This window comes from Fundulus heteroclitus, chromosome 1 (assembly GCF_011125445.2).
Source record: "Fundulus heteroclitus isolate FHET01 chromosome 1, MU-UCD_Fhet_4.1, whole genome shotgun sequence".
NCBI classification, from domain to species: domain Eukaryota; kingdom Metazoa; phylum Chordata; class Actinopteri; order Cyprinodontiformes; family Fundulidae; genus Fundulus; species Fundulus heteroclitus.
In genome coordinates this window covers 36,391,028-36,535,206 of record NC_046361.1, presented here as the reverse complement: position 1 = coordinate 36,535,206, position 144,179 = coordinate 36,391,028, and the positions used below count along the sequence as shown (strand labels likewise).

The following is a 144,179-nucleotide window of genomic DNA, read 5'->3' as shown; positions in this document are numbered from 1 at the left end:
ATATGAAAACTCTGAAAAAGTCTTTATTCTGTTGCTTAAGATGAACCAAACAGCTGTAACATCTGCAGCTACTTGTAGCATCTTAGCTTAGCTTAGCATAAAGATGGCCACCCCCTTGTGAGGACTACATGCCGTAAACTCCTTCATTTTTTTTTTTTTCTGTGACTGTGGACTTGTTAACTTTCACTTCCCTCCACACACAGTTTGGGTCTTAAACTCTAACAGCTGAGCAGTAAATGACTTTTTCCCCATCAGTCAAACCAAAGTCAACAACATCATCCGCCCCACTCAGTGTGAGTGCTGCCACCCTCTGCAAATTCTCCACTCCTCTCCGTCCTCCACCTTGTCCTCACCCACCCGCTTGCTTTCTCTCCTATTTTAGTTTAGACTCTCGACTCCTGTCCTTCTCTGTCTGCGCATAAATGGATGAGAGAAAACAGGAAAGCACATCATAACTTTATTTCTATTTGAGTTTCTATCATCGTGTTGCCATAGTTACAGCTGCTATATAGATTGGTGTCCATATGAGCCTGGTTACTGTTTAACCTCCCCACCCACATTTGCCCAGATTAGGAAAATCAATAAGATAACAGCAGCAACACCGGCCTTACCTTGCTCTAACAACACCCTTCTCACACTGCGGCACGTTTGGGCTAAACTCCCACGTTTTACGGCTCATAGTAAGCGACGACAAAACGGGATTTAGAATTTTAACGCTCCAGAGGAAATAAATGACGACATGGTCAATGTAAACACTCAAGTCACTTCAAGCATGGAACCTCCATTTGGTGAGTACCCACTTTCTATTTACCTGCTTTGTTTGATGGAGGGAGAAATAAAGGGGGGGAAAAAGGCCCCCAAAAAAGTGCCGACTGGAGTTTTTCTATTCTTGTGGTGTTGTTTGATGGTTTCTGTTGCAGCCATTTTTTCTTTTTTCCTTCGGAAGCGCTGCCGGATCACAGCAAATTCCCGGTTATAGATATGTCGCCATTTGGGCTTGGCTTTTTCACACGGTTGTAATCCAGGAGGTGTGTCAGACGTATGGAGGCTGTTAAAAATGTAGGCAGCGGGGGAGAGCCTGACGGTCATGAACTGTATAGAGGTGATGAAGTGTGCGCGCTGAATCTGAGGAGGCTAAGAGGAAGATATAAATAAAGTGGTGTGTTTGAGAAGCTGCGTCGAGAAAATGTGAAAACATGTCTTCAAAAGGGAAGAATAAAACTTGGAGAAAGAGAAAAAACATCACAGAGAGGATGACTCTTAACAGAGGCAGGGAGCGTTTGAACTTCTTTAGATCCTCATCAATCACATCCTTTGCCCGTTACCTCTCTGTTTGTCTTTTAAGAACATTGTTGCAGTGAAAGCAAGCCTTGTGTGTACCACTGCCACGGCTTCCCGTTGGTGGGAGAGCGCAAGCTGTCCACCTGTGGTCGTTCATTCAGTAATTTGCATGTCATAGTGGGATGTGGAAATGCAAATCAATGCATTTTCATAAAACCTTGGACAAAATAAAAGGTTCAGAGACGGATGATTTATTTCTGAACCTAGTTGTGTTGTTCTTGTTTTCAGTTAGATCCCCATCACATTAGAATGAGACGACCCTGAGGTCTTTACAGGATCTTTAAGAGCATTAACAATTGTTGCAATGGAAAATTAGCTAAGCCTCATTTTTATGGGTAGTCCTCACCGTACTGTGCTCTTAGCACGCCTGTTTTTTCCCCCTTTGCTGTCTTCTTGGTCATACTATTACACACTGCTGCCACGGTTGTAAAAATTCACATCTCACATCCTTACAATTTACAGTATTTACTGGGCAAATGTTAAAGGTTTCTGCAACTCAATACGCTTCAGCCTTTATGAAAAGAAAGAAACCGCATCATTATTTTCATCTTGGCATCTCAAGAGGATGCGGATGGAGGTGGTCGGGGGTACAAAGGTCTGCATAACAAGAGGAAGCCATATTACAATCTGGCATAAGGCTGCAAGCCTATATAAATCAGGCACACGAAATGCAAAAATCTCTGTGTTGTTTTTTCAATCAGTCTGTGACTATTGTAAAATTAGACATTATAAAGCACTGCTCACTACTTTAAATAAATAAATCGCTGTCTGGGCTTCTTTCTAAAAGCATCCCTAGTATATTTTGTTTTTGAACTGCAGCCGAAGGAACATTTAACTTCTCTTATTGTCCCTGCATCAAGCCTTTATGTGCAGTTTGGAGGAGTGCGCGGCAGTCTCTTTCATATTGATCTGCTTGAGCAAAGGGGCAGTGGTGGGACATACAACGTACATATCTGTCGCAGCGCAGAGAAAGGACCGCTATTGAAGGCCTTCCTTCTAAATTTTATATCACGGTATTCAAGCTCACCCCGCCTCTCGCCCAGTGAACGCTGGAGATAGGCACCAGCACCCCCCGCGACCCCATGAGGGAGAAGCGGTTTGGAAAATGGATGGATGGATGGATGGTATTCAAGCTCTGTGTACGGATAACCGACCACTGCTGCTACCAGGCTCCTCAAACCTTCACACGGGTCCCAGATATGCTGCTTCTATCAAAATGATCCACCGCGCTCTCAATAGAGATGCTTTATGTGCTCAAACCAGTTGGCTAGAGTTACATTGTGAAAGCAAGAAGCTATCGGTCAACCAAAGAGAGAAATTGAACCAAATAGAGGAAAAATAGTCTCATACTTGTGATTTATCTACATAACTGTGATTTGAAACTGTTAAACTCTCGCTCAGCCTCTGTGTAACCTAAGCAGCTGGTCATACTCTCTCTCTCAGCTTTCTATTCACTGAACTGAACTCATCTCCTGTATGCAGGGCAACATTGACTGCTGCTCTTACTTACAGGGCCCCAAATGAGCAGCTGTTGTCACTGCATGACCGTTGATCTACTTTCAAAAACACGGTGTCGAAATGAAATAAACCAAATAAACGTCTGAATATTTGCATAATTTTTCACCCAACTGAACCAAGTCCCCAGAATATTCTGTTGTTAGGTTTTTTTTAGGGTTTCTCAGGTTCCTCTAGGTTCAAATCTTTTATTTTCCCTTTGGATAAATATTGTTTTCATTCATTCAAATCAGTCAAAACTAATAAATCAAGAAACCAGTTTTTAATAATTAGTTTGAAAGACCCAGTTGATTTCTTACAATGAGCAACTGTTGCTTCAGTTCGACTTGTTTTCATCCATTTAACTAGTTTGACACAAGCAGCAAGGAGTTTGTTCACGCGGCAAGATTCATTTTGTTTCACTGAAGTGTTCAGCTTGTGAAGAGTTCATTCAAACCAACACCCCTGTTCAAAAATGAAAGAAAAACATTTACCAAGGAAAAACAGTTTGGCCGACCAAATTAAAATGAATCAGACCCAACCCTTGAAAAATATTTGAATCAACCTTAATGGATCATGATAACCCAACAAGCTGCGGCACTATAACCGTTTCAAAAGCTATATAATAAGGACAGAAACATACAAAACTTATCAATTTACCAGTTTTTATTTGGGGTCCAAGAATACATTTAGAAATAATGAGATGAAGAGAACAATAAATCACATTTCTTGTATTCACGGAGAGAGAAATGTTTTGACAAACTTTAACAAACTCTACAGCCCAGGTGTGATGTCTCTAAATGCTGCTTATTAGGCAAAAACTTGTCTAAGGTGATTCTAAGGACAAAAACAGCACAGAAATTATTTGTGTCCTTCCAAAGAGAAAAAAGGTTTCAGAGATCTCAAATTGTGTTTTCTTTTAATTGAGTCCTCAAATTAATAAAACGTGAGCACGTTTTATTAACGTGCTCACGACTATAGCCTTTTTGTGCACACAATTTATCCGAGCACACGTTTTAATTATTCGTGGTGCGTTTTGGTAGATCGAGATCTCAAATATACTATAACGTGCTCATGTTTACATGTGTCAAGACAATATTGAGTGCACGTTTTACATATTGTGGCCACGTTTAAGTAGATTGTGCACACAATGTTCTATAACCATGTTCACTAAATTGTGCTCTCGTTTTAATAAATTGTGCCCTCATTTTTGTAAATCGTGCGCTCGTTTGAGTAAGTAGTGCACTCGTTTAATAAATTGTGCCCTTGTTTTACTATGCTTAAAATGAGAGCTCAATTTAGTAAAATGGGCTCACACACTATAGTAAAACGAGAGCACAATATAGTAAATTGTGCACACGATTTAGTAAAACGAGCGTACGATTTAGTAAAACGAGTGCACAATTTAGTTAAACAAGAGCACAATTTAGTAAAACGAGCGCACATTCTCTCAACATGCAAAACATTTTGCGATGACCCATCTAGGGCTCTGTAATTTTGTGCCTTCATTTCTTGTAATTTTGATGATCAAGGCTCACAGAAAATAAAAATCCATTTTCCAATGTCTTAGAAAATTATTATTATCTTATTACATAAGATCAATAAAAAGGATTTTTTTTAAAGAGAAATGTCAGGCTTCTGAAATATATGTCTATTTCTATGCAGTCAGTCGGGGCTCCCTCTGCGTGAATTAGTGCATCAGTGCAGAGTAGCCTGGAGCTGATTGGCCCGTGGTACTGGTGAGGAACCCCAGGTTGATTTAACAGCTGCCTTTAGCTCATCTGCATTGCAGGGTCTGTCATCTTCCTCTTGACAACATTCTCTAAGGGGTTCAGGTCAGGCAGGTTTGCTGGCCAATAAAGCACAGCAACACAACAGTCATTGAACCAGTTTTTGGTACCTTCGGTGGTGGGAGCAGATCTCAAGCCCTGCTGGAAAATGAAATCGGTATGTTCATATTCAGAAGGAAGCATCACCAGCACCAGCAGATGACATGACAACCCTGATCATCACTGACTGTGGAAACTTCACACTGGACTTCAAGCATGGATTCTGTGCCCCTTTACTCTTCCTCCAGACTCGGGGACCTCGATTTCAAAATGAAATGCAAACTTTACCTTTATCTAAAAAAAAAAAGATTTTGGAGCACTAAGCAACAGTCCAGTTCCTTTGTACACTGCAAAAATGGAGCTATAGGTAACTAAAAGTTTTTAGAAATTAGTGTATTCGTCCTTGATTTGAGCAAATAAGCAAATAGATTTGAGTAAATAAGATGACGTGTCAATGGAATGAGTATTTCTGACCCCTAAAAAAGGATAATTAGATATATTCACTTGAAATAAGATGATGGAGATGAGTTGTTCTTATTTTAAGTGCAAAACCATTTTTCCATTGGCAGATCATCTTCTTTACCTGCTCAAATCAAGGACAAATGAACTAATTTCAAGGAAATTTCACTTACTTTTAGTTCCCTTTTTGCATATTTGTTTGCGTGTAGCGGCTCTTGATGCAGTGACTCCAGCCTCAGCACACTCCTTGTGAAATTCTTGAATGGATTTTGCTTGACAGTCTTCTCAAGGCTGCGGTTCTCCCCGTTGCTGGTGCACCTCTTCCTACCACACATTTTCCTTTCGCTCAACTTTCCGTGAAAGTGTTGGACAGAGAACTCTGTGAACAACCAGCTTCTTTAGCAATTACCCTTCAAAGCTGAGCTTCCCTGTTTAGGGTATCAATGACTGTCCACATCTTCTGACCCAGACTGGGAGACATTTTTGCGCTAATTAGTTGATTAGGGTGTGGCAACAAAAGTTTCCTACATTTAACTTTATCATAGAATTCAAATATTCTGCGACAGAATTTGAAGTTTTCTCTATCTGTCCCCTGATTAACTCACCTACATTCAATGTCATTCTCCACACACACCTCAGTAGGCAAGTTCACTGGTTTTCATTGCTCTTTGCTAGTTCCTTTGATTAAACAGCATGTGCTGCATGAGCTGCTCCTACTGAGATTTTCCTCTATGTTCTCCTCACTGTTTAAAGAAATAACTATGTTTTTGTTACAGTCACTGTCTGTGGCTGAGTCCTTTACTGACCCCAAACATGATAATATAACAGAATGTTGGATTATTTGATTGATATTAATTATTATTATGTAAGAGAAGACGTCTATAAAAAGTTAAATTTATTTCTTTGGGATGAAAAAGTAGTTATATTTCAAAGGCCTCCAGGAAATACTGTATGGCAAGACCTCTACTATGGTAAAAAACTGAAAGTGGAGCGTTTAGGCAAACGCCATCAACCCTGAGACTGTAGTTTATTTTGACCGATAAACAGACAATAATTCTCCAAGAACCAGAATCTCAGTTCAGTAATTCACTACTACAAATCATTCCCATTTAATGCACTTGGTCTCACAGAGTACAATTTATTAAACACCATTGCACTGAAATTATTTTATTAAAATAAACAAAGGAAGAGACAATAGGCATCTTTACATGTGAATTTTTCCTTTATTCAGACTGAAACATGTTTGGATTAAAAAAGAAAAAGTAACGAGAAGACATTGTTTACATTGGCACAAAATCAGTGAATCATGACGTGTTTGATGCATCAGGTTTTACTCATAATAGAAGCACTCTGACATGCAGAGCTGTCAAATTTCCCTAAAAACCATAGAAGCAGTTATGGTTCCATCTGTACTAAAAGAAAACTAAACAAATGCGGAAGTGGGTTCATTTGGTCTTCTGAGCACCTAGAATGGACCTGCACCAGGTTCTAAGAACTGTTTTTGACCATCAAGGTGTTGATGATGATTTAAGAATTGTTTTACTGTTTCTAATAAAAAGGTCGAATCACCGAAAGATCCGTTTTGCAATGCGGATATAGCGATAGCAACTCAGAGCGAAAATAAATCACCCGTCTTATTTAGAATATAATTTCTTTCTGATTGACATGTTCACATGATAAATCTTTATTCTAGTCAGCCCTTCATTTCAGTTACTTATGTCCATGTAAACATATTGACTAATTAGAAAGGTAGGAACAACTGCAGCACCCTCTGAAAGGATTTTCTCACAGGTTTACTGCATACTCATCAAATCCTTCAAAACAGGACATTTACACTCACCGGCCGCTTTATTAGGTACACATGTCCAACTGCTCGTTAACGCAAATTTCTAGTGAGCCAATCTCATGGCACCAACTCAACGCATTTAGGCATGTAGACGTGGTTGAGACGATCTGTTGCAGTTCAAACTGAGCATCAGAATGGAGAAAAAAGGTGATTTAAAGGACTTTGAATGTGGCATGGTTGTTGGTCCCAGACGGGCTGGTCTGAGTGTTTCAGAAACTGCTGATCTACTGGGATTTTCACGCACAACCATCTCTAGGGGTATACAGAGGATGGTACGACAAAGAAAGAATATCCAGTGAGCGGCAGTTCTGTGGGTGTAAATGCCTCTTTGATGCCAGAGGTCAGAGGAGAATCGCCAGACGAGCCAGTTCGAGCTGATAGACAGACAACAGTAACTCAAATAACCACTTGTTACAACCAAGGTAGAAGAGCATCTCTGAACGCACAACATGTCAAACCTTGAGGCGGATGGGCCACAGCAGCAGAAGACCACACCAGGTGCCACTCCTGTCAGCTAAGAACAGGAAACTGAGGCTACAGGCATACCAAAATTTGACAATAGAAGATTGGAAAAACGTTTCCTGGCCTGATGAGTCTCGATTTCTGCTGTGACATTTGGATGGTAGGGTCAGAATTTGGCATCAACAACATGAAAGCATGGATCCATCCTGCCTTGTATCAACGGTTCAGGCTGGTGGTGGTGGTGTAATGGTGTGGGGGATATTTTATCTTGGCACACTCTGCGCCCCTTAGTACCAATTCTATGCCACAGCATACCTGAGTATTGTTGCTGACCAGCAAGGTGTACCTAATAAAGTGTCACAAATACATTCTTTAACACCTATGAGCTTTAAGCTCCTTTTGGTTCCTTTGTCCCAACAAGTTGAAACACTGTTTAGTTAAATTTTATTTCACTTATGTAAAAAACATTTTAAAAGGTCTCGTTTTTGGGAATAATCTTTCCCTTCTCATTGGCCATCTAAAAACAGAGAGAAATTTGAAATTTACATTTCTTTTGAAAATATATTTACCAAGTGGCAGATCACTTTTGTTTTTGCTTTTTTGTCACTTATTTATTTATACAATCAAACAAGTTTTTATATCATAGAAAGATAATTTGAGAATTAAAAATAGCTTTTTCATTATCATTCCCTGTATTAATCTAAAAAAATCTATCCAAACTAACGTGACCCGGGTGAAAAAGAAATGCGACCCTATACCTAATAGCTATTGAGGTATTTATGGTTGGAACAGCTTGTTTAAGGTCCTCACATAGCATTTCAGTTAGTTTTGAGTCTTGGTTATTCCGGAACCTTCATTTAGTTTATTTTCCTTTTTATAAATTTGGTTTTTGAACCTTTCAGAGAAGGATGTGCCGGTGTGCTGTGGATAATTGTTGCGCTGCATTGCCCTGTGCTGCCGCTCATGAATGATGGCTGGGGAGATTCCCCTTCCTGATTTTCTGCGAGAGAGCAGAACTCATAGGTCCATCAATTACGACAAATTGTCAGATGCTAAAGCGGAAAAGAAGGCTCAGATCGTCACAGTACCACCTCCATGTATGACATGTTTTTTTCCCCCCTTTTTTCTGAAATTGTGTTTTTACACCAGACCTAATGGGACACACACCTCTGAAAAAGCCCTACTGAAGTTGTGCCAATTCATAGAATATTTTACTAAAATCCTTGGGGATCATCATGATGGATTTTGGCAAAACCGGCCTTGGCATCCTTTTTGAGCAGAACTTGAACAAATTGATGGATGCCATTTTTGACCAGACTTTTTTTATTTTCTAATCATGAACACTGAATATGCGGTGCTTTAGATGTTCCTCCTTCTGGAGGAGTTGTTGATGTGCTCATGCAAAGGTTCCTGCAGAGCTTCATCATTGTTCCATGTTTTTGCTATTTGTAGGTAATAGGGCTGGACGATAAAAAAAAAAAAACCTTATCGATAAAATAGAAATCATATTGATCGATATCGATAATTATCAACAAATTAAAAACATATTTTAAGTGCAGCCCTGGCCGTTTTATGTTGTTGCTTAGTGACCAATTTGTAGATACAGAACACACAAACACTGAATTCAAATTTCAACCCTTTATTCAACCAAATTTTTAGCAAAACTGCAAGTTTTTAAAAAAGGAAAAAGGATGCATGCTCTCTGAACTCTCTGAAGGGAGTGGAGCTTGGTTCCTGGGTCTGTGTTGTGATTGGTTGTGAGGATGTGATGACTGGTAATATTAACCTGCATGCCTAGAAAGCAAAAGGAAGGAAAACTGTCATTCTATTGAACTTTTTATTGACCCTTTTTTCTATCATTGATATACGTCTATCAATCGATATATATTGTTATTGAATTATCGTCTAGCCCTAGTAGGTAATGGCTCTCACTGTGGTTCACTGGAGGCCCAGAGCCTTAGAACTGGCTTAGTGATCCTATGCAGACTGATAGATGTCAATGTTTTTCATCTCCTCTTGAATTTCCTTATATCGGTGTATAATGTGTTGCTTTTTCAGATCTTTTAGCCTACTTCATGTTGTCGGACGGTTTCTGAGTCACTCCTGATGTGGCTGATTAAATTAATTTCAGCTTTCCAGAAATGTGGTTAATTCATGATCTTTCTTTTCACACAGTGCTTGTTCTGGGTTAGCCTTTTCATTCTGTCAATTAACATTTATCACCTGAAAACTGCAGCCTTGGATTTTGTATTTACTCCAATTTTTTATTTATATAAAAATGTGTTCAATATCAAACAATCCAGGTGCTTTTTTTACCGTTAAGTTTATCAAAACATTTTTTACCATTCATTCCTCCACAGTCACTATCTGGGACACCTTTATCTTTACATAGTAACTCAGAACTTATAGAATAAACACAGTTTGGTGTCAAGCACATGGCATTAATAGCTCAACGGCCGCAGCAAGGACAAACTCCCAGCAAGGAGAGTAAACAGCACAACAGCCGTCAGATAGGCCCTCAGCACATTTCTGTTTGCCCACAAAACTGAAACATGGCCTCTTGGTATTCATCGTCAAACTAGCATCACAAATAGAACAAAATTTAGGTTTGGCAGTTGCAAAGCTAAGGGGATAAAAAAAAATCATCTGGGGTGTTCTGTTTATAGCAAGTAGCAGGTGTGGAAAAGGAGCCTGAATAAGTAAAACTGTAAAGTTCAGTATCATTGTGTTTTAGTTTGAACAGCTATTAGATGTACACAAATTAAACAATCAAAAAGTCTGTTTATATTGAATAAAGCCAAACAGATGTTGAAAGTGAAAGCCCTCCACAGACTTTACCGTTCCCTAGTTTTACTTTGTTTGAATTATTGTGAAGCAAAATGGGGCGATAGTTACACAGCTTCAACACTTTTGTAATAATACTGCAAAATTGCAAAATCTATTATTTTGATCACACTATTTATAAAATCGAAATGCATTTTTTTTCCAAATTTACTGATCTAGTGGAACTACAAACAGCTATTATCATGTTTAAAGCCTAGAATTAATTATCACCGGTAAACATTAAAAATTCCTTTTCCTGGAGATTTAAGCAATGTCCAAATATAACAAAATTTAAACCATTATCAGAGAAGATGGACATCACAGCTTATGAATTTGAGAAATTATTAATCAGCCCTCACTGCTGTTAGCATTTTGATTGTTGTTGTAATTGACATTATTGATGTTATTATTGTTCATACAATAAGTGCTATATACTGATTAGACAATTATTAAATGAACAGGAATAATTTGTAAATGTTGTACTTAATATGCAGAGTGTTTTGATGAATTGTGAAAATAATAACACTAAACTCTCAATAAAACTCTAATCTAATTTAGTAATTTTCTGATTCTGTAATTATTTTCTGCTGACTGTGGTTCTACTTCTGATCTTCTTAAAGCCCTAGTCGGTTGTGGCGGATGACTGTTCACAGTGAACCTGGGTCTGGTTCTGCTGGAGGTTTCTTCCTGTTAAAGGGGAGTTTTCCTTTCTACTGTCGCTACATGCATGCTTAGCATAAGAGGTTGCTGCAAAGTCAACCACACAATGTAAGCAATGTGAGGGTCTACTTTGGCTACATGCTCATCCAGGAGGAGTCCATAGCTGTGTTTCCATCAACATTTTTATGTGCAAGTGTCAGATTAGAAAAGATTGATGGAAATTACAAAATTCGAAATAACTTCCTCACTTTCACATAAAGTCTTTATGCTCACTCGAGGCGGTTTCTGGCATTTATGAAAAAGTGTTAATAACATGACATGGAAACACAGTTGCCACCAAGATTTAACTAAACAAATTGGTACGAGCCTCCCATTGGATAATTATGTTTTAGCAACAAGTTATTTAAGCCCAACTGGTGCAATGAGCTGCTTCTCATTTCTGAAACAGCCATGTGGAACGATACGTCCTGTGGTCGTGGAGAAGATGTCTGTCTGTTTCAGAAGGATCACATTATTGGCACGCATCAAGCAGAGCAAACATCTAAGGAGGTGGCAGAAACGACCAGAATTGGGTTAAGAAGTGTCCAAGGATAGTGGGGAACCATCGTCTATGAGGAAAAAATGTGGCCAGAAAAAAAAACCCTGAATGATTGTGATCAGCGATCAAGAAAAACAACAGCAGAACTCCTGGTTGTGTTTAATAGTGAAAATAAAAGCATTTCCACGCTCAATGTGAAGGAACTCAAGAAATTAGGACTGAACAGATGTGTAGCCTGAAGAAAACCACTAATCAGTGAAGCTAACCAGATAAAAAAGCTTCAGTTTGCTGGGGAGCATAAAGATTGGACTCTGGAGCAATGGAAGAAGGTCATCTGGTCTGATGAGTCCAGATTTACCTGTTCCAGAGTGATGGAGCTTCAGGGTGAGAAGAGAGGCAGGTGAAGTGATTTACCCATCATGCCTAGCGCCTGCAGTACCAGCCTGTGGGGGCGGTGCTATGATCTGGGGTTGCTGCAGCTGGTCAGGTCTGGTTCAGCAACAGTTATGAGCTCAGAGAACATCAGCTGACTACCTGAATGTACTGAATGACCAGGTTGTTCCATCCATGGATGTTTCCTTCCCTGACGCTACGGGAATATTCCAAGATGGCAATGCCAGGATTAATCGGGCTGGAATGGTGAAAGCGAGGTTCAGGGAGCAGGAGACGTCATTTTCACACATGGATCAGCACCACAGAGTCCAGACCTTAACCCACTGAGGATCTGTGGGATGTGCTGGAGAAGCTCTGTGTAGCAGACAGACGCTACCATCATTAGTGCAGGATTCTGGTGAAAAATTAATGCAACACTGGGTGGAGATAAATCACGTGACGTTGCAGAAGCTTATTGAAACACAGCGAGTGCGTGCTGTAATCAATGCTAAAGGCGGTGTGACCTTTTTTTGGCCCGTGTAAGTTCTGATGCAGCGAACATTTACCTCACATGACTGATCAGCTGTTTCCGCTGTCGGCATATTCCCACAACACACATATGATCGCTTTTCTTTCTCTACGTCTCCAGACTGCATGTAACATCAGCAATACTAGTTGACATGACAGAACAATCACAACTTTTCCGGAAAACTCCAAGCTAGTTTACTTCCTGTTTATTACAGCCGTGTGTAACGTCAACTTCTGACCATATTACCGGTGGATGGAAACATCCCTGACTCACATTCTGCTTTTGCTACTTTTCTTTTTTTGCAACATTTTAAAAATTCACGCCAAATTTGCATGACAATTGGACGGAACCATGGTTAATGTTGCAAGTCAGTAACTCAATGCAATTTGCTGTGTTTCCTTGGATGCAAAAGCTTTTGGGCCAATCTGAATAATAAACAGAAACTGCATTATTTTACAGCCAGAATCAATTGGGGTGGATAAACTGGACTTGGAATCTGACTGTATGATTCAAATTAATATACTTTGTAAAGCGCCTAGAGACGTGTTTGGTGCTCTGTAAATAAACTGAATTTCATTGAATCAGCGTAGGTATTTCTGATTTTAAACAAGAGCTGGTTAAAAACAACCTAAACTGCAGTTCTTTTGAGTTTGTAGAAAGTTGAAAATAGATGATAACTGCTGCACAATTTGCCAGTGGGAACCCAAAAGCTGCCGCAGGAGAGGGGCGGAGGATTGTTCAGCTTTAATACAGTATAACTGAATGTTACCACAGTAAGAAGTCTTTATTACTTAAAAAGGTTGTTCCTTACTCCACCGAAAGATCATTGACTGACAAACTGCTTCCAACGTGAGAACGAGTAAAGCTGTGGAAAAAAAGGTTAAAAAATAAAACAACTGGATTTTGATTCTGAAACTGAAGACGTTTCGCTTCCCATCCGCGAAGCTTTCTCAATTCAAAATGTCTGGAGTAATGTTGGTTACCAACTTTAAACAGTGGAGGAGGGCTCAGGTTTCAACTTTCATAAACTTCATAACACATCGACAGGTTTGATTCCTGCCAAGTTTCACCCTAATTCACACCTCCACACACGTGACCACAACATTCCTCCGGTGAGCCAGGCTAACGAGGAGCCTAACGACTCTCCATTGTTGGGGCGACCAGTTCCAGGTGAATCTACAGGTGAATCTAAGCTCTAACGAGGCCTCGTTAGCAGGTCTATAAATTTAGAACTCCTCACAACTTCAGACATTTTGAATTGAGAAAGCTTCCTGGATGGGAAGCGAAACGTCTTCAGCTTCAGAACAGAAGTCCAGCTGTTTTATTTTTTCAGCCTTTTTTTTTGGATTGATCATGACCTGGATGACTGAGAATCTACGCCGTGTAAAGCTGTGATTTATCCAAACACTGCAAGAAATAAAATCTAATAAATCAAAACTTCAAAAGTATAGGTTTCATTGGGAAAGAACATCCGCATGTTTCAGGTTGTCATAGTAGGTTAGGAGCATAGCAGCAATTTGTCCCCATTGACCTATTATGTGAAAGCTTACTAGCATGCATTATTGTTGGTATGGCACAGCATAGAGAAGGAGCATGGTTTAACTGGTTGGCGTAAACTTCACACCTGTCCCATTAATTTACTGATTTGTCTGTTGCTTTAACGAGACTCAGCATGCTAAATCAGAATGAGGCTGTGGATGTCATATACTTACATACGGCACAGGACAGACAGCATGCACATATTAATACCTGACAGGTATTTAGAGTGCATAAATCTAACATGCATGTTTTTGGTTTGTGGGAGAAAGGCTAGAGTACCCGGAGAGAGTTCAACTATTAATCTGGAGACCAGCCAAGCATCATCTGAATTGTTAGAAACAGGGCAGCATTTGTTCTCTGTAAGTTAAAATGTGATGCAAACAAACAACTGAATGGCCAGAATCAGGATTATCACCGTGCGCTGTTGAAAAAACAAACGTCTTGTATGACAATGTTAAATAAAAACATCATCTAAACATTACATTTACCAAATCTGCACCAAATATTAGTTTCTAACAGCCTATTTTGAGGCATTTTTACATTGTTAACATAAAACTGTTAATCTGGGTGCTCAAGACTCCTATCAAATCTCATTGTGACAGGCATTAGGGGATAATCCCCGTGCGCCCTTGCAGTCAGCCTGGGGGCCCCAGGAAGCAGCACAGTCCAGCAGCGGCGGCACTGTTTCTCCTGCCTGCCTCAGCCTGGCTGGGCCTGAGAGAGCCGCTGAGGCTCATGGGCCTTCGCTCAGAGCGCCGGCTCGCTGTCAGGGCTCGGCCTTCACAGGGATGTTCTGTCAGGATGGCACGTCGCATTTTAGCGACCCAGGTAAGGGAAGAGAGACCCGACAGATGTCCGGTTATGTGATTTTTCTCGGTGTTGGTGGACTGAGGACAGTAAATTGTGCTGGGTGTAAAGCGGCTGAAGGTGGTTGCATTAGTTTCTGGATTACCACCATTGAAATCCTGCAGAAAAATAAGGATTGCTTTGAGAGAAAGGATAATTTTTAGAAGTGCTGCTGAGCTCAGGTGGGTACGAAATATCGGGGTCAGGACCCTACTGTGGATTATAAAACACCAAGAGGATGTTGGAGAGGTCTTAATACAAATTCCAGAAATTAAACTTCATCAAAAAAAAGAATATTACAGATGACATATTTTTGGCATGACTGTTAAATGTGATGTTAATCAGAAACTGACAGGGTTGCTGTTGTTTAGCCAGTGTTTGTTGTCAGTTCTTGGCTTATTATCGTTGAGTTCACAAGCCTCAGCCTCTCTTATTCTCCAGATAAAGACTGGAGATCACTTTTAACAAGTGTTGAGTTTAAATTCTGGTTTATGAATGATTTGTATGCAGAGCGACTAGGGAGTTTTCTTGGTTTTAAAAAGTTTGGGGTAATGCACTGAGCATGATTTAACGTGGAGTGACACTGTGCGTCCACACGGTGGCAGCAGCGAACACTGATTTGCAAGTACAGTTCAGGTTTGGTCGAAGGAAACATACATTTTTAACATTTACTGACAATTTAGTTATCAGAGATTCGAGATAAATAATTCCTTTTGTTGTTGTTTTGTTGGTACAAAAAGTAAATAAAAAGTTTAGTATTAAGTCTGTAATTGTTTCTATCGCCACTTATCTGCCACAAAGTACTCCTCCCAGACATGTACAGGATGTACATTAGCCCACATTGTGGTTGAACTGAAAACAAAATTGTCTTAAAATTTCTCCCCAGTTATTTAAAAGATTAATTTTAAGCTGCAGCTAATGCCTGATGGCTGTTGCTGCTATCAAGGGCAGAAAAAACAGTTACTAGGCAGGTTAGTTTGGAGAGACTGATGCTTGTATTGTTGTTTTTCTCCTCACTCATGTAACCTTCTGATGTTAAAATGCTGTAAAACGCGTTTTTACAGCAGTGTATAAATATATTACATTCACAAGAATAACAAGAAGAGATGAGAGTTCAACTTTTTAGCCATTGTTTTGGGTTCGGTCTCTTAGTTTTAAATTTCAGTTCGGATTTGACCGACCTTGACGTTTTATACATTTTAAGGTTTTGATGCTTCTCTAAATAAGATAGCACTGATACAAAAAAGAGGCAGTTTTTTTTTTCAAATAGGTTCTTCCAGGTTGGATCCACCTGTTGAAGTTCAGTTTAAGTATTTGCTTTTTCATTTAAAAACAGTGAAACCATCCTTTAGTGCAGCACTGAATAAAATATCTTGAGTCTATCAGCTTCAACATCATTCCTCAGCATATACTTGTTGGATATACATGGAAATGACCAAAAGAAAAACAGGTTCTGGGCGCCACTTAAAGATTTTTTATAATGTTTTTTTAAAATATGTATAAAGTGAATTTGCTGCACCTGGGTGTCCTGGACATTTTGCTTTTTAATTTTTATTTATTTATTTTTTTCATTCTGCTGGAGCAACTTTCAGTTGATGACTATCTCACTAAACTCTTTAAATGTTTTGCTATAAATAGAAATGCAGAAGTTCTACATGCAACATTGTACTTTTCTACAGCTGTATTGCTACAGGATGCCTGTAGAGGGCAGCATGGGACATAAACATGGAGTAGAAAATAAGTTGAATGAAACCATCCAATCATGTCTATGAATCTATATTAATGTATAAAAGCCCTGACATTAATACTTCATTCAACTGCTGCATGTCAAGTTAATGATGATTTCCATCTGTTTAAGAACCCCTTTAATAAAGAAGAAAATATGTTTCTTCACTCTGATGATCAGGTTGGAGCGGCAGTGTCCAAACATTTCCGCTATCGGGCCACAATTGTTTAATTGAAAGCGTGCGTGGGCCAAAGAATGAATAAAAAGAAATAACATAACCAAACATATGGTTATGCCCAACAAAATAGGATCATTTTAAGATAAGGTATTATACTGTATTCAGCCTATTTTATTAAATGAATTCCAATCTTTAATGGACTAAAGTCTGCATTTGAGTAAAAGTCAGCCTATTTACTATGAAATTAAAGCGAATGTAGAAAGTGTGCTTATTAAAATACAAATGTTTTGTGTTGTATGGAACATTAAACAATTAAACATTCAATTGTAAAATTTAACTTGTCTATTATAGATTTGCTCTGATTAAAAATCTAATTGTTTTCCGTCTGCAAAAAGCCACCAGCGCTGGTCGGACAAATTCTTCTTGAAATTGAGTTGGAGGGCCGTACAAAATCAGAACAGGGGCCACAAATGTCCCCCAGGCCACACTTTGGCCACCCCTCGGTCAGAGGTTTAGATGTTGCACTAAAAGTTTCTGGGGTCCCAGATGACAGAATGACATGTGTTGTTTTTCAGGCTGAGGAGATTAAGACGTGTTGATTGGCTGAAGGACCCATAGAGATAAAGAGGTACTCAGCGCGGAGCTGCTGACAGAGGAGATTAGGACGGCAGTCAAAATGAATTCTCAGCAAAACAGAGTTAATGATTATCGAGCTTTATCAGACACTGTGATTGATTTACGTCAAGCACGGCTCTTCGTGTTTATTGATGCAATTGTTTACTTATTTGGTGCACAGAGGCTACCTTGGTTTATTTTTTCCTCCCTCTCTGTCACTGGATATGAAACAAGACAAAACAGGTTGGAATGAGTTTTACTCTGAGCAAAGATGTGTTTCAAGGTTGAACCGGCCTGAAATCACTCTTTAAGTTATTAAGCTTTAAAACTAAGGCTTTTTATTAGGGACTGTTCAGAAAAAAAACCCACTGGAATAAAGAGCAAATATACAAATGGCAGATTTGTACTTGATATGTGTAATTTGCATGAAAATAAAAACAACCAAATCATATATTTCCAATTGAACTTTATTTTCTAAGGCATAAGCACCATGTTGTACTGTGAAAAACGTTGCAACTGAACGGGCACGACTATTTTTTTTCCACCAAATAGTAATTATTGAGGGGAAAAAAATAACAAAAACAAGATGGGATTTTGAATGATCAAATTTTCTTCAGTATGTTTATTTAAATTCTATTTTTTAAATATAAGTTATATTAGCCGAAGGACAAAAATACAACTGATTCAGAATATTCCACTCAATTTTAATGCAAAATCTGTAAAAACATGATATTTGGTTGAAAGGCCTCTGAAGCAAAATAGTGTGTGTTGCTCTATAGAATACAAGCTGCAGCATCTACTGACTAAATTGGCAAAATAAATGAAAGGAAATTAAATTTTTCAACTGAAAACTGTCTCCATTAGCTTAAACCACAGCACAGCTGACAATCCTCCACTGGCACAAAATAAATGCTATCCACCGCTGAGCCACAGGGGCTTGCATAAGCTGGCTTATTTGCAGATAGTCATCTGTTGACAAGGTCTTTGCCATGACGCTCCACTCACCTATCTCCTCCATCTCCTGCAACAACCTCTTTCTGCCGGCCTCAAATCTGCTGCAGGCAGCACATCGTCTCCCTCTGTTTTACTCTTATCAACATCAACACGGTCCTGGATGTGCCGTACATTTCCACTGAGTCGCAGATCTCTCAGAAACAATCCCCCGAAAACGAGGCAGAGCACGCTCCTCGTGTCCTCATCTCCTCCAGGCCGCAGCGGTCGTCTTTATTCCCCCTCCAGCCGCTGCCTTTTCAGTGTTCATTTCTACCGTTTTGCTTCCCCCCCCCCCTCTGCCACTCGCCTTTGAGATCGGACTTGGGGAAATGAAATGTAGTCATTGAGGAGAAGGTACAAATAGGCAGTGGTTACAAATGGAGTTTGGTCAGTGGTCGGAGATTCCTATTCAGAAGATAGACAGGACTTTGCTCACAAACTGGAGTTTGAAGTTTCAAAGGGGAGAATCATACAAGTGTTACATCAGGTCTCAGCGATCCTTTGACTTTTAGCCCCGGGGCAGGAGTTTGGGTGACTGATTATACGACAGCTGCGTCTGGCCCTTCATATTTCTACAAGGCGACCTGCTGCACTGTGGGAGTATTTCAACGATTCAATATCAGCTGAAACTAAAAAAATATAAAATAAAAATCCCTAAGGCACGTTTTATTCTGCCGCCTCCTGGCATAAACACTGAGCCGCTGTTTTATAGCGATAAACAATAATATAAAATACAAAAGCAAACGATGCAAGGGAAACAGTTTTCATTCCATCGTGTAAAAAGCTTTTACAACATGATCAAAGTCGCCTGCATTAAGCTGAGTTCTCGCTTGAAACATAAACAAATAGTTATGATGAACAACATGGATGGTTTTGTCATGTTATAAAAAAAATAAAAAATACCAAAATAAAGTAATGTGTAATTGTGAAGTGGTAGGACAATGGCGCTCGTACTCATCGTCTTCTGCTTATCTGGGTCCGGGTCACAGGGCAGCAGACTCAGCGTGTTCTGGGGCCCCCTCCTGGTGGCCGTGCAGGGGGCCACCTCACCTGACTCCCCTCGATGTGGAGGAGCAGTGACTCTACTCCGAGCCTCTCCCGCATGGTTGAGCTCCTCACCCCATCTCTCAGGGAGAGCCGAGCCACCATGCGGAGGAAACCCTCTTCTTGTATCCAGGATCTCGTTCTTTTAGTCATGACCAAAATTTCCTGAACACAGGTGAGGGTCGGAAAGCATGCCGTAAATCGAGAGCACAACGGATGGGTGCAGCGTACACATTACTGCGGCTGCTCCACCGATCCGGGCCCATTGTGCACGTACGTGTGAACAAGAGCTCGTGATACTTAAGCTTCTCCACTTGATGCAGGAATGCACCCCTGTCCTGCATGTTTTTGGGTGTCTCCCTGCTGCCACTCATCTGACTTAAATGAAAGGATGATCAAGAGGCTTCTGCAGCGCTTGATGGCATGCAGAGGAGGTAAAGCAATCACTAGAATCAGGTGAGCTGGAACAGAGAGAAATCTGAAACATGCAGGACATGGGTTCCCAGGTTTGGGAACCACTGATGTACAGGACTCTAAAAAAAATGACCAGATAAGACTAAAATGTAACTTTTTGGCCTCAATGCAAACCCTTATTTGTGAAGGATTACTAACATCATAAACACACTTTTCCTATGATTAGAAAAAACATGGTGGTGGCAGCATTATGCTTTGGGGATGCTTTTCTTCAGCAACAGTAAGGAAGCTGGTTAGAGATTTTTGAAAGATGGATGGGACTAAATAGTAGGAGTGTAACAATACACTGATCCACATCGATATATTGATTAAATCAGGCATGTCAAAAGTGTGGCCCGGGGGTAACTTGTGGCCACTTTTTAGGTGGCCCCCTAAATGCATTTCAAGTAAAATGTGGTCCACCAGCACAGGTAGCTGATGCAGATAGAATATTTTAGTTTTTAATTAGGGCAAAATTATTACAGAAAAGTGAAAATCCTAGAATTTAAAAATGTTAACTACAACAAGAAGTATTCATCTGTTAATAAACACACTTTTGACATTATTTGAATTTCACAGTAACATCTATTCATAGACATTTAATTACTCAAATGCAGACTTTGGTGCATTAAAATCTGCTTTGAATTTAATTATTAAAGTTGGCTAAATACAGGAAGAGTTTTCAAAGAACAACTGAGCCAAATGCTGTTCTTATATTGCTAGACGCAAAAGAGTTTATTATTGTTAAAGAATCTCATAAAATCATTCAAAAAAATTTGCAAACTTGACGACCATCTTTTAATACGACAAATGAGCAAAACCCTTTTGTAGAACCTTTTGGATCTACAATTATTTATACATTCATTCCTACAAAAAAAATCTACTGTATTTATTTAACATGATCATATTTTGTAAAGCAGCAAAAACAATTTGCATGATTTTTTTGTTTTAAAACATTTTTGTTAATTTTTTGTCCCTTGAGTTCCTTTGACTTGACAATTTTGGTCTATGTACCGAAAAGTTTGGACACCCCTGCTTTTTTGAAATTATTATTATTGATATTTTTAAATTAAAAGAATGCTATTTGTGATCCAAATGCCTGATACCCATAAGAGGTTAGAAATAAAATGGTCAAATCCTATTTGTGAGTTGATATCAACGTAAACAATAGTGTTAGTTGGGCAGATTATATCATCATATTGATCCCATCAATCAGAAATTATGACAGACTTTGTGATATTAGCAAATATTGTATTGTCACCCAAACACACATCGATATGACACTGGATTGTGCTAAAGCCGGTGATTTACACCCTTACTAAATACAAGTGGAAAAAACCTGTTTGAAATAATATTTAATATTATAATATAATATTAATATTTTCCAGCAAGTTCCAGAAATACAATGGAAGTGTCCAGAGTGGAGGTGTCAAACTCCAGTCCGCGAGTGCCTGCGACTGTTATATGTATCCCTGGCCAACCACCTAAGTCAACTAAACAGGTCATTAGAAGGATTCTGGACAAATGGCCTGCATACTGAGGACCTAATTACCCATTTGATTCAGGTGTGCTGGACTAGGGACGCGTCTAAAAGTTGCAGGACATCAGACCTTGAGGACAGGAGTTTGATTCCTCTGGTCTAGAACAGTTGAGTGTTTTTGTTGAGAAAATAGTTCCGAGAAATAGACCGAGATTGAGTTACTTTAAAAAAGAAACATGTAAATGTTTGGTAGAGACACGTTCCAAAAAGACTTACTGCAGTAACTGCAGCAAACTAATAAAGATATAGTCTATTAGAAACCAACAGAGGTAGACTGAAGACATAGGTGTGCCACACTTTTCAGAAAACCATGTCTCCTCTTCCTTCAATTATACTTCTGTCTGTCTATCCAAAAAAAAAAAGTTCAGAGTCTTAATTCTTTTGCAAGACAATGTTTGTCTCTGTGGATTTCCACATTTATAATCAACTAGAAGATAAAGTTTGTTAACCTGAAATTAAGCCAACCAATTACATTTTGTGTAGCCATAAATTATATAAATAATTGATAGTCTGTTGTAAAGCTGAGCATTTCTTGGTATAAGTAATAAAGTAAGAGTTTTGTTTTGGTTCCTGTTTGATTTTATAAAAAAAAAAAACCTAGTGGACGCTGAAGGATTATTAAGAACTTGTGGAGGATTTGTACCTTCAAAGCAAAAAAAGAGGAATGGTTATTGAGATTAATAGAGCCAGTTTAAGTCACCTACATGGTCTTTTACAGCTTACAGTTTAATTTTTTGTCATCCTTATAAATCAACTGGAGAAAGGTCCTATGAGCTAATGCTAGTTGTAGCAAGCTAGCAAGTAGAGACTGTGATCCTTGCCTTCTTTCTTGGTGGGTCATTATTCGACTTTCACAATATTAAGACTTATTTTAAAAGGACAAAAAAATGTAAGAAAATAAAATAGGAGCTCATTAAAGCTCAATAAATAAAAAGCTAGCAACTTTGAATATGACATATGCTGCCATTTAAAAAAAAAAAAAAAACAAAGATCCTGGCCAGTGCCTTTTATTGATAAAATCATTGAGCTAATTTCAGGTGGACATACTTAAAATGATTTACCTGGTAAATGTTACTGAGCAACATGTCTAACACCAAACTTCACTAAGAGGATAATGGCACGTACCATTTCTACCCAGAAGTCTTCAGTAGTTGGAACACCACCTAAATCTTGAACTGACATCGACCTCCAAATCCAAAATGGTTGGTGCTAAAAGTGGCAATAATAGATAATAAATGAATTATACGCACATTTCCTATCTCATGATTTAAGAGGCAGACTGTACAGCATGGTTTGTGAAAATGTTAGTGTTTGCATGGATAAATGCAGAGAAATCAGCGCGCGTTGTACTTTTTATTAGCATTCATATCGTAGCGCTCCAACTTTGAAAAATTAACTGGAACGACTCCTAAAGTTAGAAAGGTCCAGGTTGGTCTCAATCTCCAAGATCAAAATCAAAATGGCTGCAGAACACACAAAAAAAGGACATTTTAAAGAATAAACTATTTTTTTCCTTCTGCTGGTTTGCATCTCACCTGACTCAATCACACACTGCTCTGCTTTTTCTAACAGAAATATCAAAATGCTGAACACTGTTTTCCTCTTCTTTGGCTGACATTGGTTAAACTGGTCACTCAGCAAAGAAGTAGAAGTCAGATCACATTCTTAATTGTTTAAGGTGCAAGTTTCACGAAAAACCAGTGAATTTTTTTTAATTGTGCTTAACAAGCAATGAGGGTGCCATTAATTGCAATCTGTAAGCAGATTATTTATTGAGGTTTATCCATCCATTCATCCATTTTCCAACACGCTTATCCCTATTGGGGACGTGAAGGAACTCCTATTTTTATTTTATTATTTTCTACTTTTACAATTGAGCTGTTTCATCAGACCTATGAGAACATTTTGTCAGTTTCATAAATCTTGTGTGGCAGCATGTGTACTGAGAACTTTCACTGCTTTCCTTGTGCTGCAGCCATCTTGGATTTTGAGGTCACGGTTAGTGGGATAATGGAGAACCTTTTACTTTTCCAGTGTAAATTCGTCAGTTGTTGCAGATGATTGTTTCTGTCCTTTACCTCAACTATCTTCCATGTAAACTAGAGCATTTTATTAGAAGATCCCACAGGGTTTCTTTCTTATCGCTGTTAAGATCAAAGTGATGCATCCCCAGATCCTAGTTCTTCCAAAGTAAATAAAAAATGGTTTTGATGCTAATTATATAAGTTATCCAGAGAAAACAAGAATGTAAGAAATAAAAACATCAAAGATCCTTTATTGAAAATCTTCCTGCCTTTTCATGACATAAATACTCTTTTTGACATCTCCTTTGCTTTTTATGATAATGCTTTGGAAGCAGTGGTCTGGCATTAAAGGAAAGATTGATTGCGTTTAGGGGATGTCTGGGAAATATGTGTGCAAAAACAAAGTGCTTGTAAGTCTATTAGACTGCAAGAAGTTCTGCAAATGTTTCAAACACTGTATGCATTCTCCAGGTTTTACATGCTTAGTCCAGCCGCTGTGCTGCTGGAATGCAGAGACATGTTGCCACAAAACCTCCAATGCTACGTTCAGATAACACACGGAAGATTTTTTTTTTTTGTTGTTGTTGTATTATCAGACCTATGAGAACAGTTTGTCAGTTTCTGATTAAGAAAGCTGTAACCTTAAAGATTATACTTTATAGTTCACTATATGACTGTTCCTTGAGGACTTTGCCGAACTTTAGGATGGGAGCAGCGATAAAAGCACTTTAATGACTCTGGAGATAAGATTTGCCCTGAGTGACTCAGACATGGCAGCACAGTGATTCTCCCATCTCCTGCAAACCCCCCCACCACCGCCCCACCTCCTGCTCACGCGCTGGCTGCTTTGAAATAATCAGCACACTACTTGAGCAAATATGACAAGTGCAGAAGAGCAACACGGATCGAACGCAGAGCGGTGTTGTAACGGGCGACCTCTGTACACGCAAGCCAAACAACACGCTCCAATCGAGCTGCGACCGATGCACAGTGACCAGGCTGCTAATCATTTTTTTTTTTTTAGATCCTGGGTGTTTCCATTACTGAATGACTTCATGCCCTGCTTTGTCTGTAAATCTCTTTAATCTAAATCTCTGATGGAGCCGTGAAAGAAAAAGGGAGTTTCTATCCCATTCAGCGCCAGATCACATCCATTCTCATCTTGAGTGGATTACTCTAAGGGTGGCGTTGGTCAATATTTAATCAAATCATGTCAGAATCTCCAGTAAGCCTGAAGGAATGTTACTGTATTTGCTTTCAGGCAGAATTTTATGAGTGCCCCAGTGTAATGTAGGTGCGTGTTAAAAAAGTCATCCTATATGGAGTTTACAGCCTCGCAGGTCTGGCTGAACTTGGGATCGTTGACCTGTTGGTGTGTACCGGCACTTTCTCTTCAAACATAAGACTACTGTTTGCTCTGAGACATGCAAGAGGTGGCCACTTTGGAAAACAACCAGATTTATAGTACTGGGTGGAAAAAGTCCCGTGTTAAAACTGTCCTTTATGTTTTCCAGGAAAAAATCCACAGTGTGGCATCATTATTACTTTCTGATTTAATAAAATCACCTTTTTCCTTCACTTTTTCCACCCCTGGTTCAATTACCAGGTAATTTATGCCCTCTTATGTGCAGTAGAGATGGAAAAATGTACACAACCCTGTTAAAATGCCTAATAATTTCACAAATGTTTCCACTTTTAATGTGACATGCAAAATATTTTGATAAAAAACAAATAAATCTATCAGGGAAAAATCTAAAATTAAAAGAAAATGTTATTAATTTGGTTGAATTAGTGCACGGGCCTCTCTTTATCCATTTTGTCTTGGTATTATTTACCAACTCCATTTTGTAAATCAGAGGATGTCTCTTTATGTGGCCCACAGACTTTCTGCCAGTCGGTTGTTGAGGTCAATCTTTTGTTAGACGGATGCTTGGATCCAAAGTGATGCTTCAATACTCTTCAGCTTTCAACAGACTCTGCAGGTTTTTGTTGACGACTGGCGAGTATTTTTGGAACTATGATTAGGTTTCCTCTGATTAAGAGCACAACACGTTTTTGGGAAGTGACCAGGCCTGGATCTTTTCTTAGGCAGAAAAGGTTTCTGTCTTCAGCCCAGGCACTCAGGGAATACAAAAATGTTTTGTAATTGTTTTTACCTTTTACCTGACTGATACTTTGTATATCGGGAAGCGTTCAGGCCATTTAAATCTAGTGTGACTGATAAATGTGAAATCAAGACGACTGGATGCTGAAGAATATTGAAAACGGGTTTTAGGATTTGAACACTTGTGCCGCAAGATTTCTGCAACATTTTAAGGACATATATTTCTCACTGGTTTTTTTTTTTTCAGTTGAACTGTACCTAAAATATGTGATTTTAAGTGTAGAAAACTTTGGAAATAATTATTTTAAGGTTATATCCTAATATCATCACAAAACCCTGTGATTTTAACACGGGTGTATACAGGTTTGGGAGCTATGCAGTAGAGGTTTTGGATATAATTTGGCCCCAGAAATCTGGTCAGTAGGTCCTGCAGCATTCCCCGATACAAAACCTTCAACCATTTGGTTTAATAAACTGAATTTGACCGTACTGTTTTCCCCTGGATCAAAATTAAATGTATGTAAATTGACTTTTAATCTCTCTGAATGAATGCACTGAATTGACTATATATATTTTTTGAACGTAAAATGGATCTCTTTGGTTTTTAAAGTGTCTTGAGAAGGAATTTGTTGTCAACTGCCTCTATACGAATGTATTCATTCATTTCTTTTACTGCAATCTATTTTTAGTCTATATTCCGTTCTGCTAGAATGGATTTTGACTTTTTGTGACTCACACCTCTAAATTTACCTTTAAATAATTACCTTTTGCTATTTGAACAGTAAAGGACAAAATCTAACGTTTGGATTGTTTCTCCATTAGCTTGATATGGACACATTCATTTTGAGAAATGCGACCTAAACGTATCTATTAGGACCAGAATGTGTTCTTTCAAAATCTAAATAAAACTGAATTGTAAATTTGTGAATTTGCTGTAAACAGTCAATGCTGCATGTCTCCCACAGAATCAGCTGTGTTTGCAGCAAGTAATTCAGGGCACTGGGATCAAGCTCAGGAGCGCCTTGTGCTTTCACAAACAATGAATGCTTTTACAAAAAGGCGTCACTTTGCTTCAGCGAGAATTCTTACCCAGTTAATTATTGCAGAATTAACACAGATTTGCCAGATGTGAGTGACGCACAGGAAGTCTGGATGCAGTCTCCTGTGATGGAAGACGTGTTCAGATCCTGTTCTTCAGAAGGTTTTCAATGCGCCTCTGCTTTTGGGCTATTTTTGTTACTTTTATTCTGTGCAAAAACAATTACAACAAATTCCTTAAACTATGAAAAATAAAAAAAAAAATCTGCTTTTGATTGCTGGTTTGAAGCAAATGGGCGTGAGTTTACACACTGACAAAGGAAGAGAGACATGAGAGACAATTGTTGGTAACGCCGTCAATTAGGTAAAAGTTATTAGAACATTTTTAAACAATATAAATTATATAATTAGAAAGATATTTCTAACGGAGAAAACATTTAGGACAGATCCGGTCTTCCCACATGTGGATGTCCCAGCAGGTTCAAGAAATGTGAAAAACTCAAGAGCTTTATCTCAGACTCCACAGCAGGGGTGTACAAACTTTCTGTGACATGGCCCAAAATCATCAAGTCAAATGATTTTTTTTTTTTTTTTTGCTAAAATCAAAAACTATATACTGGGCTTTTTTAATCTGTAACAGTAAACTAATAATGTAATATTTTAATCAAAGAAATAAAGTGTTCAGATTTATTTACTTATTTGCAGGAGACGGATGTGGAAGTCATATAGAGCCAGAACTTTAAAAGGGTTTTGAATGTTTGACATATTATAAGAAAGGCCTCCAGTTTACAAATTCATTTGGGGACTATTGAAAAAAAAATCCCCAGCAATAAATACATGATTTTAGTCACTATTTTTAAAATGCCTGCCGTCTAAATACAGCAAGTGTTTAATAAACTAAACACAGTTTAACAAAGCAACAATAGGTTTAAAAAAAAGCAGATTTAGGTGCATCAAAGTCTGCAATCGTGAAAACGTTTTTGGATAAATGGGGTCCTATTTAGTATAACACTGAAGAGAATGCAAAATAAGGATAAATAAATAAGGATAAAAACTTTGTATTGTGTCTAAAAGTTTCAGAATCAAAAAGATTTGAAGGAGTGGATGAAAAATATCTGCCCTATTTCAATATACAAAGTCTTAATTTGCACCAGTCAACGGCGCTGGAGGGCCAAATTTGGATCATTCTTGAGTTGCCGTCAGGGGCGGCACAAAATCTATCCAGGGGCCGCACCTTTAACACCCCCAGGTATACAAGCTTTAGTAAGCACGATCAATTTTAAAATTAAGGATGGAGCAACCAGAAAAGACTGAAATATCAGGTATATTTGGAAGAGATGAAAGGAGAAAGCTTCTTTTCACATAAAACAAAATCTGCCAAAATTATCATCAAGATGGCTTCTGGGATAATGTTTTGTCAGATTGGACCAGAGTGGAGATGTGTAGCCACAATATACAGCTCCGTGTTTGAAACAAAAGGCGTAATGATTTAGGACATTTTTGGCAGCGACAGGGACTGGTACCTTGCAGACATACAGTAGATGTCAACATAAACTCAACTGTATACCAAGATATTCAGTCGATAGATGTGAGACCATCCATCCTCACAGCTAAAGCTTTGCCAGAACTTAACCATGCAAGTAATAAAGTAAATTTTCTTTAAAGAAGAAAGGCCCACATTTTCCCCACGACCAATGCGAGAGAGTGATAAACTTACATGGGAGATTCAATTCAGTAAAATTTTATTTATATAGTGCCAATTCATGAAACATGTCACCTCAAGACTCTTTCCAAAGTCAAATTCAATCATTACAGATTGGTCTAAAAGTTTCCTCTCTAAGGAAACCCAGCAGGTTGCATCAAGTCTCTCCAAGCAGCATTCACTCCTCCTGAAAGAGCGTAGAGCCACAGTGGACAGTCGTCTGCATTGTTGATGGCTTTGCAGCAATCCCTCATACTGAGCATGCATGAAGCGACAGTGGAGAGGAAAACTCCCCTTTAACAGGGAGGAGAACCTCCAGCAGAACCAGAACCAGGCTCAGTGTGAACGCTCATCTGCCTCCACCCACTGGGGCTTAGAGAAGACAGAGCAGAGACACAGAAAGCACTGAAGCTCACATTGACCCAGGAGTACTTTCTATGTTAGATGGTAATAGAGGATGATCTGCCTCCCCTGGATGATGACACAGCTAACAGAGCAACAGACCAGGTGTACCTTCTATTAAGACAAAAATGATAGAGAACAAAATGTTAAAAACTGAAATGACGACAAGAAATGCAAATTGGAGAATATTAGAACTCAGAGTGAGAGAAATAGATCCTGATGTCCTCCAGCAGCCTAAGCCTATAGCAGCATAACTATAGAGATAGCTCAGGGTAACATGAGCTACTCTGACTAGAAGCTTTGTCAAAAAGGAAAGTTTTAACTTCTTGCTGCTAAATGTCGTTCTAAAGGATGTTGAATCAATAGGAGTCTGCTTGGTTTTCCCACAGCTTCTCCATAATGGCTTCATTTTAGTTACATAAATAACCCCTCCATTGTCTGAAGCTGTTTGTCCTTGTGGGGTCAAACCCAGAATCTTCTTGCTTCAAGGCTACAACTTTTGGAACCATGTCCTCGAAACAGAAGAGCCCAAGTTGATGTGTTGGGCCAAAATGGGCAGTGTGATGTCCGGAGAAAGGCAACCAAAGAACATAAACTTAAAAACCTGATACCCGTTTTCAAGCTCGCTGGTGGTTTGGCCTCGCTGTGGTGAACATTCTGAGGTTCTGGGCACCGTAACTCGGCTTTTAAATTGCAGAAACCAATGTCAAATTACTTTTTTGAGCAATTACTCAAATTGCTTTATTTGTTTTTTTACATGCATCTTTAACACGTTGTCTTCATATCTGTTCAAGTGACGATTACAGCATGTTTGCATCACCGGAGGTTAAGTTTACATAAAATCTTATAAATTGGTAACGAACAGATTATTTATTTATGACACCCTAACATGTAAGACCTTAGACCTGAGACCTAAAGGGAAACATGATTTCTGTTCGCCATGAAATCAGACAACTTCCTGCATCTTACGGTTGTGCGTGAGATGCGAGCATGAAGCGGGGTACGAGCTTTAAAATGAAAGCGCTGGAGCAACCGTTGGCCTGATGTAACTCTCAGGAAGGCTCTGTTTATCCCAGTTCTGACAGAAAACGATGCAGAGGTGGCTGATATTGAAGTCGTGCTATCTCTGCTAAAAAAAAAAAAAAAAACAACCCTGTGATTCACCTCTGAAGAGACTAGTTAACCATCAACCATGGGACACTCCACCTCTCCAGTGGTTAGTGGGACAGGAGGACGCAGGAGGAGGAGGCGAGCTCTGCTTTCAGTCGTTGCTCTGCGTTCTGACACCACCGGGTCCTCATCACGCAAAGTCAGGCCCAAGACCTGTTCTGTTACTAGGCGGGGCTAGGCCCAGAGACACCGAGGAAGGGGGCATTATTAGAGGTGTGTGGGGGTGTGAGAAAAGAAAGAAAGGAGGAGGAGGAGGAGGGGGGCATCAGCTTCTTGGACAAGTCTTCCTGCCCCACTGTCAGGTAGCTGAGAATTTGTTTGCCCAAACCACTGGTAGACATGGACATGGCAGACTACAGCGAGGCTCTGGACCCAGCCTACACCACGCTGGAGTTCGAAAACATGCAAGTCCTCCCCTTGGGTGCAGGTGAGTCTCATATATGCAGCTCTGGCATTGAACTTTGAAACTTTTACTGATTTAAAACGGGTGATAATACGGGGTCATTTGTCCATCTGCCCCCTTTGCTCGCAGAGGGATGACCCTGTTGCAGCGGAGCTCTTTTATCACCCCGGGGTCTAATAGTAAAACATTAAGAGCTTTGGTTTTATGAGATTGCCGTATTCCCAAAGCTCACGGGGTCAGGATCCGCAAGAGGCGCTGACCTGTTTCAGCTTGCACCGTGACGTGGCGTCGCCCTCGTTACGTTGGATTGATATCCACTCTGAGATGAAGCAGTAGCCGGAGTATCGTGATCGCCCTTCTCTTGTTACAAACCGTCTGTTCCCACAGTGTTTGAATTGAAGGAAAAAGGGATGAAGTTCTCCAATACCTTCTTAAAGTGACACCAGCCTGTTTGCATAGGCACTCTCCCATGACAACATGGCCGGGATCCTGATTCTAAAATTCCCAAAGAGAGTTAAAGACAAGAAAGGGAAACCTACAGGGCAAATTTTTCATCACTTTATAAAAAAAAAATAAAAAAAAAAAATGTACGAGTTCCCCTCTGCGGGACAGTCTTAATGTTTTTATCCGTCCCAAAGACTTCAGCAGAATGTGACTCGACATGACCCCTGATTGATTGATTTCGCCTCATGACTGTGACTTTAGCTGAGGAGAAAACTGTCTCCAGTGATTATCTTTTCAGAGGTAATCAAAGCAACATCAATTATCTTCTGTTGACTCTACCTGAATCACTCAGGAAGGTAAAAGACTCCCAGGCGCTCTGGATGGTGGCTTTTGATTAGAAACAGTGGAGCTGTCGGGATTTCGTCTGGCCGTTCACACCTTTTAAGCTCATTGCCGAAAACCGGTGATCAAACATATTTTCCACAGGCTTGCTGTCTTTTTCCCCCCTCTCTTTCCTCCAGTTTCAGGTCACCTCGTCACCAAAACTAATGACATAAAAGCTAACCAACCTGATGAGATGTTTTCTCTCCCTCCCTTCTGTCTCTCCTTCCTTCGTGTTAGACTCCTCACCGGCTGAAAGCGCCAACATGAACGCCACAGGCCACCTGGCAGCAGGCAGCTTGTGCGCCATATGCGGTGACCGAGCCACGGGGAAGCACTACGGGGCCTCGAGCTGCGACGGCTGCAAGGGCTTCTTCAGGCGCAGCGTGCGCAAGAACCACATGTACTCTTGCAGGTGAGGACAAAAAGTGGGAACCCTAAACCCCAAATGTGAGGAGCTTTACTGTTGCTTCAAAGGTGTGGCGTATAAAGCCGTCATTATCAGTGTTTCGATGTCAGAATCACAAACTTGGGTTACTGCTGCCGTTTCTTCTCCAAAGAGCCCAGACACACGTCTTCTATCTGTTGTTTCAGGTTTAATAGACAGTGCATTGTGGACAAAGACAAGAGAAACCAATGCAGATACTGCAGACTGAAGAAATGCTTCAGAGCTGGCATGAAGAAGGAAGGTATGATCCTAACCCTCTAAACATCCCAACATCTCTTGTTGGGATGAAACAGAAACAAACCAAAAGCCTAAATTTCCATCCCCATCAGCAAATCAGTGCTACGGAGCAAGCTGTCTCCACAGCATTGATCCGACTCGTCTCTAGGTGTTGCAATACCCAAGAGAGTACGGCTTTGTTAATGTTCACTCCGCAGAGCAGTGAAGTCTCTGGCAGGCTTATGCTGAGCAAACATTTCCAAGCAATAATGGCCATATACTGATAAACATAATAACCTCTGAAGACTCATTTTTCTTCGCAGTGTCTCCGGATTCGGCCTTAGAAAAAGTCGATACCTGTAGGGTTTTCCTCCGGCTTTATCTCAACCTGAGCGCATAAAAGCTGCTTCAAACAGACTCTCTTTGAAACAAAACAGATTCATCAGAGCCAAACCAGTTCCAGGTCTTTGTTTAACTTGTTATTCGTTGCAGGACAACAATGCATTTTTCTTTCATTATCAGTCAGGATTTCAGAAATGCCCTCATCAGGGCGTGAAATAATATTCTGATGACTGTAGACCAGAGAATTTACAGTCCTGGTTTTAGTGGATGTTACTCCTAGCTTGGATGCTATGGACAACGTCCTTTTAATTAAATAGTAAATGCAGTGAATTGATCAAGCGATTTTCTAGTCATACTGACAACTCAAGGCACTTGTATGTCGTGCCACATTCACCCAGTCACGGCCACAAATGCACACACATTCATCCACCGATACACAGACCACCACACTGTGGCAGGAGGAATCTGGATTCGAACCAACGACTTTAAAATTTCAATAAAACAGCTTGACATGCTGAGTCACAGTAACCTTTATGACATGGGGAAACTCTGTTGCACCTTTCTAACAGAAACTTCAGTGTTCATGTCAACCAGATCATGTAATTCTGCTAGCCTTTCATTCGGAGTCACACAGGGCTCTGATTTAGGACACATCCGGTTTCGGCTGCACATACGTCCACTTGGTCACATTATTAACGTCTTTCACCACCAATATACAGATGACAGCCAGCTGTATTCGTTCGTTAGGAACTCCATGTTACACAAATTATCAAAACTACTGCATTGTTTGCCACATGGGACCTTCAACCCCTTTAGATCCATCTGTCCAGTCAGATGTAAGGAAACATAGGCGTCCTGTTTGATCGATTCATCAATCAGCAACGGTTTCTTTCATGTGTTTGGTGTAAAAACGTGAATTAGAAACAATCGTCCGCACTTAGATTTCTTCTTGCTAAGATCAATCTTAACAAAAAGCTCCTTGTTCATTTCCAGAGAGTCCAAAGCTCTGCGGTGAGACACCTAACTAGAACCAATAGAAGGAGGCACATGGCTCCTGTATTAATGATGCTAGCTCATCTCTAGTTACTGTCATTTATAGGAGAGTTCATAAGGCTACAACAACCACTGACCTACAACAAAGGCCCATCTCATGTTTGCCAAACACATCTTTTAGACTTTTAGGAAAATACGTCGCTAGAAGCAATGGTGGTGGTAGTGTGATGAATTTTAAGTTCATGAATTCTGCTCTCTGTCAGAAAATCCTGAAGGAGGAATTTTCCAGGCATCAGTTTGTGGTCATAAACTCAAGAGCAATTGGATCAAACAATTATCTAAATCACAAGTTCCCAATGTGAATGGCTGAAAATAACAACAAAATATAAGGTTTTTGGAGTGACATAGTCAAAGCATGGACTTCAATTCAATTTTATTTTATTGCCAATTAACAGCATGTCATCTCAAGGCTCTTTACAAAGTCAAATTCAATCAGATCCTCCAGGTTGGTGAGAAAGTTTCCTCTCTAAGGAAATCCAGCAGGTTGCATCAAGTCTCTCCAAGCAGCATTCACTCCTCCTGAAAGAGCGTAGAGCCACAGTGGACAGTCGTCTGCATTTCCAGATGAGACGCTGTTAAATGACCTAAAATCCCTCAGTTTCGCTGAATCAATACAATTCTCCCCAGTAGAGAGGACCAAAACCTACATTAAGATTAATTTCATTAAACACTACTAGGCAGTTGCTGTTACCAAGGCTGGAGCAACCAAAGATGAAGTTTAGAGGACAATAACTATTTTGCTGAGACCAGGCTGGTTTGGATAGCATTCACTCAAACAAAAGGGTGTCTATTTCTTCACGCTGCTGTAACTTACCTTCACTTTTGCAGCTGCCTGCTTACAGCCATGTGGATCTGTGTTTTTTTTTTCTTAAAGCTGTACAGAACGAGAGAGACAGAATCAGCACCAGGAGGTCCAGCTATGAAGACAGCAGCTTGCCATCCATCAACGCACTCATTCAGGCAGATGTTCTATCAAGACAGGTAACCCCTAGCATGAACCCAACACCTGACCGCCGCTGAACATTGAGTGACATCGCTGTCGGACGCGTTCACACCCGCGTCTCTCTGCGCAGATCACGTCGCCCGCGCCCATACTGAACGGCGACATTAGGACCAAAAAGATCGCCACCATCACAGACGTCTGTGAGTCCATGAAACAGCAGCTGCTGGTGCTGGTGGAGTGGGCCAAGTACATCCCAGCATTCTGCGACCTGCCCCTGGACGACCAGGTGAGGCCCGTACGCAGACGGAGTGTACATAGTGGTAGAGCCAGTCTGGTCACTCATCAACCAGTTAACTCACGGCTATGACACGGGCTGCAGGAGAGACGTTTCTATTGGCTTGCAATCCGTCCTTCCTCCATAAAAATCCCGATTGGTGGGAAAAAAAGGAGTGTAAGACAAACCGATCTCTAAGAAAACAAGGCTCCTCTCAACAAAACTCTTCAACTTTTCAACCAGAATGGTTAATGTGTTTTAATCCCCGGTTAGAATATGATGAGCTTGGTTTTTAAAGTTATAGCCCTCCTCCAAAACGTGCGCAATCATTAACAGTGTGACCACCGGGCCTTAGTAATTGATTTGCTGATGCTGGTGGAGTGTTTTTTTCTGTTTTTGCTGCACTCACGTGAGAAACCTTCAGGAAAATACACAATCCTAAAACATCCAACAACAAAAAAAACTAAATAAAAAAGCAACAACTTATAATCGATCTGTACCTGGAATAGTTGATTTGACTGAACTTTGTTCCAGGTGGCGCTGCTGCGAGCTCATGCAGGAGAGCATCTCTTGCTTGGTGCAGCCAAGAGGTCCATGCTTTACAAAGACATCCTCTTATTAGGTAAAACTGGCACAAAGCGTAGTTTTTTTTTTTCAGCCCCATCTTCAGCAAGTTCTGGAATTTAATGCAAATGTGCTCATTTTGCAGGTAATGATCACATTATCCCCAGAAACTGTCCGGAGTTGGAGGTGGGCCGGGTAGCAGTAAGGATCCTGGATGAGCTGGTGCTTCCTTTTCAAGAGCTCCAGATAGATGACAATGAATATGCCTGCTTGAAGGCTATTGTTTTCTTTGACCCAGGTATTTTGGGATTTTCAAAGTCTTCACGCCTCAAATTAAAATAAGCATGCATGTACCAAGTGTCTAACCGCATAGAGATACAGCTTGGAGCCAAAATGCGTGTCTTTCTTTGTCCTCAGATGCAAAAGGCCTAAGTGACCCGGGTAAGATCAAGCGAATGCGATACCAGGTCCAGGTCAGCCTGGAGGACTACATCAACGACAGGCAGTACGACTCTCGGGGCCGCTTCGGGGAGCTCCTCCTGCTGCTGCCGACGCTACAGAGCATCACCTGGCAGATGATTGAGCAGATCCAGTTTGTCAAACTCTTTGGCATGGCAAAGATTGACAACCTGCTGCAGGAAATGCTCCTAGGAGGTGAGCTCTTTAGAGATCGTTTGACTTAAGAAAAAATGCAATTATCTCTAACTTTTGAACCAAAGGTTTTTACTGTTAGCTGGAAGTTGTTCTTTTTATTCCATGAATTTGTTGTTAACACTGTTATTTTTTTCCTAAAGGTTCAGCTAATGAAGCCCCACATGCACCACACTCTCTGCACCCTCACCTGGTTCAAGAGCACCTCAGTAGCAACGTTATAGTGACCAGCAACATGGCAACGCCGATTCACAATGGTCAAATCTGTGAGTTGAAGGAAATAATATTACAATTTCCGTAACTTTCACTGTGCCTTCTTGAAGGACGTGCTTTTCTGGACCTCTTTCACATTTTAGCACTTTACCGCCACAAGCTTTAATGGATTGTTTTGCAATTTTAAGTGACACACTTCCCAATGCATGATAATGAAGTGGAAGGAAGAGGATGTAAGGTACTTTACTTTCGTTTAATAAAAATCCGAAAAGTTTGGGGTACATTTGCATTTAACCTCCTTTTCTTTGATGGCAACAAATGAAATCCAGTTGCCCCTAGTTATTCTACCTCGCCAGAGCCATCTCTGAACTTAACATCCACATAGGAATCCACATACAATGGTGACACCATCATGGTTTAGGGATGCTTATCTTTAGCAGGACAAGGGAAGCCGGTCAGAATTAATGAGAAAAGTGGCAAAAAATATCAACGGTTAGATTTGTAAAGGTGGTGGAGACATACTTTGAAGAGCTTGGAGCTGTTGTTTGCAGCAAAAGGTGACACTACATAAAAACACTTTTTACAAAACCATGTATCCTTTTCATCCCACTTCACAATCATGCAAAACTTACTGCACACAAAATCCCAATCAAATACATTGAAGTGTGCAGTTGCAATGAAGCTCAAGGTGCATGAATACTCTTTCAATGCCCTGAAACAAGCATTTGGCGCTTTTTATGGGAATTTGTTTGACTATGCAAGTTTTGCAGTGGTAACATTAAAATTTAGACACACAATCCATTTTTCCTCACTCAGCTTCATGTGAGCTGATGTCGTGAGTAAACAGGCTTGGCAAAAAAAAAAAAATCCTTTAAATTCTCCGCAGCAACTAATCTGGCTCATTTTGTCCAAGCAACCTCCTGTTATTCTCTCTTAGCATGTTTAATGCCCTGAGAAATTTCACCCGTTCCCTGTGTGAAAACTGACCGCATTTCCCAACCGTTCACACATACCGCGTGTCTGCCTCTGACCTTTTTCTTTTGCATTCTACTTTTCAGCCACTCCTGAAACCCCGATCCCGTCTCCACCCACCGCCTCTGGATCAGAACACTACAAAATGCCTCAGGGCGTCATAGCCACGGTGCCCAAGCAGCCGACCTCCATCCCTCAGCCAACCATCACCAAGCAAGAGGCCATTTAACAAAAGCTTCAATCCCAATTCTTTATGCTTTTTATATTGTGAAAACTTTATACAAAGTCAGGATTGACGCTGGCGACTTCAAAGTAGCTAAATATGTATAATGTAATTACAAGCTCTTTACAGATAGCCTTCAGGGACATATTTGTACATAAAATGCAGCTGCGGTTGAGCTCCAAGGCTCGGCATGAGTCCGATTAAAACACATGCGATGTAATTTGCCAGACACTTACAGTGCTGTAAATAAACCGTCATTATCAGGTAACATGCGCATGTGCAGCGAGGCTCATGTTAGACGCAGCGACGTGATCATGTGAGTATTTTATGAATGTTACAACAAGCCTTACGATTTCATACATTTAATGTAGCACGGTTCTATGTTTATTGGTGATAAATATGAGCTTAGAAGCTAAAGGAAAGCCCTTGAAAGAGTTCAGCTTTTTAGGTTTGTTTGAAAATATTTTTTTTTTTATTTATGCAATGCGCCGTGCATATTCATATGAGAGAAATCTAAAGAGAGAATTTTGTAAATTTACACCCAAAACGACCAAGCGTTTGGCACACACAGTTTCCCAATGATGTGATGTGTTAGTTTTACAAAAAACAAAAAAAATAAAAATATATATATTCTATTTTTTGTTTAGTTCTTGTCATGGTTTGACTGATAAAATGTGCCTTGGAACCTGTACTGCCTTACAAACCAGGAAAGGTTTACCTTACAATGTGAAAATGACTGAATAAATCTTATCGTCTATTTTTACATCGCATTCTCCGCTGATTATTTTTATTTGCTGAGGTCATAAAATCATATTGGGGGGGGGGGTGATTTGTCCAACGTGGCAGTCTTGCTAAGTCACTGATAAACTGATAAAGTGTCGTAAAATCATTACAGATAGCATTCAAAGCAACTTCAAATATAAATGTGCGCATTACCACTGGAAATAATAAAGTAGCTGACCTGCTGGAGACATGTTCTGATTTTATATCTTTAAGTCTCAAGACACTGTAAAGCTATAAAAACTAGAGTAAACATTTTCTTTATCATTTATTTTGCTGTAGACAGCATGCAATCACGTTATTTTCAAATGTTTGTCCTAAAAGCTAACACACTGTAGTACAATTCAAGAGTTTTATCAGGACACACTGAAAATGATCGAATCTGTTGCTCCTAGATTTTATTTCAAACCAACCTCAAATGTAACTTCATTAATTGGTCTTGATCAGAAGGGAATACCTACACGCTGATAAAGAGAGACAGGACGGCATCAGCAGTGACGTCAGCAAAGAAAACGTGGCTGCTCATTGATATGGGGAAGGTTTATACGGTTTTATAGTCCATGGTTGCAAAGTGAGAAAGATTATTTACCAGGAAAAACTTTTAGAACATTAAATATCACAGTTCATGACTCGATAATCAGAAAAGTCTGAACAAGAACAAACTGACTGCCATTAGAAAGTGTCCACTGTTCAAAAACAGCATGGCAGCACGATTTGGGTTTGCAAAGGTGCATCTGCCCAAACCACAAGACTTTGGACAAAAGTGATCAAAGTAGAGATGTTTAACCGTAATGCACAGCATGACAAAGATCAAACAGAAGGAGCTCTCCAAGCAAAGTGATTAAATTCATATAATTATTTTTCTATATGTGCACAATTAAATCATTCCTTGTTGACTTGCTGCAATGCTGTAGTTAATAATGTAAAGTGCTCACAAACTAAACCAGTGACAGTGCCTGATTTATGCTATGCTAAAATGAGACCAGAATCATCTACAAATTTGTTATATATTAAAACAAAATTAAGAGAGGGCAATAAACTCAGTTCAATCTGAAAAAAAAGGTAACCCCAGAGCATGATGCTGCCACCTGCATGTTGAACTCTGTGTATGCTGTTGTTTTGGTTGTGTTCAGTGTTGGGTGGTGCTAAACGTGTTAATTGGAACTGTTCCTTCAAAATATTCTCCCACAAGGTTTTGGGAGATTTTAGCCAGCATGGGATGCTTTCTTTTCAGGAAAATATGTTCATTCATCCATATGGAGAATAAGGAAGACTGCTGTGACATGAGCAAGTAAGAGAGTAAAGCTTTAGTTGTAGCAGGCTTCTTACATAAAATAGGTTTACCTGGCAGCCAGTGATGGTGCATTAGAACTGAGGTGAAGTTAGTATGGATTGAGGTCTACATTAAGTTTGCTGCTGTATGCTGGAACATTTGTAGGACATTTGCTGGACCATCAGGCAGGGAAGGCAAATGCTAAGAAATCAATGGCCTCCAGGAGGCGCCACACAATCTGGGGGAAAGTTCACCTTCAATATAATCATGTCGAAACTAGTTATGACTATTAAGTCATAAAGTTGAAATGCTAACATAGAGTCAAATGCAAAGCAATGGCCAATTAACATTACTACAGCGTAGTAGTCATAAATGACTTTGCTGAGTGAAACTAAAGACTGGTTCATGCTTGACCTACATACATTACATGTGGGAATAAGATGTGCAGACACAACATCTGCAGCATTTATGCTCTGTGCAGCCTTTCCTCCGTGGTAGCAATGACGGTTTGACATTACTGGGCAAGAACCCCCCCCCCCGAGCCCACCATCCCCTCAACACCCCGAACACCCGCGACATGTGCAAGACAACAAAAAAACACTACTGTTTATGAAAGTTTACTAAACAAGCAGCTTATCGTACATTTCAAAGCAAATATTAACTTATAGCTATACCTTCAAATACAAGCTAGGCCTGAAATTAATCAACCTAATCAGTCTGTTAGCTAGAAGATGTCAAAAAGCCTTAATTTGGACTGCATTCCTTTCAGGATTTATATGATTCAATGCAAACACCTATTAGCAATCTGGTCCTGCACCTGTACCTGGCACTCCCTCCTCCTCCTCCTCCTCCTCCTCCTCCTCCTCCTCCTCCTCCTCCTCCTCCTCCTCCTCCTCCTCCTCCTATGACTGGCATTATTCTGTGCCTCTTTGAATACAGACTCTCTCCTGTAAGGTCTTTCTTTTCCTGGTCAGCCAGTATGGATTGACATTCAGTTTAATTAATAAAGCAAAGTAATTATTTAAACACATATAGTGTAACCTTTAATGTTCGGTGTGCCCTGAACACATCCTACTCATAATATCTGCTAAGTCTTTATGGGATGGTACTGTGTAGGGAGTGTTTGCTACCCTGTGGACCTGCTGCTCCATCCATTACTGGCCTGGCTGACCGGTTGGGAATCCTCCCGCGCATTAGTGTAACTGACTTAAACCACTGCTCAAAGTTGGTACTTCTGGAAAAGTGGCATTAATTCTGTTAGCTCCTTCATTTGTACTGTAGAGTGGATCCCCTGCAGCCCTGTTGCCAGGTCCATTTGAGAAACCCAGAGGTGAACCTCCCTAGGGCCTTTCCTCGTCTTATTCAATTCAGTTTTATCTATATGGCAGCAATTCATGAAACATGTCATCTCAAGGCTCTTTACAAAGTCAAATTCAGTCAAATCCTCCAGATTGGTCTAAAAGTTTCCTCTCTAAGGAAACCCAGCAGGTTTCATCAAGTCTCAACAAGCAGCATTCACTTCTCCTGAAAGAGCGTAGAGCCACAGTGGACAGTCGTCTGCATTGTTGATGGCTTTGCAGCAATCCCTCATACTGAGCATGCGTGAAGCGACAGTGGAGAGGAAAACTCCCCTTTAACAGGGAGGAGAACCTCCAGCAGAACCAGAACCAGGCTCAGTGTGAACGCTCATCTGCCTCGACCCACTGGGGCTTAGAGAAGACACAGAAAGCACAGAAGCTCACATTGACCCAGGAGTACTTTCTATGTTAGATGGTAATAGTGGATGATCTGCCTCCCCTGATGATGTCACAGCTAACAGAACAACAGACCAGGTGAACCTTCTATGAAGAAAAAAAAATGACAGAGAACAAAAAGTTAAAAGTCGAAATAACAACAAACAATGCAAATTGGAGAACAGTAGGAGAACTCAGCAGAGTGAGAGAAATAGACCCGATGTCCTCCAGCAGCCTAAGCCTATAGCAGTATAACTATAGAGATAGCTCAGGGTAACATGAGCCTACAGCCAGTCAGCCTCTGTGCAGTGCAGGGCTGCAGCCTCTTCTCACAGCAAGCAGGACGCCTGCAGCTGCAAGGGTCGCCAATTTCCTCACACAGTTATATGATAGATAATGTAAAACCGCTTTTGGGGCGCAAATTATTTTTCATAAATTTTTTTTACTGCTTGCGCCGCACCCTATGTGTCATTGAAAAGTGCTGCCCCGGGCGGCCGGTGCCAAAATCCACTACTGCTCTAGAGGGCAGCGTTGTGCTCCTACACCAAGCCTACCATACCCCACTACACGTAAACAAGAAAACGCGGTTGTTTCCATCATTTTAAAGCCCCTTCCCTTCTTCAAGGAGTGACAGCAATTTCTGTCCAGGAATTTTTAACAATTTGTTGATCACGGTAATCTTTATGGGCTGAGTCATCCATCCGAATACCCTTAAAGAGCAAGGACCCTTCAATCAGTGGAAGTGTGTCAGCGGTCGCTATGATAAGTGCTGTCCAAATAGTCCATTCATTAAGGAAGGAAGTAGGAAAAGAAGCCTGTATGCTTCCAGCCACAGCTAACTTTGGCTAAGAAACCCACAACGTCCCTTACCGGCACTAAGAAGCCTTAAGGTATCCCACAATACTTTGCCAGACATGACGTATCAGCACAGCCCCCTCACAGAAATCAGCGAAAATGTCCGCAGAGAAGAGATCGTGTACTTTGTAGTTCATTCTTGGGAGGCTGTAGGCCCGGATTTTACAAGAATCATCCAAGTGTGTTTCTGCCACATAATAACGTTGGAGTCAAAGCCCCACTAAGTAACATTTTTACCCTAATATATCCTCTTCTAAATCCCTGTGATGGTAATCTAAGTGTTAATGGTTGAGGGGTCTGCAATCTCCCCCTGGTGTCTCTATCCGGAAAACCTAATTTGTAACTTTCTGTGCGCCGACCCCGAGGTGGTCTTGCAGTTGTGTTCTTGTCTTGCGATAAGACGAAAATCTTTACGGCAGCCCAATGTAAGGCCATTGGCATCAATAACAGTGTTACCAAGTCTGCTTATTATAAGCTACGTCTGGCTTGTTATAGTTTATTTTTGAGTCTCTTGTAAATTTCGTGAGCCGCAAGTTGTGGTTTATTGAGCTTGTTTTTGACCATGAAGTTGCTTATTTGGGCCACAAAATAAGCAACTATGAACAAAAGCTATAAATAGACCCAAGCTCCTTTCCTATTCACAATAGAGTTCTTACTGTTGACCCCATGAAAGGTTACGGATCAGGAGCTAGGAGCTATTATTAAGGGTATTTGGATGGAGCCAGTGTTTACGAACCTCTGCCAGAAGAACATCTTGCTCATCCGCCATATTTCCGCACGTGTCTGTCCATGTAGTTAGGAATTTTCCTAGGTGCTTGGAGCAGATACTCCACACCTGCGAGGAGGATGCGCCAAGAATAAACCAGGCTTAAATAGTGGCATAGATCATCACGCTGATGGACGCAGTTATGAAAAGCACCACAAAATGTTTGTAAAATGTGTTTTTGTACATAGTTTTGTATATAATTGTATAAAGGCATGTTTTTGTTTGTAGTTATTTTATTTCTGTTTTGTATATAGTGTAATTGCAGCTAAAGTATAGTGTCATTTTATGCAAATTGTGTAGTTATTCAAATTTGATTAATGTGAATAATTTGGGAGGGGCCATATGAAATCTCCTCCAGGGCTCCACATTGGGTTGGGCCGGCTCTGGGTTTGTTGGATCATTGCTTAGACAGGAGAAAGAGAGCTGCAGTTGTCTACACGAGACAAAACAAATGTAAAAAATATTGTTTCCAGGTGACTAAATTAATGGAGGGTATTTTGTTTGATGTGAAAAGTTTTCTTGAGAAATAGTCACTAAAAATACTGAGACCGCCTATTCTGACGTTCCAGAGACGTCATGTCGGATGCAATGTGATGTCATTTTAAACCACAGGAGTTTATTTTTAGAAAATTGCTTTTAGTATCAGCTAATATGATGAAAACCATCTTGATTAAATTAAATGTGCTTAACGGGTTGTGCTATAATAAGATGGATATATCTACAAAACATTGACTTTTAAAACTAGAAAACCTGTTCCAAACGACACCTGGTATGACAGGCAGCTCTACTTGGAAAGAGTGATGCATATAAAATTTGCATGCAGCAAAGAATTCAAAGAGGAAGCTATTTAGGTTGTTTTCCTTCACTCCATAATCCAGCTGAGCCTCTGAGGAGAAGGTCTGAGCGGACTTCTTTCTGGAAGACAAAATGAATAGCAGCAGCTGTATTCCACCGGAAAAGAACTTATTTGAGAATACAGTACTGCCTATTCTTTACATCTTGTTTTTTCCTGTCGGAGTGGTGCTGAATGTGTGGGGAATGAAGTCTTTGCTTCGTAAATGGAAGAAACTTCGGGGCATCGATATCCTGGTCATTAACCTCGGAGTAGCAGACATGTTGTATCTGCTCACTCTCCCCTTTCTGATGGATTACTATCTCAAAGAAAATATCTGGAACTTTGGAGAAGCCTTCTGCAAGATAACAAGATTTTGCTTCAAAGTGAATTTATACTGCAGCATCGGATTCCTCACGTGTATAAGCGTCTACAGGTACCTGGCCATCGTTTATCCATTTGAAGCACTGAGGACATTAACAGTGACTAACTCTGCAGTAATCTCAGCCATGGTATGGATTCTGGTGAGTGCTCAGAGTGTTCCAGACATGTTCTTCCCCAAACATCCAGAGAACAAGACTAACCAATGTTATGATACAACTGATTGGGATGAGGTTAAAGATTACCTCCCCTACAGCCTCAGCGTGACATTCATTGGATTCTGCATCCCTTCTGGCATCATCGTTGGCTGCTACGGACATGTGACTCTTGTTGTCTGCCGCTCAAACACTATAACAAAGGATGTGAAACAGCGAATCCTAAAGCTGTTGGTTTTTTTGATTATTTATTTCTCGTTTTGTTTCGCTCCCTATCATGTCTTCAGGAACCTCAACCTTTATTCCAGAGTCCTGATCTTAGAGGATAAATGCCCCCCATGGAATTCTGGAGTCTTCATTGCACATCAGGCAAGTCGTGGTCTTGTGAGCCTGAACAGCGTTCTCAACCCGCTGGTTTACTTTCATGTAAATGAGGATATGGGTGAACAATTCAGGCAGCTGCTGCTCAGATTTCGACGGATGTCCAGTCATTTGTTTCAGTCAAAATCCAGCTCTGTACCACAGACTAAAGGTACGTTCCCACCGAACACGAGCAACGGAGTGAACAATGGAGCGACTGATTCACACGTTACCCCTATGTAAAGGCGTTCAGGGGCGAGTCAATGGTCCTCGATGCAAACGTCGGATTTCGAGCGACGCAAACGGTGCGAATTGAGCCAATAGAGCAAAGCAAAATTTTGTTCCAGTTCAACAATCTGGACTTTTCTGTCAATTCGCGTCGCGTTACGCCTCCTCTTCATCCATTTATTTAAACCTGAAAATCGTTTTTAATGTGTTACATATTTAGACAGAACAATTAGGCTATATTTCTATTGAGCACTGATAGATTTAGTGACCAAAGACGCCCGTAGTTCGTGTCCCGGAGGGTCATCCGTCCCCATGACGTGGGGCAGCAGTTCCCCGTGCTGGAAGTGATCTCCAGTTTGTGGTACTTGCCGAACCGGGTGCGTCTCCGGAGGATCTGTTGCACCCAGGGATGCTGACACTGTTGTTCAGCCTTAGACATTACATACAGCACGGTGAGATCCATGTCCGCCATGGTGGGTCGAACAGATAAGAGGAACCGACAAGTGGAGAGACGCTCCTCTATTGGCTTCATGGGAGAAGAAGTGGAGGTTGTGAAGGAGTATAAATGCCTCAACGTTCACCTGGAAGCTCAGGTCCGTCAGGGTTTGAAGCAATATTTATGAGAGAGAGAAGTGAAATATCAGGACACCAACCGCAGGCGATCGGCAAAAGAATATGTATTGTTAAGCAAGTAGACAGTCCTATGACAGAATTTTTTTTTTGTTTTTTTTTTTTTAACTTAACCATTTATTGAGTCACATTTTCCATTTTGTAAACGTTTGTACTGTTCTGTATGCTTTGTATTACTACAACAGGCTTAATGTTTGGTTCAATCTGAGTGGCAGACAAGAAATGCCTTTATTTTAAGCCTGTTCTTGTTGCCAAGAATTAAATAAGGAACCAAGTGAAACCAGTTTCCCTTTCACTGCTGTACAGGAACAGCAGATAAGGATGATAAAATGTGAGAATGGTGAAACCCAGTTAAATGTGCAGACTCCTGTTAACCTCGGTTGTTTTGTTCTCATCCACAAGGTAGAACTAAAATTATAAACCCAATGCCTTGAAAAAGTGTTTGTCCTTGGGCATATTTCAATGATTTTTCTTTTTTGTCACATTGAAATGTTTATCCTCAAACACATTGTAATATAGGACAAATATATCTTGAGTGAACAGAAAATGTAGTTTTGCACCCTTAGTCAGGGTGTGTCGTGTGATTACGGGGTTTCCTCCAGACAGCATGCTGTTATTTCTGTCGACACCCCAACCCCCACTATCAACTCTTTGTAAACCTCCCTTTTTATCCTCCAATATCAAAACAAGTTTTTGTTTTCACTTCTGGCAATCATTTTCTTAAACATCAAGCTTTGTTGGCAGCGTTTCCATCATATTCATTCATTCTTTTGTTGCTTTGGATCTATGTATTTGTATGCTTTGTACTCTTTCCCCTTGTGCAGTTATGTTGCCAGATGACATGAATGTAAGCAATAAATAATAAAATAAGTGAAACCTGTTTTATTTTAATTTTTCTACTAGAATAACAATGGGATACAGTGGAATAAGAATATTGTAATGTAATAATAGTACAACTGTGTACAATTTATCAACTCTAACACAATAATTAATGCTGAGATGTAGGCTTAAATCCCATGTGTGTCAGAATACTTTTTTTATAAAGTTGGGTTTTGTTAACAGTTCATAATAATAATAATAATAATAATAATAATAATAATAATAATAATAATAATAATAATAATAATAATAATAATAAAAATAATAATAATAATAATAATAATAATAATAATAATAACTTCAATTTATATAGCGCCTTTCAGGATACCCAAGGTCGCTTTACAAGAGTGTTTTGAGGTGTTTTTGGAACTGTGTCAGGGAAGTGGCGGAACGGATAAGAGGGGGCAGGGTGTTCCAAACAGTAGGGGCAATTGCACAGAAAGCCCTGTCACCAAAGGTCTTGAGTCTGGTGCGGGGAATGGAGAGTAAGTCCTTGCTGGTGGAGCGCAGGGACCGTGACTGGGTGAACGGGTGGAGGAGGTCAGTGATGTACTTGGGTGCCAGTGAGTGAAGTGATTTTGTAGCTGATGCATTGTTTGATTGGCAGCCAGTGGACTTTCTTGAGGATGGGGGTGATGTGCTGCCAGGGCTTGGTGTGGGTTAACACCCTGGCAGCTGAGTTCTGGACATACTGCAATCTGTCTAGGGCTTTGTTGGGCAACCCAGACAGAACACCATTGCAGTAGTCCAGACGGGAGGTGACAAATGCATGAATGAGAGTTACGGTGACTGAGTCGGTAAGTGATGGCCGGAGTCTTGAAGTGTTACGGAGGTGAAAGAAGGCAGATTTGGTGATGCTCTGGATGTGGAAACTGAATGAGAGTGTGGAGTCCAAAATGATGCCCAAGTTTCGCACTTTGGGCGATGGAGAGGCGGGACAGCCGTCGATAACCAGGGTGAGGTCTCCAAACTTCCTGAGCAGTGGTGCTGGGGCCACCACCATGAGCTCTGTCTTGTTGGTGTTGAGTTTCAGAAGGTTGTTGGTCATCCAGGTTTTGATATCATGCAGACAGTTGTTGAGTTGTATTTGTGGGAATTGTGAGGAAGGCTTGGTGCTGACATACAGTTGGGTGTCGTCTGCGTAGCAGTGGAAACTGAGTCCATGGTTGCGGATGATCTGACCGAGGGGGAGCAAGTAGATAATAAAGAGGAGGGGACCAAGAACAGATCCCTGAGGAACGCCATGGTTAACTGTTGCAGTAGATGAGTAGGAGCCTTGCAGAGTGATGTATTGTTTACGGTTGGAGAGGTAAGACTGAAACCAAGAGAGAGTAGTGTCGGTAAGGCCGATGAGGTCAGAGAGTTTATACCCAGTAAATATCTTACTTGTCATACATACAGTTCAGCTCAGATGATCTCAAAGACCAAAGTGTTCATAATGATATTTTTGTGCTTCATATGATTTAAATTCTTTTTCATTATTTTTTGAGGATCACTAAATATAGAGTAGAAAACCTGCATGTAAGTGGCGACGTGGCACAGAGGTTAGGGAGTTTATCTTGCAATTGGAGGGTTGCCGGTTCGATCCCCCTGCACTGACTGTCTCTGTCGTTGTGTCCTTGGGCAAGACACTTCACCCGCATTGCCTGCTGACGGTCGTCAGAGGGCCTGGTGGCGCTGGTGTCTGGCAGCCTTGCCTCTGTCTGTCTGCCCCAGGGCAGCTGTAGCTACTAACATAGCTCACCACCATCAGGGTGTGAATGACTGAACTGTAGTGTAAAGCGCTTTGGAGGTCATTAAGACTAGGTAAAGCGCTATACAAGTTAACTTTTATTTACATAGTGCCAATTTACACCACGTCATCTTAAGTCAATTCAGTTAAATCATACAGACTGATCATTCATACACTTTTCTATCTAAGGAAAATCTGCAGATTGCATTGACTCGAGTCACTGACTTGCAGCATTCACTCCTTTAAGAACCTGTTGCAACATTGTACAGTCGCCTGCATTGTGTCATTGACTTTTCAGCAATTCCTCATATTGAGCATGCATGTAGTGATAGTGGAGAGGAAAACTACCCTTTAAGAGCAAAAGGAATAGTTCTGCAACTTTTCTCAGGTAAATGTTGCTAGACTGGACAACAGCTCTGATTTATTTATCAGATTGTCAAAGATCGTTTTGACATTCGTCCAAAAAAAGGGACTGATATCAGACTTTTGGCACAGTTTTAGCAGACCCCACAGACTATTTTGCACACTGAAGCTTTTCAGGAAGCATGTTTGGCCAGTCCAATCAACTGACTTAATTTATATACTTAACAAAAGTGTGAAAATGCTATGTCTGTTGTTTATGCCTGTATATGTTAAGCGTCTACATTCTGACCCAGTGTCTGAGTAAAAATAAATTTCATTGCAGTAACACGTGGTGACAATAACGATTCTTGAGTCTTGAACATGACTCCTATGTTTTTAGCATAGAGTTTAATAATGATACAAACGCAGATAAGAGATAGGACGGTACTGTTGGGAATTATTTTTTTAGTTTGAGTTTGGTGGAGAAAATTGAGAGCCATTACTCTTTGCCAATCATTGGTTTACCGTAGATCACAGCCAGCACTTGCTGGAAATTTCTGCTGCTCCTTTTGTGTTCTCTTGAAAGCCTCCCTGACCGGTTAGTGTCTCACCTTTTCATCAGTTTTGCAGAAATGTCTTATTTTAGAAATGCCATTGTTGTTCAATATTTTCTCAGGTTATGGTGGACTGCCTTCATCGCCCCAATACTTTGCGTATGGATTACAACCTTCTGTCGACTGATGCCTTTGTATGAGATTATTTGAATGAAATGACAGGAAAATCCAACAAGAAGAGCTTAACTTTATTTAAGCTATATAGATTCTCAATTATTGGTTGAAAGCATAAATTCATGGAGACTGAAAGCTGGAACTACATCCAATTGGTTTGGTATTAGTGTGAGGATGTGTACATTTCTGCAACCAGGTTATTGTGGCTTTTCATTGTTTGCATTTTTTTCCTTTTTTTTTTTTATTCTCTGATATATGTCACAGTATAAATGGAACAAGTTTTAAAATTATTTATTTGGGCCTCATTTTCTTTATGCAGCAAAACCTTATCATTTTAATGTGAACACTTTTGAAAGCAACTGCATCTCGGATGATGTTTACCACCAAGACCGGGTATTGGCTGGAATGATGGCAATGATAAAAGCTAAACTACAGGTGGAAGCATGATGGGGTGAACTGGTTCAACTGGGCCGATCATCAGTCTGCCCGCTTTCCAGTTATTGTTCACAGTTGTCAGCCAGGCTATATAGTTGAAAAATTTTATATTCCCGTTGCTCTTCACAAACTGTTTTGATGCCTTTCTGTCACCAGATTACCACGGAACCTCTGCAGTGTTCTTACAGATGGCTCGGGGCTTTCACTGCAGCCAAATGATATACAAATGAACCCAAAGAGATAACATGCTAATAAGTATGTTATCACATTTGCAAGTGATACTGAGTTATGTGAACTAACAATGTCTAAAAATTCCATTCTGTTATTACCATTCATAACAAAATGAATAGGAAAAACTAAAAGTTTTCTTTGGTTTTACAGAAGGTGAACTGCATGTGACATGAGTTTGATCAGAAGCAGTCTGTGCAGTATGTTTTAGTGTTGTTGTGCTATTACACACTGTTTTAAGTTATTTGATGTTTAATAAATAACTCTCGGTCTGTTAGGTATTGTCCGGTGAATATCAGCCCAAACAGCTGACATTAGGACAACAGTTGAAAGGAATGATTCAAGCGCTGCCGTTCTTTTAACAGCAAACTCTGCACACAAAGAATAAAGGAGTGACAACTTCTCCTCAACTTCAAGAATTTAACAGAAATAAAATGAACATCCAGAAAACATCACTATAGAATGCTGTTTATCTGAAATAACACTATATTTCAATCAACAAATCCTCTCTACTAGGCTAGAGAAACTTAACTAAACCACTAAGCAAAATTAAAATGAAAAGAAGCTAAGGAACTATGTACACACAAAGCATACAAAATGACAAATGAAATAGTTGAACACCATCATCAGAATGATTCTGTGAATCTTGGTTCACTGAAGATCCAAGTTAGAGAACCAACATTCAACTTAAAAAAAAATTAAATGAGGTTGAATTAGCTTAACTAATTTAGAATAACATTTGGTATGTATTTCAACTCATTCACAATGCAAATCCTGAGTTAATTTTAGAAAATAATATTCTAAAGAATGATTTGCTCAGTGAAAATCAATGCCATTAGGACACTTGATTTTGTTAATGCAATTATTTCTCCAGGAAATAAATAGTCTCAAATCTCAAGTCTCCGCTTAGTGTGGTATTGGGGCCGGCCCACCAACGTTTGTTTAAATGGACATCTAAAATCGCAGTGCGCATACCCAACACGCTCTCAGTAGACAGCTGTGGGGCACAAATCCTGTGGCCCCAAGCTCGGATCGTGCAATCAAAATGATGGAAATGCACACGTTATGTATACATTCTGCAGGATAGTGTGCGACCATCTAGGCAAAACAAATTTATTTGCATAGCACATTTCAGTTCTAGGGCAATGCAAAGTGCTTTGGAAAAATCATAACAGAACACAAGTAAAAAAAAAACTGATGGAATAAAATTTAGAAAAATTTAAACAAAATAAAACAGGAAAATAGACTTAGACTTAGACTTTCTTTATTGTCATTTTGTATACACAGAGTGCATACAGAACGAAATTTCGTTTTCACACTAGAAACTGCTTTAGAAACTAAAAGCAAATATTAATCTAGTGTTGGTTGTCCTTGCTAGCTCATAGAAGGATTGATGTGAATCTTTTCTGTTTAACAAATTAACAATATGAATGAGCCTTTATTTATAATTTGATGTATACAAATTAACCCAGAGACGCCACTGGGTAAAAGTGTTACTCTGGGTTTCTACTAGGCAAAGCAGTGTTATATAATGTTATCAAACCAGTGAGTGGAAATATCCAACTAGTACAGCAAAATAACTGAGCTGAAAACATCAATTGATCATAAAGTAGCCTATGGCTTGATCACACACCGCCCAAATTAATCAGTGAAACTGATGTTAGCAGACAAATGAAATAACAACACCACTTTAAACAACATGACACGTAACACCAAAAACGCGGACAAAATTGCCCTTTTTGCTCGAGATTGAATTAATGCGAGAACTGCTATGGGTAGAAGAATATTTGAGTATTTGATTTTTTTTTAACCTTTTAGCTTTAGTATAGTTCAATTTTTAATGAGGAAAAAACATGTCCATGGGGAGTTTCAAAAAAATGCAAATAAAACGTAAAAATGTATGTGTGGGAAATATCGGGACAGCCTTGTTTCTGGTGGACCGCGAACGCATCAGAGCAACAGACGTTGCGCTTTGCAGAGCGTCACATGGTGCAAATGGACCAATGAGAGAACCCCGTTTACAAAACCCGGAAAAAAGGATTTTGTACCGACAGGTCGGTTGTGATTTTTGACTCTTTTAAGTCTTTATGCCTGTGTTTGTGCCTCTTTATATGTTTCTTCCCGGTGGTGCTGATGTAACAGACCTGTGTCTTTTGCAGTAGGTTATTATTTGGTGTTTTTCCGAGTTACTATGCAGTTTTTTTCAGCCTGAACCACGTCCTGTCGCATAGGTTTCGCTCAGGGTGAGCAGAACAGGCACACTAAATAATATGTTGATGATGTTGTTGCGTTAGCGGGAATAAACAGTGTTGTATGATCCATAGTTTATGATTTAACATAGATAGAGTGGCGTATATGCAAACTGCGGTATACCCGCACGCACCACAATCTAATTTTATTACTGTACAGAATGTCTTAATAATAACAAATAAAAACACATTTGGTGTGAAGCCATCACATCATGTGCTGTTAATCTTCATTACAGTGCAGATGAATTTCATGTTTTTTCATGACATAAAGATATATTTTTGATGTCTTTAAGCAATAAAACTGTTACTTAGGTGGAAGTAGTACGGTCTATGTTTGGGAGTTTTCACAGATTCTTCCTATGTGTTTTTTTTTTTTTTTTTTTTTTTTTGCAGCTTCCCCCAGTCAGTCCATGGCCGATCAGCATGAGACCGTCAGCCTCTGTCCTCCTCAAACAGACCATTCAACAGCTGCAGGACACAGCTGGTTCCCTGGACCACCTCCGCCCATGTATTCCTGCACGTTGACCCCTGAACTGGTGGCCAAAGCACGGGAAGAGCTCCAGGAGAAGCCAGAGTGGCGTCTGCGAGATGTCCAAGCACTGAGAGACATGATTCTGAAGGTTTTCTATCCTACTCTTCGCCTTTTATTGACAATCACTCAAATATCGTAAACTTACGTGTAGGGCCAACAAGGCTGATGTCACAAAGTTTATACAGCGCTGGATCAGCACAAACTCGTGCAAACTATCCCGCACAGCGATGGACGTATGATCATTTGGGCTTGTTGTGCAGCCATAACAGCTGTACATCTCACAGTAATTAAATCAGACTTGAGCTCCTTTGTGTACCAAAGTATGCTAGAGATGCCTCCAACAATTTTATGAACAAACCGACATGTTTTGGCTCGTGGCCTTCTTCAGATCTCTGTTCCTCTCTGTACACCATAAGTAAGGCAAGGCGAGTTTATTTATATGTAACTTTTCAGTAGCCAGATGATTCAAATTGCTGTATCTGAGCAGAAAAACATTACAGAGTAAAATATTACATAGGAAAAGAAAACATTACATTAACAAAGGAATACTCTAAGTAAATCCATGACTAGACTTCTTTAGTTTTACTGGAACAAGCTTCATCACCAACATTCAAAGCCTGATTATTTCTATTCATTAAAAAGCCATAAGCATAAATTAGCAATATTTGTTTCTATTTATAATATGAAATAAACAAAGTAAATCCGTGGGGTTTTCTGATCTAAAGTAGTTCTGTCCAACCTTTCTGAGAGCTGCAACTAGAATAATTTATTTTGTTTAATTTTAATAAGAATAAGCTAAGTAAGTAAATCCTTGACTAACATTCAAAACTTAATTGTTTCTATTCATACATTAACAAACATAAATGAGGTGAAGGTCACTGAGAAACCTTTGGATCTCAGGATCATAAGAGAGACCATCTGAGTTAAAGTAAAGCTTCGCCCAAACTTGTTCATGAAGCATAAACACATCTGCAAATCTATTTCATGTTTTAACTTTGGAAGGTGATTCATTAGGCGACTGAATAACAGGGGTGAGGTTGAGTTTTTGCTCTGCGCTTCTCCTTCTTATTTATAGACCAAGAATTAAAAGGTGGAGATCTTCCTGTTTACGATGAACAACATCGCAAATAAGTCCGTCTGCCTGAAGCTAAGCAGGAAGTCAATTTGACCATACTGTGGTTTTTACTTTATATCTATGAGTCTTTTCCATTTTTAAAACTTAAAAGCTTCAGAACAATAGCCCTTTGAGCAACAATAGTATTTAGTCCTTTTTTATTTTTGTGACGTAAAACCTGTGAAAGCAGAACTGGCGGCAAATAAAGAGGTTCCCTCGGAGCACCACAGAAGAACATGTCTGTCTGTCTAACAGAGTTGATCACTTTGTTGTGTTGTGTTCATTTTGAACAACTTACGAGCTCATTTACATTCTGCTTGTTTTAAGGTTGAGTTTATTTGAGTTTAAGTTTTTTTTTTTTTTTTTGTCTTTTCTAGTTTTATAACATGACCAGCTGCATAAGACCTTGCCAAATTTATCTGTTTGGGGTGGTGGATTAGCTAAATTTTGGGGAATTTGACATTAATATTATTCCAAATGAGTGCTCCTTCAGTTTTTCTTCAATTTGCCATGTGAGGCCTACAGACTTTGATGTGTCTTTTTGGGCAATTTGATGTGGTAGACGAAATTGCCCTTTTGAAGTGGACGATAGCCCCACTCTTAAGTCTTCAGCATCTCCTACCTTCTAGTTACACCAGGTGTCTATGGCAAGGTATTTGTCGCTTCATTCTAGACAATATTTATGACAAATTTCAACTTTATTTTAAGGATGTTTTATTTGGAATCTCCATAATCTAAAAATAATTTTCTGACCATTTCTTATTATGTAATCTTTTGCTACTGATGGCCAAGTTTTATATCCACAAATTAAACCCTCATGTGTCTCTTTTTTAAAGATAGCAACAACTTATTTTTCTAAGTTGTCCTCCTCCAATAACAAAAAAGCTATTAAAACTTTATCTTTATGCTCTAAATTCAAAATATTTATGCAATCCCTTTACATGCTGCAATGTGTAGCTTTACTTTATTACTATTACTATTTTTACTTTATATAGTTAATTTGTTTTATATTATATTTATTATTATTTTTGTTCAAACCCCTGGCGATTGTTCACTGTAAATTGTACCTATTTCTTATTGTATATTATAAAGAATATTCTAATGAAGTTAAAAAAAAAAAAACTTGAACCTTCTAATTAGCTCCATCAATCTTCCGTTAATGGCTACTGCCCCCTGTAGGCGGTTAGACGCCTCTGCGACATGAATTCTGCTTGCAGCTTCTCTGTCCGTGCAGAAGAAAAGAATCCCCGCGGCATGATGCTGCCACCACCATGCGTCATGGTGGTTTGTGTGTTCAGAAGAATGTGCAGTGTTAGTTTTCTCAGCACACAGCCCTTTGCATGTAAGCCAGAACGTTTGGTTTTGGTTACACGGCTTATGGTAACATTTAAATAGAACATCTTGTGGCTTTTACTTGGCACTCTTCCCTAAAGCACAGAGTTGCAGAGTGCAGGACTGGACCCGTGGACAACTATTCCCACCTGAGCTCTGGATTTCTGCAGCTCCTACAGAGTTACCATGGGCCTCTTGGCTCCTTCTCTAATTAATAATCTCCTTGCAGGACAGTTTAGGTTGATCTGCCACGTCTTCATGAGGCTGTTTGTTCCCTAATGTTCTCTACCAAACCTCTGAGGCCAGAAACAGAACAGCTGTAGTTCTACTGAAATTAGATGACTCTTTATTAACTAATAGTGTTTTATGGAGGCAGTATGTTGCACTGGATTTTATTTAGAGGTAAAAGGGTTGATATTCTGAAAACAATGTCTAATTTTTCTGGAACTTCGTAACAATGCGCTACTTTTTCTAGGTTGCTTATAAAAAAAAAATATAAAATGCATCAAAGTCAACATTGTAAAAGGACTGGAGATGAATGCTCTGACTTAGGAGCTTTCTATTATGTGAATTTATATATTCGTTATTCTGTCCATCTTTCCAGGAACATCCCAATCTCAGAACCCGACTGGATGACTCCTTCCTCCTGCGCTTCCTGCGGGCCAGGAAGTTTGACTACGACCGCGCCCTGCAGCTGCTGCTCAACTACCACGCGGGCCGTAAGGCCTGGCCGGAGGTCTTCCAGGACCTGAAGCCGTCCACGGTCAAACACGTCCTGGACCTGGGTTTTCTCACGGTCCTGCCCAGACCGGATCCCAACGGGAGATACATCCTCTTTCTCCGGCCAGGTTGGTCTTTTTACGTTCTTCTGTGAAGATGTCAGCGTGTTTGCGACCAATCACCAACCCCTTAAAGGTGTGTTAGGCAGGGGCCTTAATTAATTGGTTCAATCCACGGATGTTGGGCGTTCCTGAACAACCTTTATGCTGAGAAACGTTGTGGTTATGTCCTCTTTCTCCCAGGAAAATGGAAAGCAAACGACTATCCCTTCGTGGACAATGTGCGGGCCATTTATCTGACTCTGGAGAAGCTGATCCAACCAGAGGAAACGCAGGTGAACGGGATCGTCATCTTAGCCGACTACACCGGGGTGGGCATGTCGCAAGCGTCCAATCCAGGGCCCTTTCTCGCCAAAAAGGTCGTGAGCATACTCCAGGTGAGGCATCATATAATAGATGTTTGATTTTGGTGAGACGAGTTTCTGAATGTAAACATTAGAAGCAACACTTAATTCAAATAATTTATTTTTTTTAGACTACTCAACCTTTTTCCTAGCTTTGTGTTCTGATTTCTCTCTTTAATCAACAGGACGGCTTTCCCATCAGAATCAAGGCCGTTAACATAATTAACGAGCCGCGGATTTTCAAAGGCATCTTCGCGCTAATCAAGCCTTTCCTGAAGGAGAAGATGGCAGAGAGGGTAACTACTGTCCTTGAATTATCCACCCATTGTCTAGAAGCGCTTATCCTTGTAGGGTCATTGGGCGAGAGGCGGGGTCCACCCTGGACAATTCACCGGTCCATCACAGAGACACAGGGGGACAAGCAGCCAGGCACACACTCACAGCTAAGGGCAGGTTGTTGACCTGAGTCAGGTTTTGGTGGGAGGAAGCCAAAGTACCCAGAGAGAAGGATTAGGCTCAGCTAAACTGATTATTTCGGGTAATATCTGGAGAAATAGTTTTTATTAGTGAAAGAGTTAATGTAAAGTACTGCACAGAGGTTTCATATGGATCCTGGAAATCTACAATATTTAAATTTTAACCTTGTGTTTGGTGAGATTTAACTAATTAAACTTGAACTGCTTGAAAAAAAGAAGTGTTATGCACCGAAATCCATTTTTAGATGTTTTCTTGTTAACTTAATTAGTTTTAAGGGTCATTAACATCAATTTGTAAAGTAGCTCAAGCGTCATAAATCTGTGGAGGCCAAGTTTAATATTTTGGCACAGATTGTCTGTCAGATTTCGGTCTGAACTTTGACTGGGCCGTTTTAGCTCTGGCTGTGTGTTTGGGGTTGTTTCCCTTCTGTAAGATGAACCTTCAGCTTCTAACGGGTTTTCTGTCAGGACTTCTCTGTACTTTGCTTCATTAATCTGCTCCGACCAGCTTCCTTGTCCCTGCTAGGTAATAAGCATCCTCACAGCATGATTTACTATTGCAAATAATGGGGGTGGTGGCATCATAGGGATAGTGTGTTTATTTGTTAATTGTTCATAAGCCAAACAGTTTAATTTGGGTTCCTTTAGTTCCTTCTTGTCATTTATTTGACATCATCTGGTTTTTAGAGAATCCATTTATAAAACCTGACCACTGTAGACGTACTGGTCATAAACTTTAAATAGCAGCTAAAGAAGGTATAAGGCTGGTTGATGATGTTGATGATATCAGCACGTTTAAAAACTCTTTAAACGTGTTGATAATCGACTTTGTGAGACGCGTTAGGGGAGCAAACCACACGCAGCAGCTGCTTTTTTTACATGACATGAAATATTGAACGGAGCCCGTGTAAACGTCAAGGCTGACACGTCTCTTCTGTCTCTGTGGACAGTACGTCCTCCACGGCTCAGACCTGCGCTCTCTGCACCGGAACATCCCGCCGTCGGTTCTGCCGGAGGAGTATGGCGGCCCCGCCGGCCGGCTGGACATGAACGCCTGGTCGAGGCTGCTGCTGGACTGCGAGGAGGAGTTCATAGTGGAGTTCTGCCAGCCTGATCCACTAGAGGGCGTGGTGCTCCCTGACTCCATGCTGTTTGAGGGCGAGCAGGCCGGAGGAAAGGACGAGGACACCTTCAGAGGGCTGCGCTCTCAACTTTACTACTGTTACTGATGTGCACACAGCCAGTCACTGAGAGGACTTCTTCTGTTTCACCTGAAACATGAGTGTAGACTTTTGTAGGGCAAGTTGCCAATACTCTACATGATTTATTTTACTAACTAAACAGCACTACACTATTACAATTAACTTTACTTTAAAAGAAGCCCAGCATCCAGTCATTGCTCCAAGGCAGCTCCATGTGCTCTGCTGACATGAACTCGTATTTCTTTAATATCTTCACTGATGTTTAAGTCAGGGCTTTACATTGTGTGAGCCTGGATGTTAAAAGAAGCAGATTTTACTTGTTTATTTCATAATTCCATAAGAACATATCCTATTCTTTGAGAGATCCGTTCCAAACACAGAGCTTTGGCTTCATTTGACCAATTAGATAAAAGGAAAGTTGTGAATTTAGTTAAATTTAATAGGTGCAAATATGAATATATCCAAGTTACACGCATCACAATTCAGGCAAAAAGCAGGAAAATCAACAAAAAAACACAACCTTGAGGTTGCTCTGGTAGTTGTTAGTTTTTTTTCATTATTTTTCATAGATGGGAAGTGGAGTGTTTATTGGCAGCTGACTTCTAAATAATGAGTTGAATTATCACAGCAAGAAAACAGTGATTCATGGCTGTTTATGCAACATCTAGATGCAAGCAAAAAAAAAAAATCTTATTTTGGCTGCTTTTCTGAAGTTACAGTTTTCCCCCCAATGCATTCAGATGATCATGAATTCTACAAATTATTTTTTTTATTTGGTGGCCAATTTTGATTGTCTTTGAGGTTTGACATGCCGATTCGTTTTTTTTCCTTAAGTACTATAAGCACTTAAAAAAGAGAAAGAAGTAAATTGCATGATTAGTACCATTTATGCATAAAAGCACTTTTCTTGACTTTAACCCTTTTGAAGAATCCCAAATAGTCCATCTAAGTACGTGTTCTTTGTTGATGTGTTCATAAACCACATTAATTGGTTGGAGTTCTACGTTGTTTTTTGCATTTAACGGATAAGAAAAAAAAAATCTATTTTCCTTTTTTTGTCAACGACAAGAAAACTGGTGGAAGGGCGGGTGAATCTGTAAGCATTTTGTTTTGTATCGTCTTTCTGTCAGTGTTACATATCTGTTAGTGTTCGGTCCATGCGGATGCATTGTCCCACAATGCATCTGAAGAAGAGGGAAGACAGTTTTTTTTTTTTTTTTTTTTGTGCAACCATGAACAACATTGCCTTAAACTGTTCTAATAATTAGTTACACTTGTGTGCACCAAAGCAATATGTGTTTTCTAGTCCAGAGAGTTTGATATTATAGGTGGCTGCTACTTCAGCTGAATGTGTGTGTGTGTGTGTGTGTGGGCTTCAGAGCCTTTGTTTAGTCATAGTTTTGGGCTAAATATAGGTAATCTGCCTTATATATTTTGTAGGTTTACATGTTTTATTTGCCTGTTTTCTCATTGCAGTCTTAATGCCATACGTCACATGACTTTATGGATTTCTGATTTGCCAAATTGTACATAAATGTGCAATATTATGTCATTGATCGTCTTGCATCTGCTCCATGCTGACAAGTTCATTTTTTTTATTTTTATTTTTTTATTTTTCAAGCATGTCTGTGACTGAGCTGTGTTGTATTGCAGGATATTTATTGTTAACGGTTAAGTCAGTAAAGCTATTATACAGAAAGTGCTATTTCTGTCTTGTTTGTGCTGTTGTTGGCAAAAAAAATGGGTGTGTTCTGCAGCCCCAGGGGAAGCTGTTGGTATTTTCACAACATAGCTGCATGTGTCCTCAGCTGAGTTTCCCAAACAGTTTTTTTTTTTTTTTTTTTTTTTTGTGGTCTCTGAAGATATCAAAAATTCAGTGCCAGAAGAGGATTTCTGATCTTCTGGGACTGAATGTCCAAGGAGGTTTACTCAAAGGACAGACTGTGCAAAACTCAAAAGAGATTACCAAACACCCAGTGCTAAATGGGGCCTCTAAAGGCCCCATTTAGCATGTTAAAGGTTATGGTTTATGACAATTAGTCATTAGAGTGCAATTAGAAAAAAGAATGAACAAATGTCTGCGTTGGTAGGGCTGATGGTAGAAAGCCTCCTTTGTCTAAAAGGAATATGACAGCATGGCTTAGACTTGCAAAGTTACACCTAAATATACTGCTCAAAAAATAAAGGGAGCACTTAAACAGCACGATGCAACTCCAAGTCAATCACATTTCTGTGAAATCAAACTGTCCACTTGAGAAGCAACACTAATTGACAACAAGTGCAAACTAGAAGCAATTATCAAGACCCCCCCCCCCCACACACACACACACACAAAAAAAATAAAATGCAGCAGTGGTTCTACAGGTGGTAACCACAGACCTCTTCTCAGTTCCTTCTCTTTCTGGCTGATGTTTTGGTCACTTGAATGCTGGTGGTGCTTTCACTGTAGTGGGACCATGAGACGGAGTCTACAACCCACACAGGTGGCTCAGGTAGTGCAGCTCATCCAGGGCGGTGCATCGATGTGAGCTGTGCACTGCAAAAACGGATCTAAAAATAAGTAAAATGTTCTTAAAGTTAGTGTATTTGTCCTTGATTTAAGCAGGTAAAAGAAGATTATCTGCCAATGGAATGAGTATTTTGACCCCTAAAACAAGATAATTAGACATCCTGCAGTTGAAATAAGGTGATGGAGATGAGTTGTTCCTATTTTAAGTGCAAAAATCTTATTCCATTGGCAGATAGTCTTATTTACCTGCTTAAATCAAGGACAAATACACTAATTTTTAGAACATTTTACTTATTTTAAGTTCCGTTTTTGCAGTGTGGTGAGAAGGTTTGTTGTGTCTGTCAGCGTAGTGTCCAGAGCACGGAGGCGCTACCAGGAGACAGGCCAGTACAGGAGACGTGGAGGAGGCTGTAGGAGGGCAACAACCCTGCAGCAGGACCGCTACCTCCGCCTTTGTGCAAGGAGGAAACGAGGAGCACTGCCAGAACCCTGCAGAATGACCTCCAGCAGGACACAAATGTGCATGTCTGCTCAGACGATCAGAAACAGTCTCCATGAGGGTGATATGAGGGCCTGACGTCCACAGGTGGGAATTATGCTTACACTCCAACACCGTGCAGGACGTTTGGCATTAGCCAGAGAACACCAAGACTGGCAGATTCCCCACTGGTGCCCTGTGCTCTTCACAGATGAAAGCAGGTTCACACTGAGCACATGTGCCTGAGTCTGGAGACGACGTGGAGAACGTCCTGCTGCTGCAACATCCTCCAGCGTGACCGGTTTGGCAATGGGTCAGTAACAGTGGGGGGCCTGCACAGCCCTCCATGAGCTAGCAGAGGTAGTCTGACTGCCATTAGGTACAGAGATGAGCTCCTCAGACCCACTGTGAGACCTTACGCTGGTACGGTTGGCCCTGGGTTCCTCCTAATGCAAGACAACGCTGGACCTCATGTGGCTGGAGTGTGTCAGCAGTTCCTGCAGGATGAAGGCATTGATGCTATGGTGTTGTAGGGAGGTCATACCGGCACATGGAGGCCACACACGCTACTGAGCCTCATTCTGCCTGTTTTAAGGACATTACATCAAAGCTGGATCTGCCTGTAGTGTCTTTTTCCACTTTAATTTTGAATGTGGCTCCAAAGCCAGACCTCCATGGGTTAATAAATTTGATTTCCAATAATAATTTTTGTGGGATTTTGTTGTCAGCACATTAAACTGTGTAAAGAGAAAACTATTAATAACATTTCATTCATTCAAATCTAGGTTGTATTATTTTAGTATTCTCTTTATTTTTTTGAGCAGTGTATGTTACAGCGCCTTGGAACAACATCATCTGGACAGAGAAGAAGAAAATTAACTTCAGTTGTTGCTAAAAAGTATTTCTACAAACTGCTAAATCATAAAGGGCTTGGTTTTACAGTGCTTCATTACCTTTTACTTCATTTTAGTTAAATATATATGATTAGCATTGAAAGCATGTTTTGCAAAACTTGCAAAAATGTGTAAAATTTTAGCTACAGTACAATTCCTAACTTTGGAGATTCATGGACATTTCTACTTTATGGAAAACACTCCACTAAAGGTTTAAACAGCTCACAATTATTAGATTTTGTGGTGCACCTAGCTTGTTGGCAATTCTTAGAAGAATATGTTTGCTGTAATGCTGAAAAATATTTAACTAGTTAGAAAATATTGTTTATGTCTTTCTTTTTCAAACATAAGTAGAAACATATTTGTGAAACTCTTGCCCCTTTTAAATTGTTTTATCACATTCTAAGAGATGCCTGCCTTATATCATATCAGAAATACATTTTTGGTGAATGAAAATGATTTTAAATGTAAATATGTCAGGATTATGAATGTTTTTGGGACTTAATTACATGTTTTTTTCTAGTAATGGCTTTATTGGTTAGCAGCCAAGATGACAGTCAGCTCCTCTAAGTCTGAGGCCACGGTTCCCAAACAAAAAAAAAAAAAAGATGGAGACGGCCAGTCTCTGACGATGTGTACAAGTATGTTGATGTTTTGTTGACGACTGATGGTAGACAGATAGTCGGACGGAGGCCTGTTCTGCAGCAGTGAGGGTTCTGTCCTAGCCTGTCTTGGTGAAGGAATGGCAGATCCAAAGAGTAAAGCATATTTACTGGGTTGTTTATATTCTTAACCTCTGGTCATGAGCTTTGGATCATGAGAAAAATGATGAGATTCCAGATGCAAGAGTAGGAGTAGGGTGAGGAGCAAGGCCATCTGCAGAGAGCACTGCTCCTCTAAGCCTGATCATTCAGGCATCTGATCAAGATTTGAAAATCCTGAAGTTGCAGGAGAAACAACATTTCTCTTTGGGCATAAGAACACACTGAGATCCCCTGAAGGAAGGGAAGACTGTTGCTAAGAAAAGGGATGTTTGGCTTTCTTTCCTGAACCAGATGGATGGATAGGGCGGTGGGTAGATGGATTTAAGGAATTGTAGATGACTAAGTGACTGATGAATGGATGGATGGTAAATGACATTGAAATCTGATGTATGGATGTGTTGATAATGGACCTTCAGATGACAGAATGATGGACGGACGGAAAAAAGCTTGATGTCCAGATTGATGGATGAACACAACGACAATGGATGGAAAATAAATGATATTATGGAAATATATTTTCCCGTAGGTACGCCACTTTAATTTTTTAATAAATAGGCCTATCCAGGCCAGGAAAACACTTCCATCTAATTCCACACTTTTCCGAACTGCGTAGGATCCCTGACGGGGGTTCCCTGCTCAGAGTTTCATGTCACCGGCTGCTTGTTTTGATGTCTGCCCGAACAAAGCTATAGAGACATAAAAGCTATAACAAAGGAGTCCCCCCCTCCCTCCTCTCTTCTCTTCCATACGCACCAGAATAACCGATGTGCGTTTCATCGTTGCGTGGCGTGGATTTGGCTCCAGCCCACAGGAGGAGCGGGAGCCCCCATAGCCTCGCTCTGATTGGCTCAAGCAGGACTAAACTCCATTTTGGAAAAAAAAAAAACAAAAAAAAAAAAAACAGCTGTTTGAAGGCACAAGCTTTTCCCGTCTCTCCCCGATGCGCTCCTGAGAAAAAAGCCCCTGCGGACGCGCCCTCTCTTCCCCCTCCGCCACCGGAGGTTCCGTCCCTGACTCGAACCGACGCGCTCCGGTGTTTCGGCCCTCTCTTCGAGGGGTGCTCCTGCGGTTTTTTTGTCTGACTGCCAGGAAACTTAACAGGAGATCCATGGTGTTACATTTCCCTCGTAACAAGTGGATGACAGGAGGCGACCCGACCAAGGTGAGTGCGGCTCTGTTGTTGCAGGAATGCGCGCAGCGGACGCGGCTTTACGCGCGGAAACTGTTTGCGTCTGTGTGAGAAGCAAGCAGCCGCCGGGAGCTGCGGAGTCACGAAGCAAGCGCGTCCACTTTGATTTTTCCGAAGGCATTTTCCGAGCCAGCCCAGCCTCCAGCCAGCCAGAAACAATAACATCTGAAACACACGCTGCGTACAAACGACCAGCCTCTCCCCCTGGGTCAGCCTGGCCTCGGTTATCTCGTCGTTCCTAATCAGATTTACGCGTTTCCTCGACTGTCGAAGGCAATCAAGTGGATCCATCAATCTAGGCGCCTGTGTTTGTGTGGGTTCCGTTTAAAAAAGCCTGGCATGCCAGTGCCTCCTACACATGAGCCCTTTTGAAAAGCCTCCTCTTCCTTTTCTCATCAACTAGCCTCATTCTTCTCCGTCAATGCACCATCCGACCCTCCATCCTCCCCTCCCCCTATCCCGTAAAGCCACATCAACTTCAGTTTCATGACTCAGTGGGAACCCATGGCAGCACGTTGCATGCGGCGACGTGGTTGTTTAGGGTTAGGGTTCCTATGCCCAGCATGGGCAACCTCTGGAAATAATGTCTAGAATTAGATTCTGGTGTTTTCCATATTCCATAAGTGTGAAAGAGAAAACAGACTATAGAACAAATGTGGCGAATTTCCAGACTTGTGCATCAATCCATGCATCCAATATGATGTCCATGCTTAAATATTTCTTTCCATTCACCCATGACCCAACAAACCAGCACATGCATCCGTTTAACAAACCAACGCATCCATCCATCGACTAGAGATCGACCGATAAGTTTTTTTAAGGCCGATGCCGACACCGATTATTGATCAATCCTATGTCAACATAACCCGATATGTGCTGCAGATTTTTTTTTGTGGACGATTCTTCAGGCCGATATTTTTTTTCTTGTCTTCCTCCACTTACATTATAAAAATTAAACAATAATGACAAATATTACACAAGTCTCAGCTCTTAAGCAGCTAATATTAATCAGCTTCAGAGCGCGGCTTGACAGGTACACAGAAAAGGATGCTGCACGCGCAGCGATTGATAATTATTTTTATGTGCGTACATGATTCTCCATGGGAACGAGCACACGGACAGCAGTGGCAGCTCGCCAGCTGGAGATCAGACGTGGGTTTTTATCAACAGAAACAGACGCACGCGCCGCCGTTCCCTCCAGCTCACAGCGAGACGGGGACGGACCTTCAAAGGCCAGATGCAGCTAAATTGGACGGTTAAAACTGCATCAAAAGTTAAAAAACGTACCCTTGTTGTTGCTGGCGCCCAGTCTTACAACATTACCGGCCGCTCGCTGCCAGGGAGGGAGTGTTGGTGTATGCGCTTCACGTGAGATCAAAGCATGGCGGCCGAATGCGCTAATAAATCGCAAGCATGTATCGTACGATACCGATACAGGACAAAAAAACCCACAAATATATCGGCAAGAAATATCGGCTGGCCGACGTATCAGTCGACCTCTAGTCGACCTCCTTCCTTCTATCTATCTATCTATCCATCCATCCATCCATCCATGCATCCATCCATGCATCCATCCATCCATCCATCCATCCATCCATCCATCCATCCCACCAACTTAAAAACCATCCATCTGTCTTTTTATCCATTTCCCTCAATCAGTCTGTCATACCTTCCTGTCTGTCCTTTTCAGTTTCTCGTCTCTAAAGTCTGACTTCTTCAGAAATATCTGCCAGAATTTCCCGATGAAATCCGTATTTATTCTGTAATGAACACTGGAAAGTCTGGAATAAATGGCCAGCACTTGTAAAGCAGAAACCAGTTCATTTAGGCTTTCATGCTTGTGTTTTTGCCCTTACCAGAAGATAACAGCAGTTGTGGAGCTGGATGGGGACTGTGACTAAGGAGCCGTAGCGGACCCCCCACTTTGTGTATGTGTGTGCATGTGTGTTTGTGATGGTGGGCAAGTGCCAGTGTTACTGGGCATGTACGGGTGAAAATAAACACTGGCTCCCAGCCTGCCTGTGGTGGCTTGCTTCGCTGTTGACTGAGACAAAGAAGAACTCCCAGAGCGTCAAGCGCCCTGTACCAGCTCAATATAAGCTGGTGTTCGTCATGAGGAAGAGGGAAAAAAAAACAGCTTTGAACTATTGTCTTACACCAGAACCAGCGGTTAAATGTCACAGAGGTGCTGGGAAACAGAGATGTGGCATGTCCTAACAGGGAGAAGATTAGTGAACTGTTTAAACTACGTACGCGTACATATTTGGCATAGTTTTCTTCTTTTGTGCGTGAGGGTGTGAAAGACAAAAAAGAAACCACTGTTTCTAGGCCAGCGATGTAAAAATACAACATGAAGAAGCCAAACTAGGTTAATAAGCAGGCCTGAACTTCTTTTCATGTGAAATGTTCTTCTTAATGAGGGGACTTCCTGAACAAAATACATTTTTAATGAACCAACAAAAAGAAACAACGTTCACTTTACTGTTGCACGAGAAAGTCCTAAAAATCTAAACTCTTTGGAGGCTGGAAGCAAAGAAGCCCTGACTTTTTGTTTTTGCAATTTTTTTTATATTTTCCTGTCATTTTCATGCAACTTATTGTATTATTCATTTTTACTATTATGAACAGCAGTAACACTTTGTGTACTGCCTCTAGATATGTTGCTAATTTGATGTTCGCTGGGTCTGAATACATTAAAATAGTTTAAGTTGGTTTGTGAACGGAGAGTATTCACTGATTATCACAGTAAAATAACCTTGAGTAAAAATAGCACGCTAAATGTCCTTGTTTTGCAGAATATTATACGTTTTTGTCATTCTGCTCTTAATGAGTACCGCTGAGAGTAGAGCGAGCCGATGTTGGTTGGTTAGAAGTCTCATGACTGCAATCCTCAGTGAAGTCGATGTATTTTAGTGAATGTCGTAAATGTTTTGTGACGAGTATCATGGCGCTAAGCTGGACTCTTCAAGGTCAACTTTTGCTTTCCTACAAATAAAGAACAGCAAGACCTTTTAGAGAAAGTCAATTAGGCATTGGTTGGTGTATAGTTCTCACATTCAATAACCTTGAGTAAATATCCCCAGGGAATCACAAAGTTCCCAAAAAATTGAAAGCAAATTAAAACATCATATTTTATTTATTTTTTTACCAAAAATAGTCTTTTATTTTGTAGTGATGCAAAAAATATTGTGTATAGATTTTCAGTTGTAACTTGTATTCCCTTTATTTTAATTTGGATTCATAGACTTTTAATAAAGTCACACTGAAGTTAGTGTTGGTATAACATAATATGAGCTGGGCTTTATTGGTATGAATTAATATTTCAAACTATCATTGTTATTCTGCTGCTAAACTCAAATTGCTGTGTGATGCATTCCTAACACAAAACAGCAGCTGTGTGTTGGATTTTCATCTAAGGTATTAAGAGAAACATCTTGTTATAAACTCTAGAAAACGCTTAAGACACTAAAGTCAACGTTTTTCTTGAAGTACAAGTTTCTTCATCCTAAGACTGAATAACTGTTAGTAACTCTTAGTAGCAGCAAGGACTTAAAATATGGTGACTTTATCGATTAAAATGTTTCTAATTCTTATTAGAAATGACGTTAAACATATATTTTTTATTGCTATTAAGTTTTCTTTTTCCCTATGCCTATATATCAAAATACAAATATCAACACACACATGTGACAATAATATATAATCTCTATTAACCGCACTTATTTTCACAGGAATAGGAGTAATTAGTGCTTCTCTCTCTTAAAGAAAAATCATTAGTAGATGGTGCTGCTGTACATTTTAGTCTAAATATTGTGAAAATGTGGTGTCTTGACCGTTATTATTCCAAAGCTCTTAGTTTAATGGCACTAAATCCAAAGAGAGGCTGCTGGCTTTTCAGATTGAGGTGGTTTTAGTCGAAGGGAAAGGTCGCTTTGACTCCTAACATCTGAATAATAACTGTAATCCAAAGAAAAGATTTTCCTTTTTATTAGTATTTTTCCCAGTTTAAAAAATATTTACTTCTAAAGGCAGTTTAACTTGTAATATTTCACAAGACCACTTTTTATTTCGCTCTATTTTTTTTTTTTAAATCCCTTGTCTAGTCTTTTACATTTCAGGGTAGATATTCCCTTTTATTTCATTGTTTTTGTCTCAAAAAGATTACATGTCAGAGGTGATTAGGTCACCTGACGAATTTAAGATTAAATTCAGCACAGTTTGTTCTCTCTGAGGTCAGATGGGCCTTTCTGTTCTGCTCTGCCTCACCTCATCTCTTACCAGCTTACCAAACATAGCCTGTTGTCTGTCAAAATGGCCTGAGAGGGCTGGGGAGCAGCCAGAATAAACCCTGCTACCAAAGAGACACGCGTGCCCCGCTGACCTTGGACAGAGCCCTGCAGAGCCTCCTTCAGTCATGTTCTCCGGTGCAAAACGAGGCGGGCAGGTGACGAGGCTCAGCCTTCCCCAATATGATTACGCATGCTGGTGATTTGACAGGCTTGAAGACGAGTCTCCGGGGTCCTTTGTGCGTTATGTATCTTCCAAACCGTGATGCCGTTTTTCTCTGAAGGCAGTTAACTGAGTAATCATGTCACGCTGGTGATAATCTGCAGCGCTGCAACACTTTTTACCTTCTCTTCTCCTCCGCTAACTCGATCAGGAAACAGAAAGCGTATCTGCTTCAGCTGGGGCTTCCCAGCAAAAAAAAACATTTTTCTGATACAGGCTCCGCGGATGACAGGAATGTTTTTTTTTTTTTTTAATGTGACGCTGTTTTTTTTTTTTTATGTGATGCTGTTAGGGGCCGTCGCTGCGTCTTCCTGTCAGATTTATACCCCCAGTGTTCCCTGTTCCTGTCCTGTTCGTTTACAGCTGGCTCTTCTGTCCTTAAATGGTCATCTTGGCTACGTTCAAGTCCTGCGTTGGGGACAGAGCATGACATTCTCTAGCTAAATATAGCTGTCCATTCTCAAAATTGGTTTAGACTTTTAGATTTACTCCTGCATTACGTCCAGAATCAGAGGGCCTATACCCAAAGACCTCTGGAGCTTTTTTAGGAATCGAACAGATCTAACTAAACACTGTGTGTGCACATAATAGCGAAGCAGAGTTTTAATACTATGTGCTTTGGCTGCTCTCGTTCTATTTTCATCTGCTTCCTTCTGTATAATCATTGGTCTGATGTGTACATATTTTGCTCTCGGGGATTTGGCAGTTCAGCTGTCTTGACCTCTCTCCAGCGACATACTTTTGGTTTTTTTTTGTGTGTGTGTGAAGCCTCTAAGCGTCTTGGTTTTTAACTTCCTGACTTTCCCATAAGGAGAAAATGAGTGCCATGGCCCTGGCTTTAACTGTCTCATGTGACAGATGGAAAGATCCAGTCAATCTGCTCTACCGGAGACCGAGAATCTCCCTCATGTTCTACATTTTGGCTGCAGCTTGAAATCCCTTTTTGAATGTTTTTTTTTCCCCCCGTGAAATCCATCAGATTGGTGCTAATAGACATTTTTTTGCATCATGCATTTCCTATTTGTCCGCTACACATCCATGGTGATCTATTTGATAGAGATCTGGTGATTTTTGGAATGGCATGAACTCATTGTAGTGTTTAAGAAAGCCAGTCTGAGATGATCTGAGCTGACTTGGTGTATCATCCTGCTGGAAGTAGCTCTCAGAAGATAGACACACTGGTCATAATAAGACGGACGTGATCAGCAGCAATATCCAGGTGGGCTGTGATATTGTGGGGTACAAAGTCTGTGCCTGTCACGTTCTGAATCATTCATCTTGTCATTTATTTTGGTGAAGAAGATTTTACAGTGACATAAATGTAAAGAAACACATCAGATTTTGTGAATTGTCCTGTCAGAAAGTAGGTCTATCGTTGCATATTTTGAATTTGTGCACTGGCATCTGTGGTGAGAAATTAACAGTGTGCCACTGCGTAAAGTCATTAATTCTTGCATTGTCACTGACTGGTTTAGTTTTCTTCTACACTTTATGCCGACCCCACCATGTGGGGATGGAGGCTCAATCACACACATAGAAGCTGAGAAACAGGGTCTGAAATTAACACTCGCCAGACGCCAAATGCGATTAAATTTCAGAGGGCTAGCTGCCACATGGTGAGTTAATGTTTGCACCAAATAAATTGTGTTTTTCAGTCATAATTTAGGTGGATGTTTCTTTATGTTCCTCTGCTTTCAGCTCGTATGACAACAAATGTGCACGTACACAAACACTCGCACATGTGATGCGAGAACGACAGCAACTACGTCATGTCTGTTTGCTAACAGCTAGCGTTTAGCTCAGGCAAACTACGTAGCGGGATTATGTGGAGATATTTAGCAGGAGTCGGTCAGAATTAATATTTGGGCCAGTAAAAAAAATGCTTGGGCAGCCAACTTGGCCGGTGAATCAGGAAGTTTATTTCGGACACTGATCAGAAAAGTAGTCACGCTGTCCTCCTCTTGGACCTCAAGCATTCTGCATGCTGAGGTGAGCAAATATTCATCATTTCAGATGCTGTCTATACAGCATCGAATATTATTAAGTAACGTTAATATCGGAAAAATGCCTGTACCCTTTGAGTGGCGTTCGTGTAAGCTTTGTTGCAATTACGTCAAATGTGTTATATATTGCACATGCAAGTTGTGCGTTTTAAACGTGTACAAAAATCTGGGTCCGCCTGGCTTAGTTGCGATCAACCTGAATATGCTACAATGTATAAAAAGTGATTCTGGAGCATCATTTAATTAAAAAAATATTTGTTGTTTTGGTTGAGCCAGAACCAACACCAGCTAACACTGGAGCCTTGAGTGAATATTCATTCTTGAGTTTGCAATGCAAATTTGCTTGTTGCCTCTGGGCTGCTCAGGATTAGGAATTACTATATATATCATTTGGCATTATATAAACTGAAATGGACTTTGTTGCTTTATAATTGGGATAAAATTGGAGGTGATATAATTGAATTAGAACATGATATATAATTGTATTTTATTGGAATGAATAGGATTGATCTGAGTTGACTTTGGTCTTCTTTTAGGTTTTATGAAACTGGATATGAGCTAAACCAGATGGTTGGGAAAAGAGCAGTTGGAATTCGGCACGAAAATAATAAACTGGATCGCATTTTAAGTGTAGCAATGTCAATATGGCTCTCTATTGTGAGCCTCCTCCGTCATCTCATCCCTTGATGGAGCGGCTTTGAGCTTTCAGGAAATCTCCCAAAGAGCAGAGCAATGTGACCTGCATCAGTCCCACACATTGTGTGAATCGGAGTCAATCCCGTGCTGAGAAAATCACTCAAAAGGTAGATGAACACAATCAATGATTGTCACAACAGAAACTTACCCAGCAGGGGGTCATGGAGGGCACAGGAGTCTATCACAACAGTTGTGGCACACACATGTGACAATAATATATAAACTTTATTAACCACACTTATTTTCACAGGAGTAGGATTAATTAGTGCCTCTCTCTCTTAAAGAAAAATCATTAGTAGATGGTGCTGCTGTGTGTGTGTGTGTGTATATATATATATATATATATATATATATATATATATATATATATATATATATATATATATATATATATATATATATATATATATATATATATATATATATATATATATATATATATATAAAAATTGTCAGGTTTTATAAATAGCTACCTTATATAAGTTCTCTATATTTGGGGTGAAGTTAACAACTTCTTCAACTAAAGTAAGAAAAATCCAATTTCTTGAGCCCCACTGTGTCCCTTTTTATTAGCCAAATTACACAAGGTCAAAAATCAATCGGTGTCATTTCATTGTCGAAATTCTAGGCAGTTGTTGCATGAAAACTGATAAAGAAGCTGATAAAATTAGCTTTTCCTGTGATCTTTCTAAATCCAGACATTGTTCATTTGAATGTTATATTTGGCCAAATTAACTAAATGCCACTGAGAAGCTTTCTGAGAGCCACAGGTTGCAGACATTGAGGTTAGGATACATTCTACCTCTTGCCCATTGACTCTTTCTGGCTTTTCCATTATGTGGGCAGTTTAAAAAAAAAAGTAGGGATGAGCATCAGTATAAGAAGTAGCTAATCTAGGAGGATGTTTCATAATAGCACTGACAAAGTTGAGTCTTGTCCATTTTCAGTTTTTGCTACCTGACTCCTGTCTCCTGAGGGAAATCTGTGGCGCTCTGGCAGATAAACGTTCCCCGTGTTCACCAGGTAGCTCCTAACTGCTACTGTCAGCTCGTTGGCAAGTGGCAGGTAGCGCACAGAGACATTTTCAGAGGTTTTATGCTGGGAACAGCTGCAGCTGCCAGGAACCGTGTTAGAGGAGCAGTGAAGATGATTCAGAACAGTTCCAATGTAAGAGAACAGCTGTGTCGACGCTTGCTTCGTAGCTTTAATAAGCTAAAAGAAGCTGTGGATTTGGGGAGTTATTCTGTGGTGGCTCATTATTTCATACATGACATCTCAAGTTCATTCGTCTCTCCTTGTCAGTTCCAGAAAAAGCAATACTTTACCATTGCTTCTTTTTAAATATTTAAAGGTTTAGTTCTTAAGAAACCGTCTGCCGGCTTTCATGATTATAGGAGGCGGAAGCCGTTTTTTGTCTGTCAACCACAATCACAAATAGGCCTTTCTCTCCATGTAAGTTCAGCAGGGTCACAGTGCCCTGAGCCATATGTGGAATTGTTGAGCCACGCAGAGTAGGAAAAAAAAATCATGCTTTTCATAAAACTGCGTTAAACTAAACATTTGCCACAACCTTTTTTTTTTTTTTTTTTTTTCCTGCAAGGGATCAAAACATATATTACGCCCAGTGGGATTATGTGCGTCATACCCGAAAGGGAATTTCAAGGTTTGCTTTCCCACTCCCGTTGAAACTTGGCTCAGTAAACAGTATTTTGTGCCGGGATAGGCTGCACCGCTCTGCTTTTCTCACATAATTTGCGGCCATATGAGACAAATGTGGTTGTTGTTTTTGAGTGGTGGTTCTGCCGAAAAACCAAGCACGTCTGTTTTCCTGCCGTGAACCAGTTGGCCTGATGGGTTGATTTAATGAATGCACAGAATATCATTTTAAACCCGTTGTGCAAGAGAAATTTTAATCAAGACCTCGGCTGTGAATGCGTTGTTGTCGATGCCGTTTTAGCCCAACAGGTTATTGAAAAGATGATTTGATGGCTGTCTCTCACCCTGGAAAATGAAAACGAGCTTTAATTATTTTAGATGGATTGGCACGTTTTAAAGCTCCACGTGTCGTGATCAAAGAGCTGAAGTCGGTGAACTGTGCAGATCTGAGTTTCATGTCTGCTTCAGCTCATGATTTACACTGTCAGCTTGATTTAAAATGCTGTGCTTGGTGAATGACCAATGATTCATTCTGACCAGTTTTCCTTAAATCACCCCTACTCCCACTTTCTAAGGAATGTAAATGAACCAACAAATGCATTTTTGCTCTCACTGGGTTTTGAATTGAGTAAAAATCAGATAAGATTGAAGGTCATGAGCTTTGATGCATAAATGAGGATATTGTTGTAATCCATTCGTTTTCCGTAGAATTCAAGACAATCAGCTCTTAAAGAATTTGCTGTGTATATATAGATTTTTTTCTTTTTATGGTCAAACATGATTGCATGCATTTTTAAAAAAAATGTTTCTGAATTTAAAAATAAGTTCACACAAATTATTATGGATCTCTCACAACCCTGACAGAGAGAGGAAAAAGTCAGAACTGCCCAAAATCAGACCGAAAATATAACTGCAAATCAAGCAGTAAAAACCTAATTGATGCATCATTGGTCTACTATATTTGTTTTTTACTAATTAATCCATTTGATTCGTCTTTCACAAAACACATCTTTCATCTAAATTTAAAAACAAGTATTCATACATCACCAACAGTTGTGAGTTAGCAGAAGCACATGAGGTGGAGGACAAGGTCGATGGACAAAACCTTCTTTTTAAATCTGCTTTTGTTTTAATATCTCCTCTGTTAACATTGAGAAGCACTTTGTGATCTTTTTGTCCTGAAAGGTGATATATAAATTAAGTGTGAGTTACTTAAACCTACCAGCCACTTTTCTGTACACCTATTCTTTTGCCTTTTAACACAAATAATGAATGAGCCAATAACAAAACAGTAACTGAGTCCATGTTGGCATCTAGACAAGGTGGAGATGACTAGCTGAAGTTGAAACTCAGCCAACAGAAAAGGGAAGAAAGGGGATATAGCTCAAGATTAAGTGTTAAACATGTCATGGTTTTTGGACAAGTCTGAATATTCATGGAAAATTGTCTGAAAAAGTGGAGAAATATCCAACAAGTCGCAGTTTTGTGGATAAAAATCCCTCGTCATTGACGGCAGAGCAGATCTGTTTCAGACATTAGACATTAGCTGGAAACAAACAGTGGCTCCAACCAGCTTACCTGGTTGTAAAACACATAGAACATTGAAGCAGATGCACTACAGCAGCAGAAAAACCACACAAGAAGCCATCTGTGTCTGCTGAGGCTGCAGTTCGCACAAGATCATCAGTATTACAGAGTGACAGATTGGAAAGGTGTCCCCCCCCGGTCATTGAGTCGCCGTTTCATTTGCAGTTGAGAACGTAGAGTCAGAATTTGGTGTAAGCACAATCCTGCATTGTGTCAACGGTTCGGGCTGGTTGCAGTATTGTAAAGGTTTAATTTGAGCCGCTTATTATTACAAGTTGAGTCTAATTAAAGTGCCACAGTCTACCTGAGTGTTTTTTGCTGAGCATATCCATCCCAGTATGTCCCTGTGACCCCGTCTCCTCACGGCAGCCTCCAGCGGTATAAAGCACCATGTCAGCCTAAATAATCTCAAACTGGTTCAGTGTTCTCCAATACCCTCCAGTCACCAGATCTCAAAGCGACATGGCGCGTTTGAGGAGGGTTGGAACAGGAGATTCGTATCATGTGCGTGAGGTGGACAAATCTGCAGCAGCTGTAGATTTGAAATTTACACCGTGGGAAGTTCTAGTTTTCACTTTTTTTTTCAGTTCAGTTTAATTTTATTAAATTCACAACACCTGTCATCTCAAGGAACTTTACATAGTCAAATTTAATCAAATCCAGACGGATCCAGATTGGTCAAAAAGTTTCCTAGCAGATTGCATTGAGTCTTTGACGAGCAGCATTCACTCATTTTTTTTTTCTTTTTACACATTTTAAACAAGAACTTCATCATTATATGCCTCATTTTTATTTATGGGTGAGTAAAATCATTACATTGGTTATTGGTGATTAACCCTGTGGGAATCACGTCACCGGACCTTTAGTAAAGGGGTGCCTTTGCTTATGCAGTTAAAACTTAAGTATGTTGAGAAACACGCACATGTTTACAAGAAATTAACACATATTATGCCTGGCCTCGTTAAGCTACTGTCTTCTAGGAGTTTGAGCACTTTATCCGGTGAATTCATCAGCCTGACATATAATGTTAAATAGTTTCAGTAAGTTTACGTAACACACTTCAACATGTAAAAAAACATTGTGTTATTTCTATAAATATGTCCAGTTTGCATATTTACACTTTATGGGTGCTTTTAGCTTTAATGTATTTCATACTATTCATGATTGGCTCCTTTTAATACGCAGAATGGACTCTTCCTGCCCAGTTGGTCCCTTTTTACACGTGAATGTTGATCTTCTTATCAGTTCCATCAGGATGTATACTGGTTGCTTATGTTTTGTTTTTATGTGCTTATGAGGGAGGGGCACACGTGCTTGGTGTCACACGATGCCCACATCCTCTACAGACTTGTTGGTCGAAAAAATGTGACGATGAAGCGGGCACCAGATAGCATAAAACCTCCAGCAATCTGCATCTGAAATGTTATTTTATTTAGTTGCTCTTCCTTCTTAATCATACTTGTATTTACATAGATTTAAAAATCACAAAAGCATTAAAAACACTTATGTAAAGTTAAGGTGAGCTAGGACTCTTGTAGTCCAAAGGTCAGTACAGGTAGCCCTTTGTGTGACACAGTACTGATGAAGTAGCTCTCGGTTTCAAAAAGATTATTGAGCCCTGCTCTACAGACTTGTGGGAGAGAAATGTGATGATGAAGCTGAGAGGATTTGCTCTGCAGACACCCTACGGGGTCTCCCAGTTGTTCTTTTATATTCGTTTCCAACTTGTGCGTGGAGATTCTGCCAGTGGATAATAGGACAGCAGAAACGGGTTAGGCCACAAGCTATTTACATGTTCTGCTCCGAGCTGCCTTAATAACTGAGGGGGTGAATTCTGTTCACCGAGTGCTCAAAAAAGTAATGCAAACACTTGAGCCTGCGAAGGGATATTTCCATATATAGCAAGCACAATAAACATGCATGCATTCCTTCGGCGCTGCCTTCGTTCTCAACTTTTTCTTCCAGCACTTCCTCGTCGCCATGTGCTCTCTGACCTTTCCCCATCCTCACTCCTCAACATCTCCTCCCCCCTTTTCTCCCGCTCACCCCAGCATCACCTCCAGTTTCTCCTTGCTTCGTTGTAGCGAGCGCTGCAACGTGTGCGCAGATAGCCTGGGAAAAGATGAGGGCATAAACAACGAAGGCAAACAAAGCACCTGCTTCCTGTCGAGGCCTCGTGTTGTTAAATGTGTGGACATAAATGGAAACGGGCATCGCTGCAGCAGAATGAGACTGGATGGATTGGACCGTGGGAGGAAAACACACAGACCAGCGCAGCAGTTATCCAGCAAACAGCTCAGAGCACCCTCTGTGTTGCAGCGATAAAGCATGACGGTGCCCAAGATCTTCTGAATAAACAATTGATTGAATAAATTATTTAATTAGGGCTGATGCTCTAGATTAGTTTTTATTTTATTTTGTCTGTTTGCTTTGGCCACTGTATAGTATGGAGCCATTGTCTTAGCTTATTGGTGATGTCCATCACAGTTGGGCCTTTTAGTCGTATGCAGACATTTAAAATATGCTCAAATGTCGCTGTGCACCTGAGTCTGTTAGCAATAATACATAAAACAAAAAACTGCACAATTTACCATATTTTAAAGGGCACTTTAATTTTTTACATTTTCTCAGAAGTTGATGGTGCGCCTTATATACCATCACTGTTGTGCTTACTGACTGATTTTATGTGGTACAATGCGCTCAAAAATCTGTTAAAATGTGTAAGTACGACTTTGGTTAGCAACAAAGCCGCTCCATTAAATGGATATTTGGAACATTACAGTAACTGTGTCACTACCTGATAGGACCCCTGAGCTGTCTACAAGACTGTAATGATTAAACTAGAAGTGCATTCATGTAAGGCAGCCTGGAGTACGCGCTAGCAACAATAAACCTAGTAAGTTAATTCAATATAAAAGTTACATTTAGTTTGGCCTTATGGTAGAACAGGGCAGTGTAGTCCAGCTACTCTGTCCTCCCAGCAGAGACGGATAACTCTCCCTCTGAGGAGAGAGCGGTGTACGGTGACTAGATTTAATTTCTCTAATGAAAACTGGGGACGTCTGCATCTGGTCACCCTACCGCAGGGACGGAGTGATATTACACACTTGGGAAGAATATGTAATATATAATCCGGTGCACCTTATGGTCTGAAAAATACAGTAATAAAATTTTCAGTTTATTATGCGAGTTACTTAACTGATACAATACCAAGATCTTAATTGCTGCATTAGTAGGTGGTCCTTAGTCCTACTAACTTCCACATCCTCCGCTCCCGTACACGTCCGCTCTGTTCCAGACCGCCTGCTTGAGTCCACGAAAACAAAGCCTTTAACATCTGTGGTTACTCCGTCTAGGTCCGCTCCAAAGTTTCTTTGAGCACGAGTAAAACACATGCAATCATCATTGCAAGCGGAATGCAAATCTATTTGGAGAAGATTTCAAATTAAACGTTGAAAAGAAAAATCTTCTTGCTTATTTGGTGCAAATAGAGTGGTTTGCGTCCGATATTTAAATAAAACAGTTCAACTTATCGTTAATATTAATAAATGTATTTTGCGGTTAAAAGTCTCTCCTTACACCATTTAACTTTGACAAACCTAATGTTGCTGATGTTCTTTTTCCTAACGGATCGGAACTGAGCAGAAAATTGGACTTCCGTATTTTGACGGTGAACGATGGAGAGCTGGTCTGCTGATGGTTGGATGTTGGTTTGAATAAACACAAACAACTTCTCTTCAAATACAAGAATTTAAGAAAAATACTTCAGCTTATAGTACTTAGGTCAACAAACTTTTTAATTAGGCTAGTAACGTTCAACTAAAAAAACTGACCGTTGCTAGTTGTTCAACTACATCACAATGCTAAGCAGAAGGAAAAATTAAACATTGTAGTTAATATTCCAAAGGATTTGCTGAATCAGAAACCAATTACATTTTGGACAGTATATTCTTGTTAACCAGTCATCTCAGTAGCTGACTAAACGGAGTGATGGAACACCAAGATGGTGGCTTGAAACCGACATAGACTCACAATTCTCGCTCAGGCACCCAGAGTGCCAGTCTGTGGGATTCGAGCCCAGGAACTTGGGGATTCTCCAAGCCTCCTGCTCTGACCACCACTCCCCCACACTGTCTTCTTCTTGAATCTAGAACTCAGATGCTTTTCTGCAGGAGCTCAGCCAGTTCAGGGTTTCCTCTGGGATTTTTTTTTTAAAACCGTGGTTGTGTTTTATTTAATTTTTAAAAAAAAAATTTATTGGGGGGTGACCTCATCTGATTTGCATATTTGCTCCACGATCAATTACATGTAGAGGAAACTGCAGTTTCAGGCTTCTTTTCAGCTACAGTCATCGGATACACAAACAGTCCAGCTTTTATTTTGGATCCTAGTTTTCAAAAAACTATATTTTACTCGCCCAGCAAAATCAATACGTTCAGGCATCCAGTTCCTCCCCAAAGCACCGTTAAGCTGCTGGCAACGAGAGAAAACTTCTGCTGCGCATTGAGTTTTACAGCTGGAATCCCTGTAATTTGATGAAGGTATAAAACACCTGAAAGTGAGTTGAAACTCTGCAGTCTGGGATTCAGTTGCTACCCGTTTTTGTGTGTAGTTTTGGCCTTTTTGTTTCTCAATATTAATGCAACAAATGCGTAACATAAAATTGCAGTGTGTTGGTACTACTATTACTGATTGAATAATACCACCATAGAAATACTATTATTATTATTATTATTATTATTATTATTATTATTATTATTATTATTATTATTATTAAGACTGAAGTTATAAGCTGTCTATTTTAATATTTGCTTTTAAATAATTATCCAGTTACCATTTTATTAGGAGCTTAGCAGGTAGTAATTACTTTGTAATGCTTTATGTAATTACATGTCATTATTGAATTATTGTTTCTCTATTTTAGAAGCAATGGGAACTACTAACATTATCTGCAAGTATTGAAACCCAAACCAGCTCCACCCCCCCTGTTCTCCTCAGATATTAAAGGTGCATAGCCACATTATTTTACTTTCTTTTAACTTGTACGTCATTAGCTCACTCTGGTTGCATACAAAGTTTTTATAAAAGATTATCACATCCTGCTGCCATATTAGTTGTTGTTGTTTTGGTGTTTTACACTTTGTTTTGCACAGTTTGTTAGTAAATAAATCATTTTGTGTATGTTTATAATAACAAGGGAGGTACAACACTGCGTATGTGCCGCGAGGCATTGCAGAGGGGTCAGACTCGGTCCGGCATGATTTAGTAATGATTTATTAGTCGCTATCTGGCTTTATGGTAGTTATGTGGTACTGTCAGCAGATGGCGCCACATTTGTTTATGTCTGCTTATTGCACCAGTTGCAGAGTTATATTTAGGCAGACAAAGGACTATCAAAACACTATCAAGACAGACGATTGGTGTATATAAACTTATTTTATCATAATCAAACAGTTTATGGTCTTTTTTTAAAGCATATAATGTGGCTATATACCTTTAACCAAAGTCATCCAGGTCCGAATATTTTTCCACTGGGATGTTCACTTATAGCCATACCACTTCTGTATTCTGCTGCTTCCTAAACAGTGTGGTTACACAGACATTTATTATTTTAGATTCTTATGAATTCAAACGATTAGCTCTACTACTTCTCTCCTGTTATTCAAACTCTAAAGTCAGTGGCTTCTGCATTTGATGCTAACTGTACAATACGGACATATTTGTTTCTGTGAAAACACCAAACAGGGCTGCATGTGATCAGATTAAACGCTCACTTGTTGCTCAAGTTTGAAATAGAAATGGAAGATGGAGGGTGTGTGTGTGTTTTGAGAGAAGCAATCATGGCCTCGTTTGAGTCCAGCTAAGGCACCTGTTTGTGACTCAGCTGTGAATCACGGGTGGTTAATGAGAATCAGTCACACCCGACACACACACACACACACACACACACACACACACACACACACACACACACACACACACACACACACACACATGAGTGGGGAATTCCCTGTAGCCTGTTGTCTGGGTTGGTCTCGTTTGCTTGTCTGCTGCCAGAGCTGAATTGATCACAACTTATTTGGAGTCTGGCAGACACACACTTGCATTACCTACTGTAACTTGACCTTTCCATCTGCCCGTGTGTGATTCTGTATCATGTGAAAGTAACTTCAGCTGCCATTGATCAGCACAGCTGTTGCCAAGCGAGCCGTTCTAACAAAAGGGCCCGTTTTCTGTCGTAGAAGTCTGTCTGTCTGCCTCTTCAGTGTTTACTACATGTCCCGGCCATCTGTTGAACAGACGAGGCTTTTTATCTGCTTAACAAAACCAAGTGTCTTTGTGCGTGCTATGATTGGGTTATTTTAGGCTTTGGTATTGTTGTTATGTTTAAAAGAGTTTATTCTATTCATACAAACATGCAGTTTTTAAATTGGAACTTTTCTTTCTTTTCAGCAACTACACCCTGAGTCAGATTTGTGTTTTCCTGTGTAGTCTGTTTTTTTTTTTTTTGTCATTTTCAAATAAATGACCAAATACACTTTTTGTGTGTCTGTTTCCGATAGATTACCGTTTTGCTCAGTCGCTGGGCTATTAGATGAGCTACAGCTTTCAGCGTGATGCAACAGTAAAGATTAGCTACACTTCCTGGAACGTTGTGATCACTGGGAGGTCTCCTGGCAACCAGTGGAGCTGAGTTTAGGCCCAGTTACAGCCAAACGCCGCTCATGCTGGCCAGTTAAAGGGGAAATCTACTGGATTCATACAGTATCAGCTGCATTTCCTTAAACCAGTGATCCCAAACTTTTTTTTTAATTTGAGAAACAGACCGGTTAAATGTCAGACAGTAATGTCACTCACCAGCCTTTAAGGTGTGTCAGATGAACACAATGAAACAGAATGATATGACCTGGATAAAAACGGTGGCATTTCCTAAATGCAAAAATATAAAAATTAAAATACAAATGATAAAGTGCATGAAAACTACAGCTCACAATAATGCATAATCAATGGGAGCCCTGAGCTTCGTTCTCTGCACCAATACGGTCCCGTCTAGGTGAAATGGGAGACAATGACACCTAAAGTGCGTTGCTCGTGTCCCGTCCACTCTGTTGTGCCATTACGCACTTTTTTAAGTTAATTAATGTTTAATAAATAACTGTCTCTTAGGAAGTATCTAGTGAATATCCGACCAAACAGCTGATATCAGGAAAATAGTTAAAAGGAATGATTCGAGCACTTGCATTCTTTTAACAGCAAACTCTGTACACATATAGAATAAATGAGTGACAACTTCTCTTCAAGTTCAAGAATTTATTAACAGAAATAAAATGAACATCCAGAGAACATCACAATGGAATGCTGTTTATCTGAATTAACACTATATTTCAATCAACAAATCCTATCTACTAGGCTAGTGAAACTTACCTAAAACTACTAAGCAAAATTAAGATAAAAGGAAACTAACCATGTACACATACAAGAACAAAAGAACTTAAGGACAAATAAAGATAATTGAAAACCATGATAAGAATAGGTCTTGAGTTCATTGCACATCTAAGAAAACTAACATTCATCTTAAGAAAGGATCAAGTAATGAGATCAAGTTAGCTTAATTAATTTAGAACAACCTTTGGTCTGTGTTCAACCCATTAACAATGCAAATTTGAGATAGACAAAACTTTATTTGAGGAAATAACACATTAAAAAACGATTTTCTAAATAAAAAAACAATAACCTTCAGGACATGTGATTAATATAATTATTTCTCCTGGAATTAAGTCTGACTCTAACTTAGGAAGCTAGAGGGCGCTGTAGCGGACGATCGACCGGAAATGTCGTATCGGGGTACTTCCTGTGGCCATTGTTTACACTAGATTGAGTTTACCTTAAAGTTACATAAAACACCATTAAATCAACATTAATGCTCCCTATTAATGCTGTAATAATGCTTGTAGCGCTATCGAAACTATGGTGGAGCTAACGAGAACAACTTCTTAGAGAGGCTTATTTTGGCTAATGCTAGCAGGAGCTCGGCGCTAGCCTAAAAATACTTTTAAGCCCTATTTGGTCGTAATGAGCAGACCGCAAAACGCGAACATTAATATTCCATCAACGTATAAAACACTCTTATTGAAATAAGAAATTTTGTTCTAACCATTAAACACACACCAGCAAAGCTTTGTTTCAAGAATGCTAACGGGCCGCTTAGCCTGCTAGGTCCCGGTCTTTTACTCAGTCAAACCTTAAACAAACAGGGGGAAAAAACTCTGTGGAAGCAGCAGTGTGTCGACCGCTGTGCTGCCACAGCAGGGGTGTTTCCTGCATCTCGTTGGTGCTGCTGTGGAGGGGGGTGCCCCAACGTTTAGGCCCCGTACAAAATTGAGAAAAATTGCAAAGGCTGATTTCTGTAGAGGCGGGTTACTCCGGCGTCTGATTACGCAGAAAACAGACTGCAGACTTAGCCACGCTTCCAGCTTGAGCTCATGTTCGTTGGTCTCTCCAGTGTAGCACTCCTCTCCTCAAGGGCTTTTATTGATAAAGTTGCCTCTAGCAATGTCCGTTGGTTGGACAAGGAGAAAAAACGTAGTTGTAGTTTATTAATGCCTTCCTAAAAAATATTCTGCAGCTTTAAACAAGCGTCACTAAGTGTCTTTCTATTATCAGGAGGCCGGTAAACACTGAATCAGCTAGCACATACTGCAGTCCCAGCGGCATTAATGGTAATAACTTTACATTTTTAAAACCTTGTGGAGCATTAATATAAGCTATCCAAATTTTAGTAATTATAAATAAATTGCATGCACAATTTTATGCTTTTTTTAAAACAACTTTTGCATTTGTAATAAACTTTTTTTATTTACAAAGAAGTCTATGGTAATTTACAATGCAACCAGCTATAATATCATTAGGTCCATGAGCTGCTGAATGGACTCATCCACATATATGGAACCTGTAAAATAATTATGTGGTGTAAAGATTAAAATTACCATTAAGGTGTTAAATAATTAAGTTTATGTCATTAATTGATAATTACATTGGCTTTTTTTTATCAGGTAACTACTGTCGCAGATGGGATGATCACTGTAAATAAATATAGCCCTGGGAGATGTGGAGAAGCATTGGTTTGCACCACTGCTTCACAGCAGGAAGATCTTAGGTCTAAATGCCATCTGAAGTCAAGGCGTTTCCATTTGGAGTTAGCATATTAAGGCTTGAGTCTTCACTCGATGGTTTGGTTTCATCCCAAAGAAAACATGAATCTTAGGTTAATTAGAGGCTCTAAATTGACCTCAAGCTTGGCAAATACAAATAAGTTTTGTTGTTGTTCCTGTATAGTGTTCAACAAATATAGGCATTTTGGTAATAAAAAGGCATTAGACATTTATTCTTACAAATAAAAAGGCATTAGACATTTATTCTTACAAATACTTCATGATGATTGGTTGGTTTTAAAAGATAAGGTGCAGCTGCAAAACATAAACTAGATATTCAAATCGCACATCCAAGGATATGTTGCACAGTCAAATATCGGGTTTGACAGTGCAGTTTAAAAGTCCTACGAAACGTCAGGGTGTGTGGAAAATGGATGGGGGACTCACACTGATATTTTTTTGAAGCTGCAGTTGAACTCTACTTTTGTCCTGATTTAATTCTAGTAGCCGTCCGCTAAAAAAAGAACCCTCTATTTCAGGAATGTCCAAGTCCAGTCCTCAGGAGGTGCTATCCTGCAGCTTTTATATGCATCCCTGCTCCAACACACCTGAATCATCTTCATCAGCATGTCATTCAGCTCTACTGCAGCCTGGTATCGATCATTTGATGGCTGATTACCAGGTCTTTGCTGGTTCCTTATACCTTTTAAAGCAACACCAGTGTCTGGAAAAAGTGTTTTTGCTCCTTGGCTACGCTTACAGTTTCGGGATGTATCACTGTAAATCTATGTTCCTTTGCTGCACGTTTCAAACCTTCTTGACATGAATCTGTGGCTAAAATGGAATTGCTCCATTTCTTCCGTCTCCTATGGGTCTTCTGTAATTTGTCTTATATGCTACAGCCTTGTTTACGTCCCTGTTATAACTAAATTTGCAAAACAGAAACACCAATTCACCACCTGTTATTTAGGTTTCAGATGAGAAGAAAATCTTCTCTTGTGTTCTCAGCAGTGCCTTTTATTTACAACTCGCCTCTTAGCAGATAAGGGAAATAAAGCCCCGTCCTGATATTCTTTCCTCTCCCAAAGGTCCAGATATTATTACTCCTCTCCATGTGTCTCTACTTGTGTATGTGCACAGTGCAGCTATATAAAGTCGTTAAAGCCCGAGGTTTTGGATCTTGCAGAGTTGCTTAATGTCTGTAACATTCTTGCCCATTAAAAGTAGGAGAAGATTAGTTTTGTCTTGAAACTGTGGGATCTATTAAGCACAATTGTGTTTTCTGCCAACTGAAAGCCATCTGCTGAATCCACCCCAGGTTATCTTTCGTGAAGGGTTGTCAGTTAACTGGTTCTGTTGGGTTTTATTACAGTGAATGTGAGGTTTATCTTCACTGAGAACTTTGTGTTAAACAGGGGCACCAGTGTATCGAAGTACAGGCATATCCATCTTGGATCCATCATGTGCCCTGAAGTATTAACTTGCCATCATGCTTCTGTTTCTACCTTTCTCAGAAAATAAGTATTCATGGTGACAATTATGACAGAGGATGTGTTTATAGCTAAAATCACCTCTGCTGGTGCTTAAATCAGGCTTACTTGGCAAAAGAAGTCCAGAAGAAACTCTCACTCTTCTTACATGCAGACCCATTCAGTCAAAATATGTCAGGAATTTGATTGAAGTATTTTCCAGGTTAGGAGAAAAATATGTAGTTTCCATCTATCCACCCATCATCCATCCGTTTCTCCATAATTAATTCCATCTACTCATCTTTTTTCTGTCCTTTCTTCCTTTCTCTTCTCCTCCTTTAATCCCTTGTGATCCACATTTAAAGCTTCTAAAAGTAATTTATGGGTAACATTAGTATTTTTACATTAAAAACGGGCTGAGACAGGCCTGATGACTCTTGGAATCTGATTGTGGAAAAGTTTGGAACATTGTGTGGAAACTGGTGTAGAATGGATGGAAATTAGTATTGAGAATATATTGCCTGTAAGGCAAACTCTAGGAAGTGACCTCTGAAGTTTGACCGCTTCCCCTGTTGAAATGATCCATTCAAGCAAGATGGTTGGCTCTTGATTTGATCAAAAGTTCTTGAAGAATTTCTTCTTCTTTTGTGTAATTTATCATCACACTCTAAACACCCTCACTTTGATGGATGCTAATGGTATGGGTCAGGCTTCTTATCTCTTTCATTTCCTCAGATGCTTCATAATGCCTTGGTGTGTGAGAGCTAAGTGCCCTCATTTAGGATGGCGATTATGTGAGAGTTCGTTCAGGAGCTCCGCGGAGTGTGAAGAAGATGAACAACGCATATCAGCAGTTATATGACCAATAATACTGGACGTCTGATGGAGACGTCCAGTATTATTGATGGAGATGATTTCTGCTGTGGTTTAGGAGTAGTTTCACAATTTTAAGGTGCCAGGGAGAGAAGAAACTTTTAGAGGTATTCACTGTTGCTGTGTAAAAGGGTCAGCTGGTGCAACAGAAAAGGCAGCTGTGTCCGTGCAATTCGTCAGAGGAAATTAGGTCTTTACACCCAGTCTGGTTCTCAAAAAAAAGGAGGAAGGATGTGTGGGGCAAATATACAAACCACAGCTGAATGGTCAGGGCTCTTATTTATTCATGAAAGGAAGGCCGGAGAGGAACTACAATGCTAATCCCGGTGAGGAAATGCAGCTCCCTCGTGTCTGAAGCGGGCTAGCTGTCGAGCAAACCGTCGCTGCCTCTTGTAAAGGAGGCCTGAGAAGCAGTGAGCACTAGTGTCTGTAACACTTGGCACTGCAGGAGGAATGGATTTGCATGAATTTGTCTATAGTAGTTTGGGTCTGACTTGTCTGGTGGTGCCAAGGAACTGAAGAGGCAGCTCTTTGGTAAGAAAGATTTTCTGATGCTAACTTCTTGTGTTTTTTATGCTCTGTTGCATCATTTCTTCAAAGGGATTTTGAATGTTTTTTACATTGCAAATTTTGTTGGTTTGTAAACATTTTTCTGAATGAAATGCTCCATGATTTGTTGAGAGGACAGAGCTGCGTTGTTCATGTAATTATTTAAAACCCTAAAACTAAAAATGAGTCACTTTATTTCTGAAACTGGCAAATGCTTGTGGGTGTTGGCTGTAAAGAGACTGCTTAAGCTACAAGGGATAAACCCAGAGAAGAACCAGTGGAAAATTTCAGTTACCAAGACAGGCAGGTGACCCTCATTCACGTGGAGAATTTCTGCCTCATCAATAATCGCTGCAAAAATAGTCGACAGCCTTAAAATCGGTTGGCTGGATGACTCTAATGGACAGCCAAATCGGCAAAGAAGCCGGTCTCAGTGCAGCTTATTGCAGATAATGCAAGTTTATTACACACAAATCAGGCTTAAAAGGCTCCAGTGGGACAGAAGTGAGCCTGTGTCTCTAATGGGTGCAGTGTGCGGAGCTGCACTGACTCATATTCCCCGGTGATCCCAAAGGCTTTTTGTTCCTGGTATTGCTGTGCCAAAAGCTCCCCCGCTGCCTGTCACCTTAGTTTGATCGTTGTCTTATGTTCAGACGTGTCGCAGTGTAGAGATTTCTGAATGTTAAACGCTGTCCGTTTAGGCTCTGTGTTCCACTTCCTTACAGTATTTTATAAGCATAGGCCAGTATGAGTTTCCCACTGTATTCCCCCTGGATACAATACTAGTCTCACAACATTAACACACAACAAAATCAAATAATAATTAAAACTTATTCTAATTGCTGTAATTTAAAGTGCAGGAGTAACTATTAGCCCCACTGCCACCAAAATAACAGATCAGAATGTTGTGGGCGATTTCTGACCGGTTCTCTGTAAATCTTTAACCTGCCTAAAGTGATTGAGGCAGTTTCTGATTCTTCTTTAAGAACTCTAATGTAAGAATATGTAAGAAATAAACATTAAAATTATTTTTTTTCTAGTCGACATCAAACTGCTGTGTGAGAGATGTTGCTAGAAAGTAAGATTTTAGCAAGTTTTAAACTGTCTTCAGCATCTTGCATTAGCGAGTAGCATGGCTAGCATCAATAAAAGTGCATGTATGTGTGGATTCTTAGGGAACAAAGATCTTTACCTTCTTTCTAAAAAGCTGCCAACATGTTCAAATCCAGCATATTCCATGCTGGATTTGGCAAACAGGGGGTTGAAGGATACAACATGAACTGTTAAACTCTGTTCGGCCTTCTTGTTATTTGCTTAAAGTGTAGCTCTGTCTCGCTTTCACTCCGCTTTGTTTGGAAAATAGTCTTCTTTCCCATATCATTTTACATAGGGCTGGACGATAATTCAATAACAATAGATATCGGTCGATAGATGTATATCGATGATAGACAAAAAAAGGTCAATAAAGAGTTCAGTAGAATAACGGTTTTCCTTCCTTTTGCATTCTAGCCTATCTAGCCTTATGTAGGTTAATATTAAACATTACATCCCTTCCAACCAATCACAACGCAGAACCAGGAACCAAGCTCCGCCTCCTTCAAAGAGTTCAGTCAGCGCACGTTCTTTTTTTTCTTTTTAAAAAACTTGTAGTTTTTGTAAAAAGTTGGTTTAATAAAGGGTTGAGTTTAAATTCAGTGTTTGTGTGTCTGTATATAAAAATAAGTAGCTGAGCAACAGGATAAAATGGCCAGGGCTGCACTTAAAATATATTTAAATTTATTTAAATAGTTTACAACGTCAGCGCCGCCATCTTGTTTTAGAAGCATGTTTCAGAGCTTGGATTTAGTTGCACTTTGATTTCAGCTCCACCCCCAGATGAAATGCTTGAAATAAAACCAATTTAAAAAAAGAAATTCTTTAATTTCTTTTTGTGAAACAAAAAAAGTATGAGGGGAGGAAATCGATTAATTGGTGCTGGTATAATAATATCAGAAATTTTATTTTTAGGCCATATCGACCCACCCTACTGTTATTTGTGAGAGTGAAGCACACGTGGAGTATAAAGAGGCGAAGCTACGACGTCTTTGCCTAAGAAAAGTTGCGGCTCAAATGCACGACCCAGAAAAATTGAAACCGCTGCTTTGAAATTCATCCGCTCCGGGACCCGGTTTCAAAAAATGATCGTTTACATGTCAGTCTCCCAAAACACCACATCCATGTAGACGCACGGCCTAAAGCACAGAATTATTTTGCGGGTAGACCTGATCTTGTCTCCGTGTGGGCGGGCCTAAGACAGTGAGGCTGAGTTGAGTTTAGCCAATAAGCTGAGCTGCAGTGAGTTTGTCTTTGGGGATCGGGTTATTATAGTCTGTGAAAACCCACACCGCTGACATTTGTGTTGTAGTGGAGTTTCCAGTTGCAGCTGTCTTATTTCTCCCTGTGTGTTCCCATAGCTTTCTACATAATGGGCGGGGGGGTAAATATAAAACATAGAAGGAGAATGTATGTTTGTTCGGATGTTTGAATGTAGAACTGCAGCATTAAATCCATTAGTGGCAAGAAAGCGGCGGTGCAGATCTGATTAGATGTTATTTTGCTTGTTATAACAAGGAAAAATCTGAATAACATGTTGTTAATTCCAATTAAAAGTAAAAAATCATGAGATTTCCTGATTTTATCTTTGTTTTCCACGGCAATGCACTATTTAAAGAAGAGCAGGTGAAGCAACACAACCATGTGTGGAGCAAGACACAAAAACAACTTTATTATCACAGCTGCCTTCATGAATATGGAGGATAAAATAATTTCCCCCCTTTAACACAACACCATTAAAGTGCTTCTACCACACCTGAGACCAGGCACTAAACCAGAGAGTAACAGCACGCTAAAGATGGATCGTTATTACCACCATCATCATCACGCTTCCTCCATGGAAACCTGTTAATGATCTTAGGGTTGGAATCGATCCACATGTGCAGGCAAGCCAACTAATTAAACAAACAAATGGCAATTAGATGGGAGTCCCATAATCCACTTAACAACCGGGCGAGTGGAGACGAACCAGTGCAACAAAGCTTCGCCCAGAGTCGTTGCTTCTCATCATAAATCTCGCTGTGAAACCGTTGGGTGGATGGAGAAATCTCCCTTTAACTGTTGTAATGAGATTTCAGGGAGCGGATTTTTATGCGGCAGGAAGTGGAATCAGAAGCTCAAGCATCGTTGGTATTAGGCTGTGTTGTTGCAAGTATTGCAGGTCTCCATCGACCGAGGCGAAACCCGATCATACTTGGCATTTAAACTCTCATTTCAAACTCTGATTTTATTGTTCAGTACTTTGTGCTGTGGATTTAATTTAAAAATTAACTGTAGAGATTAAGAAACATCTTCAGCCATTTCAGGCATCCTATTCAGTGACAACGTCCCGATGAGTTAAACTCTGGGTTTTTCTGTTAAAGTTGTCCCCCTGCCTAACGCCTGCTGCTGCTGGAGACGGTTCTGTGCTGGTTTTGACGTTTCAACTGGATCTGTTTGGTTTTCCACAGCCTGCGATCCAGCTCGGAGACGTGTCTTTCCATCAAAGACGCCTGTTCCAGTAAACGTTTGGGTCGCCATTTGTTATGTTCTTAGAGGAGTTTCTGTAGAGGATCGCGGTGTAGGATGACAGTTTAATGCTGGGTTCCATTAGTCTTGGGTCCAAGAATGGAGATTATTACAGTTTTAAGTCAGACAACCAGTGGGATTTGCTAAGTATTCTGCATCAGATAGGCCCCGGCTCGCTAATATTTGCTGTGTGCGTTCAGACATTAAAAAGCATGTTCTCAAGTAGATTGTGCAGTGCTGTGTGTGTCTCTGTTTGATGAAATGCAAACATCAGAAAGGCAGATAAACAGTTTATTCCCCCCGCTCACCGTTTTATACACCCTGTTATGTCAAATTTGGTGAGAAGGAATGGCTTTTCTTTCAAACTACCTTCTGGCATATTTTAGAATGGATGTTTTGGAGGCAGCTGTCTAATGATTGGTTCTATAGATTACCCCCCCCCCCCTCTCTCTCCATCAATGGACTGTCCCAAAATAAACTTGTAGACTTTAAGATAACGAGATCAAGAGTCAGCAAGGTGAACCGAAGAAACAGCCTCAGTCAACGGTTCCAGCTACTGATGACTTTTATTTGCAGAAAGATTCTGAACACTAATCTTTTTCTTCCTCAGCTGCTTCTTCTTCTTCTTCTTCTTGATTTTTATTGGCGGTTGGCAAAAAACGTTTAGGTGAGCATTACCGCCACCAACTGGTATGGAGTGTTCCTTTCTCAGCTTCCAAGAGCTCACTGCTTTATAATCAAGTGGGAACACACCTGCACTTGAATGGACCAAACCACAATTAAACAGGGAAAAGGAAAAACACATGAAAAACTAAACAGAAAAACAAAAATAAAACTATTAATCTGATTTACAAACTCCTCTATATAATAAAATTGTCTGCAAAATAAACCATGTAATACAAGAGAAGTCAAAAAGTTACTTTAAAGAAAAACAAAACAATACTCCAAAAGAAACCCTCTGATTGGTAGAACCCAGCCAGACAATCAGTGACATCATTTAGACATTTAAGCAGGAAGTACTGGGCCGGTCCCTCCCATACTCCTGCAGATCCACAAAGGACAAACAATGGTGAGTAAAAAAGGAAAACAAATATCATGAATATACTTTGAAACCAAAAAAAACAAGTTCAACCAATAATCCAGTTGTAGCTTTAACCTAATCATAGATGGAAACTGCAACCTAATGCTAACACAAACAAACCCGGGATAGTAAGTGGAGCAGAGCTGCAAACTAATGTTTAATTTTAAGCAATATGGCCAGCTACAGAAAGGAAATTAATCAGAAATAAGAATAAGGGACAAATGGTGAACACACACTGAACCACTTTGTCACAGACTTGTCCAATTTAGTTTGTCACAGTTTATGTTGCTGTAAACTTCTTAATCATTGCTCTGACTGGAAGCAAGTTTTAAGTGAGCAACTATTATGAGGATCAACATACATCTGCCTTACTCAAATGGCTTATTGTCTTGTCTTTCCCGTTTTGAAAAGTGGTTAAGAGTAAAGGGCCTCCGCGAATGTCGTTTTTATATCGACCGATACAGGAAGTCATTAAATCTTCATAGATGCGTGATCCGAAAAATAAATCATAAAATGGGAGAAAAATGCTTCCATTAAATTTTTGGAGAATTAGTGAATTAAAATGTAACTAATTCAAGTATCCAAACAAAAGGTTGAATTTAGTTTTTATTCTCAGTGGTACATTACACTGCTGGAATGAAATATTTCTATATTTTTATTTCTTCTTAAGGTTTCTAAATGTTTTTACCATTGGTGCTAATATAATAGGAAAAAATGCAAAAAAAAAAAAACCACTTTTGCTGCTAAAAAGTGACAAAGTAACATGCACATCCCAACAATACGCACACAAAAACACCGACTGGCATTTTTAAAAACTGGCTGAACCAACCAATTTATCGCTTTAAAAATTCTTAGAACTTTTTTTTTTTTTTTTGCCGTGTGTTATTTATTGGCAACCCCGGAAAAATACCACTAGGTTTGACTAAGATCATAATTTTAGTCTTTACTAATGCAACAGTTTATTCTGAAACCTTTAGACAGGCATCTAATAGGTTTTATCCCCGCTGAACTGAAAATAGAGAAAATTAAGGAGCTTTAAAAGGTCATGCCAGACCTTTAAAAACATTTTTTTTATAAATGTTTCTAAAAAAGAAGGGCACCAAAGTAAATGATGATAGTCTAGGCAATTCAAGACCAAAAATGGCAGGAGTAGATAGTTTCACTAGATAGAAAAATGTAAGTTTTTCAGTGTTTGACCTGCAGATCACTGATCAGAACCGATAAAGGGAAAATGGGCCCGTTCTGATCCCTGGTGGATATCTGGTTGATTTGAAAACCGCAGCAGTGCAGTGGGTATAGCTTCATTAGGTTGACCCCTTTCAGTGAGACGATCCCGCTGTGTTTTTGCTCAGGAAAGATCGCGCTGCCTGCTTTTTAAGTTCTCAGTATTAGCTGCGGATCACACCCACCACCGTCTGCGGCCGGGAACACAAAGCGCTTCTTGTGATCGCAGGAGCACTCAGGAAAATGCCAGCCGTCCACAGGTATCGCTCTTATCTACGGGGGGCCCACAGAGTGCTGCACAGTTCCTGAAGTGGCTCCGGCGGCTATTCTCCCACAAACTGACCACTAAAGCTTGCTTTTTTTTTTTTTTAACAGACCACACACATATATACTGTACATGTGACAAAGAAAACACTAGGACCTTAAAAAATGGGCATTTTAGTGAAAGAGTTGGGAAAGTGGGTGACCCCAGGTCAGCGTGATGTCATCGTCTCTCCCAGCCTCCTCTTCATCCCTTTCTTCCTCGTGTGTTTTAGCACTCGTAGCTCGGCTGCTGTTGCGGCTGTGATAAAGAGGAAGTGTGTCACAGTAACGCCTCACATCCGTCGTTCCCTGTGCAAACTTATGAGGGTACCTTTGGGGAATAAGGAGGAGCCGTGTCTGAGTGGTTCCACCTTCCTTTTCTCTTCTCTAAGCGTACAGAGGCCTTTTCTCTCCGCAGCAGGTCATTGTTTGTCCTTTGCCTTCGAGGGTTAGGGTTTTCGTGCTTGGCAGGATCCGTGACCTAGTTGAAACTGGAGTGAAAACAGGAAACAGATGAGGGATGAATTGCTAATTAGGCCCCTCCTGAGCTTGTTGTCAAAGCTCTTTTACTTCGGATTTCCATATTGACCGGCGCTTCATCCACTCCTCCTTTTTAAACGCTGTGTAAGTACCTTCAGGAAAGACAAATGGGCTCTGTGAGAGGGGTTGGACTAAACAAGTGATGGCCCTTTATCCTGATGTAATTAGGTCAAGCAGTTAGGAAAGATGTCAGTGCTTCCATTAGTCTTGGTGCAGAAAGAGGAAGGACAATGATTAACATCTTCTGTCCTTTTTTCTTATTGATTCTTTCTTAGCTGCCTTTCTCTCTCTTGCCCCCAAGATCCGGAGTTGCCTCCTAAATACTGTAGCTCAGCATCGTCTCTCCATCCAGTAATAATTTGTGTCCGCTTAGTCTTGCTTGAGTGGTAGTCCACATGATAAGTAGAAAAGTCCCATGATCAATAAAAGCGGGCAGCGGGGACTTTGTTTGCATCTTACGAGCGCTCTGCAGCGGCCCTGACATTCTCTCCCTCTCGCAGGTGTAATGAGAGCGCTGGTCATGGACAGATGATGGACGTTGAGACGTCGTACTCAGATTTCATCAACTGTGATCGCACGGGGCGCAGGAACGCGGTGCCCGACATCACAGGGGAGGGGGAGGTCGGGGCGAGCACGAGTGAGCTCACCAAAGACATGGCAGAGATGGATCTGAAGGCTGCAGGTGAGTGGAACCTGTCCAACGTCACTGACTACTTTGGTGCTTGATGTACGCCAGCTAATGGGCTAACTTTCCATTTTAGGATATTGAAAAAAGGAAAGTGTAACCTCATATGATCTGGTCTTTAACAGGCTGGAAGATTATTTGAGTCCAGAACAGATAAAGTGTCTCACGTAATTTTAGGCGAATTCCATCCAGTGATTACAGTGGTTTCTCAAGAGCATGATGGCAAATCGTGAAACTCCACGGTTGGCTTTAGCAGGTCATAATGGTAAACTCCTTTTTGAGTTTATGAGTGAAATTAGCTTGCAGCAAAAACAAGTCCAAACCTTCATAGGTTGGTAAAATAGGAAACCCTTCCAAACAAGTCATACTAGCCTTTCTCTAAAAGGCTAGTGTGACTTGTAAAAACTCCAGCAAAACTCCAGTTTTTTTAACTTTTACAGCAAATGTTTTTATTGATGCCTGAAGAATCTGAGATGGAGCTGTGATTTATTTAAAATATGCTTTCACCTTTGACCTTGGTACAAATAAGATTGCCATCCTTTGTAAAAAAAAGGTTTTTCACTTGTGAAGAGTAGAACGATGGACTTTAAAGGGACAGTGTGTAGCTCATTTGGCTTTTTATTAGCAAAAATCAAGTATTGCTTTCATAAATACATATTCTGCCAAAGTCAGAATAGCAGTCGCATCAAAACTGAAAGCGTACTAATACTCTAGAATGAGTTGTTTATCTATATATGGGTTGGTGGTGCACCCAATGGGGAAAGGGGACAAACTTTTACACGTATATGAACACGTGTCCTTGGTGGAGGAAGAGTATAAAACTAGCAAAGACGACCGTAGATCATTCTACTTACCGTTTTCGGTTGAATTGGAGGACCATCCATACTCTTTGCCCAGCGAGAGGGAAGATAAAGTAACCAAGATAAATAAAATAAGTAATAACCGGGAGAAAACGAGAGTCTACATTGGCGTAGCTTTTACCAGTTGAAGACAATTCATGAGGGAGCGGTGCTTCAAAGCTGATGTGCAGGTTGCAGGCTTTCTGCTGAACGGGGAAGTTAATTAAATATAACAGTGACGTTTATTTTGTCTTTGTTAGAAACAGGGCAACTACTCTATCCTCCAATAGTTATTCTGTACCGCATCACCTGACGGGTCACTTTACTTGGGCAGGATGCTTGCATTGTCACGTTTATGACAAGAGTTGCTTCTTTAAGGTCGTTGCTGATGTCTTTAAACCTTTGTGCTTTATTAACACACACCTGCATGTTTCATTCCAACAAAACTCCAGTTTTATGCTGAGGTGTTCTCACTCATAAGTTCATCAAGCATGTTCGATTTGCAGCACTGCATTGCAACTTTCCCTATGAAAGCACCAAAGCATTACTTCAGTTTTCCCCAATAGATTTCACATTTTTTGGGGGGAAATCTTTGTCTAATTAAGTATAAAATTTTGTGCTTCGTTTTGCACTTTAGATTAGGTCTAATTTTATACCCCTATAATTGAAGGATAGTGTACTTTCCTTGAACTTTTCCACTTGAACTTCTATGGCTGAGTCAGGAGCACTGAGCGTCTACACTGCACGTGGTTATTTGAACACACTGAGAATGTTTGCCTAATACAAATATGAGGATGATTGTTTCTGTTTAAACTCTATTCATAAACATTAACGGTAAACATAGGATGTTCTCAACAAGTAAACAGCGCTATGGTCATTTCCAGATGTCCTACAAAAATACTATTTGCTCTGATTGTTGCACATCACCAAAAGTCTGTCTGCTGGAAACAAAAATCCACCTTCCCTAGTCCATCACTGAAAACAGATAGCTGCTTTAGTCTTGGAAAACCCATTTTTGTTGCTAGATAGACCCCATGAATGGATCACATGAAACAGATTCCAATTGTAATAAAATAAACACTGAATAAGGTTACGCCCTAAATCTATATATGCCAGAGTTTAGAATAATTTAAAGAGCTTTTCATTCATTCAGGCACCTTTTTAGCCCTATTAGTGTAATTTGTCGTGATTACAATTTATTATCCTATTAGTTTGAACCGTTTTTAGAACTAAAGAAGGCTTTTGTACAAGAGGAGAAACGTCTTCAACAAACAAGAAGTCTAGTTGTCTTCTCAAGAGCTTAGCAGTGCTCTATTCAACTTTTCAATTTAAGACACACACTCTTAAATGAGATGAAACTGTGGTTAAAACTCAATTTGGATGTATCCCACAAATGTTCAGACTACAGCATGTCTGCATATTGCAGTAGTGTATAGATGGAGTACATGTGGCCATTCGACCAATAGCATCAAGGACGTTAATGGGCTTTTAGTTTGAAAGGATGAAAGATTATTTCAACTCTGTGTCTCCAGTGAAGAGATTTGGCCGATTATTGTGTATCTGCATCGCTGCAGATTAGAGGGATAAAATCAAGAACATCTCTAACTTTTGCACATATAGTCAGAGGTGCGTAGTAACTAGTTACATTTACTCAGTTACATTTACGTGAGTAACGTTTTGAACGAGATGTAATTTATAAGTAGTTTTACTGCACTGTACTTTTTACTTTTACTTAAGTATTATTATGAAGAAATATCACTACTCTGCCATTTCTGGCTTCTCTAGCCACCGTGAGTAACTTCACTGAATAAAGAACGGACTTGTTTTTACCAAAAATGCACCAGAGACACTTTATGTTAAAGTGAGACTTCTTGTTTGAACACAAGCTTCATTTTAATGTTATTTTCTGCCGAGCCAATTGGAGGCCAAGTGCGCATCCAGTAAACAGTAGATTTTCTCATTGGAAGAACTTTGCTCACTTCTAACATGATTTAAATACATTAACTGTTGTAAGTGTTGGTTTCATGAGTTATGTTTGGAAGGGTTTCTTCTACCTGTTTAATTAGTTATTTTGTAATTGTTATGAATATTTCCTCAGACCAAGTAAAAAAAAAATTATAACAGCAAAACAAAATCAAACATTTGAAAATGTCCATTTATGCATTCAGTACTTGGTTGGGAATCCTTTTGCACAGATTACTGCATCAATGCGGCGTGGCATGGAGGCAATCAGCCTGTGGCATTGCTGAGGTGTTATGGATGCCCAGGATGCTTCAATAGCAGCCTTCAGCTCATTTGCATTGTTGGCTCTGGTGTCTTTCAGCTTCTTCTTCACAATACCCCACAAATTCTCTATGGGGTTCAGGTCAGGGGAATTGGCAGGCCAATCAAGGACAGTAATGCCATGGTCAGTACACCAGTTACTGGTGGTTTTGGCACTGTGGGCAGGTCCCAGATCATGCTGGAAAATGAAATCATCATCTCCATAGAGCTTTTCAGCAGATAGAAGCATGTAGTGCTCTAAAATCTCTTGGTACACAGCTGCATTTACTCTGGATGAGTGTGTTTAAACTTCTGGCTATAGGAATAAAGGATTTTCCTGGATTGTTTTTGGAATCAGAAGTCTTATCTGATTTTTCGTGGAGCTTCTTTGATATTCCTGCAGTAAAACTTAAGCCTGAAATAAAATCTGAAATCTCTGAGGCAGAGCCAGGACCTCTAAAACTGTCTATTTGACCAATCAGAAATCCTACGGCTCCACCCTAAGAGTCCCGTTTAAATCCAAAAACTACCACTTCCTGCCGCAGCCAGTTATGAGGCTGAACTTTTACCCTCCTTTAAGGAGACATCCAGAGTAGGCTGGGGCCTTTAGTTCAGGCCAGAACCGCATTTAAAACCAACCGGTGTTTTCCTGATGATCATTACAATTACGATGTATCATAATAACAGAAAGTGTGCCGGTGAGCCGCTGACCCTGGACCTGTAGGCACCAACAAGCTGCAGCCCATGCAGGTGTTTGGTTCTCCAGCTGTGGGATTTCACTGGTGCCTCTGTGTTAAAGGAGTTGGACCGGCAGCAGAGACACATCCCTCTCACTGGTGTCCATTTGCCCTTATATTATCAAACCTTTCCGCTCTGAGCCAATCCTTCATTGTATTATTGTGCACCGCCTTCCTTTTTAAGTGTCCCATGACCTGCGGAGCTCAGACCTATTCAGGCTGTGTCACTGCAGGAAGTTTATTTCCCAGGATTGTCTTTTTTTTTTTTCCCCCTGAACTTATTTTTCTCTCTGCAGAAGGAGACCCGGGAGCGTCCCCGGCTCCTGAGGCTGAGGGCTCTACAAGCCAAGACGCCCAGGGCGGCGGGGGCCCGTCCTAAAAAGAGCAGGAGATGGATGCGGCGTGGAGGAACGCAGAGAGGATGCAGAGGAATGTGCGGAGGAGGAGAAGGAAATGAAGAGATGGAATATCGGTCGTCCTTTCTGGATCTGAGGACACTTTCACTCACTGCCGGCCTGTTTGGAGCTCTCCTCGCCCCAAATGTCGCCCACTTTTTTTTTTCTTTTGTTCTGGACCAGATAGTCTGATGGTTAAGAGAACTGAGTGGAAGTGGGAAATGGGATGCGGCTCCTTTGCTTTATACTCTTATTCATTTGTATTTCCTGACAGGATGAGGAAGCACAGAAACTTTTGGATTAGTGCCTGTGGAGAAGGACTGAGCGAAACAAAATTATTTATAACTAATAACAAAGCTCCGGGCTAGAATGGAACTGTGTCATGGATTCATTATCATCCGTTTGTCGTTTTCTTTTCACGCCTGTGTGTGGGTTTGTGACTCTCTCATTCCGTTTTTTTTTTCTTTCTAGTATCGTCTCCACTTACCGTCAAGTAAAGACTTCATATTTATTGCTAAATGTTAAGTGATAACTTTGTGATAGAACATTTCTTTGTGTAATAAAATACTGATGAATAATTGTAACATTTGTATGTTTTAAGAGATGATTACTTTCTTACGCAGGGAAATTTGTCGGGTTACTGAAAACCGCAGATATGGGAGCTATAAAAGCTGCTGTGTTCCAGCCAAACGGGGTTAATTACAACCATAAATATTCCTGAATGCAGCTTTTTGTGTACATGAGGATGGTCAGAGGAAGTCGGTGTTGACATTTCCTTCCAGCATGGCCCCCGTGTTCTCCTTTATCTCTTTTCACAATAAAGAAACAGACGTTTCTCTGCAAGAGCAGTGCAGATTTTTAGAGACCCTTTTCACTGCGAGTGTGTGGCTGATTTTCTGATCCAAGTTTTAATACGTACAAAATTAGATTTTTTTTTATGTGTCCTGTCTGGCAAAGTGGAAATAAGAGCCGTCTTAATGCCAAAAAAAGATCAAATTAATAAAAAAAAAAGTGAGTCATATTTTTTAAAAGCTTTTATTATAATGGGAACAGATTTATCTTTTAATAAGGGCTACAAATGAGTAAGAAATAAGCGCTTTTCTGTTTTAGATTAAAGGACATTTTTTAAATAAATATTTACATCAAAAGATAATTAATTTTTCAAAAACAAATTCCTATTAGAGAGGCTGTGTTTTCTCCACCTTGGTGACGTTGCGATGCCACCTAGTGGACACACATAAGACTGCACTTTTGGTATGGAGCTCTTTTCACCTGATTTTTTTTTTTTTTTGTTGTTGTTGTCCCGGGGCCAGATGCAGAAACATGGGGTAGAAAAAAAGAATAAAAAAATAGTTTCCTTCATGCACATCAGATTCTGTACCAGGGGGGTAATGTGTCCAAAAAAGCCTGCTACTCATATTGGTTAACCTGGTGTCACCATGTCTGTGGAGGAATTTAAACCAAATGCTGGATTTGGGAAGTGAAAATGTGAAACTAACAAAAAATAAAAAAAATTCCTGCAAAAAAAATAAAAAATAAAAAATCAGATAAAAAAATATTAAATAACAAATAGAAAAAAAATATAATCTTAAACAATTAAATCAGAAAAAGAGTTAAATCTAAAATGAATTAGAAAATGCTATCATAAAATATACCGTAAAAGGATTCATTCCTTTTTAATATCAGTTATATGTTCCTGTTAGATTATAGTTCTGGTCCACTGCGGTAACGCGTAGCGCTCAGACACCTGAATGCATTGGTGTTCCAGCACTTTTGCTAAAGCTGCATTAAGTGAAGAATAAATATGTCAAGATCTTTTCTGCCACAAGATTCATCCTTCCTGTGCTACTCTTGGCGTTGTAATTCCTGATATTCTCACAGTAAAACTGGATGACCAAACAAACCGTTTGTTTATAGGATGCAGATAAAGCAGGGATTTAGGTCCAGATGCACCTCGGCCTATCGTTATTAATTCAACCATATTCTTTTACGTCAGGAGGATTGTTTGCTCTGAAATTAAAATGTATTTTATTCCAGTTTGGCACCTTTTTTTTATTTTACAAGCTACCTGATTTACCTTTGGATTCTCTTTTTTCATTTATTAATCATTAAATATTATTAGACAATGTTATTTATGGAGAGGAACGAGACTGCATCCTTTCAGGGGTTAAAGGTGGCAGTGGGAATAAGGCTTATGCACATGCATTACATTTCCCATTGCCTAGTAATTACTTTTTCAGTATAGAAAACTATGCCTGCATCCATCTTCATAAATCTTTTATGCATCTGGCCCCCGGGTGTGTTTCACATGGAGAGCAAAAAGCACATTGGCTCCTTGTGTGCGTGGATTCCCTTCTTTTGCTCTTAAACCAATCAGTATTCGCGCCGTGCTATATCTGTAAGCAATGTAAACAACAAATAAGATGGCTTCTATAGGCTGATAAGCTGTATATTTATGACTATAGAATAATTGCGCATTTAAAGCTTGTCTTTTCAACAAAAACAATGTAAACTCGAAGTACGCAGCTCTTGGATATAATGAAATAAGCTTCGTTTGAAACGACAACCCTTGGATGTTTCTTGCACCGTTCGGTGGAATGTAGCCTCGTATGCAATTAAACGCACCCCTACACGACGAAGAGCGGAGGTATGCAAGTACTGAGATGAAAACTGATGGAAAGCATACTGCTGATGCATGAGGTAACACAGTCATGTGATAACCAGCTTATCTGATGCTCTGTAGGCCTCATGTGGGCTTTCATAAATTGAATAAAAGCACATTCCTTTGTGTCGGTAGGGGTTGATTAAGAGGTCAGAGCGATGTCTTAAAAGGCGGTGCTCTGTACCATCCCGTAGGCCTGGTGCAGTTGGTGGAGGAGCTCTTTCTTCTCCTCGTCTGGAAGGAAGCAAGACTTTGCAGAGTTGATGTTCTGCAAGACACAAAACAACAAAGTTTCCATTCAGCATTTACCCAAACAGTAACGTTCTCTTCTACATGAATGTAGAAGAAGGTCCTAATTGGCTAAGGATGTCAAGTGATTTGGAATTTCGATTCCTTCAGCTCTTTTTCTAATCTAAATGCATTGATTAAGTGATCATCGGTCAGTGTGTGCACCACAATATAAACAGCAGGGTTTTCAGTTTGGTGCTCTGAAGCATTTAGGTGATGTTACGACAAGATTTCAGAGAAGCAGCTGCAGTCTGAAAAGGGCTCCATGTCCATCTCAAAGCCATGTGGAGTCAATCGTTAGAGTATTTCTAAGTGCAAGACATTAATGGTGTTGCATTTCCTTTCAGGAGTGGAGATCTTGAGAGAAAACACTCAAAAACACTCTTTGTTAGCACGCTAAAAACAAAAGTTCATGTCAGTATAATTAGAAAAAGGCTGAATAGGTAAGAAAGAGAGGCTTTCTTGGGTTTAGTTGCATCAAACAAGACCGAAGTGGAGAAGTTTAGTTCTAACACAACTCTAACACCCCAGGGCTTTGCAGCCCTATACTTCATGTATGTGTCCATGTAAAGCAGGAGTTGAATAAAAAGGAACAATCACATCGTGGAGATAAGTCGAAAGATGGCCACATTAGATGGCTAATAAGCTAAACAATTTGCCTACCACAGCTACTTATAATAGCAGGAATGTATTAAAAATGTTGTCATTGAAAGTTTTACTGTGCTAAATGCTGCCGGTTTCATCTGTTGGAAGTTTCCATCCTTAATTCCTACTAGCATTAAACGCAACAAAGAAAAAAGATTAAGGCCAGCAGGGGGAGCTCTTGTAAAGCTTTAAGCCTATGTTTTCCATTCGGACTGTTAATGCCACATAAAATGAGTTGCAGTCGGTTTGTAATCTTAAAGGAGCATTTCATTATTTTTAGATAGAACTAAATAGTTTTGTGAAGAATTAAAGGTATCTTTTTAGATGGATTACGGTTAAACACACTATCTCTCTGTTGTTCTCCCACCTCTTCTTTACATAGCCGGGCCGGCACGCACCTGAACAGCTTCTACTCATGTTTTACCCACTCCCCACCCATAAAATGCAACCGCCAGGAAGAAAATGGCTGAGAGCATGCCCACTGGATCAACATGTTCTTTTGTTAACAGCATTATAAAGTTCTGAGTTACTTCTTCACTAGACATGTTCCTCTGAAAGGTGATGCTGCTTTGCTGTGTTTTTATCCTTTCCAAATAATACGAGCCGATGGGTGAGAAAGGGAACTTCAAAAACTCTTGATAAAATAATATGTTTTTTAAAGGGACTTTTTTTTCATTAAGAAAATCAAATAACTTTAATTTTTAATCTTCAGATTCTGCAAGAAACGGGCAACGTCAGTTTAAATCTGCTGAGATGTCTCTGGTTAAAGCAAAGCAAAAATGCACCCTGATTCTGCTTTGGAGCAGGTTCAGATGTCCAGCATGAGTTACTGTGGTAGCTAACCTAAGTGACCCAGCATTGGGAGTCTGAAAATCCTCAATTGAACAACTTCATAGTACAGAGCCCTGGGTGCCTGATAGAAAATGAGCCGACAATGAACCCTTGTTTACCAAAATACTGTAAATCTACATTGAAATGGTGGAAAAAGACAAAAACTGAGGTTCCCGTCAAGCTTTAAACCTTAACTTCCCTGAAATGCTTTGGTGTGACCTTCAAAGACCAATGCAGACATAAAAGTCTGCAAAACATTTGAATTTTTTTGACAACCTGTCAGATCTGCAGTTTAAATAATTGCAGAGAGGAAATACTCCATGGATAATTTTATTTTATTTACGCATGGGTTAAGGCGAACAAGTTCAAACATAATCACAGAGCTTTATCACTGCTGGTGTGCAGATTTGTTATTTTAGGGTTGAGCTGCTCCAGCTATGAGTTTACCGAATTGTGCAAATGCGAATGTTAATTTATTTGTTTCCTATGGTCTTATGCTAAGCCATGTTTAATGCAAACCTGCTCCAATCTTGATGTTGTGCTAAGTGGTACAATGAGTTTAAGCTGCACTGGGAACTTGCATCGTTAAACAGAAACTACGGTGGAATATTTTGTAGCACAAGGCTTTGTTCCTGCTTCAATAATCAGCTGATAAAGGGGAAATATAAAAGCAGTGTTCTCCTTTCTATCCTCATTTAAATGGCTTCTCCCTTTGATCGAGAGCTATTAATAAACGGTGCATTTGATCTCACCAGCCGTTTGAATTCCTCCTCCGTGAATCCCATGTGTTCGTGCACAATGCTGTAGTCGAGCAGCAGGTCGGAGTTGAAGATCAGAGGGTCATCTGTGTTCAGGGAGAAGTTGGCCTTGTCTCTACTGAACCTGCTCAAAGGAAAATATGAAACCCAAACGATTCATCAAACAAATCCTAGTTTAATGGAGGCCTGTTTGTCCGTATTTTAATGTGAGGGGGGCTTACGTGATCACGGGATGTATGGTAAAGTCTGGGTTGCAGGCACCTGTCAGCTTACTGGAAATGGGGCAGATCTGCAAGGAGAGCAGCAGAGGCAGCACTGGGTGAGCTAATTACTGCCGTCTCGCATCTACCTGATGTCTCCACTAGAGGGCAGAACGTCTCTGCTTCCTCAGGTGAGTTCACCACTTCATCTTTACAACATCACCACAGGTGTGCATAAGGAACTGCCCTTCATATAATACGTTTCAGGATATTAACGTAATATATGGGAATGAAATGACTTTTTTGATGGGTGATAACTTACCTCAAAGTGCATATTTTCATTTAGCAGTTTTTGGTACAGGACTTGGTCCTCCAGGGTTCTGTAGCCATGACCGACACGTTCAGCTTTCAGCACTTCTACAGCCTAAAAGACCAGGGAGCAAAGGAGATGTAAAGGCAAAAAATAATAATAATTAAAAAAAAAACAACGGAACAAACAAGCTTAAATATATACAGTCATGTTTACTAATTAGAATATGCATTTCTAAGAGGCTTGTTGGCCAGATTAAAGTACCTTTTGAAATAAAACAACCTTTAAGCCAAGATTAAACATACAATTTTGCTTTTTTTATTGGTCAGATGCAATTTTCTAATCTTAAATGAGCTATACCTGAATTTATTTTTTATGCATTTCTATGGAATGTATTACGAGTTAAAAGACATAATTTCATAATAAGAATTGACTAATTGATTAAGCAATCAGGTGAGTCCAGGCTGTTTTAGTGGGAATAAATGGAGACAACCCAGGACAACGTTTCTCTGCTAATAGCACAGGGTGTGTAGAACTACTAAAGCGTGTGCACGACTAGGTTTGTAAACAGCATGGCATGCATGCGTGTTGACCACATGATAAAGTATCATTTACCCAACACGCAGCCATTTATGCCAAGGAAAAAAAAGTCCCTCAATGAGGATTGTGCACGAGCTTGTTCAGTCTCGAAGGTTTCTTATTGGGGAAAAACAGCTGGGGCGGGACTTACAGTTCAGACTAAACTCATGGTTCAACTATATTTGTGATCAGGTATAGTTCCCTTAAATGGTAAATGGCTTGGACTTGTATAGAGCTTAAACTAGTCAGACGACCCCAATGAGCTTTACACTACAGTCAGTCATTCACACCCTGACGGTGGTGAGCTATGTTAGTAGCCACAGCTGCCCTGGGGCAGACTGACAGAGGCGAGGCTGTGGTCAGATGGACCACCGCCAGCAGGCAATTCAGGTCTTGCCCAAGGACACAACAACTGAGACAGTTTGAGCAGGGGACTGAACCGGCAACCTGCCAATTGCAGGACAAACTATCTATACTCCTGCGCCACTCTCGCTCAAATGCTGTGTTTTTAATAGCTGGACGTGGGAAAAAAATCACAACAGAGATAATGGCTTTAAAACAACAGCAGTTGTGTTAATTTATCTGTTTCCCTTAGTGAACTTAAATGAATTCACTTTTCAATAATGTTCTAATGTCGTGAATATGGCTGTACGTCCATTAATCCAAACTCTAGTAATAAGAGGTGCTGAAGTCTCAGGAATGTCTTCTGATTTGACGAGGCCAAGAAACGTCGGGTTGCTGACCAAGATGGATGCAGCAGGCCGTTATACCTTGGCTCCAGCTCAGTTCCTGCCTTTGTATCTTTTTTTTCTCCCTTCCTACCGCCATTTGTATCCAAAACAAACATGTTTTATCCGTGCACTTAAACTACTGCATACCACTTTATTTTTGCTTATAAATGATAAAGTTTAAACAGAAAGAGAATCCCTTTATTAATCACGGTGAGTAGTTTTTGGGTTTTATCAGAGATTAGAAGTGGATAGCTTGACTGCAACAGGCAGGAATGATTTCCTACGTTACTCTCTTTTACAGAAAGTCTATTGCTGAACCAGCTCCTACAGCTGTTCATCAAATAATGACAACGTTCTCCTCTCCAACACCATATCTAGGGAGTATAATTCCTTTCCCAAACATGGCTGACCTTCCTGATGATCTTATTGAGTCTGTTAATGTCCTTGACCCTCAGGCTGCTGCTTCAGTACACAACAGCCCACCCACAGCATCTTTCTGTACGTAGTAAAGGATCTAAGCCATCGCAGAAACAAATGAGGTAGTATTGTCTTTGATTTCCAATTATTTTATTTCTGGTCCCCAATTGGCCTTTACAAAAAGGCAAAATATGACCACTGGTCAAACCAGAATACCTCTAAGAAACTCCTCGTTAGTAGATTATATTTACTGCCCACATATTTCAGTAAAAGACAATGAGCAAATCATTAAAAATAATTTGTTGGTTGTCAAAGCAGGTCCAAAATGTCCCCAAAGGCAAATGTGAACTGACAGTATAATACGAGCTGCAGCAGACAGCTCCAAACGGCGAGCTGCGGTCCACACAATCCGCCTCCTTCCTGAACGGTGAGATGGCCGGACGTTCCCCTGGTGTCTAAAGTTGGGTTTAATGCTTTGAACAGATGAACAAAGCTCTTTCAGGCATCTGGAAATTGTACTTTAGGACGATCAAGACTTGTGGAGGTCCATAACTCTTAATCTGATATCGTTTCATAATTCTTATTTATGTTTCCATGACTTCACTTCTAATCCTAACTGATCCAATTCAGGAAAAGCTTGGTCTGAAAAGGTTCTGCGTCTTTTTAAAGTGTACGTAAGTCTCCGGTTCCTGCCGTACATTTAACTGCTTTCCTTAACAACAGACTTGATTGGTTAGGAAATCTGCTCTTTAGCTCAGTGTTATCGCGTCGCCTCTCTGTTAAAATGGACCTGACGTCAGGAAGTTAACGACTCGGATAAAGATTGAAACGTGACTGGCGGTATTGTTGGGCGGCTCCCCATTCAGGCATTTTTACAGCACTCCTAATTTGCTCCTCCACTGACCTCCAATCAGTCAAGGTAAGACTCCGCTCTGCTTGTTGTGTTTGGCTCTTTGCCCTCATCTCTATTGTTGTAGCGTGGCCTCTGTGTTTTGTTTACACACTTAGGAGCAATTAAAAGGTAGGGAGCCACGAAAACCGGCCCTTCGAGCCATGTCTGTTGTGCAGCTTACCTCCTTTACCACCGACGGCGGGCCGACCTCTCCTGCGTGCACCGTGCGGTGGATCCCACAGCGGACGGCCTCCTGGAAACAACGTGCATCAAGAAACACGTGAGAAACAAGGAAGCCCGGCCAAACATCTGGCTGTCACATCTGCAAGCGCCGAGCCGCTCTTTAAGGCCTCAGCTGGTTTCTGTTCTCACTGGAACAGTGTTCTGCCGGTTTGGCACGAAACGATTCAATAATTCACAGTCCGCTTAAAAAAAATCACAGCGAAACATCGCGTTAAAAGCTGAAGGCATAAAACGCTTCCCCGTGTTTATATCAGCTGCTTTCCTTTCAGCGCCGTCAGCCTTGGCCGGTCGGCAGATAGTTCGCCGTGCTTATTCGGCACATGCGTATCTGAGATCATAAACGGCAGGAGATAACAGTCGACGTCAGAGAGGACTCTGCTCCGCTCCTTGTTAATGACATTTAAACAGGGTTCTCTAGATAAGATCCCTGTGATCTCTTTATGTAAAACACATAATTTGTTTTTAATACAGGCTTTAATGCGGAGCACTTTACAGGTGATCAAGCTCCCTTTAAGCTTCAGAGCAGAAAAAGGCGTCAGCGTGAACGTCTAGTTAGGCGGGTCGGACTGGCAGAACAGGAACAGACGGACAGAAAACTAGATGTTTGGAGTTTCTTCAAAAGACCATAGGATGGGCGATGTAGTAACTCTGGACCTTACTTGGCTGCACAGACAAGAGGCCAAAACTGATGGAGCAAAAAGAAAGTACACCCTCTGTCATTTGACCACTCTAACACAATTTGGACCTTGATTTCTACGGTTTTATGAAACAGGACTTGATAAAAAAAAGGATCTCGTCTTTACCAGGTCCTAAAACTATTTTGATCTAATTAAATCTGCAAAACCATTTATTTATCGGACAAAGATGAAGTCAAAAGGGGAAGGTTGTGTAGGAAGTGCCAAGTATCCTGCAATAACTAAAGGCTTTAAGGATCAGCTTTGGCAGCAATAACTTGAAGTAATTATTTGTTTATGAGTTTATCAGTTTCTCGAATCATTGGAGGAATTTTTTTAACCTCTTTTCCCTTTTTATGTTTTTTTTTAACTTGTTAAATGACCAAAGTTTATCCAGACTGCAGCTGGACGGACAGACGGTGACAAGGATTGTAAAACAAGCCAAATCATCACCCCTCCACCTGCGTGCTTGACAGATATGAGGTGTTTGAGCTGATACAGTAGATTTAAAGGTCATTGCATCATAAAGAAACATCTTTGTCAGGTTTAAGTCTTTTTCTAATTGCACTGCAATTAATTTAACATGCCAACTGAGACCTGTAAGGTCTGGGTTTTTGGCAACTTCCCTGGGCAACATCTTTCTGCTTGTGAAAACATTTGTATCTATAAATTATGTTTATTTATGTGCGATTTCTGAAAGTTGCGGGAAAAACAAACTACTTTCACACCGATCAGCCTCCAGCCGCTTAATAATCACTTTGAAATTAAACACATTGAGAACGACGCACATCTTAATATAATCAAACTAGGTGTGTATGATTTTTTGGTGACACTTCAGAAATATGAAAAGTACACCAAGCGGCACTTAACTGTCCGCTTTTCTTTAATAAGTAAAACTAGCTGCTGCTTATTCTGCGGTGTTTCTGGTCCCTGGGGCTGCAGCACAAGCAGAAGAAGATACACGGCCCAAATCTGAACGATTCTCCCCGCTTTGGAGATTTTCATGACTGGCTCACCTCATAGGCCCTCTGGTGGTCTGGGCAGGCTTCACAGTTGAGCGACTCGTCACCTGCCAGGTCGATGGCCACCACCCCGTTGTTTTGATACTTCTTACACAGCTCCACAACGTCCATGGACCAGCCTGGAACATTTTCAAATTTCCATTACGACACAGTTTCGGCCTGCAAACTGAAAAGCTTACATAAGAGCAGTGTGCAGAGGAAACGTGATCATCAATCCACAACGTCTGAATGAATCCAAGGATATCCTAAACCCAGGGGGAAAACAGGAATCAGCATGCAGGCCGGCAGCAATCAGCACACCAGGTTGTCATTAAGGAGGATTTAACATTATGCGTGTTATTCTTATGATCCAGACTTTCAGTCTTTGAGATAGTTTCCTCTCAGCTTTGTGCTGTAAGTTTGAAGCTCTGCCAGCAGCTGGGTTAACTGAGCTTAACTTAGAAAAGTCAGAATGGGCCGTTGCTGGTGCAACACGTCCCGTAGGCTCATATTTACAGCAGAGACATGCAAGAGACATGAGCTCACATGTAACTCCACAAGAGGCAATTCCATATTTCTCAAAATATTCGGTAAATTACTGGTTTTACTGTTTTAAATGTATTTATTTTACCACAAATTGTATTATATTGTATTTACCACTGTAAAAAACTATATGATCACACAGAGAAATACACCTGTAACTATTACATGTTTCCAATAAACATCTTTCTAAAACAAAAAATCTTTTTTTTTTCACATAATGACACCTGGAGTACCTGCATAAATTTAACGCTGGGTCTCGGTACAGAATATTTGAATTTATATCGTGTCGTTGATCTGGCTACATGGAGACAGCTGCTCCTGGGGTGTAGAGCTCTGCTGCTCATGTTACCGCAGTTCATGTTACAAGAAGCTCATAGATGTCAGCACCGTGTTAACAGTAACACCAACCGCCACTAAAACTGTTATATCTACCCATCAGGAAAATGGTCTTTTTTTAGCTGCCATGTTTAATATTTCTTTTGGTTTTTATGTTTAATCTTTTGCTTAATCTGCGTGGTTTCAGAATAGATCTGCTCCTTCTTTAAAGGTTCCACAAAACTTTCTAAGGGTTAGTGAGGAGTTTCCCATGCTCAGAGGTCTCAAAAAACACAACTCAATGAATAACCGAAGCATAAAAAGATGTTGTAAATGTGCCATTTAATATTCACAATTAAACCTAAGCACATTGTTTATTCTAAGTCTAATAAATTAACTTGATCAAACAACATAATTAGCTTTAACTACAAGAACCACAAAGAGACTTCACAGATTATCGAGTTATTTCAGGGATCTGCAGCACATCAGGATTTTATTTTCTGTCAGGTTTACCCTTCGTCACCTAGTCTCAGATTATTGGGCCAAAGTTAACAGAGAGTTGAGAGTATTTGTCATTTAAATATTTAATTGTATGTTGAAATAACGCTTGACAAAATTAAATTATGAATTAGAGTAACTTTAAATTGAAGTTAACTATTTGAAATTATGACACATCTAAAATAAGTACTATTCTGTCCATTTGTTAGGTATTGGCACTTCAACGCTCTACTTTCTGCAGGTTTGCAGCAGTATTAGTTATAATTTATAACAATAATTATAATTCCATCCATCCAATTTCTGACCCGCTTAATCCCTCATGGGGTCGCGGGGTTGCTGGTGCCTATCTCCAGCGTTCACTGGGTGAGAGGCGGGGTACACCCTGGACAGGTCGCCAGTCTGTCGCAGGGCAACACATAGACAGACAGGACCAACAACCACACACCCAAGGACAATTTAGAGAGGCCAATCAACCTAACAGTCATGTTTTTGGACTGTGGGAGGACGCCGGAGTACCCGGAGAGAACCCACACATGCACAGAGAGAACATGCAGACTCCATGCAGAAAGACCCAGGGTTAGATTTTAACCCAGAACCTTCTTGCTGCAAGGCAACAGCGCTACCCACTGCCCCACTGTGCAGCCCATTAATCATAATTATAATTTTCGTTGCATTTCTTTTTTTTATTTATTTTTAGGCAACAGATCACTTCCAGTATTTTCTGTTGCGGTCAGGTGAGGTCCAGAGGCGAGTCAGTCCAGTACCTCTGCCTTCCTCTCCCTCAGCTCTGCCTTTGTAATGTGTGCAGGATCCAGTTTCACATTTTTCTTCCAGAAAAAATCAATTGCTTCCCCTGAAAAAGATGTGGTCCTGAAGGCAGAATATGCTGCTGTAAAATCTCACTGGACTGTTGTGCATTCATTTTGAAGATCATTGATCCTACCCCACAGCTTCACAGAGACTGGCTTTTTTAATTTTCTGAACGGTCCTGTCTGCTGGGACATACACCAGCATTACAAGGACAGGAGGTGGGGGCCAGCCTGCAAAGATCTGCAGTGCATCAGTGAGATATTACAGCATAAACACACAGCTACGCTTATGGGCTTTTTTTTTTTAGAGTTGCCAATTAACTTAAAACCCATGCATGCATGGGTTGTGTAAGAAAACTGGAATAAATAACCGGAACTTTTTCTTGGAAAGTGTTTTTTTCCTGCAGTGCATGACTGAATATAGAGGCTATCAACAAATGAAAGTTGACATGACAGAGATTAAAATGTAAAGCGTTCACAGTGACTGCGATGACATAAATGTCAGATTTAAATATGATATGATAATGTTGAATATTTTTGTGTTTCATATTTGCCTTGGACATAATTATTGCTACTGTGTGAGAAACCTGTCCAGTGCTCAGGGAATCCTCTGGTAAAGAAGCATAAAACACTTGCAATTATAATACTTAACTGCATCGTAGCATCATCTCACAACTTCCAACCTTTGATTTTATTCTGGCTATTTGATCTTGCCAATTAAACATGTATTGGAAAAATCTTCAGTTCCACAATTATTAACTAATTGGCTCTGGGCACTGTGGAGATTTGAGCGTGGGCTTTCTCTTTCAAAGCCCACACTGTTCCAAAAAAAAAGAGAAAGATTGCAAAAAGTTTGAAAATCTAAAAGGTGTGGAGGTCTTTCTGCACGAAAAACTGTGGCAGAGCTTCGACGACACAAAACATTTACATACAGGAACCTTATCTCACAGGCGTGTTTTGGCAGACAGGAGCATGAACAGTTCATTACTTGGCATGTGGCGCATGCAGCATAGAATGGACCTGGCTTTGATATTGAAGGCCCTCTCCCCCTCGCTGAGGCCCTCGTTTACCAGACGCACCACCTCATCTGGGCTCAAGTCTCCTCTGTGGAAAGAGAAAAGACAAAATTTAACACATCCCATCACATCAGAAAAAAGCTGCGTCCGTCGATAAAAAAAAAAAAAGGTAAAACGCTGACCTTTCCTGGTTCCAAGGAATGGGTTCCACATCACAGTTGGCTAGGAAATGTGGGCTGTATCTGACCTCAACGTAAATGACTCCTTCCTTGGCTTTGTCCTCAACAAACTCATAGGCGATCCTCTTAATGGCATCTCTGTCGCCACTGAGAAGGAAAAAAACAAAACACGATAAAACGCTTTGCCCTCTGGACCGGATGGACTTTTTATCACGCACAAATCGGACCATTAGCCGCCACTGACCCGACATCTGAACAGTAATGACTTAAATGAGCAACAGAAGTGCTTACTGATAAAAAAAAAAAAAACGACGGCACATAACGTAACACATTTTATGGTTGACTTGAGCTTTTTATCAGTAGTATTTTTGCTTATTATTAACAACTTTGTTATTTAGTTAATTTGTAATCTTGACTAAAAGTAAGAGTATGTAGACTTAAATGTGAGAAATTAGAGAGTTTCCTTCACATTTTACTAAACACAATTACTTTTATTGCAACAGCGCAAACAACATCCACCGCTAACATACATTTATTTAGTGAGGGGAACCAAGATAAACCTGGGTCCTGGTCCAGCCTTGTCTTGAAGAGTTCCAGTTACTTTTATCTTTGCTCCGAATTCAGATACGGAGACATTTTGGTATTTAGCCATTTTCTTGCAGCCCTTTTCTGATTTATGACGATAAACACGCAGCTGCCCTTCAATGCCATTTTCTCTCGTCTTCCCCATTTTGAATTGAGTTGGCAAGAGAAATTAGCCACTGTGCCACGTCACATTTATACCTCAGAAAAACAGAAGGTCACAGATTAGTAATGAGAACTTGTCTTATACGGAACCCAGAATTACTTTTTCTTTATCTTATACTTAAATTTATATGGATGCTAATAGTTGTGGCCTATTTGGATCTTGTAAAAAACACAAGTATCTAAGACATTTTTGTCTATTTTTTCTACTGCTGTAAAAGACGGATTATATTTATACATCCTTACCAGGGGTGGCAGTATCTGCGCAGGCACTGTACTGTGCAAAAATAGAAACCTGTCCAAATCACTTTATGCGCTGGTATTAAGAAGTCAGATGTTCTTGAAAACTTTTTAAAACAGCCAGTATTTAAAGAAAAGCTTAGAAAGCCTGAATACGGAACATTTTAAATGATGATTTGCCTTTGTGCTGTACATTGTTTTATATTTAAATTCAGTAAAGACCCAAAAACATTTTTTTTTTACCCTAAGTGCTCAGACTCAGACCAATCATAACTTATTTGAGAACCTCGGCTTTAGTTTTGATCAAGATTTTTCCTTCCATTCACACGTCAGACAAGTCTCAGTCGTCCACCTGTGTAACATTTCTATATTTGGGACTAATCTTTCTTTAGCAATGCAGAAAAACTGGTTCATGCTTTTGTCTCATAATCTCTGCTATTGTGATGCCATCTGAGCTGGGCGTAAAAAAAAAAAAAAGTCTCTAAAACCAAATATGGCTGAGTCAAAACGTGCCAGCCAGTCCTTACAGTCCCAAAATTCAGCTGGTCTACATGTTATTCTGTGGATTTCCAAGAAGCGTCTGGAGGTGGAGCCTTCAGGTTTTAAACGGATTTTTTTAAATAATGTTTTGTAATAGTTAGAGACAACCACAAAGTATTTTTTGTAACCTTCTCAATAATTGTGTGATATTTGCTCTAAACTGCCTTACCCTTAATCTTTTACTTATTTTTCTCTTCCTTGTGGGCTATTCATACATTCTTTTTTTAAACACGCATGTCTCTTACAGTCTTCCCATTCATTGGTATGTGCAATTTGCTTGTTGAGCACTTGTAGTTACACTTGTGTTTGAAATGTATGCATAAAGCTGAGATGAGTTTCTACATTATTTTTTTTTCATTTCTCTTCCTGTTTCTTGTGTTTTTATTGCATGATCATTTTGCGTGTTGTTACGAGACAACGCAATACATCCTGTTTGTTTTCATCTGTGATAAAACCACAAATTGCGCAAGATGTCGGTCTCAAAATTAACCTCAAACAGATCGTTGATGTACATTTCGAATGCAGCTGGTGTGATAGGATCGGAAGACGGTTTCAGCTGTTCCTGTTTCCTTTGAACTGTCGCACGTCAAGTTTGCCTGATCAGAAACCCTCTCTACTGATTACCGTTTGAAAAACATCCACTATTTAGCATTCTTTTTAAAACATTTCTATTAAAACCATACAGGGTTACTAAAGTCAGAGTTTTTTTTAACACAGCGTCTAACACAGCGTCTTAGATGCTTTGCAGGCATCACAAATAGGAATCAGGTGAAAGTAAAGAGGAATATTTCAACCACTAAAGCAAAGATGTCCAAATGTTTTGCACAGTCGATGAAAATTTAATTTAAATAAAATGTACAGAATTTTCCCTCTGCATCAGCACTATTTGCCGGAGGGCCAGAACTTTAGTCAGGGGCCACATAAAATTATGATGCCACCCCTACACTAAAGAGCACTAAGTGTTCAGAATAATTGTATTTTTGGATTCATAATATGGTTTTGCAGTCATGCAGAAGGAAGCATAAGTGTGCCTGCGTTTGGCCATGTAATAATGCAATGTCATTACTGTTTAGAAACTTCAAACTGCATTCTGATGCTCACCTTTTCATTTTACATTGTGCATATTTCTGGATTTTGTTCATGGAAGATTTATAGTGAAATACACACCTGAGCACAACTGAAAAGGACAGGCTGTAAAAATAGAACTGATTCTCATGTTGCATATAGTTACACACAAAACAGTTTAATAAACAGCATTTATCAAACACCTTTCAAATATCTATGCCCAACAAACGTTTGTACAAATCACTACTGAGGTCCTCGTTTCATCTTTGTTTTATCGGAATTACTACAAGTCTCTCAAAACCAACGACACCAACAACACTGTTACTGGAATAATCTGAGCTTGTCGTAACACGTTTAGTATTTCTTTTCACATACTTTGAAAAAAAAAAACAACAATTTATATTCTTGACGATTTTGCACCAAGTAGTCGTGAAACAAAATATTCACCACGTTACATTCCGAATGATGATAATTTGAAAGCAACTTCCAAAAGATATTTTAAAACATAATGTCACTATTATGGCAACGTATTTGTGGGTTTTATTCCTCAAACCTTCTTCTCTGTGTCACCTTTATCATCCCACTTCATTACACTACAGACTCTGTAAGCCCAGATTTTCCTCTCATTCTGCTCCACATGGCACAGAACAACGTAGCTTCCAGCATTTACACTGAATGCTCACCATGCTGCCCTGAATGACTGTTGTTCTCCAGAATCCTCCCGTTACTCTGTAAAAAAAAAACAAAAAAAAAACACGCCGCCACCAAAGCTCATACTACAGCCCTGCGTTAGCTAAACCCAGCCAGCAAGTTCCCTAATGTTGGGGCTCTACATGAGGCTTACACAGAAGCGTCCATTCAGCACCGCTGTGTGCCGCGGCATTGAGAACCGCCTTTGAGCATCTGAAAGACTGTATTTGGTCTGTTCTTAAGAGTTAAAATAAGACAGAGTGACGCATGAAAGGCTCCCCGAACACGTTTATTGTCCTTTTCTGGTTGGTTGCCACGTTGACACTTGATCTCAATAATGCCGTGTTCCTGTTCTACATGTCTGGCATTTAAACCCACCGCCCCCTGCAGAGTCACATTGCATAATCCTCCTGTGCTTTACATACCAATTCCATCACTCATACTTGTTTTTTTTTTTAAAGACTTTGGATGCATCATACCTGCAGCAATCACATGTGTGTGATAACAAACTGGACTCTGGTCTTTACTGTAAACACCCACAAGGTGAACTCTGACTCTTTACGACCCAGGCGTCACACTTTGTACCAGCTGTCACTTGTTCTTGAAGGAAACTCTCCTCACAATTATGTAATTTGCAGGCTCAGGCTTTGACACTTACGCAATCACGTGCATGTACTCGTTGAATTTCTCCAAGAACCCTGTGAGGGTGGCTGGCTCGCAAAGGATGATCTTGTCCTTCATTCCCTCGGCCGTGTCCGCCGGCAGAGTGATGCCTCGTCTCCTGGTCGGAGCAAAGAAAAACAAACAGAAAAACTTGTTTAATGATAGTATTTAAGTGTAAACAGGAACCTTTTCACATAGATTAAAGCCTGATCTTGACTTTACACTTAAATGGGTAAAGGATTGTCTCTTGTTACCACTAGAGACAATCCTCTCCTGTATTTTTAATGACATTTGGCTTTTTTCGCTCTATGAAAACATAAGAAACCACAAGAATTGAGCTCTTCTGCTGGTATTACTAAAAACTATTGTAGACCAGAAACTTTTTACATATTTCAATATAGATTCTGAAGCATTCCAGTGGCATCTGATTTGCAAGCGGTTCAGCCTTTCACAGTTTGACCCAGATGGCTGGATGGGGCTGAAGCAAACGGTGACAGCTGGAACTGTTATGAAACTGTTCATATTCCGTTTTGAATTATTCAAACTAAATGGTTTCTGTGCATATTTGCCACTGAAAAGACAAGTGAATGCCATGATCTGTGTGTATGCCATAAAATAGTTACATAACTTTTCCATTTACATAGCATGCAGTTTGAACTTATAGCTTAATTGAACAACTTTACTTCTTCCCCCTCGCCTTCACTGGAAGGATAGTGATTTCTGGTGACATCTGCTTTCTGGTGATGAATTTCAGTGGAAATAGTGGATGATGCAGCAGTTCTACATAAAACGTTGTTGGGAGTAAACAATTTTAATGGACTGCGTCAGACATATGGTTTTCATAAGAACTTGCCTCATAATAATCACTATTTTTCATTGTTGGTAAATGTTCCTGAAATCTGCATGAACAGTTCAAATATTTCGCTGCAGCTACACGTAAACACATTGGAGTCAAATAAAAGGCTATGATAAATAAATGTAATTTAAAAAAAATCAACCTGAGAAAAAAAGCTTTCAACTGAACACTGGATGGTCCAGAAGGAGCTGTTAACGAACGTATAATAGCGGATAGCATGAGTGATGAGTGACAGGTGTGCTGATTGGTGGATGAATGACAGGTAGACAACCGGCAGAGAGTGACATGACAAAACACTAAAAAGAATGATACAGAAATCAAAAAATATCCATCACAAAAGACATTAATATAAAATCAACTTTAGCTTAATTTTTTCAAAGAAAATAACATCATATAGTCACGACGATATTTACACATTTATGTTTTTTAAACTCGAAACAAGAAAGTTAAACTATTTATTTTTCCCTCTGTAATACTAAAGTAAAGACCTGCTATGTATACACAGTAAATACCCAACCAGAAAAAGTTATATTATTAGAAACTCCACCCTTCATGCATTTTTACAGTGGGAATGAACTAATATGGATATTCTACTTTCTGGAGCTCTTCCAACATTGGGATTTGGAGGAAAGGGTCTGAGCAGAGGTCCCTGGACCTCCTTTTCCCATCACTCCCCCCCGTAGCTCTTCCGGCACACTTGGGCTTTCCAAAGCCAGCTGGGAGGTGTAATCTTTCCACCATAACTTGTTCTGTCTATAGGCCTCCTCCCTCTGGAACATGTCTGAAAAAAGCTCCCGCTGGAATAAATCTGGAAGGCATCCGAATAAGAAGCATAGGAAAAGGATGTGCACAAGGCCTTCAAAGATAACAGAGCTTCTCACCTTGTCTGGAAATCATCTTTTCTTTGTGGTTGTCTCTAACAAACTCTAACCCCCTCTGTGACTGTAGTCCTAGAGGGATGAGAACCCTTACTGATCTTCCAGCTTCTGTTACAGAAATGCAGTCAGTGAAATTGTGAAGCTCTTCGATTGATAGCCTTCCGCCGCCAGAATGAACTCAACGTTGAGATCACAGTCACTGCAACCAGTGTTGACAGCGTCCCCTTTCTGAGATGTCTGACTGGTTGCCAGATTCTTTTCGTGGCCGATGGAAAGCTATGTTCCCTAGCTTCTCAAGATGCTTTCTTTAGACAGACGGCTCCTTTTTCATCTTAGGATCTACAGCCACGTTTCGGACCAACACGACACTCTTTCTGCAGCAACTCTGTATCGAGGTTTCAGCAACGGCGGAACATTTATTTGGATTCAATGTTCCGAGTGTCCGTCTGTAGGAAATGGCCGTTATCAGACCAGATCTAAAATAAATGCTGGCGTCTAAACTTATTTACCTTCTACTTTTTTGGTTTGTCAGTTTTGTCTTTCAGTGATCGGACATTGTTTTGAAAAATCGTAACGAGCCTTGAACCACAGCGAATGCAAATCCAAAGCATAATTGATTGACGTAGCATAAGTTTAAGTATTTACGAAATCTACTTAAACCCGTTTAACAGAAATGCACTTACCGTACATACAAAGATAAAGCATAACATAATGACCACCTTTCTAATAGAGTGTTGAAGCCCCTTTTGCTGCCATAATAGCCCTCATTCCCTCACAATAAACCTCTTTAACTCTGTGTCCGGCTGAATAATGGGTTCACCAGCGTTATTCATTACACCTGACCTATTGAGGATTGTCATTGGTCGTCAAAATACCATCCACACAGATCGCTGGTTCAAAGGTTTCCCAGAAGAACAATCCCCACAGCATCAAACTGCCTCTGCCAGCGTCCTTCTTCTCACAGGGGCGACTGTGGCTTGGTGGGTTGAGTAGTCGTCTGGCAATCTGAGGGTTGTGGGTTCGATTCCAGCTTCCCCCTGCCACATGTCGATGTGCCCCTGGGCAAGGCACTTAACCCCAAGTTGCCTACCGAGCTGCGTCTCGGTGTATAAATGTGTGAGCGTTAGTGAGAGCGACTGGGTGAATGTGGCTATAGTGTACAGCGCTTTGGGTGGTCAACATGACTGGAAAAGCGCTATATAAGTTCAGTCCATTTACCATTTCTTCTAATAGTACATCCTGGTCTCCCCAGGTAAGAGATACACATACCTGTCAATCCATGTAGCATAAAAGAAAATGGGATTCATCAGCAAAGGCCTTCGTTTTCCATTGGTTTGTCATCCACAATGCTCATATTGCCATTGTTGGACTGGGTTCTGCATGGGCATTCTGACTTTGAAGCCCAACACAACAAAATGAGTCGCACTAGTCATCCTGGCACCTTTCTAACATAAATCCTTAATTTGAGCAACAGTAACTTGTCAGTTGCATCAGTGAGGCTTGGCAGCCCACGTTCTTGTTGCTGTCACCACTTGAGAACTTTTGATAGATACTGATCATTGCATAGTGGGGCGATCCCACTCAATAGTTCCAGCCATCCTAATTAAGTCCCAGTGAACTTTGCTCAATCCTTATGATGTTAATTTTCCTGCTTCCATCACATCAACTTTAACTACTGGAAATGTTTACATCCAACCTATCTGTGGGATTGACTTCACTTGTCAGAGGTCACAATGTTATGCCTGATTGGTGTATTTTCTTTTGTGGAAGTTCCTGGAGTTGCTTATCAGCTACACGCCAAACAACTTACTAGTTTTGTGTCTGTTTTGTCTCACAACATTCTCTTTTAAAACTGAGAAAAACAGGATTTGTTGGTGTTTAAGGGACATATTAAAACTAGTGTTGCACCGATACCGATACCAGTATCGACCGGGGCTCCAATCCAGCACTAAAATGGTGGTATGGTATCGGCGAGTACCAACAAATAGGGCACCGATACCATTTTGATGTTTGTATGTCACTTGAATGCAGCCTTCTCTCTCCCGACTAGTATTATACATGTTATATAAGTTCATGAAAGTTGCACTATTTTGGCATTTGAGAGCCAAAACTCAGGGTTTAAAAGAAATTATCAAATTATTTATGTAATTTTACTGTCTTACTGTTGCACTACTATTATACATGTTATAATTTCACGAATGTTTTGGCCTTTGAGAGCCAAAAGTTTTTTCAACTATTGTCACCCATTCCAGGTAGGCAATAAAAAAGTTCTACTACCCTAAGTAGTATGCAGTTCTTCATATATACACACACATTGATTTCAAACAGATGACATCGGTATGGTATCGGTATCGGCCAATACTGCACAGCCAGGTATTGGGTATCGGTATCGGGGCCAAAAAATGGCATCGCCGCAAGACTAATTAAAACAGAAAGCCAATCGACCTACTTGGCAACATCAAGAATGGTCTCCACCCTGATGGCTCCATCCAGATGAACATGCAGCTCTATCTGTGGATGAAAATGACTGTCAGTCAATCAATCAATCAATCAATCAATCAATCAATCAATCAATCAATCAATCAATCAATCAATCAATCAATGTTAGTATCATACATGTGAAGGTTAAGAAGTCTTATTGGACAAAACAGGGCAGTGCGGCTGCAGTTGTGTGCTTTGGCTGCAGCCCATTGTGCATACTGAGCACATGGTTGGGCAACGAGTGGTGAACAGGGCCAGGGGTGCCACAAGGGGCAAACAGGAAAGGCTCTGGCTCTGGCTCTCCTGTTATGGCTGAAAGCTGTGATTTATCCAGGCAGATGAAACAGAAGAATCTCCACTCGTCCCCTTACAGGCTGAGGCCTCAGTTAGATAAAGTGGCTGGGATTAACCAAAAAAAAAAAGAGCTAAGTGAGCTTCTTCTTGACCTAAAACTTGTGTCTTGTCCAGGTTTTCTTTTTTGCTCTGCAGAGCTTCAGATGGTTTGAATCATACTCCTTGCAGCTTGAGAACTTGGCTTGTGGTTTCTTGGACTGGGAACACAGCTGCGCTACATGCTTCTCGATTTTGAGAAGATTTATATATATATATAAAAAAAAAGATGCAGTGAAGAGAAGCCTGTGTTATTTTCCCTGGACGTGAACACGCCATGACTTTCTTATGCATAATAGTTATATCAACAGAAATGCATGAGCAGAGATTAATGGATCGTCTAAAATAGAAGCATTCTGCAGTGGAGCAACAAAGGCATCAAATTAACCTTTTTCTAACCATTAATGTTTCACAGGAAAAACAAAGCTTTCAACACTGAAAAAGGCAACAAAAAGTTTAATCTTCTTGAAATGAGTGCTATTGTCCTTGATTTGAGCAGGTAAATAAGATTACTTGCCAGTAGAACGAGTATTTTGACCCCTAAAATAAGATAATTAGATAGACTGCACTTGAAATAAGATGATGGAGACGAATTGTTCCTAAGTCAAAAAATCCTATTCCATTGACTGAAAATCCTATTTTCCTGCTCATATCAAGGACAAATACACTAATTTCAAGAAGATTTTACTTACTTTTTCTTCCAATTTTACAATGAAATAAGTCTTGGACTTTAAGATATTTGGATACTAAGCAGCAAGACAGTCTAGGATTTATATCCCAGCCTAAACCCTTGATGTCATCATTTGAGCCGTGACTTGAGGTTTGTTATATGACCAACACTTGGTCGCAATGCAAGTTTTGCTCCATCTGGACTTCCCTTCTCTGCGTTTCACATGAAACGGGTCTGAACATATTCTTTTTACGCCTAACAATCAACTGTAAGGGGTAACAGGAGATTGAGGAATGATTGTGATGTATTGTTAGAATGGAAACAAAAGACAGCAGCAACACAAGCCTGTGGTGCACACAGACCACAGGCAACTGAGCCAAAAAAAAGATTGATCAGCAGAATCTGACACAGATATTAACACGCTGAAGGTGGTGTTTGCTTGTATTTAAAGTACTGAATGCATTTGAATACCCAGCATAAGGATCCAAAGACAGAACTCCCCCCTGAAAGGGATGCCGTCCATGTTTGTTTTTAAGCATTGCTCGGGCGAAGGCTGCCCCGAGTTAGCCATGGTTCCGCATGTCTGCATGTTCTGAAAGCACACGAGGCCGGTTGACCCATAACGTGGGGTTTGCGGTTCCATTTTTATTTATCTATTGAACTATGGTCTGCTAGGAAAGCTCCATTTGGGGGGGGGGGGGGGGGGGGGGGCATCCAGAACACATCCACATCATATCCCAGAGAAAGATGAAGCTCCCTACCCTAGCTCTAAGGTTGACTGTCATCACCCCACAGATGATGCTCATTTTAGCTATTTTCATGAAGAATCTTCTGTTCTGGTCAATTTCCCATTGATATAGGTAAGAGTTTAGATGGTAAACTGAACTCTTTGCCTTTTAGGCTTAGCTTCTTGCTCCCTATGACAGGCTGGGTAAGTCTATCCCTGTACCTCATGCTCCAGCTTACCCCCCTCATGAAAAAAGACCTTGAGATATTTGAACTGCTCCACCTGAGGCAGAGTCTGACCCCTGACACGTGGAGAAGAGGTCCACCTTTTTGTGGATCATGTACTTAGACTTGGAGGAGCTGATTCACATCCAGGTCCGTTCACACTTTGCCGTGAACTACAGCGGGCTGAAGGTCGAAAACGGCAACACAACCGCACTGTCAGCAAAACCTAAGATTAGACCTTGAAGATCCCAGTCAGACAGCCTCCTCGTCCTTGCCCCTTTCAGATCCAACTGGGAGCAGAGCCTGGGACAGACCCACAACTCTACAGCAAGTCTATATATCCCGTTTGACCTAGAAAACAACTTAGAATCCACCAGAAAGTGTTTGAGAGTGCAGCTTGAGATATCTCCTGTTGGACCTGTTACCTCCATGACCGTTACTTTGACTCCATGACTTCATATCTTTATTAATACTTTATATCTACATGACTTTATATCTTTATTAATACTTCATATCTCCATGACTTTATATCTTTATTAATACTTTATATCTCCATGACTTTATATCTTTATTAATACTAGCCATTTAGGTAAACAGATTCATTAGATTTAGATGGTAATTTGTTAGAAAAGGTTTTTAAGGATAATTGTTTCACAGCTGCAGTCCTTACAATGTACCCCCATCTGCACAGCAAAACATTCTAGTGTCTTTCTTTTTTCTTTTTTTTTTTTAATCAACAAACATTTCTACGAATAAGATTAAAGTGATTTCTATGCTGCAGCCTCAGAGCAGTTTGCAGACAGTGCCACGCTTCTCTGCTTGACACACAGCTAAGGAAAGGATGTGGCTGTTCTTTCAAACCACACTGCAATTGGCACGTTGTGGTAATTTCTATCCTCTCGTGACACTTACACAGACTGATGTTTTGCAAGAGATATGATCCGCTTTAAAAAAAAACATTTTATACCAAGCTATGAAGCCAAAGAGGAAGTTTGGAAGAACTTAGGAGACCCAGATTTTATGCCTCTTGTGAAGCAACATCTGACCCTCTCCCAAGCAGCTTTTTTCTTTCTCGTGCACATTTGTTAAAAACACTGTTAATGTGACCCAGCTGTGCTGCGACCTAACAGAAGCTCGTTGATTTGCATTGTTGAAGAATTTGACTTTGTTTTCAGAGAATTGTTTTGTCACTCAGGCTTTTAATGAGCATTGTTTAGATCAGAATAAGCCATCATGAACATGTTTTAAACATAAACATCTACATTTATTTCCCCAACAATGATTAAGGTTAGTCCTTTTGTGAAACAGATCAAGATTTAACCTAGTATTGACCAATCTAATTTGAAGATCAGAGCAACGATATAGGACAAAATTGAGCTCTTAATTAAACTTACAAGAAGGTAGCCTTAACTTGTAATTCTTTTTAAAAGACAAATCAAATCAACGTGAAAATGCAAATTCTGTCATTTACCTTTAGAAGACAAAGCTTTGGTCCGTCATGAAAAGATACGAGTGCTTGTTTGTCTGCATAAGGTTTTAAATTTTAAACTACGAATGGATGCTGTTCCAGCGCGTGAACAATGTGTAAAATCAGTTACAGTCTTTGCATATTACATACAAAGTATTTATTTCTCTGGAACTTTGCCCCATTTTGTAATTTTGAATCTTCAAAGGCTAATTAATTTTACTGAAGCTTATATGGTAGACTAACACAACGTCTCTACCAACGTCTGCAGACTGACGATTTTATCCGTAACTATATTCCAAATCGATCAAGTGGCATCAAATCAGACGGGGGGCATCAATGAACATCTGCTTTCATGTCTTGCCATAGATTTTAAATTGGATTTAGTGTCCAGAACAGATGAACACTGCCGTGTGTTTGTAGCTCTGGCTGTTTGTTTGGTGGTTGCTGTCTTGCTGGAAGGGTAACCTCATCCCCAGCATCAAGCCTTATGCAGCCTCTACAATGTTTTCTTCCAGGACCCCTGCATTTATCTCCATCCCCAATTCCATCAACCCTAACCAGCTTCTATGTCCTATAATCTCAAATAATCTCACAGCGTGATGCTACCGCCACCGTGTTTAGGTGGCGGTAGCACAGATATGATCTTATGAATTATGGACTACTTTATGTTAGTCTATCGCACACAAATCTTAATAAAACAAATCAAAGTCTACAGTTGTCACATGAGAAAGTGTGAAAAAGTTTAAGGGTTGTAAATACATTATTACACCGTGATATGTTACAGTCGCATCTTCCACTTCTTGCTATTATTTTTTTTCTCTTTCCAGCTAATTCATAATAGAGTGTGCGATTTTTAAGGATTAATGACGAATGGAGAGAAATATTAGAGTGTCTGCAGCATCATTTAATTTCTTCTGTGTGAGATTGTTTTGGATTCTGTGCCTCACTTGATGCAACAAAACAAACGCTGCAGATAAATCTCTGGAAGTATGCATGAACTGTGCAGCACAAAGCGCTCATTCAAGCAGCAACCTGTCGAACATGCTGGTTCATACTGAGGTATCAGTCATTTTGTTAACCGACTGTAAAAAGGAAGAGCCGGGTATAAAACAACTTGCACTAAATGGCCTTCATCAATTAAAGCAGTTTTATATGTAGTTAGGTTTAACATCTGTTGATGGATTTGAGAATAATTTACTCATAAAAATAGTTAAATATTCTTCTGTTTACACCAGCTTGGTGATTAGAATTTTAAGAGTCAATTCCTCTTATTTTTCCTGTTATTTTATAGTAAATTGTTGTATAACTATGATAACAAAAAGAATGTTTCCAAGCGCACAGGCCTCTGTTGACATCACATAAGGTAGATCTTAGATGATCAGAGTTTTTCTGGGTATGTCCTTTTGTTGTTGTATTTTTTTTTTTCCTCTGTAGAAATATGTTGTGATTTGTAAAAGTGTCGATTTTAGGAAATTGTGCACAAGAAATAAGTTGGAAGCTGAGCACTTTCTGGATGGAGTTCTATGTTCTCCCTTTGCATGCGTGGGTAGTATGACCTCCCTCTGCATACCAAAAAAAACATCATTGATGAAACCATGACCAACAAGCATAACTGGTCGACTGCCTTAATCTGAAATGGCCTTGGGTATGAGTGCGTGCATGAATATTTCTGTATTGCCCTGTGATGGACTAGTTGTCATGTTAAGTGAGTTGAGTTTAGGACCAAGCTGGAGACATGAACTTGGGAGGACGATGGTGAAGGTTTAACACCTTAACCTTCGGCCTCGGCTAAAATCTTTTGGCTCCTTAACTGTCAAGGACCCAATTAATAGGTTACTAAAGACAAAAAGCAACCTTACAGATGCTTTATAAGGAGAAGAGGACATGGAGCATGGGCAGCATGACAGAAGGAATCAGCAATTGATAATGACAACCAGAGAGTTTGCATAATGAGGCAAGGGAGGAGAATGAGAGAGGAAGCAGGCGAGCTTATTTAGGAGAATGGAAGACCTGGGGTAGAGTAAAGGAAGAGAGACTGAGGAAAGGAGACTAATTAACACTAGAGAATAAAATAAAATCCAAGTAAAGGAATAAGTAAGAAGATAAACACAAAGGAATTATCAGGGTGTATCCTACCGCTTCCCCACTGGCTGCTGGAGATAATATGTAATACATACGTTGTACTTTCTAAATTAAATCACAGGAATAAATAAAATTTTAAGCATTATGCTAATCTATTAAGATTTAATCATAATTAATATGATAATCAATTGCTACAGCCATAACCAGCTTTTAGAAGTTACACCATTTTCATAATAATTTAGGCTAATATGATATGATTATCCCTCCAAATGAACTTTGCTTTATTTCTGAATTAAGTTAAATTGAGATGCTACTTTTCAGGAAAATGCATACAAATCATATAATGTCTACTATACATTACATTTTGGATTGTGTAACACTCCTACACAAAGTCCGTACAATACATTTGAACGTTCAACCTCTGAAGGTTGCACCAGCGCACAGTTACTCCTGTGGCGGTATCAGCTCTACAGCGGCGCATTAATATGTAATGAGGTTATCTCTGCCAGCAGTCCGCCTCCACTTCTTGAGCTCTCTGCTTCTGCAGACACGCACGGATCATTACTCCTTTACCACGTGTGCCCACATCCTCCCTCTCCTTTGCTCTGACTCAGCCCTTTGCTGACAGCTTATCAGCTGTCAGCAGCGCTGTCAAAAGTATTCAAATCTACTACCCGAGTAGAAGTACAGATCCTAGGGTTTAAAGATACTTCTGAAGAAGTAGAAGCATCAACTCAAGCAAAAGTATAAAAGTACTGGATATAAAACTACCCTCACCCACCCCCTATAATTGTATAGTATGATGTTAATATTGAACAAAATTGGGATTGGCTGTTTCACCCACATATATGTCCATAGAAAATATCAACATTGGTTCCATGGAGCAGAAAATCTGTTGTCTGGTTGCCTCTAAGTATTGGTGTAAGAAGTCAAACTTCAGAGACATTATGAATAACCTTTTACTTGTTATTATTGGAATGTAAATGAACATCCAAGTATAGCTGCTGGAATTGATGAGGATAACAGATGTAAGATAAAAAAAACTGAACATGAAAATTAGTGCATTACACTTTTATAACAATTACCCATGTAGGTTGTCTGTATACGGTAGACAGTGTTGTCAAAATGAATGATTAATCCTAGCAGTTAATTATTTATTAAAGATTAAAAAATTAAAAAAAGGACTTCTAAAACTTTTATGCTCTTCTTCTACGTTTTGTTGTTCTTCAGTTTTTGTTGGGGCGTTTGGCAAACAACTTGGTGCAGCACTGCCTCCAAGCACAATCAAAACCACTCTGTTCAGGTTGTGCTATTTATCTCAATATTTTATAGTATATATATATATATATATATATATATATATATATATATATATATATATATATATATATATATATATATATATATATATATATATATGTGTATGTATTTTTTACTGAAAATAAACTGAAATAAAATAGAAGTAATGAGAATATTTCAAAAATGTAACGAGCAGAAGGTCCAGACAATTTCATGAAAATGTAAGGAGTGGAAGTAAAAAGTAGATTAAGAAAGAATTACTCCACTAAACTATAAATAACCAAAATTTCTACTTAAGTAAAGTAACGGAGTATTTGTACTTAGTTACTGGACACCTCTGGCTGTCAGGCTGTGGTGCCTGTTCGGTCAGAAACCCAGACCCATTCAAAGTGCGCAAGTGATTGTGAAGACAGCGAGTTTGACGTAGGAATAAGATCGAGCTGAATGAAAAGCTTTGCGTTAGATATTTGTAGTAGCTAGTTGGTAAAATATTACAGTAATCAAACAAGAATCAAGAATATTTTATTGTCACCATGTGTTATGGTGACAATAAAATATTTCCTTTGGCAGACACCGGCAAAGGATGTACATGGATAACATGACACACAGACACGATACACTTACTATTTACAGGAGTTTTTTTTTTTTTAATTTTAAACATTAAGCATGAAAGTTTGTACAAGAGTCCAAGAAGTCTGATATCAATCCCTTTGCGAAGGATATGAACCGCTGTGATGTTATATTAACCAATCCTCCATAAATGAACTGAATACAGGGAAGGTTTTGATTTTGCAAAGCTGAAGACAAACTTGCCAGGTTTAATTTGTTTGCTTTCAAAGATTTGGATGAGTTACACATTAAATACGTATAAAAAAGGCAGTGAAAGTATAAAAAAAAGACCAATTGTTTGTCATTTAATAGTGAAACTAGATTATGTGTCGCGTTTCCTACAGCGGACCTGTGCCAGTGAGCAGCAGGGCAAACTTCCTCGTCTGAAGCCGGCTTTGATGCCAACCAACGCGAACTCCAAATGTTCCCCAAAAAAGTTTTTATTCCCCTCAGTGCTTAATTGGCTCAGGAACACCTTCCCGCTGCGCATGTCCTCCCGCTCGTACTCCCTGTACTCTCTGTTCTCACTGTACCGGCAGCAGGACGGGGGCTTCGGACCAGCGGAGGACCCGCCGCCCGTCATCGACCGAACCCCCCCGTCAGTGTCGGACGTACCTTGGGCTTGTTGAACACATCTGATGGAGGGGAACGTTGGGCCATGGTGGGGAGCCCGCGGCAGCCGGTGGGTCTGCTGGTGCGCACTGAGCCGAGGAGGAGCGGAGAGCAGAAGCCTATCGCGGCTCGTCGCGCTATTATATGCATGACTCGGAGACACGCCTTTATTCTGCCAACTAAAAAAAAAAAAAAAAAAAAAAAAAGAGAAACACACACAAAGAGCAGCGCTAGCGTGCGCTCAGCAGACCGCAGCAGACAGTGTGGTGTCTAACGGAGCAACAGGCTGCGGTGCCTTATCACATTTAGGTTGCGCAGCGCCGGGTATGGAGGGATTAGCGGCCCTGGATGGCAGCAGCTTTGCACCCATGTGATGAGAGCTTTGCAGTAAGGCCAATTAATCAGACGAAGCAGGTCACCAAACGGCTCCGATTCTTTTATTTATTTACTTCATCGTGGCTGCCAACTTGCTGAAGCTGAGGCGCACCTGAAGGACAAGAACAAGGGCCTTAAGTGATGTAACCTACCTGTTGTGTAATTTAAAAATCAATTGATGATGACACTGTGAGGGCATCTAAAGAAAATACTTCCTTTTTGCTCGAGTCGTGTTTGAACTTCCTTTAAAAAAACACACTCAGACATTCAACCCAGAGGCCCCTTAAATCTGAACATTTCATGTAGTGAAATCTTTTTTCACCATCCAACTTTAGATTCCAACTAAGATGCAATTTATGTGCTAAGGGATACTTAATTAATTAAAAAAAATATTAATTTGGGGTGACTATTGGCCGACAGATTAATTAAGATGCAAACATGCACATTCATTTACTTATTGGCAAGTGATTTGTTACTTGATCGACTAACTAAATAATTTTCTTAATTGCGAACCTGTTTCTGTATTTAAACGTTTATTTGACAGTTTACACTATCTTTTTTATTAATGTCTTTATTTATTTACGCTGTATGTGTAAATAAATTATTAGGTAGCTACTCAAAAAAGTGAACTTGGGCAGTTTTCCACTTTAACAATTGAAACCAAATTCAATGTTTCTCGCAGCTGTGGAAGAGAGAGAGAGAGAGAGAGAGAGAGAGAGAGAGAGAGAGAGAGAGAGAGAGAGAGAGAGAGAGAGAGAGAGAGAGAGAGAGACCATGGGGGTTGTTATTAAAAGGTCCACTGAATATGATGATATTGATAGGACAACTGTCAGGAAGTATTGATGCAGTTTTTAAACCACTGACTCACATTTGTAACGTCTCATTTCAAACTGGTAAATTGCCAATCATGGAAGTCAATCTGTAAGTACCTGAGTCCAAGCACCTGTAGGTTATATTGCTCTCTCCCTTTCCTCTCCTCTTTCTCTTTCACCTTTTATCCCTTTTAGCATTTGTCTCATTTTTTACTCTTTACACATCAATGCAATTGTACATTTCAATGAAATTTGTCTTCTGCATTTAACCCATCCCTTGGGGAGCAGCGGGCAGCTTTTACTAGCCTCGTGAGACCATCCTGATCTCGCGAGTTTTCAAGGTTTCACTCGCAGATCAGTCTGGATACTCTCCGTTGAAGAAAATTTGGAGCCGTTCACCAAACGAACGTCCAATCAGCGTTGGCTTTGAGGCGGGTTGAGGTGTGACGCAACGGGAAGTGCGACAGTTCAGTCTAAACAACATGGCGGCTTCAGCCGATGAAACTAGCGTTAGCGTGGCTATCGAGCAAGTTTTATCGGAATTACAGAGTATTTCTTTGCTGAGCTAACGAGCCTTTACCTGCAGCAGCAAGAGTAGCTTGGCTTGTGGTTGTGTTTTCGTCGTCGCTCGTAACAGAGCGACGACGAATCTGATTGGTTTATTTGGCCCGTCTATCACCAACATAGGCCAATCAGCTAACCAGTATTTTCGCCCCTTCCCAAAATTACTTCAACGGAAGGTTTCCAGATGGATATGCGGAGCAAATCTATCTGGCGGAGTCAGGTAAAGCTTTTACAGCACCTGGGGAGAAATCTGGGGCCAAGGGTATTACTCAGGGGCCCTTAGTGACAAGGCTGCATGGTTCGAACTGGGTACCTGAAGCCTTCTCAGAATGCAAGCATGCTGCTCCAACCAATAGGCCACCACTCCCACTAGCTTTTATTATTAACAGATTGGAAAATTTTATAGATAAATACAAGCTACTTCCTCAAAGTCAAGTCTTAGATTAAGGAGATTCAGAGCAATGGCAGTCCTGGAATCACCACCTCCATAGAAAAAGAAGTCTGTAACGGGTCTGTTTGTTGATTAAAAAGATGAAACATTCAACACAATTTACTACTAATCAGGAGATTAGTGCATTATAGTATACGGGGGTGGTTCTGGAGTGGATGACGAGTTATTTAGGTAGCAGGCAACAATTTGTTAAAGTGGGGGATTATCAGCAGTCATGTTTGGACAATTATGGGATGCATGTATGATAAAGAGATGACATTCCCCTCTGTGGGACTATAAAAGGAAATATTTTTATATTTATATTCAGACATCATATGTAAGGTTGCTAACGTATTACAGTTTGTTTTGTTTGCAGATGATATAAGTATTTTCTGCACAGGAGAGCACTTCCAACAGCTGTTGGAACAAATCACAGCAGAAACAAACACACTAGAAAATGTGGTTTTAAGTTGTCCTTAAATTTGGAGAAAGCTGAGTTCATGTTATTTGGAAATGTAAGGACCCAAATCAGAGGACCCAGAATTCCGCAGGACAAAACAGATAGCTTTTAAAATCTGTTTATTGATGGTAAACTTCTGCAGGTACCAGGGTAACTCTTCAACAGGTAGACAACTGTTCAGAACCGTGATGACAGAGGTAGGCAGGATGACTGAAGGGATAAACCAGAGTCCGTAATCCGAGAACAGGTCCAGAGTGAGAGCCGGGTGATCAGAAATCCAAAGACAGTCCAAATCAGAATCCGAGGGCAGAGTCAGGGCACAGATACAGGTCAGGTAACAGGCAGGCAGTCAGGTCCGAGAGGGGTATGGCAGGCTCAGGGAATCAGGAGACAGAAGTGGGTCAGATCACAGACAGGCAGGCAGACAGAAAACGCTGGATTAGACTCATCGGTGGCTTGTAATAATCTGGCACTAGTGACTGGTCTGATGGCTGGTTATATAGTATGAGATGCAGGTGGAACTTATGAGAATAGATGGGAAGCGGGGCAGAGCTGACCAAGTGTGTCAAATGGTTATCAGACCAGCACTAGTCCCGAGATCGTGACAGGAAATTATGAGAGAAATTGAGATATGGAAGTAATAACAGATGATGTAAAGGTGGAAAGTGTAAATGAAATGTAATTCTTGGGTGTGATGATTGTCTACAAAATCTGCTGGAAACCTCACACTAAGTATGTTTAGACTAAACATTACATAAATTAGTAAAGCAAAACATGATCTGAACTATAAAACATTAAGCATTCTCTACTGCTCCCTGATTTTACCAGACCTGAGCTGTTGAGTAGAAGTCTATGGTAACACCGACAGGTTGTCATTCAAACCGCTCTGCCTGCTGCACCAACCTGCTAACCAACCCAATTTGGTCTGAATGGCATGGAATTGTCCCCCTCTGACTCTCAAGTCCTGGGGGAGGGGGAAATCACTTTATCAATTGGTTGTCCCACATGCCAATCATGTGACGCACTCACGTAACGCCGGTGTTCGTGATCCTTGCTGGTTTCAGCTTGGTGGCTTCGCACTTCTAGTGTTTACACTTCTAGTATATCCGGTTAGCTTCATTGTTAGCCTTTCATTGAAGATGCACTGCTGTCATCGTATTATTTTGAAAATGACTGATCTATGCAAGAAGCAAACTGTCCAAAGTTTGTGAGGAGAAGAGGAAGGCTTCGGAAGAAAGAAATAGGACCAGAGTGTATTTGGGAAAAGATGTTCATGCGATCCCCCTGAGGAGTAGAAGAACAAGGTAAGATCAGCTAATGCATGCACAGTAATTCAAAAAGGGACTTAAGCGTTCCTTACTTACATTTCCTTGAATATCGCAAACTCCTTTAACAGGAAATTGAATGTTAACATAAAGTCAACAACTGCTCTGGTTCACTTTTGGAGAGTGCTTATCTAATAATTGTGCATGCAGCTTTAATAAAAATAATTAATAAAAAGATATAAACATTTAAACAGATTTACAATTAAACAAACAATTTAGTTGATCAATTGACATTTTACTCACCAATAAATAAAGAATCCAAACTGTGTCAGTGTTGTAAAAATGTACTCTTTAACCCATTAAGATAATGTTTCATACATTTTTTGGTTGTACTTCACCAGTTTTGCTGGGCACCATGCCCACTTTTAAGACTACTGTATTTTTCGGACCATAAGGCACACCTGATCATAAGGCACATTCAATTTTCTTCGCCCCTCCGCGTACACAGCTCTCTATCCATCTCTGCTGGGAGGACAGAGTAGATGGACTACACTGTCCTATTTCTAACATAAAGCAAAAATAAACATAACTTTTATATTGAATTAACTTACTAGGTTTATTGTTGCTAGCTTGTACTCGGTGCATGGGCTGCCTTACATGAATGCACTTCTAGTTTAGATACTACAGTCAGGCAGACTTGTTGACAGCTCAGGGGTCCTATCAAGTAGTGACACAGTGTACTGTAATGCTCCTAATATCCATTTAGTGGAGCGGCTTTGTTGCTCACCAAAGTCATACTTAAACATTTTAACAGATTTATGAGCGCATTGTACCACATAAAATCGGTCAGTAAGAACAACGGTAATCATTTAAAAGGCGCACCATAAATTTGTGAGAAAATTTTAGGATTTTAAGTGTGCGTTATTGTCGGGTACGGTAAGCTTAAAATGTTTGATAAAGCTTAAAGTTAGAGTGGCTTAGGTTTGTAGGCTAAACTAGCCGCGAGAGGAAGCATTAAGGCTCATTTTCCTACCTCCTTCCTTACTGACTGCACTATTCGGACAGCACTTATCATGGTGACCGCTGACGCTCTTCCGCTTTGGCTATGAAGTCCTTACTCTATATAGGTGTACGGATGGAGCCAAACACTAGAAGTGAGAATGTGCAGCCAGAAGAAACTATCAAGGATCTAGCACGCACATTGGCATTAGGTGAGTGCATCACAATGATTGAAATGTGGGATAACCAATGGATAAGCCAAAAGAAGATTGTCCACTATACCTTTAAATGTCACGAATGAGTCTGGCACTTCCAAGGACTTACCAAAAAGAAATTAAGAAAGTATATTTTAATAACTACGATTGTATAATCCTCTTTTCAAAATAAAAATTAAAACATGTGAGAATATTATAGCAACATCAGAATCAAGATTACTAAATTTCCCTGAAATAAAGTAGAACATCATTTTTGGTTTTTTTTTTATCTCTTCCTACAACAAAAGCACACATTATGCCAAGTGAAAACCTTTGAATCGTTGAAAACTTAATTTATGTCGGCAAAGAAATATCTGATGAGTTATGGTGCAAGTTACAAAGGGTTCCATGAGTGTTTAACAAATCTCTGATGGGACTGAAGTTTTGTAATCAGGACAGTCTTTGCTTTCACATAACATTTTGTTTGCGTGTTCTGCTTGCAATTTTGAAAATAGCAGAAGTACCATGTTCTGTTATTGTGTTTTGTTTTGTTGTGTATAATTGCAGGGTTTTAAATTAACTTCAGTATCCGTGGAAATGCTTGGTAAAGGCATTTAGATGAGCCTCTTCCTGTTATGTTGGTTGACTTTATACACAAGAACTGCATGCTGACCAATGCAAATGAATAAACATGTGGAATTTATCTTGTCTGCAGGAAATCATTTTACTGATTGTCTCAAAATGAGAAACAATTGAATTGTTGAATTTCACAAATACGTTTTTTGAACGTAGTTGGATAAATGTAAACCTGTTGAATATAATCCCACATTCTTGGTCTGACCTCTTCTGTTTTTTGCGGTTATTTTTTATAATATTCCTCTGAATCTTCAATTATCCATAAATAAATGCATCTGGTGTGGTCCTTAATCTATTTAAACAGTTTTAGCCTGTGTTAATTCTTCTTATGGGATTAGAGTTATCACAGGTACAACAGTGAAATTAGTATTTCCCAGAGTTGGTTCAAAAGCAATATTGTGTTAGTAAGAGGAGGCTATTCAGATTTTTTTCTTTTTGTCAAATTAGGCAGATAGGTTTTCCATAAATACATAACTGATTTTAGATAGAAATATTAATTAAATGCCTTCTTTTTCTTTTTTTTATTTGTTCAGTTATTAGTAATTAGAGTTATTGAGATGTTGATACTAAAAGTCAAATCTGCCTCAACAGCAGTTTCAATGATTCAACCAAACCAGTGCAGCTCTGAAACTGACTGCTTCAGCATCTCTGTCACGTGAAGACGCTGTTCTTCCTCCTTCCACTTTAATTTCAAGCACAAATTGAAGAGTGCCAACCACACGGAGAATTGCAATCCCCGCAGTCTCTGCGGGGATTGCTTTATCTAAAAACGCAGCAACAAGCAGAAGTTTGTCTAGATTCGGCTGCAAGAATACCGAGAAGATTTGTCTTAGATCAAATTCCCCTCAGATCAGCTCTGGGAGTCAACTGAAACTCGTACATCCAGATTTTTCTTTCACCAGAGCAGTCTTAGGTTTAATTTTTGTGTTGATGCAAGCGAGAACTGCCCGGTGGTTCAGGAAGATGAGTGCAATGTTTTGTTCAACACACGCATACAGTAAAAATGCAGAACAGTAACATCCCCCGAAAAGCAGCTCTGCTTTCCCTTACATTGTGACGTTATTGATTTAATAACCTTGTAGACACTGCTGTTGTCCTTCACCGTTAATTCCAGCAGTTTATTTTACTGTAGTTTATATGTGTTCACGACACATAGTGGGTTTAACTGTGTTATGCAAGTGCTCAAACGTGTAATTTCATAAACCAGAACAGGGTGTTCTGTATGGAAAATGTCCCATGGTCCCTGTGCCAGTCTCATTTCTGACGTTTTTTTTGGCTCGTCTGTTCTGTGCTGCTTCCGGTGGCTTTCATAAAAAACTAACAGAAACCTCCCAGCGTGTACTTTTAGGAGAGCAGAGGCTGGCTTCTGGAGTTCTCATAGTGGTTTCACAATGCATCCACTTTAATGTCAGCTCAGGTCTGCCCCAAACCTTTAAAGTTAGTTTTTTAATGTTGTGTTCTTTTAACATTTTAGAGCAACTATTTTGGTCCCTGTTCAGTTGTCAGACATTTGGATACAAGCTAACAGGAACGGCTTTGGTGTGGCAACACATTTGTGAAAGAAGTTCAGAAGGCTAGATCATTTTAATTAATTAGTTCATTAATTAATTCAGCTAATATCTCAGCAGACCCCACACGTCCTGCTGCATGCAAACTGTTTAGACTTTTAACTTCAGGTCAGCGGCGCTACAGAACGCTATTTACAAAAAACAGCCCCCACAGAGACAGTAATGTCCCCAGGTGGTGTCTCTGATGAACAAAATGAACACTACACAGTAGCAGTCAGCTTCACTGTTGTCAAACTAAATAAGTATCATGAACTCACAACCTCCTTTTTCATTTAAAAATCAAAAAAAGAAACTCAGAGTATACTATTAACATTAAATATTTATAATCAAATAGTTCTATTTGGGTTTTGGTTGTTGTAGGACCCAAAAAGCCATTATGGGTGAATTTAATGAAATATGAGATAGTGGCAACAGGGGGCGAGAGAGAGTTAGAGAGGAGCAAGAAAGACAATCTAAATGTAACTGAGGATAACTAGATACAGGGAGTAAACTAAATACATTACAGAAGGGACCTGAAACAAGGCTGATCTGATAAATACCAAAACCAAGAACTGTGTAAACCGTGACACAAATTCCTTGATTGTGTCCAATCATGGCCAAAGAGAACATATTCTGATTCTGGTTTTATTCTTTAATTCAATCATTCTAATTGATAAGGCCACTCTTCAACATTTCCTTTTTTGGCTGTTTTAATAATAATAATAATAATAATAATAATAAAAAGGCTAGCTAAATGAAGGGAAGTCAAGAAACATGAACAAAACAATAGAAAACCCTTATTTAAAATAAAAACATGCTACCTTGCCCCACTTGATGAAGAACTTTAAAAAAAACTTTAAAGTTAAAATCCAGTATCCCACAAACAGCCTTCTCCAGTTTTTTTCCTAAAATGTAACATTGATTGATGTTTGTTTTCCTTTTCATGCAAATGCATTACAAGCAGAACGTTGTGCAGAGAAATAAGTTCTTTCCCTGAGGCCTCACAGATTATCAGAAATGAAGCAACCGGCTGGAGGACACCCAGACCAGTGACTCATTTAATGCACCAATGGCTCAATGCTAGAACTAAATCTATGCTGTTTGTTTGCAAGAGATACACTCATTAGTAATGGAAAAACACTTATTTTCTCCCTGACTGCTTCCCTGATCGTTTATCCTCCGCACAAACAGACGTTCATTATGTGGCCATTAGAGAGCAAACAGCCGAGGCTCTAAACATAAAACAGGCCGTATAATGACTCCTGACATAGATGTGTTGTCTTATCTGACAGCCTTCGCTTTCACTCACATAGGTCACTTCTTTGGAGGAAGTGTTGCTTGAAGCAGAAAGAAGCCTCAACAAGATGGATACATATATGTAATCATGAATTTTCCTAAATTTGTGGAGTGACAAACATCTTAAAGGTTAGAATTTAGAAACACTTTTAGACAAAAACAGGAAACCAATCTAAGAGATGGTTCTACTTCAGCTATGTGGGGAAAGTGGGGAAACGCCATTAAGACGGAATCCCACTTAAAAAGAGCCAAGGAAATTATTGCAAGTGATAATTGATCTGATCGGACCAGAAACTGTTTCACTTGGACTCAGTTGCTTATATTATGTGTAAAGCTGTACCAGCAAGTGAGGAATGGATTCAACTGTAACTCAGTCATTTTACTTGTTAAAGTGCTGACGAGGAATCCAGAAGAACAGAAGCCATTTAATCCTTGATAAACTTGAAAGATTGGTGAAGATAATCAGAAATGTTGAAGGGACCTTTCAAAAAGTGAAAAAGCAAACAACAAAAAAGTATTTTGTCATCCTTAAGGTTTTGTCTAAATACTGACATGATATTAGATATCTTGTTTACATTGTCAAGATTAATTTTAAAAATAAAGACATCTTATTGCAGTGTTTGGCTTCAAACAAGGCGCCACATTGCTCAAGAAAGCGGAAATAAAAAGCTTTTTTTTCCTGTTTAGGTTCCCCCAGATTCCCCTATGAGGGTGGGCTCAGCCTTCAATGTTTCCAGGCCCAGGAAACACCCTGATTAACATCAGAAACGTGTCTGCTTCCTTTTCCTCTACACTGCACGGCAACAATAAAAAAAAATCAAAAGTTTTAAGAACACCAACTGTAACAAGCTACCGCTGCTGTCTAAATTTCTGTCTGGGTTATGAAGGAAGTTTTGGTTAAAGCCTTCCTGTCTGGCATTGACATTGGTGAGAAAGCTGGCAGTCTGCGCAGCTAAGGTTATGCTACTTTCCTCCAGCAGGTGGAGCCAAATATCCAAGCTGTAAAGGTCGAAGACTTTGGTAGTGACATGCATGTTGCGTTTGCTGACCTGTCATTCTTTCTTTTGACAGGATGTTTCTGTAGAAAACAAGACATTCAAGAAATTATATTTGCAAACCGGTCAAATTTGTAAGATTAAAAATGCACTTTTTAAAACCAATTTTTCCAAATTGCTTGGAGGCGCTGCACAGCTTATTTTCTTCTTAATGTTTGGAGTTGATCAGTTTGTTGACTTTTGATTCTCCGTCTGCTTTTTGTTTACCCGTCTAAGGTTCACAAGCAGGTTAAGACCTGAGGAGTTCTGGTCCTGGAGCCAGTTTGTAATCAAATGAATTGTGACGGGCGATTCCATCATAATTAAACATCCAGAAAATAGCCCCTAACTGCTCATTAATTGTTGGAATGTTTTTTCCTTTTGGAGGAAGTTTCGATCCCACTCTTCAGCGTTCCTGTGCAAAATTAGGTGGAAGCCCACTTTACACCTCTCACCTTTACCTTTACCTCATCAGCTGTCGTCTCATGGGTGAAGATAACTCTTGACGTATCTTTTACAATCCATTCGTGTACTTTTTCCAGCATAAAATGGGCTTCACTGCTTGCCCTAAATAGGTTCTCAAAGAGTCTTACTCTCATAGATGCCATTTCACTAAATCCAGATTATAGTAGCAGTGATTTATTATTACAGATGCAGCTTAATAACTTGGAACATAACTGAAAAGTTTATTTGTATTCATATTTCTATTTAAAATTTAAATTAGCATTCTGAATAGATTCATTAAACAGTGATATACTTTACATTTTATTTATGTTAATTTGGATTATTACTAGACTACAAATAAGTATTACCCAAAATTCAGTTTCTCTGAACATTTGAACACTCTAAAAGTAAATATGATGTTTTAATAGAGAAATGTTATATTATGTCACAAAGTGATTATATCACAAAGTGATAGATATCCAGGTTTTCCAGCCGTATCCCTGACATGCTCCACACGGAGGGTAAACTACCAAATTCCAATGCTAAAGAAGCAGGTTGTCCACACTTTGATATGTTCTTTTTTGTGCTCTGAGAATATTTTACTGAATATTTACATTTTCAACCCATGTACAACAAAACATCTGCAGTTAGTTGTCTGTTTTAACTTGTCCTACGAGTGCAAAACATACCTTACAGGTAAAATAAGTCTCCCTTTGTGATTGTTGATCGAGGGTTATCCTTCAACTTGCTGACCTCCGTTTCTTTGCTCCTTCCCTCATTATCCTCCAAACCTGAGTAAAAGAGATTTCAGCTACGTCATGATCCAATGAGGGCCCTCTTCTCCTCACTTCACCATGTATGCAGAAAAATGATAAATACCAATGTTGAGTACAGCTGAGAGCAGGAGGTCTCAGTCTCAGCTCGCCAGTGGACGTCCGCTGCACACGGCTGCTTCTTATAACCTCTGGTGGTGCTCCTGCATTTCTGGATCTGGAGCTATCGTCATGCAAATTAATGAAAGTTGAGTGGAAGAAGTAGCATGGTAAAAAACAACCAGAGCCACACACCAGATGTATCCAGGCAATGGGCTACAACTGTCATATTCCTTGTGTTAAGTCCCTGGGCCAGGGCAAAAAAAAAAAAAGAACTGGACTGTTGCTCTGTAGGTCAGTCTTCTTTCAGATAAATAAATACATAAATATATAAAATCACATTTTGTGTTTATATGCAAGTCCTGGAGTCTGGAATATTTCCTGAGATGCACCTGTATATCTACTGACCCTAATTTGATGAGATTTTTATGTTTAATTGAAATATGTTGTTATTTGGACATACGTAACATGTGAATCCCTTTTTGTTTGCATTTACTAAATGACCCTGCCATTTTCTCACTTGGAGTTGTGCTGCTCTGGCAGTAGGTTACCAAAGTCCAAGTATAAATAACATTTTTACAAAGTAAACAATGTGGGAGGCAAGTATGTACCGTATATGAGAGAATCAGCAAAACCACAACAATAAACCAGCATGAACATCATCGTGAACCCATCTTCAAACTGAAGCTGTTCTGGCAACTAGCATCTTAAATACAAGTTGACCTCTAGAGGGCTCCCTGTGTACACTTTAAAAAAAATATTACATGTAAAGTGACGTGGTTCAAACCAAGATTCGTGACTACTTTGGAGCAAAATATCCGGCATCCAGAGATTGTGACCTGGGAACATGGTCCTCACACATAGACACTATTTGGAAGAAGCTTCAGCAGAAAATGCGTTTTATGAAACATATTAAGTAGTACACCCTTCAAAAGGGTCTGTTGGTCATATTCTATGTTGCCATCATTCAGTCTGTCCTCTGTTCACCCATCACTGTGTAGTTTGGCTCGTCCACACAGGACAGAGAGGATCATCAGGGTTGATCTTGCTTCCATTTAGGACTTGTGCAGGGCTAGGCTCAGGAAAAGGGCAGCTTACCTCACACATACTGCACAACAGTTGATGGTTTTTACTTCCGATTGGTGCTGCAGAGAAATATTGGCTAAAACGTCACAGAGACGGTTTCTTCTGACTCCCTGATGAACACTTAATGGTCAAAAATAATGTCCAAACATTTCTTATTTATCTGCAAAGAACTTGAATCTATTTTTCCCTTGTTATTTAGATTTAAAATGGATTCACTGATAGCAAAATGTAACCAAAGTCAAACATTTTATCTCTTTGTGCACACTTAAAGCTAATTCAGAAGAAAATGCAGACCCTTTTGTTTGATTTCTAATCATCAGTATTCATGCTGTCAATTTAATTTTTTATTATTTCGCTCCAATCAGTATTTTGACAGGAGGCAATTCAAAATTATTCGTAAAGTATGAATTGAAACAGATGCTGACGAAGAACGTTTCAGAGTCAAAAGGACTTGGGTGCAGTATTCGACACAGTTGATCACTCCACTCTATTAGAGTGCCTGGAAACCTGGGTCAGCCTTTTTGGTACAGCTTGACTAGTTTAAATCCTACTTACAGGACAGGGACTTTTTCTGTCAGTAGGTAACTTTACATCAGAGGTGACAAAAATTACATGTGGGGTTCCCTAAGGGTCCATCCTGGGTCCCCCCCTATTCAATATCTACATGCTCCCTCTAGCTCAGATCATAAATAAACAACATCAGCTACCATAACTATGCAGACGACACACCGCTCTACATCACCATGTCACCAGGTGACTATGAACCACTGAGTAAATGCCTAGAAGAAATCAATGCATGGATGTGCCAAAAATTTCCTTCAATTGAATAAAAACAAAACTGAAGTAAAAATTTTGGGACCAATAGAGGAGCGATCAAAAGTTAGCACACAGCTTCAGCTTCTTCAGCTGGGAACCACTGATCAGGCCCGAAATCTGGGTGTAGTGATGGATTCAGAGCTGAACCTCCAATAGCATCTAAAGACAATTATGGGGTTGGCTTTCTATCACCTGAAGAACATTTCCAGGGTTAAAGGACTAATGTCTCAGCAGGATCTGGAAAAACTAATCCATGCATTTATTTTTAGTAGAATTTATTACAGCAACTGTGTTTTTACAGGTCTGCCTAAAAAGTGGATCAGACAGCTGCAGCTCATCCAGAACGCTGCTGCACGCGTCCTCACTAAGACTAAGAAAGTAGAGCACATAACCCCAGTTCTAAAGTCCTTACACTGGCTCCCTGTATCTTAGAAAATAGACTTTAAAATACTTCTGTTAGTCTATAAATCCCTGAATGGCTTAGCACCTAAATACATCACAGACTTGTTATCAGGGCATCAACCCTCCAGACCACTCAGGTCTTCTGGCTCCAGCCTACTCTGCAGAACCAGAACCAGAACCAAACATGGAGAAACAGCATTTAGTTCCTATGCTCCACTTATCTGGAACAATCTTCCAGAAAACTGTAAAAGTGCGGAAAGCCTGAGTTCTTGTTTTTTATACTTTCAGAGAAACGTTTCAAGCTGGCCTGTAACTCAAAATACCTGATTTAAACAACATAAACAAGTGTTTGAGTGATTTCTTTCTCACCACAGTATTCAGAGACAGACAAAGATCCTTCTACAAACATTTTAGAATGACATAATGTCCTCTGATTCTCTCATGACAACTACAGTGAAAGTGAAACTGCATTCTGACCTTCTTTCACATTCAGTGGCTGCAGCTCCACACCATCAGTGAATTCCCCTCCAGTTAGTCAGTTCTGGAGAACCCTAGCAGGTCTGAAACTGTTTATACCACATCTGCGCTCTCATTTAAACTTAATTTCCCCCAAACTAAAACACTGTTGGTGCTTTTGTTGGGAGATTTTGGAGTATTTCCCTTATCTAGTGATGCATGTGAGAGAAACTCTGCAGACTTACTTACCAAAGTTGTAATTTACATGTCACCTTTCCATTCATCTGAAATGTTTTTAGTTTTTAGTAGGATAGAGCCCCAGCTGCAGCCATGTTTATGATTGAAGTGACCTTCCTGTGCCTCAGATGTCTGCAGTGTCGGTGGATTTTATCTCTCCCGTAAGTGAAGTTGGCACCTGTCTGCTGAAAACGTGCCCTCTGTGTACCGTGCACAGAAGTAGTTTTTGCTCTTGAATTGAGGGGTTGTTCCTTATTTATTTGTTCGGTTTTATTTTTAGTAAGTGAAGCTAGAAATGGATTTGCTGTTGGTTTAGGTGTGTCAACAAACTCAGGATATTTTCACTCTTCGCTGCTTCAATAAGCTCTCTAAAAACACCCGAGTTCAGTCAAAAAGAGGCCGAGATGAGGCCCAGTGAGAGCTAATTATCTGAGTAAGGTCTCTGAGTTCAACCCAGTCCAGCAGCATGTAATAAAGCCATATGGCAGCAAATCTAGTTCTCATAAAGAAAGAAAACTAAGTATTAATTAGAGCTAATTCTGAAGTTTAAGAGTCAGTCTGTAAGCAAAGTGAACCAGTGTCAACGGGCCTTTGTTCCTGGCAAAACTTTCCAGGACAGAGCAAATATGCATGATGGTCTCTGACTCTTACTACTGTAAAAAATATGCTAGGCCACAGTGTAAAGAAATAAACAAATATAAAATATCTCTTAAAGGTATAGTGGACAATCTTCTTTCGGCTTCAGGTTCCGGGGATCACCTTATCTATTGGTTTTCCCACATGCCAATCATTGTGTTGCGCTCATGTAACGCCAGTGTCCATGCTAGATCCAGGTTAATTTTCGCTTGCTGGCTGTGCACTTCTAGTGTTTATGTATCCGGTTAGCTTCAGTGTTAGCCGTTTATTGTAGCTGCACTGCTCTCACTGTATTATTTTGAAAATGGCTGAGAGTCGCAAGAAGTTTATGAGAAGAAGAGGAAGACCTCAGAGGAAAGAAATAAGACCAGAGTGGATTTGGGAGATTCTTTCATGAGATCCCACTGAGAAGCAGAAAAGCAGGTTAGATGGTTTTGCGCAAAAAGGTAGTTGGTCGTTTTTTACTTACATTTCTGAAAAAATCTACCACTCTACCTTTAAGTTGCGGGACAAACATTTTATGAGGGGTTGTAAAGCAGCCAATAGTGTAATAACAGACCATAAGATGAAATCTGCTAAATAATCTTGCCCATTTTAAATAGTATGGTAAATGAAAACGCTTTGGTCTGTAAATAAAGTCTGCTCCTTATACTTCAAGTTTTAATCTATCAGTTCGTTGACCCTCTTCATGCACCTTGGAAGTTGGTGAAGTTGTGCCAGAAAATTTTGGATCCCTGCATTTTAAATGCCATAAAATCAACAATGTGATAAAGTTTTGTTTTTTTGCAGTGTCAAATATTGTTGGTTTGTTATTGTAGTATGGGACTTCTGTTTATTTTATTTTTTTTATGTGTAAAGCTCATTCGTTCCTGTGGGTGTAAACTGTTCACACCCTGTTAACAAAATTTGGCAAAAACAGCAAAACGATTTCCCGTGGACAGTAAAATGTTGGATAAGAGCTAGCACCTTGTCTAAACAGGTCATGGAAACAAAATCTTTGTGACTGAATTGGTATTTTGATACCTTGTATAGTTTTTGCAAAAGTTTAAGTTCTTTTTTTTCTTTTCTTGCTTTTTTTTTAGGATTAAGAATGTTTAACTTTGAGCATGAGGATTCTTGACTTGGTGAAACCTGCCGAAACCTTTTGATTTAAACCACTCTGTACATCAAAACGTAGACAATTTTGTTCTTTCATGCTTTGTGTCCCTCTATAGTATGTTTTTGACAAATGTTTCTAGAATGTGGAGTGCACCCACTCAAACTGCAGTTCACTTACATTGCATTACATTGATTTGCTACATTAAACACTGTAGAGACATAATAATTCACATCTAAGGTCATCTGACATTCCATCGTTAACAGTCAGAGATTACTTTGATGTGTCTTCTAGTTACAATATGGTTATCTTGATTCTGAAGTTTTAATTTTTCTTTTTTTCCTTTTCTGCTGCCAAAAAGGAAGGAATCTTCTATGCAACAACCATTTTCTGCAACTATGTTTTTTTTTTACATTATTTAACAGGATTTTCATTATTTTGCCAATCCATCACAAAGAAAGTTTTATATATATTGTTATAAATATGGGCTTATAAAAAGAAGTCGATGTGTGCTGCATTTGGTGGTATTAGGTATATTAGGACCCTTAGCAAATGTATTTGCCTGTTTTGTTTAAACTGGCTGCATATCATCATTATTTTAATTTCTTAACCTAACTATGCAGTATTTCTTGATTAGCCCTAATTCAGGCATTTACTACTTACACAACACTTAAAAACTTAGATCAGATAGGGCTTTGACTTTGTTTTTTGTGATGTGTGTGAGGCCAGCTTGGCTTCCTGCCTTCTTAGAAAAGTTATCAATCTTAAAAGCTGCAAACATAGATATAGCGCAGAATTACATCTTCTAAAACTCAGAAAGATAAATCTAAGCATGCAAACTTAAGTACAAAATCTTTATCACAACAGATTTTTATCAAACCTGACATGTCTCTGCCTCCTGATTCTCTGAGCCTGCCTAGCCCCTATCGGACCTGATGTTGTTCTGTCGGGATCTCTGACCTGCTACTGTGCCCTGACTCTGCCTCCAGATTTGGTTTTGGATTTTCCTTGAATCTCTGATCACCTGGCTCTGACCCTGGATCTGCTCTCAGATTTTGGAATTTGGTTATTCCCCCTGAACATCCTGCCTGATTCTGCTATCACGGTTTTGACCCTGTGCCTGTCCTTTGACCACCAATTTCCTGCCAGTCCCAGGGTTAAGAGCCTTCAAGTTGCCCTGATTGGACTCTGGATCACAAAGGGCTTCACAGGCGATGTCTCCCACCAACAGGAGCCTTCACTTACTGTCACAGCTTTTTTTCCGGATTGTGAGAAGTGGTTCCTGTCTCAGACGCTGGTGATTCACTCTCGACCTGTAGCAGTTTACGTCTCAATAAACTGTTTCTTAACGCTATCTGATCTTGTCTGGCTGAATTCTGGGTCCTCTGTTTCCAGTCATTACACTAAGAAGCAATTGGTAG

At 39.9% G+C, this 144,179-nt stretch overlaps 5 protein-coding genes across 11 annotated transcripts; 4 read left to right on the top strand and 1 right to left on the bottom strand.

Moving 5' to 3' along the window:
* Positions 1-638: 638 nt before the first annotated feature.
* Positions 639-37,617, top strand: hnf4a (hepatocyte nuclear factor 4, alpha). 3 transcript variants are annotated; one of them, XM_036142049.1, is made up of 10 exons: positions 639-788; positions 31,196-31,370; positions 31,550-31,644; positions 33,889-33,995; positions 34,088-34,243; positions 34,766-34,853; positions 34,941-35,093; positions 35,213-35,449; positions 35,590-35,712; positions 36,718-37,617. In XM_036142049.1, the coding sequence occupies exons 1-10, from the start codon at positions 740-742 to the stop codon at positions 36,858-36,860; spliced, it is 1,326 nt and encodes a 441-aa protein (XP_035997942.1). In that variant the 5' UTR covers positions 639-739; the 3' UTR covers positions 36,861-37,617. The 3 variants fall into 3 exon arrangements, with proteins under 3 accessions (XP_035997942.1, XP_035997951.1, XP_012709227.1); XM_036142058.1 differs by lacking the exon at positions 639-788 and adding an exon at positions 14,507-14,720; XM_012853773.3 differs by lacking the exon at positions 639-788 and adding an exon at positions 29,800-30,154.
* Positions 37,618-43,182: 5,565 nt separating this feature from the next.
* LOC105918642 (P2Y purinoceptor 1) lies at positions 43,183-44,232 on the top strand. Its single transcript, XM_012853766.2, has one exon. The coding sequence runs from the start codon at positions 43,189-43,191 to the stop codon at positions 44,230-44,232; it is 1,044 nt and encodes a 347-aa protein (XP_012709220.2). The 5' UTR covers positions 43,183-43,188.
* A 6,954-nt stretch (positions 44,233-51,186) lies between these two features.
* Positions 51,187-58,981, top strand: ttpal (tocopherol (alpha) transfer protein-like). 3 transcript variants are annotated; one of them, XM_012853776.3, is made up of 6 exons: positions 51,187-51,245; positions 51,834-52,060; positions 55,023-55,266; positions 55,441-55,634; positions 55,787-55,897; positions 57,028-58,981. In XM_012853776.3, exons 2-6 carry the CDS (start codon positions 51,851-51,853, stop codon positions 57,304-57,306), a joined length of 1,038 nt encoding a protein of 345 aa, XP_012709230.2. In that variant the 5' UTR covers positions 51,187-51,245; positions 51,834-51,850; the 3' UTR covers positions 57,307-58,981. The 3 variants fall into 3 exon arrangements, with proteins under 3 accessions (XP_012709230.2, XP_021166942.2, XP_012709231.2); XM_021311267.2 differs by lacking the exon at positions 51,187-51,245 and adding an exon at positions 51,255-51,349; XM_012853777.3 differs by lacking the exon at positions 51,187-51,245 and adding an exon at positions 51,299-51,434.
* A 3,820-nt stretch (positions 58,982-62,801) lies between these two features.
* On the top strand, positions 62,802-98,142 carry pkig (protein kinase (cAMP-dependent, catalytic) inhibitor gamma). Of its 2 annotated transcripts, none has more exons than XM_012853779.3 (3): positions 62,802-63,085; positions 92,855-93,036; positions 97,174-98,142. In XM_012853779.3, the coding sequence occupies exons 2-3, from the start codon at positions 92,883-92,885 to the stop codon at positions 97,254-97,256; spliced, it is 237 nt and encodes a 78-aa protein (XP_012709233.1). In that variant the 5' UTR covers positions 62,802-63,085; positions 92,855-92,882; the 3' UTR covers positions 97,257-98,142. The 2 variants fall into 2 exon arrangements, with proteins under 2 accessions (XP_012709233.1, XP_021166940.1); XM_021311265.2 differs by lacking the exon at positions 62,802-63,085 and adding an exon at positions 85,375-85,591.
* Positions 98,143-98,564: 422 nt separating this feature from the next.
* On the bottom strand, positions 98,565-127,266 carry ada (adenosine deaminase). 2 transcript variants are annotated; one of them, XM_012853781.3, is made up of 11 exons: positions 127,105-127,266; positions 118,989-119,050; positions 114,801-114,923; positions 110,867-111,010; positions 110,657-110,772; positions 107,519-107,643; positions 105,767-105,838; positions 102,979-103,080; positions 102,678-102,745; positions 102,451-102,580; positions 98,565-100,202 (listed from the first exon to the last, which is right to left on the bottom strand). In XM_012853781.3, the coding sequence occupies exons 1-11, from the start codon at positions 127,249-127,251 to the stop codon at positions 100,098-100,100; spliced, it is 1,194 nt and encodes a 397-aa protein (XP_012709235.3). In that variant the 5' UTR covers positions 127,252-127,266; the 3' UTR covers positions 98,565-100,097. The 2 variants fall into 2 exon arrangements, with proteins under 2 accessions (XP_012709235.3, XP_035997915.1); XM_036142022.1 differs by lacking the exon at positions 118,989-119,050 and having other exon boundaries at positions 127,105-127,223.
* Between the last annotated feature and the right edge of the window lie 16,913 nt (positions 127,267-144,179).

Coding starts and splice junctions, on each gene's coding strand:
- hnf4a (XM_012853773.3), top strand. CDS start 30,067: ATGGACATGGCAGACTACAGCGAGGCTCTGGACCCAGCCTACACCACG. Junction 30,155..31,195: donor AGTCCTCCCCTTGGGTGCAG/GTGAGTCTCATA, acceptor CCTTCGTGTTAG/ACTCCTCACCGGCTGAAAGC. Junction 31,645..33,888: donor AGCTGGCATGAAGAAGGAAG/GTATGATCCTAA, acceptor TTTTTCTTAAAG/CTGTACAGAACGAGAGAGAC.
- LOC105918642 (XM_012853766.2), top strand. CDS start 43,189: ATGAATAGCAGCAGCTGTATTCCACCGGAAAAGAACTTATTTGAGAAT.
- ttpal (XM_012853776.3), top strand. CDS start 51,851: ATGGCCGATCAGCATGAGACCGTCAGCCTCTGTCCTCCTCAAACAGAC. Junction 55,635..55,786: donor AGGTCGTGAGCATACTCCAG/GTGAGGCATCAT, acceptor TTTAATCAACAG/GACGGCTTTCCCATCAGAAT. Junction 55,898..57,027: donor AGGAGAAGATGGCAGAGAGG/GTAACTACTGTC, acceptor CTCTGTGGACAG/TACGTCCTCCACGGCTCAGA.
- pkig (XM_012853779.3), top strand. CDS start 92,883: ATGATGGACGTTGAGACGTCGTACTCAGATTTCATCAACTGTGATCGC. Junction 93,037..97,173: donor GATGGATCTGAAGGCTGCAG/GTGAGTGGAACC, acceptor TTCTCTCTGCAG/AAGGAGACCCGGGAGCGTCC.
- ada (XM_012853781.3), bottom strand. CDS start 127,251: ATGCATATAATAGCGCGACGAGCCGCGATAGGCTTCTGCTCTCCGCTC. Junction 107,644..110,656: donor CTGCATGCGCCACATGCCAA/GTAATGAACTGT, acceptor AAAATGTTCCAG/GCTGGTCCATGGACGTTGTG. Junction 102,746..102,978: donor ATGAAAATATGCACTTTGAG/GTAAGTTATCAC, acceptor CTCTCCTTGCAG/ATCTGCCCCATTTCCAGTAA.